Here is a 121,896-nt window from a genome sequence, read left to right as displayed (position 1 = left end):
GATCATTTCCCTTTTCTTGAAACAATCATCACATTCTCTCGGTTTTCCCACTATGATTATATTCTCCTTGGCCGGATTCTCCTCATGTTTCTTACTTCCAAATGATAGAGTTCCCTCTAAGAATGTTGCTGTGGCCTTTTCTTGCCCTTTAACCACGCTCTCTCTTTAAATGAGTTCAGCTGGTCCTGTACTTTAGACATGATTCTTTGCCATTTCTCCTATCAAGAGATGGAACCTATGTCCCCTCTCCTTGAATCTGGGCTCTGTGACTACTTGACCAGTAGAACGTGGTGAAGTGACATTGTGCCCATTAAGACACTGGCAGCTTCCACTTTCTCTCAGGACACTCGTTTTGGGAGCCTTGAGTGGCCATTTAGGCTGCCGAGGCCTCTGGGCTGTGAGGAAGCTGGGCTGCAGGAAGAGACCGTGTGTAGGTGTGCTGGCCAGCTGCCAGCATGAGCTGCCAGACATGGAAGCGAAGCTGTGTCCACCCTATGGCAGCATGAACAGTGCTGGCCCGCCCTCCCACCTTCAGGTTTCCCAGGTGAGACCCCAGACGTCATCAAATACAGAAAAGCCATCCCCACTGTGTCCGACACCAATTCCTGACACACAGAATCTGCGGTTGTTTCTGTGTTTTAAGGTAGCTGGTTACACAACAATGCTAAGTGGAATAATTCATCATTGTAATTACTCCTCATTCCTTTGCCTGCATGAATGCGGAGTCGCTTCAGTCATGTCTGGCTCTTTGCCATCCTGTGAACTGTAGCCCGTCAGGCTCCTCTGTCCATGGGATTCTCCAGGTTAAGAATACTAGAGTGAGTTGCCATGCCCTCCTCCAGGGCATCTTCCCGACTCAGGGATTGAACTCACATCTCTTACGTCTCCTGCTTGGGCAGGTGGGTTCTTTACCGCTAGCACCACCCGAGAAGCCCCCTGATTCCTTTGCCTGCTCCCAATTCTTTATTTTGGGGTGGCAAAAGCCCAGCCCTGGCCAATCCAACTATCTCTTTATTCCACCTCTGCAACCTCAAAGCTGAATATGCCCGGAATCTTCATCTTCTTCAGATTTAGAGGCATAATCCCTAAAATGGCCCCTACCCACACCCCCGCCGCCCCTTCCCCACTCTCCCCCTTGCTCATTCTGCCCCGCCACTCCCCGTGTGCCTTAACTGGCCCGCCTGGCCTGTTCCTGCCCCGGGACCACTGCCCTCACTCCCCTCTGCCTGAGAACCTCCCCCCCACACACATCTACATGGCCGGCTCCTTCACCTCCAGCAGGCCTCAGCTTCTGTGTTCCTAAGAACTGCAAGCAGCCCTCTCCCCCTACCCCAGCATGTCCTATTTTCTTTCCCTGCTTTATCTCTCTCCTCCAAACTTAACTCCCTGATATTCACTACCCATTTTTCTTATGTTCTACCCTCTGCCCCCACAGTTAGAATACAGCGACCCAAGAGAATAGAGATTTTTTTGTTGTTGTTTAATACTTTTTGCTGTGTTCTAGGGTCTAGAATGGGCTTCTCCGGTGGCTCAGTGGTAAAAAAAAATCCACCTCCAGTGTAGGAGCCACAGGAGATGTGGGTTCAACCCCTGGTTTGGGAAGATCCCCTGGAGGAGGGCATGGCAACCCACTCCAGTATTCTTGCCTGGAGAATCCCATGGACAGAGCAGCCTGGCAGGCTGCAGTCCATAGGGTTGCAAAGAGTCAGACGCAACTGAAACGACTTAGTTAAGTGTGCTTAGTAAATATGTTAGGACAAGATGCTCTCCATTCTAGGGAAGAGCTCCTCCATTCCAGGCAAGTAAAAGTTGTTCAGTGGTGTCCGACTCTTTGCGACCTCATGGATTATACTGTCCATGGAATTCTTAGGTCAGAATACTGGAGGGGGTAGCCTTTTCTTTCTCCAGGGTATCTTCCCAACCCAGAGACTGAACCCAGGTCTCCCGCATTGAAAGCAGATTCTTTACCAGCTGAGCCACAAGGCAAGTCCATTCCAGGCAAGGCCATGCTGAAACACTGTAGCAGAAACCCGCTTACAGTCAGTAAGCCTGACTATCCTCCAGTCTTCTTGCTGGGAACACTTCCATCTCTAGTCCTTCTGAAATGCAGCCCACTGGCCACATAGCCCTATGGCTTTGGTGCCTTTGGGCTACATTCCTGCTGTATCCAGGTGAAAGCATCCTGCTCGCAGCTGTAACTCGACCTCTCTGGGCTCCCTGGCCCCAATCCCTGCACCCCAGGATACAGTTGCATCTTGGGGGCCCAGGGAGATTTAGGTGGAATGTGTTGGGGTGACCCAGGCCTGAGCAGCAACATGCCTGCCCCGTGATTCCTCCTAGGTCTGGAAGTAGAACCAAGGCCTTGCAGAAGCATACCCACATTTCCCTGGTGGCTGCCCAGGTCCAATCCCCAGGTCTCAGAAGGTCCTTTCATTGCCGTCCACAAAGAGTAGATATGCAAACAAGACCCCTGAAGGTCTATTATGAGAGAACCCAGCCTCATTCTGGCTCAGCAGAACTAGGAGGTTGCCCAGATGTTTGCACTTTGTGCACATTTCCTGGCTTTTAGCTCAACTGGAAATGTCCACTGTAGCTTATTGATCTTAGGCAAGTTATTTCACCTCCATGGAAACGTTGTTTAGAAGAAAAATTCCATATTTCTGGGGTCACTTGGAAATTAATGGAGATAAAGTGAGCTTTAGGAGTCATGCAGTGATAGGACTAGCAATAAACGTTTGTTGTCTCTCTTGTCCTGAGTTCCCTTGTCCTCAGTTGAAGTTCACCAGGGGAAGGAACCGCACCTGCCACGCTTTGCACCCTTTGTATCCTTTATACATTTCCTATGCTCATAGCCCACAGAATAGTGCTTTGCTTGTAACATCTTATAAATGTGTATTTATTACACTCCTATTGTTCTACCCTGAACTGAACTAGAGAATAGAAAGATTTCCAAAGCAAAAATATTTAAAAGACTCGTAGTTGAAGGCCTCTTGGTATAGGGCTCTTTTTTAAAAAAAAATTGCATTAATTATAATTGTGCTAAGGAGAGAGATTAGTGCCCAGACTCTGAATTATTTTGTAGTGCTGTTCTTCTAAGTAATTCATTCAATACATATAATATATAAAATATTTTTGCACTCCTTTCACTTTCTTCATGTCTTACTTGATTTACCGTTTAATGCCTAGAAGTGAAAATCCAAGCATTAGGAAACATTTTACAGCCTCAGAGATGAGAGTAATCTCTTGTATATAGGAGGGTCTAAATTCATATTTATTAAAAGATGAAATACAATAATTTAGAACATTACTAGTATTACAAGTTGACACCAAATTTGAAACGTTTGATTAAAAGGACATATATCTGCTCCAATAAGAGGATAAGAAAATAACAAATCATGATTTATTTTTCATAGTGTATGTTTTTCAAGAAGCTCTCACGTTTGTTTGTTTGTTTGTTTTATGAGAGTCAACCATTCTGTGACTGCTCATTTCTGCTAAATTTTTAACCCTTCCCCTTCAGGCAGTGATCGTCTCTTTACTTGGCATTCTTGTTCAGTTTCATCTCTTCCCCCACCTCCTCATGCCCCCTCCTCTCTCTCTCTTCCTCCCTCCTTCCCATCCAGACATGTTCCTCTCATGTCTGGACCTCTGTACACCTGCTTTCCTTTGTGTCTTGACTCTTTGTCTGGTTAACTTCTGGTGGTACCATCTTGGCCAGCGTTGCTTCTTCTTCTGGGAAGCCTACCCTGTGCAAACCCAGCAAGCTGCCTCCTCTAACAGAATAAAGGATCCTGTAGGGCAAGGACTGTGCCCTGTTCTTTCTCCTTCCAGCACAGGGAATGATCCCTAATACAGGGGAGAGTCTCCAGGAACACACAGCTCTGTTGAATGTTTCAACATTGGAACATTGGACATTGGAAAACTTGGCTCCTTGGCATCTCCAAACAGAAGTCACAAAATGTCATTTGAGAGATAATTGTTTCATTAGTTCAGTGAAATACTTTATATATTGGCAGCCAACTCCAATAGCAGCGAGGCTGTATGTTTGCCAAGCTTTCAATATCCATGAATGATCCTTTATAAAAAGCCTGGCAGAATCTTGTAGACTGATGGACAGCATATTTAGAGTTGATCAGAAAGGGAGAGGAAATTTGAGGATAAAGTTAGGGTCTACACAGTAGTATAAAAAATTGTATAAGAATGTTCATAGCAGCATTATTCATGAAAGTGCAAATGCAGAAATGCTCATCAACTGATGAATGAATAAACAAGTGTGGCGTACACATACAACAGAATATCATCTGGCCGTGAAAAGGAATGAAGTTCTGAGACATGCTACCACATGGGTGGACTTTGAAAACATTGTGCTAAGTGAAAGAAGCCAGTCCGTTTACATGAGACATCCATAATGGGCAAATCTACAAAAGCAAAAAACTAGGTTAGGTGTTGGCTAGGGCTGGGGCAAGGCGAAGAGAAAGGGGAGTGAATGCGATAGTATGAGGTTTATTTTGGGGGTGACAAAATGTTCTAAACTTCTGCTGTGATGATCACTGCATAGTTCTGTGAACATACTAAAAACCATTGAACTGTATAGTTTAAATGGGCAAGTTGCATATTATGTGAATTATATCTCAAAAAAAAAGCTGTTTTTGAAAAGTAGTAGAGAACATTCGTTGCAAAATCATATCTCAGTAGGCTGTGAAAAAAATAAAATTTTAAAGATAATCCTTACTTGTAAGAGTTCTACTTGGTGCTTCTTGATAAGTGAAAAACCAAATCTCTAAAATCCAGGCCTCAGAGCTTCCCTGGTAGTCCAGTGGTTAGGAATCTGCCTGCCAATGCAGGGGACACGGGTTCAATTCCCAGTCCAGGAAGATTTCACTTTCCATGGGGCAATTAAGCCTGTGTGCCACGACTTCGGAGACTGTGCTCCACAACAAGAGAAGCCACCACGATGAGAAGCCTGTGCACTGCAACTTGAGAAAGCTCACAGGCAGCAACAAAGACCCACTGCAGCCAAAAATAAATAAATAATAATTGAAAAACCAAAATCTGGGCTTTCGAATTCCTGCGTGCATAGTCCAGGGAGCCCCACTCACTGTTGGGGATTCAGGATTACAAAATGCTAAAGATGCCAGCCAAGCTGCTATAGTGTGATGAACTCTAGGGAGAAAGCTGTAAATGAGGTGAGTAGAAAGATTATTCGGAGGACATGCGTAATGAGGGAGGAAACAGCACAATTATGCTTAGAAACATGTACCTGGAAACTGACACCCTGAAAAGCACCATTGCTTCTGTGTAGACGTCTCTCGGCTAGCTGTCCAATTTGGGGAGTCTTCATTTCAGACACCGCTGTGACTGGAAGGAGTGCTGACCTGGGACTCAGAACACCCACCTTCAAGTCCTGGCTCTGTCATTTATTCTCCAGTCAACAGACAATTATTATAAAGCCTACTACATGCCAGGCACTGCGTCTAGTTCTATTGACTCATAGTTCAAAGGCACACACCCTACCTCAAGGATCTTATTTTTCAGAGAAAGATGATTTTAAAAAGTATAATAAGTGTTGTGAAGGGGAGGGGGAGGGATCTATTCCCTTTTGAGGAATAAAGAAAGAAGAGGTGGGAGTGAGGAAGAGGCTGACCGTTTAGTTGAAGTTGTATGTTACCCGCTTCTTTGCTGTCCCACAAGCATGTCAGTTCCTTGAGGAGAGAGCTTCTCTATTTTATTCACTTAAAAAAAAATAGCCACACACCACACATTCACTTACTTAATATGCATGCATCCTAAGTCCTTTCATTGTGTTTGACTTTGCGACCCATTGTACTGTAGCCCGCCAGGCTCCTCTGCCCTTGGGATTCTCCAGGCAAGAACAGTGGAGTCGGCTGCCATGCCCTCCTCCAGGGGATCTTCTCCACCCAGGGATCAAACCCATGTCTCTTGTGTCTCCTGCATTGGCAGGTGGGTTCTTTACCACTAGCGCCACCTGGGAAGCCCAGTTAAGAGTATACAATTCCATAATTTTTAGTATATTCACAGATTTGTACAATCAACACCACAATCTATTTTAAGGCATTTTTATCCCCAGCAAGAAACTCTGTAACCATTAGCAGTTACTCCCTATCTCATCCCTCTTTGCTCTCAGACCTAGCCAACCACAAATCTATTTTTTATCCTTATAGAATTGCCTATGCTGGATGTTTCATATAAATGGAATCATACAGCATGTGGTCCTCTGTGACTAGCTTCTTTCTCTTAGCACAGTGTTTTCAAGGTTCATCCATGTGGAAGCATGCTTCAGACTTCATTCCTTTTCACCACCAAATAATATTACATTGTGTGGATACTCCACACTTTGTCCATTCATCAGCTAATGGGTGTTTGTTTCCACATTTTGGCACTTATAAATATGCTGCTATGAACATGTGTGTGTGTTTTGAAGTGAATATATGTTATCATTTCTCTTGGATACATACCTAGGAGTAGAATTGTTGGGTGGCTAAGACAGTAAAGAGTCCATCTGCAATGCAGGAGACCTGGGTTTGGTCCCTGGGATGGGAAGATCCCTTGGAAGAGGGCATGGCAGACCACTAAAGTGTTCTTGCCTGGAGAATCCCCATGGACAGAGGAGCCTGGTGGGCTACAGTCCACGGGGTCTCAAAGAGTCGGACATGACTGAGTGACTAAGCACTTGGTTACTCTGTATGATCTTTTGAGGAACTGACAGTTTTCCAAAGTCCACCGTTTTACACTCCTCCCATCGATTCTCTACATCCTTGCTAACACTTGCTATTTTCTTTTTGATTATACATTCCAATGGGTGTAGTCACCTCAGTCAATTTTGTATCCCTAGTGCTTCCAAGGGAGAAGGTAATGGCACCCCACTCCAGTACTCTTGCCTGGAAAATCCCATGGACAGAGGAGCCTGTTAGGCTGCAGTCCATGGGGTCGCTAAGAATCAGACACGACTGAGCGACTTCACTTTCACTTTTCACTTTCACGCATTGGAGAAGGAAATGGCAACCCACTCCAGTATTCTTGCCTGGAGAATCCCAGGGACGGGGGAGCCTGGTGGGCTGCCGTCTGTGGGGTCGCACAGAGTTGCACACGACTGAAGCGACTTAGCAGCAGTGCTTCCAAGAGAATCTAATACAGGCAGATGTCAATTCATATGTTGAGAGAATTTGAGAATGTTTGTCATTTGGGGTTTCCCAAAATCTGATCCCCTTTCTTTTTTTTGGGGGGGGGGGAGTAATATAAAGATTATTGGAGAGAAGCAGATCCCATTTACAACATAAATGTCCAAAAGTGTCACCTCTTTACATTCCCAGAGCTGCCTGCAATTAGAGCAAGGAACATGTGTTAAACTTAGTAAACCTAATGGGTCTGCCACAGACTTCAAAGAGAGAGCCCTAGTGATACAAAGTAGGTTTGGTAGAGAATCCACTCTGGCTGCAATAATAGGCACTGCAGTGACATCGGCCTTCCAGGACCAAGAGTGCTGGTAGTCCCAGGGGTGGATGGTACCTGGGTCCAGTGCTGTTGAACTGGAAGCTTAAGCTGAGGTATCCTGTTTTGAATGGTGGTGGTCACCTCTTTCGAAGCATTGTACCATGATACTGGTTGTGATCTTAGCTTCTGCCCAGACTTCCTTGTTCTTGCTGACTCTCTGAGCCTGTTTCTGCAGACTTCCCAGCAATTGTCAGTCACCCAGTATCCTTTCACGAACTCCCTTTCTCCTTAATTCAGCAAGTGTCAGCTTCTTTTGCTGCTTGCAACTAATAAACCTGTTACAATGAACCCTGGATGGATGAGTGGGTGGGTGGATGGATCATCAATGGATGAACTGGGGCTACATGGAAACAGGGTTTTGAAGTACAAGTAGAGGTTCATCAGGGCTCCAGGTGACTCAGTGGTCAAGAATCCACCTGCCAAAGCAGAAGAGTGGGTTCGATCCCTGGGTTGGGTAGACCGCCTGCAGAAGGAAATGACAACCCAGTCCAGTACTTTTGCCTGGGAAATCCCATGGACAGAGGAGCCTGGAGGGCTACAGTCTGTGGGATTGCAAAGTCAGGACACAACTTAGTGACTAGCGACTAAACAAGAGGAGGTTCATCAAGCACAAATGCATCTCAGGCAGAACAAAGAGCACAGCATAGTCACCGAGGCATGGAAGAGTATGGTGTGTGGGGAAAAACACCAGGAGTTCCGCCTGCCTAGAGTACAAGGGCAGGGTGGGGAGGGCTGAGGTGTAAAGCTAAAGAGAGTAGCCTAGGACAGATCATGAAGGATCTTTTGGGTTATGCTAAAGAGACTTGATTCTATCTTAAAAAAAAAAAAAACTATTAATTTAATCAGGATAGTGACATTATCAGGTTTGCATTCAGAAAATATACTATAAAAAAAATTTCTGGCAGCAGGAAGGTTACTGAATTGGAGAGGAAGACTAAAGATGTGAAGACCAGTTAAGGAGCTATAGCAAGAATTCCAATGAAAGATGCTGAAAGTCTGAGTCAAGGCAGTGACCTTGGACAAGAGGTATTGGATTGGAGATGTATTAGGGAGATAGAGGAATTTGTGTCAATTAGATATATAGGCAAGGAGAAGGAAGATCACAGACAGTTCCAAGGTTCTGGCTTACATTAATCAGAGATGGTGATGCCATTTACACACGCATTCCTTCAACAAATATTTATCACTTATTGTGGGTGTGTGCTGCTATAATGCAGTGAAGGAAGCCGACCTGCTCCTGTGTTTGCTGTGGTAACAACTGCTCTGCAGCAGGCCCCACTCATGTGTCTTCTCAGATTTTCTGGGCCTCTTGCTCTGTCTTAGCTGCTACCATGAGTGATTTAGTTAAGTCCCTCGTGATTTGACAACCTGAGGCAGACCAGCCACATACCAAGCTTTTTCCTACCACTTCTGGCCTCCAGGGAAGGGACCTGCTTTCTGAGTGGCTATCCAAGGATATAGATCACACATGGGAAGTATGGGAAAGTTAGCCCCCTGTGGGGCAAGCTGTGACCAGTGGGTGACTAGAGACATAAGATAAAATTTCTTCCTTCCTCAGATGTTCCAAGGCATGAGTGCTCCATGCTGTCTGTCTGGCCAAGTGGTTGCACTTGTCAAGGCTTGCTATGAAGCAGTGTTCAGCATAGTCATGCATCGCTATGCATTGTTCTCCGTTTTTTCTTGCCTTTTCCCTGTCCCTGACCTGGAATAATATCTCCTAGAGAAAGCATCAGCATCCTTGATTCAGCTTCTGCTTTCTAGGGAACTGGGATAGAACACACCCAGAGAGGAAATCAGAAGATAATGAGTTCACTGCTCACATGTTTGAGTTTGAGGGAAAATTATCCATCCATTCAAAAATATGTATTGAGTACCTCCCAAGTATGCTTGAATTAGGGACAATATGGTGAATGAAATAGGCATGCTTGAGTAGGGGATACTCTGGTGAATAAAGCAGGCAAGTTTCCTGCTCTTACAGAGCTCACATTCAGCAGGGAGAAGTGACATGATAAATCAGTAAAGAAATAAATAGATATAATTCCAGAAAATGATGAGAGTTCTGAAGAAAAAAGTTTAAAGGTGATATGAGAGTGTGACTGGTGTGTGTGTGTGTGTGTGTGTGTGTAGAAGGGTTGATTCTAATCTAGAACAGAGAATAGCTAGAAGCTTTTTCCACGGACAGAGGAGCAGGTTTTCCATAGGAAATGGCTGGAGAATAGATTTGGAGACTGACGTATTTGTCTAGTGTTGGAGTTCAGATGTGGAGGAATCTGCCCCATTTTCAGTGTGAAATTTGGTTAGGACATGTGCACAGAAGGTCAAAGGGAGCCTGAAGAGAGGAGCAAAGGCATAGGTGAGGGTGTAGACCAGGGACAGGTCAAGGTCGGCAGGCAGTGTCAGAGGAGCAGAGGCACTGTATCTATAACCCCTGAAGCGGTCATAGCACTTTGGAAAAGCCTGGGCTTCAGTTTCCTTAGCTGCAAATAAGAGCTTTGATCAGGTTCCACTATTGTATGAAGGCAAGGGGGAGCTGATAGGAAACTTCTCTGTAGCTATGTAATTCACCCCTTGAAATCCACTGTTGAAGTCCTTAGGACCCAGTAGTAATCAGCTCTCTTCCATCATTAATTACATTCTGGCCACTCATCAGCTAACACAATTGTCAGACTCTTTTAGCAAAATGTCTTTTTCATAGCTGAGGACTGCTTACAGTAAGGACAAACAATTGGGGCTCATTAATTCAATCATTAGGACACTGATTATGCATCTATTGTCTACTCCAGTCAGTTATGTTAAGTAAGCTCTTCAGTCTTCATCAGAACAATTATGCTAAAAAGCTTGAAATTTTCTAAGTGTATTATACCTTCATACACTTATCCTGCCTAGCAGCAGCCTGCCTCAGTCAATATTGTCACACAGACAATTATAATCAAGGCATAAGGCCCTATTGTTGACATCTGACTACCAAATTATCCCTCTCACAATAGAACTTTAAATAATTTGTCCATTGTCCTTCTAGGATTTAGACAGTGGCCCCTGTTTAGTTTATTTCAAATACAGAGATCTCAGATAACATTTAAATGCCTTTATGGGAACGCTCATTTCACTGGAATTGTAATTTTCCAAGTAATATTTGAACAATCATTTGATTAGTTATCTCATGATAAATTAGCCAGTGATTCTTTATGCTTTCAAATGTACAGATAGAAATATTAATTATCAGATGCCTGGATAATGATGAGAAATATAACTTGTTTTCTCCAAATGTATTTCTTTCAACCACAGCCATTTCTTTTCCAATCTCATTTTCTTTAAATCAAAAAGCCACTTGCATGTTTTATTTTCTTGAGTGATTTTTGCCACGGAATGAGAATTCTCTACCATGAAGAACCGATGCTTTTATGATAGGCATATAAGAGATATCTGATAAATACTTGCTGAAATTCTTTTTTCTTGTATATACTTTCTTATCTCCAGCATTTCCTATCAGATAGTACATATTTTTTAAGTAAAAATTAGCATGTGAATGTGTGTTTGTAGAGGCAGGTGTATGCATCTGCAACATAACTTCATTTAAAACATGAAATTTCATTGTATTGAGATAAAAATGCAGTTGGTATTGGGTTTCTTCATTTACAAAAAAATAACCCCACACATATGTTCTTTACAATTTTTACTTAGGTTATCTCATTAATCAGTATCCTTTCAGTAGCAAATAACTGAATCTTTGAGATGTAATACTGCAACTTCGTTCCATGAGGATGAACAAATATAGAGACTGGGTGTTCATAAGATACTCAAAAGTTTTATTGAGGGCAAATACAAACTGGAAGTGGCAAAACTGTGTAGAATGCTTGCAGACCTCTGACACACATACAGCCTCTTTCTGCTATACAAATGCTGTATTTCATATTTCTTCAATTATGTGGCATTTTATCTCAGATTGTGGGGAAACAACTGAGAACAAGATGCTTACTGTCCTTGTCCTTCAAGAATTCACAATCTAAATGACGAGACAAAACACACACACGAGAAGTTAAAAAACTACTCAAGACTAAACTAATAGATCAAGACATTAATCAAAGCAAAGTCATGGTATGTAAATTTTTCTGACCACGAGAGAAAATTCATAGGTGAGTGATATCCTTAGGGCTGGAGTAACAAGGAAGAGCATAACAGATTTAGCAGAAAAGAGAAGGAATGTGAGTTCTAGCCTTTGAAAAATCAATACATGGAGATTACACACACACACACATGTTCTTTAAAACTCAAACTACAGAAGAATTAATGATAAAAGTTGTCCACTCATGACTTCAAGACTCTTTCTAGAAGCAAAGACTGTTACCATTTTCCTTATGTGTCTTTCTGGAACATTTTACTACTTTTAAATAGATTCTTGATTTTGGTTTTTCAGTATCGTGTATAATAAAGTGTTAAACAAGGTGTCTTTCATATAAACATAATATTTTAAATACAATTTATATAATTGGGACCTACTGATAGATCTTGAGGTACCCTAATGAATTTCTAAGTTGATTGCTGCCATGGCACTCCCTGCTCCATCTGCCTTCAGTTTCTATCTTGACCCACTTTGGCTCAGATGCATTTCTAGCTGAGGGGCAGAAGGCATGCTCCTTTCCTAAGCCTTTTGGGGACCACATTGGTAGCAAGATTGCCCCTCCTCCCCTTTCCTTGATCATACAAATCCTGGAAGGCTTCCTAAATGGAAAAGTTAGGGATCCAAAGTCTGACACTTTGGAGAGATGGTCTTAGACCTCAAATATATTATCCATTGAATTAATATGCCTCTCAAAGTACCTAACTCTCACAACAGGAGCAGATTCTTCTGGAATTCCAGTCAGATCTGCTTCTGTTTCTACTTGTCCTCACTCACATGGACACCGAAGTGCACAGCCTGGTCACATAGGAGAAAATACTTGTGTGACCCAGGTAGATTTTTATAGGCTATTTTATGTAAAAACTGGTGGTCTGTTAGTAGGAAAAAGGACCACAAATCATAAACAGCCTTCCTACTTCTATATCGAATAGCCTTTGCCCTAGAACATCCTCCTTGGTGGCACTGGGAAGTGGAAAGGGAAGTCTTAAGAGGTGGAACAGCTCCACCAATTGGCTTCCTAGCTCTCCTTCACAAGCTGTTTTTAGAAAGAGGTCAGTAGAACTGCCTCTAAATTTACAAGAGGAGACGCCACTCTGAAGGTAAACTTTTGAAGGTAAGATTTCTGCTGAGTGGGTTCATCTTGAACTATGTGCCTGCAGGCAACAGAAGGGAAGAAATGATAATGATTATTGGTTTTCTTCGAACTTCAAAACCCTGTGCTATTCACTTTCATATTTACTACTTTCTTTAATCATCACACAACTATACTTATTTATTTATTTAATTTTAATTGGATAAGATGGTTGGATGGCATCACCGACTCAATGGACATGGACTCCAGGAGTTAGTGATGGACAGGGAGGACTGGCGTGCTATGGTTCATGGGGTCGCAGAGAGTCAGACATGACTGAACGACTGAACTGAACTGAACTGCATTTTAATTGGAGACTAATTACTTTACAATATTGTAATGGTTTTTGCCATATATTGACATGAATCAGCCATGGGTATACATGTGTTCCCCATCTTGAACCCCTCTCCCACCTCCCTCACACAACTATATTTAAGCAGCTATCATTGCAGGAGAATTTCACTTGCCAAAGGTCACAGATTTGAAGCACAGCTGCATTCAAAACTACAATGTGCCCAACTCCGGGGTTCATGCTCTTCATCAAACTTTTGATGTTTGTGACACTTCCATGTTCGAGGAGGGAGATAGTAGAAATGGAGATTTTTTTTAAAAAGGATATTTGGAAAATCCGTGACACTGAGGATGACCAAATCTCTCTCCAAGTTCAACAGTAGGTCTCCTCTAAAGAGAAGCCTTCATTTCTGAAAAGAAAGAATATATTTCAGAAAGTCTATTTGAAATGGTCATTTGGTACTTCCTGTTTGCTGATTTGTATTGCCAGTGCTGCTCTGCCTCGAGTCCTCTGTTAAATTCACGAAGCAGTGTACATGGGAGTGAGTGCCAGACAGGAACCTAGAATACCGTGTTACAGGTCTAGTCTCTGCCACCAACGACCTACGTGAGACCCCAACTTCGGGTTCTATGGTGTTCTCTGCCTAACATCGTACATGCTTGATAAACGCTTGATGTGATTGGCTGGGTTCAAGACTTCGGGCAGAGGCTGGGGGTCTGTAAGGAAAAGGCGACCAAAGTTTCTAGCCGCTTAGAGGCTTTGGAGTGCAGACGTGGGAGGATGGGGCCTAAGAACAGCGCCTGAGCAGCGCAGAAACTCAGAGCAGTGCAGTTAACTCAGCAATTGAGGGACATCGTGCCAAGCACTTGTGTTCTAGACTTCACAAGGAGCATTCAGAGAACGCATGATGAGCACCATTTTTTAACGAAGACAGGACCAAGGTTCCGTTCAAGAAAAATACCAGTCACCCCCCGCCCCCCCACCAGACCCTACAGCCCAAGCAAAGAGCTCGGCCCTGGGCTTATTTACATCTCGGACCCCGCCCCCGTTTACCACCACGAGGGCCGCGCCCACTCATTCGCACAGGGTGCGCCCCGCGTGGCTCAGGCACGCAGGCTTCGGCACACCCCCCTTCGGCCCCTTAGCTCGCCCACCGTCGGGGCCTCCCACTCCGAGGATGAGCACGCCTCCACTGCCGGCTTGACTACAGAGAAGGTGGGCCGGGCGGCGGCCTCCGACAGGCCCCACCCAGTGGTGCCGGCCAGAGACGGGGACGGAGGACCAGGGCCGAGGTCAGGACAGACGGGTGGTCGCCCTCACGGCAGGTTACGCGCCTCCCCTCCCCGCCCCCCACTCCCCTTCCCAGAGTTTCCCGTGCGAGCGCGCGAGAGACGAAGCCAACCGAAACCGCGGGCGTCCCACCCCGCCTAAGCCCTCCGCCGCCCTCCCGGCCGCGCCTCGCCTCACGCTCTACGGGGGAGGCGGGACCAATCAGCGAGCGACGTCTCCCTTCCGATTCGAGGCCCCCGACGCGCGGCTCACACCCCGAGCACCCAGCGCGCTGATTGGCTGCGTGCGCCGCCGGTCCGGCCGGGAGGGCGGGGAGGCCGGAGGGAAAGGAGGTGGGGAGAGGTAGCGGCCCGCGCCTCTCAGAGCCCACAGCTCTCGCCCTGGCCCTAACCCGGGCGCTCGGGCCTAACCCCTTCCCTTTCTTTGCTCCCCAGGTCTCCCGCGCGCGCGCGCCCAAGGCCGCGCGCTCGGCCAGCGTGCCTCGCGCCCCTAACGGGCGTCCGGGGGCACCAATCAGCGGGCGGCAGGGTGCCAGCCCCCCGGGGCTGCGCCGGCGAATCGGCGGGGCTCGCGGCCCGGTGGTGGGAGGCGGGGCTACCGCGCGGCCGCGGCGGCGGCGGCGGCGGAGGAGCAGCTCCCAGCCACCAGCCAGCGAGCGCCGAGCGAGCCGCCCGGAGGTGGGTGCGCCGCGCCGCTGCGGCCGGCGGCGGAGGGCGCAGGGCGGAAGCGGAGGTGGGGCCGGCGGGCGCGGCTGGGGAGGACGGCTCGGCCGTCGGGGGCCGCCCGGGGTGGGGGCGAGACGGGCGGGCGCGCGCCCGAGGGGAGGAGGGGCGGCGGCGGCGGCGGCGGCGGTGGGACGCGCGTCCCCACCCCCTCCTCCCCGCGGGCGGCGGCCGGGCCCGCGCCGCCCCCTCTCCCGTCCCCTCCCCGCGCGCCGGGGCCGCCGGCCGGGCTCCGGCTGGGGGGGCGGGGCGGCCGCCAGAGTGTTTTCAGTTCCGCCTCCAGTCGGCCCATTCCCCTCTCCCCTCCCGGTCCCTCCATCCCCTTCTGAAGAGGAAGGAACAAAGGTCCCGGACCCCCCCGGGTTCTTGACGGGGCGGGACCCGGAGCCCCGGTCCAGGTAACGCCGCGGCGCCCGGCGGGGCCTCGGGGCCGGGGTGTGTCTCTGTGGGGCTCGGGGTCGGTGAGGCGGGCCGGCCGTGTCACCTGGCCCGGTCGGGGGGCCGGGGGGCCGGGGTGTGGCGAGGCGCCGGGCCGCTCGGTGGGTGCCGGAGCGCGGGGCGGGGCGGCCGGGGGGACGGGGTCGGCGCTGGGAGCCATCCGCCCGCTCGCTCGCCCGCCCGCGCGCACGGCCCGGGGCGGGGGCCGGCTGTGTGGCCCGGCCCGTCCCCTCCTCCTCCGTGGCGGACACCCTCGGTAGTTTGTGGTGGTGATTTTCAAATCCCGCAGGGACGGAGCTTTGGTTTCGGGGACTTGTTGGGAAGCCCGAGTTAGGAGCATGCGAGACTTCTACTTTTTTTTTTTTCCTTCTCCCTCCCCTGGTGCTGTAACCTTTGTTAACTATTCTCGTCTCGGGGTTCAGAATCGCGAGCGTGTGCTCTCACACAAACACGCACACGGCTGGTACTCCGTCCACATAACTTCTCCACTCGCTTGTGAAAGTTGCTCGTGAGCGGAGCCTATTAGTTTTTTTTTTTTTTTTTAATCACACGCCTTTAGAGAGCACGCTAATTGATTTCACGTATTTCAAACTTGGTTTTCAAATCCTGCAGCTTTAATTGTTTTCTTCTCTCTTGGGGAATACTGCCCTTGGATTGAGTACTTTTGTCTTCTACTTACTTAATCTTTTCGTGGTTAATGGTTTCCTTTTGATCCTGAACAAAAGAAAAAACAGTAGTTAGGTTGGTTTTGTTATTCCTTCCTCTTGACCCTTGAAAAAGCTAAATACTATCGGTTTGTTGTCAACTAACCCTTTATTTAAAAAGAAACATTTCCAGGTAAAACGAAAATCAGGTAGCATTTTTCCATCAGTCTTGTCGTGTTTGTTACAGTTTGGGGTATCCTAAATTGTGGTGTTTTAAAGTTTCAGCACGACACAGCTAAATTTGTTGTGAATAAATAAGTGATCTCGCAAACTTGCTTGGAGTGATTCCATCATTTCAAAAATTCCATCTTCTGATTTCATATGAATTGAACCTTCACCACTGATTGTTAAGGGTGCCTTCCTTGAGACTAATAGATAATACACTTTCTATTATTTTCATATACATTAGCTGTTCTAGTTTTGATCCCTTAAAATTTTAAGTTAGGGTTAGGGGATGTCTAAGCTAAATAGTTAAATTTGGGAAGTTGTGAGCAAGTAAATGAAGCAAATATTCACAGAGATAAAAGAAGTAATGTAAAATGGGCTTCATAAATGTGTCATAGTTTGAAGATGTTTTTCATTTGCCTTAAAAAAAAAAAAAAACCATACAGGATATTGATAGAATTTTCTCTACCAAAAGTTCATTTAGCAAACATTTATATCAAAGTCAGAGACCAACACTGATTTTATTTTTAAAGTTTATGTTTTTTTATGCTGTAAAATTAGTTGCTGTAGTAAATAAGAATAGTTCAAATCTATGGGCATTTCTAAGATGAGTGCCCACTTAAGCCCTTAATGTTAAAGCTGAGTTTGGAGTAGTTCCTTGGTCTATTTTAATTAAGGTGTTTGGAAACATCCATTCTGGGCTTTTTTTTTTTTTTTTTTAAAAGTATGAAATTGCTGTTAGAACTTGGTTTTTATAGTTTGTAGCTATACCTTCTAAAGTGATTTCACATTGTAAGTGTTCAGCAAAGTTTGGCTTTTTAAAGTTGTAACTAACCTGTACCTAGTAATAAATGGTCAAATCTCTACACACACATCTGTAAGGTTCATGAAATAATAGTTTGCAAGAAACTGTGCAGAGTAATTTCCTGTTGTTTGTGGCTTGTCAGGCTTGCTATGTGCTTTAACTCTTAAGTAGGAATTTGGGGATAGTTTTGTATATTTCAGCAGAAATTCTCTTTAGTAAGAACAAAGGTTGTTTCTACTTGAAGATGGCAAAATGTCCCCTTTTCATTTTCATACTGTAAATACTTCAAACGTGTTGCTGAAATCTTGTTACTTCACATTGAGGGGAAATCTGAGTGACAGAATAGTTCAGCTGCATGACCTGCTGATCAAAGACCTATTGAATAGTTATTTTGCAGATATTTTCAACTTCGGGTTTTTTAAAAGGTCCGAAAGCACTCCTTATTCTTGTTTGGTTTTGTACTTTAGGACTTCTAAGGCCTCGTTTTTTGTAGCAGCTTTTTTATACAGGTGTTTCTGTAATGCATATAAAATCTGTATTTAGTGCAGTCTGGCAGATGGAGCCTTATTCATATTCTTGGGACAAGAGTCATTTTTAGAGGCTGGAGAGGGGCATGTCTTTTGATGGGAGTAGAGGAGCCATTTTTATCTGTAGGAGGAAAAATGTTTTCCACTAAGTATCACAAAAGGTATGCCAGAAAATGTGAAATAAAAAGATTTCAAAACCAGCCCAGGCAGGGTTATGCATTTATTCAACAAGTAACTTGTATTTAATGAACAGGTAACATTTACTCATTTATTAAACAGTAAAATGTTTTGTTCTGTGTCAAGCCCTGAGCTAGGCAGTAAAGTAACAGGGAACAAGTATACGCTGTTCCTTAATGGAATTGGAAAAGTGGGAAGTCTTCCTGTCTCCTTGCCCTGTCCTCCAGTGTTTAGAAAATCATGTTAATGTATTGATACAAATTGAGGGAGATGGTAGGACGGGACTGAGCCACTTCCTGAAGTATGCTTGTGCCGCTTTTCAGCACAGCACTGGGGAAGGGGTCACGTGTTCACTCTCGTCGTCTCTGGGAACAGGTCATGTATTTTTTTTTGGAAAGAGGGAACTTGTCACCAGTTTTGCACAGTCTCTACAAATTGAAGGTATGACCAGTCTTTCAGAAATTGGTATTTGTTCCTGAGCAGGTGAACACTTGAAGAGCTAAGCCTAAGTTGGCCTTGGTTTGATTATCCACTGCCTTTTATATCTTCCCTGATAGCACAGTTGGTAAAGAATCCACCTGCAATGCTGGAGACCTCAGTTTGATTCCTGCTTCGGGAAGATCTCCTGGAGAAGGAAAGGCTTCCCACTCCAACGTTCTGACCGGGAGAATTCCGTGGACTGTGTAGTCCGTGGGGTAGCAAAGAGTCGGACACAACTGAGCGACTTTTGCTTCACTTTATAGAAAATGGTTAGGGGAAGAAAGCAAACCTGAACTGGTCAGGTTCGAGTGAAAGAACCAGAAATAAAGTATAAAAACAATTAGCTAAACCAAGAATGATGATTGGGCTGTAACCTTGTGTAGTGGAAAGGCCCTGGGTTTTGGGGTCAGAGAGACCAAAGTTTACAGTCAGTTTCTCAGTTTTTTTGGACAAATTAGTTTAACTCCTGAGCCTTGGTTTTCTGACTGAAAATGGAGCTGATAGCACCTACTTCTTAAGGTTATTAGAAAGAGTAAATGATTGTGATGAGGGTATGAAGGTATCTAAAACAGTACCTGAGAAGACATAAGGGTCTTCTCAGATATCTCTCTCGTTCTCTTCTGGTTGTAGTTTTCACTTGTTTTCTTTCTAGTTCAGACAACTCTCCTACCCTCTTCTCCTTGACCTATTACAACATACATATGAGAAACAGACATTAAGCAGAAAGGCCAAGGGTAGCCAAATTGTCCCAAGTCCAAACCTTATAACCCTAGTCATGGGAGAGTCATCGCTACCCTTAATTAGATCCTGTTGGCATTTATTTCCTATGTTTTTAACAAGCGAAGTTATCTTACTTCTAACCCACAGTAGATTAGAGACAAATAGATTGTGGGTAATGTGGGAGTCCGAGGCCAGTCTAGTGGGGAGTGGACTAGGAGGATGGGGAACTGTTAGCCTACTGTCCATTGTTAGGTGAAACAGATAGCAGCTTGGTGAGGATAATGGAGATAATCTACAAGACACAGAAACAAGTACTCGGAGCCTGACTAGCCTGTCTGGAACCATTCAGTGCAGGACCAGACCTGAAAGCACAGCAATGAATGTTCATCAATTAGCTTAAATCATATTTGGGAAAATCTATTTAAAGAGCGTGGTAATCGACATAATACACTTTAGATCGTCATTCAGGATGATTAACACATGTTCTTAAAGGAGTAGAACGTGATTCTAATGATTTATTTCATGAAAGATCCACAGTACCTACTGTGACCAAGCTGCTTTTCTTTTGTTTTGCCATCCTGGGGGCCTTCATTCCAGACTGAAAAATCTTTCATGCTAGGCCAATAGTAAAGAAGGGTGATCTGAATGGTACAGCACCCACACCCACACACTTCAGAGGAAGTCATTCTGTTTGTCAGTCTGCAGGGATGTCATGTACAATTGTTCACTTGGGTTTTAAGATTAAGTATGCTAGTAATTTCTAGAACCAGTGTGGACAGTTGGCTAGTCTGTCTATTGAGGTCTTCATGCCTCTTATAAGTGATTTCTGTTCAATATTAGCCTTGATAACTTTTTTGGATCTTCCTCGTTCCTATCTCTGGGTTATACTTTCTAAACCATCTACTCCATCGAATGTTAATATTAATTGGTGACCTTGTAATTATAGCCTTAGCTATTTGGGGGAAAAAAAAAAAAAGGACTTTTAAAAAAACTAGTAGTACAAGAGTAAACCAGTCCTTTGTGTTTAAAAATGCACAGTTTGAGGCTTATTGCTTATCTCTGATTTAATTTTGATCATTTCTTCAGATTGGTATAATTGTGATCTGTTCAATTAGGACATACTTCAATACTGATTATAGGTAGGAATCTCAAGGATAGCTCTGAGTTTCAATTTCAGTAGTTTCACGTAGGAAGAATGTAATTTTGCCAAGTCAGATGGGTTTGGACCCTGCCTTTGGTTTGGCTAGTTATAGATAGCCAGAAATATTAAGGTAGTTGAGGTAATTGTGGCTTACACACTTGCCGTACATTCTAGAGTGTATGGGTTTCTTTTGGATAATAAGTGAGCCACATTGATAGAGAACAGATACCTGGTCATTTAGATCTGTCTTTAGGTTTGTGCTTTTAAGAAAACAAATCCTAAAGTGATTCATTCTCATTAAAATTTTACTATGAAATTGTCACTAACTCTTCTAGGTAGTGCTGTAATTTTTCAAAATCTTGGGATTACTTTGGAACAATGAAATGTAAATGCAGACTTTAGTTTTGATCTTTTCAGTACCCATGTCCAGTTTGCATCTGAAAACCTGCATTTCCTTAACCAGTCTGTAGTGCCCTTTCCCACTACCGCCCTTCTCTTGGAGAGCGTAGGCATAGCTTCAGGTTTAAAGTATTCAGCTAGTAAGGAAGAATAACTGGGAGGAGCCACTGCAAGTTCATCAAATTTACTACCTTGAGTCTTTGAATTCAAAAACTCTGAGGATGCAGTGTAGTAAATCTGTGATCTTGTAGTTTGCCTGTTTAAGATAAAGTACATTTGCATATGTTACTTCAGCTTTTTCCAAAATTTCTGTAAAGAGATAATGGTTAAGGATTTGTAAATATTAAAGAAATGCTCCATTTTAATCACACCCTTCATTACAGAATGTGTGGTGGTGAATCGGGTGTTCAGAGTTCACAGAGTAAACTCCTGATAAATGGTGCAGTGGAAGCTGGGCACATGGGCTTTCTCCCTTGATTTGAATGAACTGTGGAAACTTTTTTGTTGACTAGAGATGCTCTATCTGTGGCAGTGAATGCAAATCTTCCTTGTTTAGATCTTGCTTTTAATTTATAGACAGGTAGTTAGGCTGTAGTTCAGGTAAGCTGGCCAATTAAACTTTTTGTGTGATGTTTTAAGTATCAGGAGGGTCCCGCTTTGGCCTGAGGTTTGTGCATTGGTCATTTTTGCTCTAAACAGTACTTAAACCTCACACAGACCTGTGAACACAACAGCACCCAGAAGGAAGGCTCCTGCCAGCAACAGCGACATTATACAGAGTCTCAGAATGTAAGCAAAGTGGCAGTTACTAAAGTCCTGCCTGTACAGTTTTCCTGTCATTCTTTTACCCCCAGGAAGCCTTTGAGGCTCTAGAGGAATAATAGATTGTAGAGAAGAATCTTTGCTGTAGACCCACACCATTCAGTATAGTAGACACCGGCTACATGTGACTATTTAGCACTTAAAATATGGCTACTGTAACTGAGGAAATGAATATTGAATTTAATTTTAGTTAATTTTAAAGAAAATTCTGTTGGACATTCTCTAGTCTTTGTTTTAATTGGACTTTTACACCTGAGGACTTGTACCCAGTTGATGTGGGTGTTAAGTTGTTGCTTCAGCAGAAGGTCAATACAGACTCTGGGAATTTGAAGAGAAGTTGGAGTAATGAATATTTGTGCTGATTTGAGTCTGGGCTTGTGTAGTCTCTTAATAATTGCATCCTTTTTTACAATTTGGGGATGATAAAGGAGTATGTAATTTTATGTTTATAAGCTGAATATAGACCTGTGGATTCCACACAGCTCATTAAAAGTGAAAGGAATGTAGCTGAACTGAAGAACAGATAGACTCTGCACAGCAGTCCTCCTTTAATGTGGACTTTCTCTGAACTAATGACCTGCTTTTTAGGGTTAAATTCAAGCTCTGACATTAGGTTTTAACAGTCCATAAAATTGAACACATGGATGTTTCTCTTTGCTTTTGTTTAAAAGGCACATTACCCATTGCTTTCCATGGGGCCAACTTGGGTTGGGTTTCCGGTTGGCAGTGCCTTTCCTTACTAATGTATAACTTTGGGAATAAGTTACAGTGAAGATTGAGAAGTATGTTTTTTTAAACTGGTTTTTATGTGTGTGTGTGTGTTCATTAATGCTTTCTATTGTCCTGGTTTCTTTGACTAAAACAGTTGTAAAAATCCAGGTCATTAATGTATCTTGCTTTTTTCCCTATCTTGTGTGATACATGTTTGAATGTGGATTGTCAAAAATCTAATAGCAATTTTCTATTATTTCAGCAGGAACTTAGGTGTTCTTTTTGAGGCAGCACCATCACTTTTCACGTATTTGATGTTGAAATGTCTAACTTGATTTTCTTTTGAAATAAATATATGGATATTTGGGAAATGTTTTATACTTTTAATTTGAAGATGTTTGACATCTACGTTTACTTTCAACACTGAATGACTTTCTTTGTTCTAGACTTGAACTTCATGTTTTTTGTCACCCATTTCCATATTTGCCTTCCTGCTGCCCTTAGAAAAGTCATCACTGAATTCTGAGCTGCCAAGTTTAGCTGTCTTTATCCATTATCATACTACGTCAGTGTTTGCCATCATTGATTGTACTTCCTTTATTTAGATTTCTTAAAATCATACAAAGAAACATTAGATAAGGCCCTTTTCTCCTCCTTCAAATATTAAATAATATGCACAGCTTTATACACACACACACACACACACACACACACACATATACATACATACATACATAGCTGATTTAGAGTGGGAGGCGAGGGAGAAAAAAGTCTCCAGGTATCAGAAGCTTAGAAAATCATTTAGTGTCAAGGAAAAACCTTGGGGAATTTATTAGATAAATAATCCAGTAGCTGGGGCTGGGATGCTATGGCCATTTGGGAAAAGGAGATAAAATTCTGTATACTAAAATGTATACTAAAATGCACACATGTAAGTATGTATCTGTTCCATTATCATTGAAACTTCTGTGGACTCTGAGAAAAACAAGCTTGTCTATGGAAAAACTAGAAAAACACTAATCTTTGTAGATGGGCTTAAGTATCCCATGAATGCCAAGCATGGTAAATAAAAAGCAGACACTAGTTAGATGTAGAATAGTCGGTTTTTTGTTTTTGTCTTTTGAATAGTGGGTTTTTAAAGTCGGTAATACATTATTGTATTCAAACTTGAAATTCAAAAGATACATTGAAGTCTTTTTGATATGCCTGTCCTTTGCCACTCAGTTGCCTTTCCAAAGGCAAGTAGCATTAGGAGGTTTTCTTGTATTGTTCTGAAAGCATTATGCATATATGAGCAACTTTGTGCATGTGTTACCTTTTATTACAAAAAGAAGTCCTGTATTTGGCTTAATAATGCATCCTGTAGGTTATTCCTTGTCAGTATATAATTACTTTTTAGCTTTCTTTTGGTTGCACAGTATTTTTTTGTATCTGTGTCTATAATATATTTCATCAGTCCTCTGTTGATGGACGTTTATTTCCAGTCTTCTGTTAAAAATAGTACTGCAACAAATAACTTTGTTTCTGCATCATTATATACATCCATAGATGAGATTTCTAGAAGTAGGTCAGAGGATATCTACATTTATAATATATTTTAGGAAATGCACTTTATTCATTTTTTGAATAATAAGAGCACATGATGCCAGATTCAAAAGGAACAAAATAGTAAATGATGAAAAGTAACTCTCCCTCAGATCTCTTACCTCCTGCTATCCAGTTCTGTATCCTTCTAGAGCTGCTCTGTTCAGTAGATAGCCACCAGCTGTATGTGGCCCTTGAACACCTGAAATGTAGCTAGTCTAGACTGAGATGGGCTGCATATGTAAAACACACTGGATTTGTAATACTTAAGTTAAAAAAAAAAAACTTACTGTAAATAAAGTATTTTGATCTTTAATACTGATTACACAGTGAAATAGTATTTTAGATGTTTGTGTGTGTGCTGAGTCATGTCCAACTGTTTGTGACCCGGTGGATTGCAGCCCGCCTGGCCCCTCTGTCCATGGAATTCTCCAGGCAAGCATATTGGAGTGGGTTGCCACTTCCTACTACAAGGGCTCTTCCCAACCCAGGGATGGAACCCTTGTCTCTGTTTCCGGCATTGGCAGGTGGGTTCTTTACCACTGAACCGCCTGGGAAAACCCTTTTTAGATATGGTAGGATAAGTTCATACGTGCTGCAGCCTATGGGGTCGCAGAGTCAGACACAGCTGAGTGACTGGACTGAACTGATTGCATTATTAAAATGATTCATTTCAGTTCAGTCACTCAGTCATGGCCGACTGTTGGCGGATTACTTTTAACTGATTACTTTCAACTATTTTTACCTTTTTTTTTAAAATGTAGCTAGTAGAAAGTTTACAATTAACATGTGTGGTTTGCATCCTATTTTTGTTGAATGGCACTGGGTCTAAAATTCCATATGTATATAAACATGTCTGAACATATGAGAGTTCCTCTTAACAGGCAGGTTTTTTTCCTTTGCATTCTAATCTATAGGATCAGAAATCTGGATGTTGGTTAACGCAGACCAGGTGGTTATTTATTGTCACGTTCATTCTCAACATTTAGTAGGTCTCATCAGTGACAGTCATGCTTCCATTGACTTTCACGATGTTTGTCCACTTTGGAGAGAAGCCCGGTATCGTTCTTGGTGCATGTTGTTTGAACCCGTTCCCATCTGCACTGGTTTCTGACACTTGTACACAGCAGTCGTCCTGGGGTCCCCCTCCACCCTCGTGGGGTTCCTTAGCCTTTCTCCTTTGTTAGATCTCTTATTCTTTTGCTCTCCCTTCTTTTCATAAAACATATCCTTCCCTTCAGGACTTTCCTTAAGAGAGAGTGTATGTGGAAAATATTTGGAGATACTGTATGTCTGAAAATACCCTTATTCAATCCTGGGTGGCTAATAGAATTCTTGGTTGAAAATAATTGTGTTTCAGAATTACGAGAGCATTGCTCTGTTGGCTTCACTTAGTGTTACTGTTCCAAAAATCAAATCCATTCTTATTCTTTTCTATATGACCTTTTAAAAAATTTATATCTGGGAACTTTTGGCTCTTCCTTTGTCTCCTCAGCATTCAGAAGTTTTACAGCCACCAGCCTTTATGTGGGCATGTTTGATCCATTGGCCTGGGGTCTTGATGGACCTTTTCGATCAGGAAGCTCCCATCTTTCAGTTCAGGGGATATTTCTTGATTTCTTTGATAATTCCCCCTCCCTCCATTGTCATCTCTGATGTTTGGACATTGGGCAATCCAAGAGCTCTTCTTTTAGTGTTTGAATGGTTCCCTTTGTAAAGGTTGTTTCCTCTGTAAAACATGCTACTCTTGGTCAGGGTTGCTATATTTTCTCTCATTTCTCTGGGTGTAGTGATGATTTTGACAGTGTTTTCTTTCTCTATATAAACTTCTTAAAGCTGTTTTTCTGTTTTTGCTTCATTTTTCTTCAGATAATCCAAGTAATTCTTAATTAAGAAAGTAGGGGTCTAAAAAGTTGATTGGAAACTCAACATATGAGTGAGGCATGTCTCCTTTCAGTTTCATTGAAGAATAATCTGAGTGGACTGTTTGTTGGTAAAGTCTTGATTTCAGTGTCTTGTCTGTTTCTCCTCCTAGGTTGGTCAGGTACCCCAGAGAGGAGTCTTGTTCTGGCTAAATGGGTAAAGGTCTGGCTTCTAGTGTTTTGGGAACCAGAACTCAATGAAGGAAAGGGCTGGGGAGTGTCTGCATTTAGCATGGAGTCCATTTACTCCTAACAGGACCCAGATCGTTCCCCAGTCCAGGTAGACTCATTTCCTCTCTGCCAAGAATAAAGGTTTAGTCTTCTGCGGAGGGAAAGGGGCAGTTACCCAGTGGAGGAGCAGATCTAAGTAGGTGATTGCTTCTCAGATATCTCCCACTCAATCCTGTCTCTCTTATCGCCTTCCCCCTCCGGTCTTCAGCTCCTGTTATGCCTGCTGGTGTCCACGACTTAACCTTTTGAGAATTCTGCTGTGTAAATAGAATGGTTCTGTACAGGTAGCTTAGAGTTAGTAGTAGTTTCTGAAATCTGTTCACAGTTATTATTCATCCATTCTCCAGTTATCAGAATTTTGCCTTTCTTCTTATTGTCTTTTCTTTTTAAATTCCTTTATTTGTGTGTGATTTTGGTTTTTGTTTGCTGTCTTCACCTACAACCACTGATTAAAGTTTTACATTAAAAATTTCAGGAGTGCCTCCTGAAAGAATTGGAATATAATGTGTAACTCCAAACCAGTGGGGATGAAGGGGTTGAAATGATGAATATGTGATCATTCAAGCAGAAGCCAGGAAAGGAGAAAAAAGAATCGAAGAAATTGCTTAGGAAGTAGAAAACAAAATAAGATGATAGAAAGTACATAATTTCAGATTAAGTTTACTGGTTAAAGGAGAATGAAAATTAAAAAAAAATTTAGTTAAATGCCTCTTAGTAGATACACTTAAAACTAGGATGACGTAGTTTTAAAGTAAAGAAATGCAAAAAGTTGTGTTAGGCATAATCCCCATTCGGGCTACTGTAATGAATTCTGTAGACTGGGTACGTTATTAGACAGTGAAAATCTATTTCTTACAATTCTGGAGGCTGGGAATTCCAAGTTCAGGGTGCCATCAGATTTGGTGTCTGGTATGGGCTCGCTTCTTACTTCATAGACAGCTGTCTTTTTGCTGTAACCTCATACAGCAGAAGGGGGCAAGGGAATTCCCTGGGGTCTCTCTTAAAAGGGCATTAATCCCATTCAGGAGGCCTCCACTCTCATGATCCTAATCACTTCCCAAAGGCCCCATCCCCAGATAACATCACATTGGGAATTAGATTTCTGCATAAGAATTTGGGTGCAGGGCAAGGTGGGTGTGATAGGACAGTCTGTAACGATCTATATAGTAACACTGGCAGAATTACAAGGATAAATCAACAAATGTGTAATAATTGTACTAGGAGATTCTAATATATGTCACAATAATTTAAGAAAAGATAGATAAAAAATAAGGTTATACAGGATTGGAAATGTGCAGTTAGCAAGCATGCAACGATTACAGATGATATATTCTTTTCAGATACCTGTGGAATTTTATAAAACTTGGTTATGTATCAAACCTCAAAGCAAATGTTGACAAATTCTTAAGAATTTGTACCCTGCAAGTCATGTTCTGGGACCCTAGTGCAGTTAAGTTAGAAACGTAACAGGAGGATAGCATCAGCTCCTGAATCCATAGTGGTATGCTGGAAAACGTTTCTAAATTTAAGAACGAATCGTAAACATGAGAAATGTTTAGGATGATGAAAATGCTGCTTATCAAAACTGGGATACAACAAAAACTCATTTGCCTGCCTGGGGAATTTAGAACTTTAAATGTTTATTAAAGAATTAAGAATGAAAAAAAAAGAATTAAGAATGTTTAGTAAAGAAAAATAAATGCATTAACTATACAATATAATGAGTTAGAAAAAGGAAGGAAATAAAGTTGAGAAATATTAATTGGGGAAAAATATAATTGAAGTGACTAGACCTAAAGCGCTAAGTTGAAAAGACTTAAGTTAGCCAAGATTGATAGAGGAGAAAAAGAAGGCACAAATATATTAGAAATGAAAAAAGGGATAGGACTGTGGACAAGCTGAAATTTCAAAACTGAGAACACTGAACAGCTTTTTGCCTTTAGATTGGAAAACAGGTTAAATGGAAATCTCTGGCAAAATAAATGACCAAAAGTGGCCTAAGGATGTGAAACTTGATTAGATTATAATTTTAAAATCTTAATTCATGGTTAGAAAATACAAAGAAATGAAATTAAATAAAAATTTCAAAAAATCGAAACCCCAAGTGAAAATCCCAGATGCGCAAGTCCTGTAAAACTTGGGAAGAACCAGTAATTCCAGTGTCACGTAAAATGTTACGTGGTCTGGGTCCTGTTAGAAGAGATGCAGTGAATGAACATATGAGAAAAAATCATTTTGCTGGGCTACTGTAATCTTAGTACCACCAGCTGTCAGGACAGATGTAGTATCGGAAGGGAAACACACAGGCTACACCTCAGTAATAAGCGCAGCAATGAAATTTTGGATAAAATGTGTTAGTATTTGCTCATAACAGAAAAGCCACTGTGATTAATTAGGGTTTGTCTCAAAACGTAAAAATGGTTAAACATTAGAAAACCTGTAAATGAAATTCATCACAGTAACACATCAAAAGAGGAAAGCTCTATGATAATCTCAATGGGTGAAGGAAAACATATGATAAAATTCAGTACTTATTCTTGACAGAATTTCTTAGAAAATTAGGAATATAAGGGAACTTGGTTAATTTGAGTAAATGGTCTTTGTTAAAAAAAAAAAAGAAGTGTACCTGTGGCGTGATTACAACTTTGTGAATTTCCGTAACAGGTAAAAATTACTTTGATATAAATCAGGAATATGAAGGGTATATTGACTCAGAAGGGAATCCAAGGAAACTTTCTGAGACAGTGAGAATATTCTGTATCTTGACAAGGATGGTGGTTATATGGAGGTATGTATTTATCAGGACTCACTGAATTACATTTTTAACATCTCATGCATTTTATTGTATGTAAGCTATGCCTCAATAAAGTTGATTTTTTTAAAAGTTAATATGGTTGACACTTGAACTGTGCCTGTCCACTTCTGTGTGTGTGTGTGTTTCAGTAACTATGTACTACCCCATTCATGATTGAATCTTCAAATGTAGAACTGTGATACAGAGGGCTAACTGTAAAGTTATATGCGAATTTTCAAATATGTGGAGGGTCAGCATCTCTAATCTTCTCATTCAAGGCTCAATTGTATATAAAAACCAATGCATTACTATATGCCAACAACAAGCAAAATCTGAATTTAAAAAAAACACCCTTTAAAATGGCAACACAAACTACAAAATACCTAGGAAAAAATAAAAACCTGTGGGACCTTAATGGAAAAAATTATAAGACCCATATAATATTCAATTATAAGAAGATATACTTGTGTTTATGAATAGAAGATGCAGTATCATACATATCAGTTTTCCTCTACTTATTTATAAAGTCAGTGTCATTCCAAGTAAAATTGCAGAAAGGTGAAAGAGAATTCATTTTGTCCGATACCAAGACATAATTCTGTAGCTTTAATGGTTAAGATGTGATGGTATTTGTTTCAGATATAGACTAATGGAAGGAAAGGGAAAAAAAGCCTAGAAACACAAGTAGCATTTGTAATCACTAGGGAAATGATTCAATATATGGTACTGGTGTACTTGATTGTTTCTGTTGGGGAGGAGAAGATACCTACCCTACATCACACACCAAAATAGATTGCAATGGTGAACAGCAAAACTTTGCAATTTGACTTTTAAAAGGTGACAGCATATGAAAGGATACATAATTTAAAATATGTATACATATTTTAAAATACTGATAAATTTGAGCTCTTTAAAATGAAATACTTTATTTAAAAAAGGCCATTAAAAGTCACTTGCTAGGTGAAGATATATGTGGCTTGTGTAATTAACAAAAGATGATTATATAAAGAATTCCCAGGTAACTCAGCTGATCAAGAATCCGCCTGCAATGCAGGAGACCCCGATTCGACTCCTGGGTTAGGAAGTTCCCCTGGAGAAGGAAATGACAACCCACTCTAGGATTCTTGCCTGGAGAATTCCATGGACAGAGGAGCCTGGTGGGCTACAGTCCACGGGGTTGCAGAGGGTCGGACACGATGAGGGACTAAGCACGGACAAGGAAAAGATGGTGAATGTGAACAAACGATTCAAAGGAACAGGATCCTGAAGAATCAGTAAACATGAAAATGTTCTCAAATTTCTTAGTAATTGGGGAAATGCTAAGTGTTGACAGCCCTCCTCTATGTTGCACTCATGCTTTTGACGAAAGTTTGAGGGACCAAGTAATGTGATAGTGGGTAAAATAGGAACTCACTTTTCCCTGGTAAGAATGACAATTAGTGTAATCATGTTGTTAGTACTTGGTAAAGATGTACATGTGCATGTCCTGCCAGGCAGCATTTCCACTTTTTGGTATATTGTCCTAAGGCATTGTTTTTCATAGGTTTTTTACAGACCCGTGGTGGGAAATTCATTGATACTATATGAGACAGAGGCCGAATTAAAATTTTTGAAATTGAGTGTGATCTGTTTTCTACTGTATTCTGTTTTTGTTTTTTCTTTTTTGTTCTTTTAAAAAAGATACTGCTCAGGATCAACTAAGTTGATTTCGTAGTCATCAGTAGTTCACAACCCTCAATTTAAGAGAGATGGCAGAGGATAACATATAATAAAATGCCTGTTTTAAGTGTCTGTGTGAGGCTGCAGTGAAAAATCGTTTTTCTTGCTGTGGGGTTTCTGTTTTGATCAAGAAGTTCAGAAGTTTCTGTCCTTAAAGAGCTCTCTCATATATGAATGAGAAGTTATATACCAAACTACTAATGGGAGCTTGTAAGAGTGGGTAATTGGGAACAACCTACTCTTTAGAAGGAGACTAGACACTGAACTGTGTTGGAGTCATACAGTGGAATGCTGTATGACAGCTAAAGTGAATGCCCTAGAGCTGCAGGTTATTTGTATGTATTGGCATGAATAGTTCTAATAGTGAAAAGAATGAAGCGACATGAGCAGTGAAGTGTGCAAAACTTTATTGTTACGGATACCATGTGTATCAAAACCTTTTAATGACCATTGGGGAAAGTAAAAATCATGGCTATCTCTTGAGAAGCAAGAGGAAGGACAGTGGGATAATAAAGGTGTTCATAGGGGACTTTTAGCTAAATCTGTCTGTCATGTCTTGTATCTAATCATATACTGCAAAATGCTGAGTTGACAGAGCTGGATGGGTGATCCAAGGGTATTTCAATATATGTTTTTGTATGACTGAAATACTTATTTTTTTAAAAAAATAAACACTAACCACAATAAAATTCACGATAACTGGAGGAAAAAGTAAATTTAATAAGATATGTAACACCTTTATGCAGAAAATTAGACAACTTACTGATGGGTATTAAGTCCAAAATAAATGGAAATATTTTCATAAATAAGAATATATAGTGTCATAAATTAATACAAATTCATTGCCCTTCCAAAGTTCCATAGGGTTTTGGTGGAATTTGACAACATCAAATTAAAAGTCATTGTTTAGTCACTAAAGTGAAATTGAAAGTCGCTCAGTCGTGTCCGACTCTTTGCGACCCCATGGACTATATACAGTCCGTGGAATTCTCCAGGCCAGAATACGGAGTGGGTAGCTGTTCCCTACTCCAGGGGATCCTCCCAACCCAGGGATCGAACCCAGGTCTCCCACATTACAGGCAGATTCTTTACCAGCTGAGCCACTAGGGAAGCCCAGTCACTAAGTTGCATCCAACTCTTTTGCAGCCTCATGGGTGTAGCCCGCCAGCCTCCTCTGGATTTCCCAGGGAAGAACACTGCAGCAGGTAGTCATTTTCTCCAGATCTTCCCAACCCAGGGATTGAACCCGACTGTCCTTCATTGGCAGGCCAATTCTTTACCACTGAGCCACCAGGGAGGTCCATCAGATTAAAAGTAACATCCAAATTAAAAAGAGTGAGGGAGGACTCACTTTTCAAATGTCAAAACTTGCTTGAAAGCAGTAGTAGTAAATAAGCACACCAATGAGCAGAATATGAAGTCCCCAATGAGACACTTATTTACAGGGATTTGATATGTGACAGGAGTGGCATTTTGAATTAGTAAAGAGAAGATAAACTGTTTAATAAATGGTGCTTATATATAAAATAGGCTTCCCAGGTGGCTCAGTGGTGATGAATCCGCCTGCAGTACAGGAGATGCAGTTTCCATCCCTGGGTCAGTAAGATCCCCTGGAGGAGGAAATGGCAACCCACTCCAGTATTCTTACCTGGGAAATCCCTTGGACAGAGGAGCCTGGTGGGCTAACAGTCCATGGGGTCAAAAAGAGCTGGACACGACTGAGGCTGAGGATGCACACGCACACGCTGGTAAGATAGGCATCCTTAAAGGAGACACAGACTGCCATCTCACCCCTTAAATGGAAAGTCCTGGTAAGTTAAAAACCAAATGTGAAAAGCAAATGTAGACTTCTACAAGAATGTCAGAGCAATATCTTTATAAAATCAAGGTATCTGTCTCAGATTCCTCATTTGTAAATAATAGTACCCACCCCACTGAATTCTTAAGAGAATCAAATGAGTTAATGCTTAGCTGACTGTTAAACTAATGTGTCATTGAGTAAACACTTAGTACATGTTTGCTATTATATTTGAATGCAGAAAGAGATTTCTTTAGAAATTAACAAAATTGTATCATAAAATATTTTGATTAAAGTATAAATTTGTATGCTAGAAGACAATGTAAGAAAATGAAAAAACATTCTGAGGATTTGGAGAGTTTTTTTTTTGTAATACACATTCAGTTGATAGGGTTTTTTATCAGAATAAAAAGCAGTATACGAAGAATAGCAAATTGAAGACTGAAGAAGTGAAATGTAGGGAATGCCATTTGTAAAACTGTTTTACAGTTATTAATAACTTGAGGGCTTTATTTGCTAGTTCGGGATAATCAGACCTCTTACTTAACTGAAACTTTCCAGTGAGTAATCTTGGAATCCCAGTTTTACTAAAATGTCACTTGGTAAGCTTTCTTCTTTGTGAAGTTTTCCTGTTCTGTTGAAATTTGCACTATGTTAAGTATCACAGCTGGAATTAGGAGCAGGGTTAGTATCTGAACTTTTCAATTCTTGGCAGATGTTGAGAAAAACATTTCTGACTTTAGTACAGAGCTTGCTACCACACTACTGAAGGAAATCTGTATTATGTAAAAGATTCATTCATATTTTGATAACTTGATCGTAAATCTAATTTTCTTACTTTCTTACTCTGTTTTGTCCTCAAGTTGGAACATGCAGAAATTGATACCTTATAAAAACCTAAACTCAGTCTGTTTACATTTCAGAACTTTTGGCTGCATATATGATACTGTAGCTATTTAAAGTGCCCAACTAATTAAAGTGTATTAGCATTACTGAAAAAATTATTTTATTGCATAATTGAAAAAGTCTCCAGAGATAATTAGCCAGGAGTTAACCAGCCATGATTACTAAGACATGACAAGTGAAGACTGGTAACTATGGTGATCACATAGTTCCAAAGTGATCATAACTTCTCTTTTCAAGACATGGGACCCTGATATCGAGGCAGTAGCAGGTCATGAGGCCGTTCAGATGACCCAGAATAGGCTTAAACTTTTCATGTTTTCATTTCCATGAAGAAAAAAGTTTTTAAAGAAGATTTTATAGAAAGTTTTCAGATCCCTAAGAATATATCTTAACTCACAAGAAACATTTTTCCTAAAAAATGTGAAACAGAGACCCTGTTTACTCAGGTTCTTCCAGACACTGGGAATCCCTTTCATTTTGCTGGTAATATAAAAGTTTAATTTTTATTCATTTTCCTAGCTGTAATTCTCATGGCTGAATTAATTGAACTAAAGGTATAGAGGCACTTTTAGATAGCATCTTGTTGTATTTGCTTGTTCTGGCAGTTTTTCGCAAGGAACAGGGCTCTTTCCTCTAACTTAGGAACAAGAGTTTTATTCTAAGGATAAAATGGGTGTGGAGCTTAGGCGGTGCCTGGCGTGTCCTCTGACCCGAGCCTTCTCCACAGGACTGCTGGCTCTGCCTTGCTCGGGTGTGCGCTCTCCTCCGCTGCCTACCCTCTGCGGCCGTCCCCTGGTCACGTGATGAACACGAGTAAAGCCATGTATTAATACTGACCCTATAACCTTAGTTTTCAGATTGGCTTCTGTTTCTGTGTTCTGAATAGTGATTAATGCACCATTCCGTGCTGCTTAGTTACCCTGGTTAGTGACCATTATCTTCAAACCCTCCTTTTCCCTAAACTGTCAATATCCAGTTGGCCAATAACACATGTGAATTGTTTTCTGCAGTCACTAAAGTAATGCTCTTAATATTAGCGGTAACTTCTGTCTTCGGTTTTTTAAACTGGATTGGCCTCGCTCTTCCCTCTCTTCTCCCTTGTTGCTTCCTTGTATTCGGTTCTAGCAATATCTGCATTTTTTTTTTCTTTTTTTGTAACTCCTAAACCGTTTCCTGTGTCTCAGACATACTGAACTTTCTGCCTGCTGTTCATTTTCTCTCTCTCGTCACACTTCTGCTCTGTCGTTGCTTTTGTGATGCGTCTCCCTTCCAGAGGCTGAGTTAAGGAGCCTGTTCTGGGCGCTCGGATGAGACTGTCACGCGGTCCTGAGGCTCAGGCAGCTGGCTGCACCAGAGCGTGCCTGTGGCACACAGTAGGGACTCAGCAGAGTTTAAACGTGGCCAAATGAGCTTTTTGCTGCCTGTTAGTTGCAAATGTCTGCTTTGGTTTGCAAACATCTACATGTGTTTGGTGAAGTTTTATGTGTCTGCTTTGTTTTGTCAGGTTGTAGTTTTATATGCTATAGTATTTTTCAATTATAACATTTACTCTAGTATACTATAATATACAGCACTTTTATGTATGCTTATTTATGTGCATTTTTACAGCATCTCCCACTCTAGACCGCTTAATGGTGCTATCTACTGTCCAGTTCTCATTGTTCTTTACTTACCTCACAGTGGGAAAACTTTAAAGGAAGTCACATAATCTAATTTTTTGACTCCTTTCAGATTTTTAGCATATAAATCACAGTTGGGCTATCAAGGATGTCAGGGCAGTGTTGCTATGTGGAATTCCAGAGGTGTCCCCATAAAAGAGTTACTATGGCCAAGTAAATTTATGAAATTTGGGACCCTTGGGACATTCTCCTGAATTAGGGTGGGGACCTGTTAATTGTTTTTTCCTTTTGAGGGGGGTGAATATGATAATGATTATTGATAATTAGGTTGTGACCATTATTTTCTAGCAAACTATACCAAGGCCTCAGTATCTTTAGCTGGAAAATCACTTTTGAGAATGACCTTTTGAGAATTCAGAGTCCTTTTCTGAGAGTTATACTTAATTATTTTTTAAACAGTAAACGTATTCCCCCTGTACTGCAGCCTTGCCGCCACTGCCCCAATTAAGTCTGTGATTGGATGTCATTTGGGCTCTCGGTTTTTGTTCTTAATAACTCCCTCCCCCCACCACACCTGTCCCTGCTCCTCAGCACACACCTAGATGTGCCTGTAGAGGCCCACCTCCAGGTTGTGGCAGACACATAGAGGCTTACTTGCGTTGTTGGTCAGCTGCCGCCTCCTCCCTTCTGCAGCTTACAGTATGAGTTGGCATATTGAAGGTTTGATAAGTTTTTTAGTTAAGAAATCCTTTTAACTTTGCTTATTTGGAACTTCTTAGTGTATTTGTTTAGGTGCTTTTTAATTTTTCTGAGTTGTGATTTACATGTGATAAATGCCCAAACCTTAAATTTTCAGTTCTGTGAGTTTTGCTAATTGTTTACTCACATGTAATTATTTCTCAAAGTAATATAGAAAATAGTTTTATCACCCCAGAAAGGTACTTGTGCCTCTGGCCAAGCATTCCTCTGTGTGTTCCTCCCTTTTCCTGAGACAGTTTATTTTGACTTTTGTCACTACATTAGTTTCCCCACTTGTTAGAAGTCATAAGTGGAATCAGTGTATATTTTGTATATTTTGTTCTTAAATAATAACTTTATTATTTTTTTCCCAGCATGAGAGTTTTGAGATTCATCTGTGTTGTAAAGTGTATAAGTAGTTCAGTCATTTTTGTCCCTGAACAGTATTCCATTGTGCGAATATACAGCAATTTAATTTTTTTTTTTTTCCAGTTTTCTTGATATTTGGGCCATTTCCAGTTTAGGGCATTGTGAATATGGCTGCTGTGAACATTTCTTGTACAAGTCTTTTTGTGAACCTGAGTTTCCATTTTTCTTGAATATAGGTCTAGGAGTGGAATTATTTTGATATAGGGTAGATGTATGTTGAACTTTTTAGGAGCTTGCCAGTCTTCCAAAGGCCCAGGACCATTTTACACTCACATCAATAGGGTGTGAGCGTTCCGGTTGCTACACGTGTCAGGCCGAGTAATGGTCCCCAAAGACACCCAGGTTCTAATCCCCAGAACCAGTGAATATTATGTAATACAGCAAAAGGGACTTGCCAGGTGTAGTTCAGGATCTTGAGATGTGGAGGTTTCTGTGAAATATCTGGATGAGCCCTAAATGTAATCACAAGTGTCCTTACAGGAGGGTAGAAGGCGGTTTGATTACAGAAAGAGAAGGCAGTATGACAGTGGAAGCAGAGACTGAAGTGATGTGCTTTGAAGATGGAGGAACGGGGCAAAGCCAAGGGATACAGGAGGCCAACAGACGCTGAGAAGGGAAGGAAGCAAAGTCTCCTCTTAGACTCTTCGGAAGGAACCAATCCTGACGATACTTTGACTTCCTTTAATTTATTAAAACTCATTTTGGTAAATCTGTATTGTTTTAAGGCACTGAGTTTGTGATAATTTGCTACAGCAGCAATAGCAAACTAATACATTCTACGTCTTCACCAGCATTTGGTGGTGTCAGAATATTTTTAAACCACTTTAGATGTGTAATGCATTGTGAGTTTAACTTGCATTTTTCTGAAGGTGGTTGATATTCAGTTCAGTTCAGTCGCTCAGTCGTGTCCGACTCTTTGCGACCCCAGGAACCACAGCATGCCAGGCCTCCCTGTCCATCACCAACTCCCAGAGTCCACCCAAACCCATGTCCATTGAGTCGGTGATGCCATCTATGCATCTCATCCTCTGTCATTCCCTTCTCCTCCTGCCCTCAATCTTTCCCAGCATGAGGGTTTTTTTTCCAGTGAGTCAGCTCTGCATCAGGTGGCCAAAGTATTGGAGTTTCAGCTTCAAAATCAGTCCTACCAATCAACACCCAGGACTGATCTCCTTTAGGATGGACTGGTTGGATTAAACATTTCCTAATGTGCTTATTGCACTCCTGTATCCTCTTCATGAAATAGCTGTAATTTGTCTTTTGCCTATTTTTTTTAAAAAACAGAGTTCATGTTTTTATTTGACTTGCAGTTCTTTACATATTCTGAATAGTAGTCCTTTGCCATATATATTTATAACATTTTTTCTCTAATCTGTGACTTGTTTTTTTAAAGGTGTCTTTAGGTAAGCAAGCATTGTAAGTTTTGATGAGGTTTGTGTTACTTATACTTCTTATTATGGTTAGTGCTCTTTATATCTTAAGGACATAAAAGTATTTTTTGTTTCCTTCTAGAGGTAAGATTTTCCTTTCCCATTGAGGATGGTATGAGATAGTGATTGAGGCTTACTATTTTCCATGTTGTTGAAAAAATGTTGAAAATAGATTGACTTGGTGCCTTGGTAACCTTGATAGCAAGGGCTTCCCTGATAGCTCAGTTGGTAAAGAATCCGCCTGCAATTCAGGAGACCCTGGTTCGATTCCTAGGTGGGGAAGAACTGCTGGAGAAGGGATTGGCTACCCACTCCAGTATTGGGCTTCCCTTGTGGCTCAGCTGGTGAAGAATCTGCCTGCAATGCTGAAGACATGGGTTCAATCCCTGAGTTGGGAAGATCCCCTGGAGAAGGGAAAGGTTACCCACTGCAGTATTCTGGCCTGGAGAATTCCACAGACTGTACAGTCCATGGGGTTGCAAAGAGTCAGACATGACTGAGTGGCTTTCACTTCACTTGGGTCGCAAATGAGTTGACTGTATATGTGTGTGTCTATTTCTGAACTCTTGTATTTCACTCTCTTTATTTTTCTTATGCATACTCTATGATCTTGATTACGAAGTCTTGAAATAAGTTGGTATAAGTCCTCCAAAATCATCCTTTTTTCAGGATTGGTTTTACTGTTCTAGATCTCCTGTTTCCATGGGAATTTTAGCATATCAATTTCTTTAAAAAAAATCCTGCTGAAATTTCAATAGGGCTTGCATTTATATGTCAAACTGGGAAGAATAAACATTTACACAATATTGAGTCTTCCAGTCTGTAAACATGGTCTGTATTCATTTCAGTCTTCTTTCATTTACCTTAGTAATATTTTGCATTTCTTAGTATAAAGGCCCTGAGTATCTTTATTTAGATTGACCTATAGGTTTTTTGTTGTTGCAGTTATGTATTTAAATTTCCTTTTCTGTTCTTGTATGTAGAGATATAGTTAGTTTTATATGTTGACCTTCTATCTTAAAACCTTACTGGTTCACTTACTAATTGTACTAGTGTTTTTATAGATTTTTATGCAGTTTCCAATAGAGACAGTCATATCACCAGAGAATATACTTCTTTCTTGCCAGTCTTTGTGTGTTTTACTTCTTTCTTGCCTTATTGCAGTGGCTGGAACACCCAGTGCGTTACTGAATGGAAATGGTGACAGTGGGCATCCTTGTCTTATCCTCAGTCATAACTGAAAGGGACTTAATGTTTGATCATTAGATATGTTGCCAGCTGTAGTTTTTCAGTTATCCTTTCTTCCTTGTTTCAGTTTCTAATTCTCTTTAGAGTTTTTAATCGTGAATAGATATTAAATTGCTTCTGTGGTAGCTCAGCGGTAAAGAACCGGCCTGCCAATGCGGCAGATTCAAGTTTGATCCCTGAATCAGGAAGATTGCTGAGAAGGAAATGGCAACCCACTCCAGTATTCTCTCCTGGGAAATCCCATGGATAGAGGAGCCTGGTGGGCTATAATCCATGGGTTCACAAAAGAGTCACACATGACTTAGTGAGTAAACAACAATAGATGTTAAATTAGCATTTTCATATGCTTTTCTTTTCCTGCATCCGTTAAGAGAATCATACGGATTTTTCTTGTATACTGTAAATGAAGAGCTTGGTTTTTTTTTTTTTTTTTAAACTGGTAAACCAGTTTTGCTCCTTGGGATAAACCTCACTTGGTGATGATGTATCACATTTTCTATATATGGTACTGGGAATGATTTGCTAATATTTTGTTAAGGATTTTTCCTTCTAGTAGTAGCAGACCTTTGCTTTGTATTAGTGCAGAATTTGGCCAAAGGCAATTGCTTGCTTCTGGCCCATTTTCAGATTATTGTATTGTCCATCACTAAGTCCTGTCTGGCTTTTGTGACCCCATAGACTGCAGCATGCTAGGCTTCCAGAGTTTGCTTAAACTCCTATCCATTGAATAGTGATGTTGTCTAGGCATCTCATCCTCTGCCACCCCCTTCTCCTGCCCTCAGTCTTTCCAGCATCAGGGTCTTTTCCAGTGAGTCTATTCTTCACATCACGTGGTCAGAGTATTGGAGCCCTAGCTTCAGCATTAGTCCTCTCAGTGAATATTCAGTGTTGATTTCCTTTAGCAATGACTGGTTTGATCTCCTTGGAGTCCAAAGGACTCTCAAGAGTCTTCTGCAGCACCACAGTTCAAAAGCATCAATTCTTTTGCTGCTCAGCCTTCTTTATGGTTCAGTTCTCACATCCATACATGACTGCTGGAAAAACCATAGCTTTGACTATCCAGACCTTTGTCAGCAAAGTGATGTCTCTGCTTTTTAATACGCTGTCTAGGTTTGTCATAGCTTTCCTTCCAGGGACCAAGCGTCTTTTAAGTTTATGGCTACAGTCACCATCTCTAGTGATTTTGGAGCAAAGAAAATAAAATCTGCCACTGTTTCCACTTTTTCCCCATTTATTTGCCATGAAGTGATGGGACCGGATCTCATGATCTTAGTTTTCTGAATGTTGAGTTTTAAGCCAGCTTTTCCACTCTCTTCTTTCACCTTCATCAAGAGGCTCTTTAGTTCCTCTTCACTTTATGCCATTAGAGTGGTATCACCTACATGTCTGAGGTTGTTGGTACTTCTCCCAGCAGTCTTGATTCCAGCTTGTGATTCTTCCAGCCCAGCATTTCACATAATGTACTCTGTATAGAACTTAAATAAGCAGGGTGACAATAGACAGCCTTGTCAAACTCCTTTTTGAATTTTGACCAGTCTGTTCCTTGTCGAGTTCTAACCGTTGCTTCTTGACATGTATTTAGGTTTCTCAGGAGACAGGTAAGGTGGTCTGGTATTCCCATCTCTTTAAGAATTTTCCACAGTTTGTTGTGATCCACACAATCAAAGGCTTTAGTATCAGTGAAGCAGAAGTAGATGTTTTCCTGAAATTCCCTTGATTTCACTATGTTCTAGTGTATGTTGGCAATTTGATCTCTGGCTTCTCAGCCTTCTCTAAATCCAGCTTGTACATCTCGAAGTTCTCGGTTCACATACTGTTGAAGCCTAGCTATGAAGGATTTTGAGCATAACCTTGCTAGCATGTGAAATGAGCACAACTGTATGGTAGTTTGAACATTGTTTGGCATTGCCCTTCTTTGGGATTGGAATGAAAACTGACCTTTTCCAGTCCTGTGACCACTGCTGAGTTTTCCAAATTTGCTGACATAAGAGTGCGGCACTCTAACAGCATCGTCTTTTAAGATTTTAAATAGCTCAGCTGGAATTCCATCACTTCCACTAGCTTTCTTTGTAGTAATGCTTCCTAATGCCCAGTGATTTTACCCTCCAGGATGTCTGGCTCTAGGTGAGTGACCACAGCATCATTCGGGTATGAGCGGCATCAGATCCCTTATGGTTATACAGTGGAGGTGACAAATGGGTACAAGGAATTAGATCTGGTAAACAGTGACTGAAGAACTACAGTGTTACGGAGGTTTGTAACATTGTACAGGACGTGATGACCAGAGCCATTCCAAAGGAAAAGAACTGCAAGAAGGCAAAATGGTTGTCTGAAGTTGTTATTTGGTCGCTCAGTTGTGTCCGACTCTCTACAACCCCATGGACTGCAGCACGCCTGGCTTCCCTGTTCTCACCATCTCCCAGAGCTTGCTCAGACTCATGTCCATTGAGTCGGTGATGCCATTCAACCATCTCATCCTCTTTCATCCCCTTCTCCTCCTACCTTCAGTCTTTACCAGCATCGGGGTCTTTTCTAATGAGTAGACTCTTTACATCAGCTGGCCCAAAGTATTGGAGCTTCAACTTCAGCATCAGTCCTTCAGTGAATATTCAGGGTTGATTTCCTTTAGGATTGACTGGTTCGATCTCCTTGCAGTCCAAGTAACTCTCAGGAGTCTTCTCCAACACCACAGTTCAAAAGCATTAATTCTTTGGTGTTCAGCGGCCTTTATGGTCCTAGTCTCACATCCATACACGACTACTGGAAAAACCACAACTTTGACTATCCGGACCTTTGTCGGCAAAGTGATGTCTCTGCTTTTTAATATGCTGTCTAGGTTTTTCATAGCTTTTCTTCCAAGGAGCAAGTGTCCTAATTTCATGGCTGCAGTCACCATCTGCAGTGATTTTGGAGCCCAAGAAAGTGAAGTCTGTCACTATTTCCTTTGTTTTCCCATCTATTTGCCATGAAGTGATGTCTGAGGAGGCTTTCTAAATAGCTTAGGAAAGAAGAGAAGCAAAAGGCAAGGGAGAAAGGGAAAGATATACTAATTGAATGTAGAGTTCAGAGAATAGTAAGGAGAGATAAGAAAGCCTTAGTGAACAGTGCGAAGAAATACAGGAAAGCAATAGAATGGGAAGCACTAGAAATCTCTTAAAGAAAATTGGAGATATCAAGGGAACATTTCATGCAAGAATGGGCGTGATAAAGGATAGAAATGTTAAGAACCTAGCAGAAGCAGAAGAGGTGGCAAGGATACACAGAAAAACTATATTAAAAAAGTCTTAATGACCTGGATAACTACGACGGTGTGGTCACTCACCTAGAGCCAGGCATGCTGAGTGTGAAGTCAGATAGCTTTTCTTCATACTCATTCCTCAGCCTCAGGGCACGTTTGCTGCTGGGGGTGATGCTATTTCCTGCCTTCTCTAGGAGTGGACCAACGTGATGTTACACGTGAATGGCTTGTCACGTGGCAGGTGCACAAGTCGGTTTTGCTCCCCCCACCCTCCCAGATCGGTCTCTGGTCCTCCCTCTGAGGCAGGGGGATCTTCCTTTGGGCCTGGGGTGTGGGAGGCTTTCTGCATCTCCTCTCCTGGCTGAAGGCTTTGTTTCATGTGAGATGCCACTTAATGGGGAGGAGCTCTCCATTATCTTTACTTTTATCTTTAATATTCAGTAGGTTGAAATATTCAGCAGATTGACTGTTAGCTGTTTCCTTTGCATCTGTGGGTTGATGTCTGATATCATTTTTGCAGTGTTCTTGGCCATTATCTCTTCTTATGCTTTTTCTGCCCCATTTGTTTCCTGGGACCCCAGTTATACTCCCCTTAAACCTAAGTTCACATTTGATGTTGGATGTTCTGGGATTTCTTTCCATACTTTTTTTTCCTCTTCGTGTTTAAATCTGAGCACTTTAATTTGGCCTGTCTTCAAATTCACTGCTTATTTCTGTCTGTTTCTAAATCCATCTAAAGAGATCTTTAATTTCTGATATTGTATTTTTCATTTCTCACATTTCTCTGTGATCTTTTTTTATAGCTTCAGTGTCTGTGATGAAAATCTCTGTTTTGTTATTCATGCTCTCTCTCCCATCAGTGTTCATCATAGTTAAAAGTATGTCTGATAATCTCCAAATCTAGGCCCTCTGATCTGATTATATTAATACTGTCCTCTTTTCACTATGGTTTGCTACTCTCTCTGTCTTGTAGTTTTTGACTGAATGCTGAATGTTTCTGTAAAATCAATGCAAGGGCCCATCATTTCTTGTGAGGCTAAGTGATAAGATGTGTGTGTGGTTGACCTAGTTCTCGGCTTGTTTGCAACTTCAGCTTGATTAGCTCAAGTGTTTTGAGAGTAGGCTTAAGACTTCACATTCTACAAGATTTGTTGTCTTATTGTAATTTTAGTTCTCTCCCTATGCTTTATATCTGAGCCATCAGCTTTCTGAACTCTGGGTGATTTCTCTGCTTTTCTCTGGGTTCTTGTGATTTTGGAGTGCTACCCCAGGCTCTTGTATCTTCCAGTGCTTTCTGTCAGCAATCCTTTCCTACCCTAGCCTTGGTAGTTCAATTTACAGAGTATCTCTGTAGAAGTTCTTGTCTCAGCTGTCCTGTCCCACATCAGCCTAGGCAGCTCAATGTCTGGAGTCTCTTGGATTAATTTCTCTTACCTCTCCTCTGCAGGGCATTTGAGGAAGACCTTTAGCTTCTTGGGTTATCAAAGCTTTCAAGCCTTGTCCTCTACCCTTTGGCACATTTTGGCCAACACTTGGCGCAGGTCTGTGGGATTGAGTGGTTGAGTAGTGCAGACTTGTTCTGTGGAATCCTTGGAATTCTGATATATCTTGTCAGCTTACAAGTTGCTGTTAAAATGTATTAAAATTTAGGTTGATTTCTCCTTATTCTCACTGTGGTGGGATTATTCCTCCATAGCCACTCCACCAGGAAAGAGACCACCTGTGGGTTCCTTTTTCTATCAAGACTTAACACTTTTTGAAATTTAGTTCCACTCAGGTTACTTTGAATCTTAAACTTACTGATGGGTTCAGAAAAACCATGATTTTATATCTTTTCTGTCTTGTATTGATTGTTAGGGTGAAAGTGATGATCTGTTGTGATCTTTTACATCCTGATTAGAAGTGGAACTCCTTTATGGAATACTTTCTGGTATATAATCTAGCAAATACCTGATTGAGTTTGTTATTTCACTTTGCTGTAGTTGGATTTTCTACTGAATTTCTCAGAGCTAGATTTTGAAATATTTTCCATTCTTCTCAAATCTGAACTCTCCAGTTCTGTCCTCAAGTGGCAAATTATCTTATCTCTTATTTTGAGATTACAGCCATTGACATTAAATTGTAATGGAGGGGCTTGTGGAGAGTGTGGGAAGAATTTGCGGTGGCTGCTGAGGAAACTGGGCGGATGAGAAACTGACATAGCTGTAGGGAGAGAGTTGTACAGAAAGGAGCACAGGATTGTATAATAGTTTACTACTAATGTCATCAGGTAGAAAACTGCAGTTGGGAGATAGTTATTTTTAAAGTTGGAGGAAAGAAAGTGGCTGTGGTGTAAATCCTGATTTTCCTGTAGAAAAGTCGATAAGTATATCTAAACTTGATGGTTTCAAGGGCTATCATTACTGAGGTATAAATAGCAAGAATAAATTTAAAAGATTTTAAGGAATTTGTACCTTGGTGTAAGAAGAGGAGCTGTATTTGACTTTATTCCCTATACATGTTGTTACTTAGATAAAAATGAACATTTTTTAAAAAGAAGCTTAATTAACAGTCTTCTCAGGGGATGGTAAAAGTGAACCAAGTCTTTTCTTCACAGACTCTTTTTACTTTTATTTCTTCCTTCTTGTTTACTTCACACTTGATGCCTTTTCCTTTGTTACAACTTTAGATTTTCCTTTATGATACTTAGCTATGAAAGTTGAAAAAACTCTGGGGTTGTTTGGCTTGTAAATTAAAAAGTATCTTTTGTTAACGTGTTTTGAGAATAGATTGAAATGCCAAAAAGTGAGGAAAACTTTCTTTTGGTGAAAATACTTTATTGATACTATTAAAAATTAAAAATAAAGTAGTATGGGTAATGAGAAACTTGTCTAGTGTTGATAAAGATGAGATTTTACTTGCAAAAGTATTATATTTATCCACTTATAACGTTGTCTTGTTTTCAGAAGAATTTGTTTTTTTCACAGTTCATTTAAATTGGTAAAGATATTTTCAAGAGTGAAAAAGATAACTCTGAACGTCTTTTGTGAAAGTAATAATTTGAACTTGTTTCATCTTGTAATTGGCTTTTGGTACTGTGCTAAAACTAGTGGTTGATCGTAAAGTTAGGCTCTAAACTATTCTTTTGGTGTCTCTTCTAGGTTAGATTAAGGAGGATATTTTCTTAGCGTGGACCACCGCTTTCGGTAAGACCATGTCGTCCATCTTGCCATTCACTCCACCAGTTGTGAAGAGACTGTTGGGATGGAAGAAGTCAGCTGGTGGATCTGGAGGAGCGGGTGGAGGAGAGCAGAATGGACAGGAAGAAAAGTGGTGTGAGAAAGCAGTTAAAAGTTTGGTGAAGAAGCTGAAGAAAACAGGACGATTAGATGAGCTTGAGAAAGCCATCACCACTCAGAATTGTAATACTAAATGTGTTACCATACCAAGGTAAGTGTTGTTAGGTAAGAAATTTGAGGGCCTTACTGTTGAAAGTTGCTTAAAGGAATCTAAGGGAACGTTACTGAAATTTTGTTACTTTCAAGTCACCCATCAGTAGTGATTATTAAAATAAGATAGCTGTTCTTAAACCTGTCACATTAATTTTGTTTGACTCATTAAGACTTATTTTAGAAATCATTTTCTTGAACAGTGAGAAGGTTAATCAAGCCAAATAAAATACTTAGATTGTATTTTTATCTCCACTGTCTTCATTTACCTTCATTGCCTAAATGCTTCATTGTATGCTTTTGTAATTTCTGTGATCAAATTTGAATAAAGAGTCAAAGATTTTCTATCACTAGCGCAGTAGTGACTGACTATTTTCTCCTCCTTTGGTTAAAACTTCAGTAAGGAGTTAACAGAGGCAGCTCACATTGTGATGAATTTTGTATAGTTTTTATTTGAGTTACAACATTACTTTTAACAAAGAACCGTATGTAAGACAGCTTCCTGTGTGTCATAGTTGGTCAGAACCTGTCTTGAAGACCTGCCTCTTGTATTAGAAGGATGTGTTACCTGAGAGGTTGACATTTTATTAGTGTAAGTTTAATCATTTTCAGAGTAGTACCACTCTGAGAAATAGTGTTTTTTGAAATAAAGTAGCAAGTGGTTTTAATTTGTACTGCTATAATTGTGCACATTATAGAGTTTGAGGGAGTGTCAGTTTATTGCATTTTGTAAAATGATTGTTTGCAGTGTCATACACATAGGCTAGCATATGGCATGTGAAACCATTCTACTTGACATGTTTCTAATGAGTTTTGGGAAATACACTGTGGATGCTTGTTGATAATAGAGCCTAGTAACACCAGCCTATCTACTTGCAAATACTAACAGAATGTTTCCTGCCTTGTTTGGTAGATTAATTATCCATTTCTTTTACCTTGCTTGTTTCATGTATTTCTTAAGTAAGAGTCGCTTTTCTTGGTTTACTCTTTCATTTTTAGAAATGTTTATAGATGCCTGACATTTCAGTTCAGTGAACAGTTGTTAATATCAACATATAGTCTTTGCTGTTGAGTTGCTTACTTCCTAGTAAGGGAGGTAAACTTGAAAAAATAAGAAAGATAGTTTTATAACGTACAATAGGCATTCTGAAAGACGTATGCCCAGGGAGTAGTGTCCAAAGTGGGAAGCCTTCCCTATTCCGCAGCTTGTGAAAATTTTCCTCCTGAAGAAAGATTGGTGGCCGAGTTGGATGGATGTCAAGGAGGAGTTTAGTTAGGAGAAGCTTGATTCACCCAGAGTGGCGCTGTAGTATGGACAGTGTGGCGGTGGGGAGGCCTGGTGACCGGGGTCCTGGGAGTGTAGGGGAGGAGACGGGAGATGGCAGGCCTCAGAGGCTGCGTGGTAGTGAGGAAGCCCTGCATCCCGTGCTGGGGGTTCACACTGAACCTGAGCGTGAGTGGGTGAGAGGGGAGACATCAAGAGAGTCTTAGGTAAAGAAGTGAGGAAAAGGGCCACGAGACTGTCAAGAGTGGAGCTGGAGACTGGTTAGTATGTTTCCTCCTCATCCAAGGGAGCGGCGCGGTCCAGGAAGACATGGGGCCATGGTTTGGCACAGCTCCATTTAAGGCCCTACTGCCAGTGCGGTGACGTGCTGGCGGAGCGGAGCTGCCAGGAGAGTCGTGCAGTCTGTCTCTTAAGGAGATTCAGTAGGTAGCAGCCTCTTGATTAAAATGTATAGACTCTGTGTTTAAACTATGGAAGTCCCCTTAGTCAGATTTCTTTTCCTTCTTGTCCATTTTTCATTTACAGTCTGGTTTCAGAGGTGTTTTTTTTTTTTTTTCTTCATTTAAAGATTTTTTTTTTTCCGCAGCACTTTCACCTGATTAATGAAAGTGAAGTGTTGTTTGTCCAGTATCTTGTTTTTCACTCTTTAATAAAGGTTCCTTGAAGCTTAGAAACTTGCTTGTCTAATTTGGTGGGTTTTTTTTTTTTTTTAATACCACAAGAAATGTAGATTTAATATTGGCTGTTGTCTATTGAAAAATGTAAGTTTCTTATACTGTTTGGGACCATATATTTTTTGAAGTTTGCTTTCTTGTTCATAGTTGAAAATTGTATCAGATTATTAGTCATTTCTTAACTACTAAATATCCTTAAACATTTGGTCAACTCGTCATGGTGTCAACTGTAAAACAGGGAGAGTGGGTGCAGAAAGGGCCTGTTGGGGAGGAATCCAAACCTCAGCTTAAGCAAAATTATTTAAGATGTAATGCAAAATGGATTTACTTTATGTCTGTTAGCTTAAAATTGCAAGTGAGTTGTTAATGAAATACCTTTAGGTATTGATGTCTTGATGTTTTCATCATGTATTGATGAACATGAAGCATAAATTACTTAAATTTTTAAAATGGCAAATATTCTTAAATGGTCAGTGTCTCATTGACTCTCAACAGTTTCTTTCCCTCCACCTCCATCTGCTAATGTTAGAGTGGGACTAAATTGTGCGTAGAAACATAGGCCTGACTTTGTATCCCTCCCCCCCCCCCCCCCCGTATAATTAGCTCTGCCTTCGTCACTTTGTCTCTGAAGAAGGGGTAGCTGTGGCTGCACGTGTGTCGCTGCTTCCTTCCCACTGTTGTCTGTGGTGACACAAAGTCACTCATGAGTAGAACTTAACCTACTAAGCTGCAGTGAGCTGAATAGTATAAATAAAGTCTCATGAAGCTTTTCCATCTCAAGACAACTCAGTCAGAAATCAGAACGGCAACTGATGTTTAACAAATCAGTCAAAAGAGGGAAAATTGGCTTTCAGTGCATATTATCTACAGAAAAACAAAATTGAAACAGCAGTGGAGATAGAGCTTGTAAAGTTAAAAATGAGGCTGTGAGGTCTGAATGCTAATTTGATAATGTTTGTTTTACACAAATAAGCGGGAATGCAGAATTTTTTTTCGTAAATATACATTATAAGGACTTTCCTAAGGTGTTAACTTTGTGTTTGACTGTCTATGACATTTTGATGGTTCATCCTAAAGAAACAGTGAGGAATATGGTCAAAGATTTCTGGTGTTCATTTCATCAATGTTTTTAATAGCAAAGAATTAGATAAATCCAATCATAACCCATAGTTTCCTTGACTGTAAAGGAAACTTGCATAACTCATTTTATACCAGGGTTGAACGGTAAAGTAAAATTGAATAGCAAAAGTAAAGTTTATACCAATTTTACTCATAAAAATAGATGCAAAAATTATAAATAAAACTTAAATTATAAAAACAAAACCACCAAATCATGAGTAGGTAAGGTTTACTGCAGGAATGCTAGTATAATTCACCTGTAGGAGGTTAGTTAATAGGAGACACTGCATATTCATATTTATGAAAGCTCTGATCTTAATGGATCTAGAAAAAGCTTTTTATAAAATCCAGTGTTCATGTTAACAAATTAGGAATAGGAATTTTCTTAAGTTGATAAAACATAAAAGTGTTAATGCTTAATCTTGAAACTTGAGAAGAAATGATGCCACATTGTTAATAGTGATTACTTATGGATTACCTAAAAAGAGAAATGTCCTATAATTATTCCCTAGTATTTATCTATGAAAGTATGTTTTACTTTTGTAGTCAGCACAATTAGATGTTTAAAAAAAACTTTTTTGGCAATACTTGGACTATTCTTCTATATTTTTTAAAACCCTTTAAGTCAACTTTCTTGTTACAGGGAAACAATGTTTTCATTTTCTTAACATTCTAATACATGTGTTTACATTTTTTCCTTTAAAAAGTTTGTTCCTTAAAAAGATAAAAGTAGTATGTGTTGTACATGATTCCACATTTGAACACACATTATCCAGCGGGAAAACAACTCTCTCCCCTCCTGTCATCACCCATCTCCTCACCCAGTTGTATTACTAATGTCTTACATATCCTTCTAGGATACTGAGTATCTTATTAATGCTGTCACTGACATTTGGATTTTGTTTTTCATCTTCCAAATTTTTAAACATCAGAGTAATTGAAGTAAACTTTATGCAGATTGTCAGCTTTTATTTTTAGTTTCATATTCCTACTCTTGCTTCTCTGGATAACCCAGGAAGAATTAAAGAAAAGTCTTTAAAAACCAAACTGTAGTATCCTTCAGTTCTTAAATTATTTGCTTTTTTATTTCAGAAGAAAATAAGAATGATTCTTTCTCCCTCATATGTAGATGTGTGTGTGTGTGTGTATGAGATAATATATATGGAGTACTATGACAGAAAGAAGTCTGAATTTGAAGTTTGATGACTTGTAAGCTTCTTCAGTACTGATGTATGTGAATCCTAAGGCATGTAACTATTTTTGACTATTTCTTCATCTGTGAAAGGGGTCAGAACTATCTTGAGTTCTTTCACAGTACTCTTCTGGGGTCTTCTGAAATACTTTAACTGTTGGTTTATTTGCTGTAAAGCGCTATAGTCATGAATATGATTTATTTGAAATGTTCTCAGGTATGCCATGTCTTCATTTTCCTTCCAGATTTTCTAAGAAAACTCATATTAAATTATAATTGTCTATCTTTGCTTAGTAAACGCTTCTGCCAGATAACTATCATGATTTAGTATAACTAATATTTATAAAATCAATTAGTCAAAACAGTGAAGCAGTGTATAAATTGCAAACTAGAACTTTGAGACTATCAGCCTCAGCATCCAACTTGTCATTTTCTGTCTGTATGATCTGTGTATGAGTTGTGAAAGACTTCTGATGAACACTTCCATTAGGCTCCTGTGAAACACAGTTTGAAAGACACATTGCTAACAGTTTGAAAGACACATTGCTAAGACCCTTAACCTTTATCTGATGCCTACATTTGCATTGTGATTTTTTCTGAGGTAGTGCATGCTGTAGGATCCTGGTATTCAAAGTCCTTTTGTGTATATAATACATTCTTCCATGGGGCATTTTTATCATTTACCTTATCAGAGTAAACATACCTGCCCTAGAACCTAGGTTCCTTTATAAAATTACAGGATTATTACCCAGATTTACTATTATCTATTTAATTTTAAATTTTAACACTCATTACAGTAAACATCATCCCCACTTTTCTTGTCCAATTCACATAATGTATTTGCTTTGAAGAATTCACTTAACAGCCTAGAATCAGCCTAATTAAAATAATAAGCATTTAAAAAATTGTAGCCGTGTTTATAGATGCTACAAGTGATGCTTTCCCCAAAGAGTCATTAACTTTTTCTTATGTCAGGTAGACAGGCTGATCACTTTAATCTCAGTGGCTGATCTGGGCTGAGGCTTGGTTGCCATTTTAATTTGTTTTAGTCTGCACTGGCACATACCTTTTATTTATTTATTTCTGTCGTTAGATAGAAAAGTATCTTCATTCATTTATTTAACTTTTTATTTCATATTGGAATATAGCTGATTAACAGTGATAGTTTCAGGTGGACAGCAAAGACACTCAGCCATATATGACACGTTCCTTTTTCTGCAAATACGATTCCCCTGGGATTTTGATTGAAATCTAGGCAGGTCTCTATCACCCAGTCCCTCAAGCATTGTGGGAGATTCATATCAACTCTTCTTCCATAATTTGAGTTTGGTGCTTGATCCTCCTGATGGTTGCATTTTTAAACTCAGGCAGACATCTTTGAGGGAGGAGAATCTTGTGATTGTCAGAGTTTGGCTGTGTTTATTTTCTTCATTAGAATTTCTTTTCCCAGACTGAACCTGGTGCTCAGCTTGTACCTGGAATGTACAAGTGACTCCAGGGAAGGAAATGGCACAGACAGTTTTCTATTCACCAGAAAGTGTCTTCTCTTCTCACAGTCTTTGTTCGTTTGAATCTCATTGCTTTAATTGCTCACTGTTGTCTTTGAATAAATATTTTTTGTTACCTTTTTTCCTCCAGTTTTTGCAACAGGGAACATTAGCTTGCTGTGTATGACCTGCTTACATCTTACCTTGAAGTAAAATTGTAACAGCTACTTAAAGTGAGACTCTTATGATATTTATTCAGAGACCCCCAAATCTGAGAACTGGTTGCATGTAACCTACAATCAGAATTGAGGTGCTGTACTATTCATGCAGGAATTGTAGGAGAGATTAGCTGAGACAAGTATTGTTAGGTTTAACCTATCACTGACCTCCTCACCGTGATAAAGAGTTTGTGAGAGGGATCCCATATGAAAACTTGTAGAAAGTAGGTTTTTGCTGTGACATTTCCCTTCTTTTATCCAGATTGAGGGGCATCAGGGAACTCCTCGGTTTGAATTGAGGTATGGGAGATAAATAGACTGGTACTTGACTGTCACCTGAAAAAGCCTAAAAAAAAGTAAGAGCGCAGCCGAGCTGCTCTTACATCGGTGGAAGTTTCCCATAGGCCAGGTGAGCTTTCCTAAGGTAGGTGAAGCTGAGCCTCTTGATCTTCTCAAGACAATCAACTTGAAGAGTCAGAGTGACCCAAGCCGAACAGCCAGAGAAACTCTTGCAGCAGGAACCACCTGCAGGAAAAAGGTAGCATTTGGGCTTCTGACCTTATAGGGCTCTTCCTTCCTCCTCTAAAATCTTCTCTTCTTGCTCTCCCAGAACCTACAGAGCCCTTAAAAGTAACAGCTGGAGAGTTCTGGAAGAGTTGAAGTTAGCAAAATTGAATGACAGAGTAAGTTTTGATTTAGATCAGAGTAGTAAAATATAAATTTTTTCAAAGAGGTTTTTGTTAATTACATATATTTATATGCTTTATATATTTATATATATTGTGTACAAGAACAACCATGTGACCTTTTTGAGATTTTATGCAGAAATGAGGAAAACAGTTTGAAAAGGAGTTTGTTTGAGGGTAATGATATGGGAATACTCAACAGCTTTTCAAAGAACTGTCTATAGTCTCCTTTTGAAAACTAGGGAATCCAGATTTAGTGACACTGGGGATAAGCAGACTGAATGGGGAGAATGGAGGAATGTTACATACATCTCCATGAAGTGCATAGCTTTTTAACAAAAATTTTTTTTTTTTCCTAACAAAAAATCTGACTATACCTGCTAAATTATCCAGTGATGCTTTCTCCCCAGGGATGATTTTATTACAACTAGAGTCTTTTTATTATCATCACATTTTTTTTCCCCTTGAACTGTTCAATCTCTGTTCTCAGAATCCAGTATTATTTTAGCTTCGCTTTTGGGTTATTATAAACAATGTGAATTGGTTGTCTTGAGACTTGTATGAAACTTATCATGAATAATGCTTAAATTAGAACTAAAGTATGTAAGGTTCTTGATTATCTCCCTCATCCCAGACTTTTTTCTTTTATGATCCTTGCTTATGTTTATGGCTTTTAATGTATTAAGAGGATATAATTTTTCCGTAACTTGGTTTACCCCAAGTTTGCTAGGCCAGTGGGGGAGAGGAAGTTAAGGGAGGCTGTATTTTTCTTAAGGATGATGTAAAAGTTCAGAGTTAGATAATGAATAGAAGTTTATAATGAAAAGTAATTAACTTACAGTAATTTTCCCATAATTTTTATGTGATTGCTTATATGATTTGCATTAACTATGTAAAACATTTTAACCTCTATATGTAAAATCCCATTGTCAACTTCAAAGTGCTATACAAATGTGAGTTAGTTTTTATTTTGTAGGATGCTAGTATTAGAATTGTCAAATTAAAAAATCATTTCTTTACAGCCACATACAGCATCACAAAAATGTGTGATTAATAAGTTGAGTTTTTTACAGAACTCTATTCTGTAGTGCAATTCTTATTTTAAGTTTTATGCATTTAATAGATTGAAATGACCATGTAGTTATATTTTGTTAGGATTTCTTGTCTTTTAGGATACTATTTTTTTTTAATTGTTAAAAACAGAATATGTATTAAAATAAATTTAAAGAATCCATCAGTTGTATTATTAAAATAAATGTCCTTGAGCCTATTTTGGTGCTGGCTTATTTTTTTTAAGTAAAAGTTTCTGGTTTTTTTTTTCTTTTGGAAGAACTTGAAATATTTTGAGCAACTATTTTTAGAATTGATATTTAAATCTTTTTAATGGTAGGGACTATTTTATTTGTGTGGGGGATATTTTGCTTTTTTTCAAAAGCGTAGAAGAACCTAGCAAGATTTCAAAGTAGTAGTTTCAAGATAACATTTAAAGAGAAAGGTCAGTAACTTTTTCAGCTATTACTTGGTCCTTCCTTTTGTTTCGAAGAAGAGCTGTTCCAAACCAAGAAGACTAAAAGTATCCCTTTTATCTTACTGGACTCTATGGAAATTCTGTTGTCTTCTCCTGTTTTAATTTGGGAGTGAATCTACTGATTTCATTGTCCAAAGAATATTTTTTTTTCCTGAGAAATTAACTTTCATAGTGACTGCTCTAGTTTTTATAGTTAAGCACATTCTGTAATGCTTTACTTATCTAAAATTTTGTACCAAAGTTATTGGTTTAATTTTATCTTGCCATGTTTTTATTTTTATTGAACTATGTAAGAGGCAGAATAGAGTTGGTAATTAAGAATGCAGCCTCTGTCCCCACCACTTGCTAGCTGTACAACCTTAGACATGTCACTTTATCTCTGTGCTTTGATGATCTCATTTGTCAAGTGGGTAACTGCCTTATTTGTGGGTTGTTGGGAGATTAAGTGATCTAGTATGTGTAACAACTTAGTACTGTGCCCGATGTTATAGTAAGTGCTTGATCTGTGTGAATTGTATGTGGGATGGATCCCTCCCCAAATTTGATTTTGATGTGAGACTGATGAAGCCAAACATATATTAAAAGGGAATGAAAAAGATTATTGTTCATATGATAAATCTTTCGGGAAAAGCAGGACAGGCTTCCAGACTGATCCAAAAATTACTTGAGAAGGAAGTAATGGGAGTCGTGGGGCTGGGTTGATAATTCCTGCATTCCTGTGTGTACCCAAGCTTTCTTGGTTTAAAATTCCCACCAGCCACAAGGATTTCCTTACCAGTTTGCTCACGTTTGAGGCAGAGGGTTGAAGACATGGTGGAACTTGCTGATACTCTCTGCAGTTGAACGTCAAAATAGAGTCAGAGTCCTCATAAAACTCAATAGGGGTAAATGCAAGTAAACTACACTACGTGCATCATAGTCAACCCATGAAAGAGAAAATCGTGAAAGCAGCCAGTGAACAGTGTGACATGTTACATACCAGGAAATAATGATGTGAAGGACATGTGACCTTTTGTAGAAACAGCGGAGCCAGAAGATGATAAAATGACATCTCTGAGAAGCCATAGCCATAAACGTGTATCTAGTTAATAAAAGTTTCAAAATATATGAGTAAAACTTGATAAAATTAATGTGTCAGAATCACAAATTTGTGGTTATAGTTAAATAAGACTAAAAAAGTGAGTAAAGACATAGAAGATCTAAATTACACTACTATTTTGATATTTATAGAAAAGTAGATCTAAAATCAGTGTATTAAGTCTTTCCAAGTACTCATGGTACCGTCACCAGGAAAGACTATTTGCAGGGTTCAGTAAATTTTAAAAGATTAAAAGTCAACAGAATATATTCTCTGCCAAGAACAGAACAAAAGTAGAAATCAATACCAATATGACATGTATTAAAAAATGGAAATTGTCATAATTGTTTGACCCATGGGTTATTTAGAAGAAAACTGTGAGCAAAATTAGAATATATATCAAAACTAAAGGATAATCAGATTGCACCATGTAAAATAAGTGGGATGTAGCTAAAACAGTGCTTACAGGGAAGTTTATAGCTTTAGATAATTATACTAGAAAATATCTAAGATGTCACCTAGGAAATGAGAAAAGGTCAAAGAAAATAGAAAGTAAGTAGAAGGAAGATAAAATAAAAAATAGCAGAAAATCAGTGATTGGAAAAGAGACAATAGAGATAATAAATCCAAAAGCTGATTCTTTAGAAAGATCAGTAGAATTGATAAATTCTCCTATAACACTGATGGACATAAGAGTGAAAGAGCCCATAATCATGAATTAGCTATGTATGAAATGATAGAGATAATATTATGCTAGATCCTATAGGCATTAAAAGCATACTATGAATATGTTTTCAACAACTTTATGCCAGTCATTTGTAATGGTCAAATTTAAGAACATGTTACTATGGCTGGTGCAGAAGAAGTGGAAAATTTGGATAGCCCTATATCAATGAAAAAGAATTGAACTCATAATCAAAATCTCTCTCACAAAGAACACTCTAGGTCCAGATGGTTTTACTGGTAAATTCAAAACATTTGTACAAGAAATAACATCAATCTCACAGAAACTCAGAAAAACAGTTATTTTATGAGGTCATTGTAACCCCGATACCAAAACCTGACAAAGATGGCACAAAAAGGAGAAAATTTACAGATTAATATTAGTCATGAGCAAAGGTATAAAAAATTAACAAAACACATATCCTCCAGCAATATACAAAGAGCACATCATGACCAAGTGAGATTTAGCTCAACAGTGAGAGAGAGGGTAGTTTATAATATTCAAAAATTAATCAGTGTAATTCAGAGCAATAACAAAGGGGAAGAGCAATGTGATCACTGTACTTGGTTAGAAGCATTTGATAAAAATTCATCATCCATTCATGACAAACACTCCCAGCTTATGAGAAGTGTAAAGACATTTCCTCAGTCTGATAAAGCACATTTAATAAAAACTGACAGCTTAAGATTATACTTAAAAAATAACATGTTTTCCCTAAGAGCAGAAATAGGACAAGGATATCCATTCTTATGTCTTCTTCAGTTCATTATTTTATCAATAGTTGAGGACCTAGGCAGTGCAGTGGGGCAGGCAAATGAAATATAAGAGGCATAAAGAGCTCAAAGAATGGGTCAAAGCACTTACATTTTGTAGATGATGTGATTATGTAAGAAACAAGGGAGCTGCGAAAACAGTCACTAAAGCAAATGAGTAAATTTAGCAAGGTTGTATTTTAAAAGATGAGTTATATTTTCATACTCAATACATTAACAGCAAACAAGTGGAATTAATATTAAGAAAATTCTGTAAATAGCATCAATACAATTAAAACATCTAAGAATACATTTTTAAAAGATCATCTGTATATTAAAATTTCAAAATCTTAAAAATTAAGCACTAAATAAACAGGGAGAGAATTCTTCTCACATAGATAATTCTTTTTATCAGACTCACACTCCCTCAGATAAACATTATCAACTCTGCACAGAATAAAAAGAAAGATAAGTCACTACAGGGTAAACAAAATAGACATTTTGAAGGAGATTTGACCCTTGGAAGGAAGTGACAGGCAAATTTTCTGTTTTTATTGCTGTTATCCATGCAGAATGGATAGAGCAGCTAAAATTTCAATATGAATTTCACCTTTTCTGGCCTGAAAAACCAGAGATCAGGGTTGAGGACCACCAGAACCAGAGTTGCTGATGAGTGACGGGAGAATTCTAGCATGGAGCCAGCCACTGAAGAGGAGTCCAGATTTTCCTTTAAAACTCTGCCAAAATCCCTAGGCTGACCCCTAAAGCCATGTATGTGTGGGGTAGAACTAGTGCAGTCTGGCTAAAGGTGAAAACTGATTGAAATTGTTGGAGGACGAACAGTTTGCAGCTTGAGCACAAACAAGTTAATTACCTGCCCAAACAAAACCAGTTAACTCTTGGAGGAATCTGACATCCCCAGCATGTAATGTTCCATGTCCAGCATACAGTCTTTGAAGTTACTCAACCTCTGAGGAACAAAGGAAATGGGACCTTTTTTCAGGAGGAGACCGATGGAGACACCTCTGAGACAACCTTCCTGTTTTAACTATCATGCAGTAAACTGACATATATTTGTGAATTGATGCACTCAGTAGTATTAAGTTCTCTTCCAGTTTAATCTGAATCAAATCAATCTCCATCAAACCCTAAAAATATATGTATTTGTTTTTCATAGAATGTACACACTTATCCTAAAATTTACATGGAAATACATAGGAAGGACCTAGAATGTCCAAAGCAATTTTGAAAAAGATCAACAGTGTTCGAGGACTTAAATTATCTGACTTTGTGTGAAGCTACAGTAATAATATATTGTGATTCTGTCATAAAAACAGATAAAGAGGATAAAATAGAGAACCTTAAAACAGATGGGTTCTATAAAACCATAAGAGATGTGGGTTCTTGGTTATTGGGGCCACCTGATGGGAAGAGCCAGACCCAGTGCTCTGGAAGATTGAAGGCAAAAGGAGAAGGGGGAAGCAGAGAATGAGATGATTAGAGAGCATCACTGACTCAATGGATATGAATTTGAGCAAACTCCAGGAGATAGTGGAGGACAGAGGGGCCTGGTGTGTTGCAGTTGGTGGGGTCACAAGGAGTCAGTCAGAGCTTAGCAACTGAACAACCAACAAATAGTTGTTTGATTTTTGACAGGTTTGCCAAAGCAATCCAATAGAGACAGGAAAGTCTTTTTCAGCAAATAATGGGAGAACTGGACTGTCCATGTGGATGAGGGAACCTTGGTCCCACCTTACACCATTCAAAAAAATTAATTCTAAATGAATCAGAGTTCTTATCTAAAAGCTAAAACTATCAAACTTGTATAGGAAAATACATTTGTGACCTTGTTGTTGTGACCAATTTGTTGTGAACAAATTGAATTACGTTTGTTCAGTTGTTAAGTCATGTCTGACTCTTTGCGACCTCATGGAATGCAGCACACCAGCCTTCCCCGTCTTTCACTATTGCCTGGAGCTTGCTCAAACTCATGTCCATTGTGTCAGTGATGCCATCCAACCATCTCGTCCACCCTCACCCCCTTCTCCTGCCTTCAGTCTTCCCCAGCATCAGGGTCTTTTATAGTGAGTCTGCTCTTCCCATCAAGTGGCCAAGTCAGCCTCAGTAACAATCCTGGCAATGAATATCCAGGGTTGATTTCCTTTAGGATTGACTGGTTTGATCTCCTTGCTGTCTAACGAACTCTGAAGAGCTTTTTCCAGCACCACAGTTCAAAAGCATCCATTTTTTCACTGTCAGCCTTCTTTATGATCCAACTCTCACATCTGTACATGACTACTGGAAAAACCATAGCTTTGACTGTCCGGACCTTTGTCAGCAAAGTGATGTCTCTGGTTCTTAATATACTGTCTAGGTTTGTCTGGGGCTTCTCAGAACCTTCTGGTGGTAAAGAACCCGCCTGCCAGTGCAAGAGACATAAGAGAGGTGGGTTCAGTTCCTGGGTCAGGAAGATACCCTGGAGGAGGAAATGGCAGCCCACTCCAGTATTCTTGCCTGGAGAATCCCATGGACCGAGGAGCCTGGTGGGCTGCAGTGTAGAGGGTCGCAAAGAGTCAGACAGGACTGAAGCGACTAAACACACCAGGGTTTGTTACAGCTTTCCTTCCAAGGAGCGAGCATCTTTTAAATTTCAGTGCTGCAGGCAGTCACCATCTGCAGTGATTTTGGAGCCCAAGAAAATAAAATGTTACTGTTGCCACTTTCTCCCCTTCTCTTTGCCATGAAGTGATGGGACCAGATGCCATGATCTTAGTATTTTAAATGTTGAGTTTTAAGCCCACTTTTTCACTCTGTTCTTGCACCTTCATCAAGAGGCTCTTTAATTCCTCTTCACTTTTCTGCCAATAGAATGGTTATTATCTGCATATCTGAGGTTGTTGATATTTCTCTCCCCACAGTCTTGATTCCAGCTTGTGATTCATCCAGCCCAGCATTTTGCATGGTGTACTCTGCGTAAGTTAAATAAGCAGAGTGACAATATACAACACTGACAAACTCTTTTCTCAATTTTGAACCAGTTGTTCCATGTCTAGTTCTGTTGCTTCTTGATTTGGATGTAGGCTTCTCAGGAGACAGGTAAGGTGGTCTGGTATTCCCATCTCTTTAAGAATTTTCCAGTTTGTTGTGATCCACACAAAGGTTTTAGCTTAGTCAGTGAAGCAGAAGTAAATACTTTTGTGGAATTCCCTTGCTTTTTCTGTGATCCAGTGGATATTGGCAGTTTAATCTCTAGTTTCTCTGCGTTTTCTAAACCCAGCTTGTGCATCTTGGAAGTTCTCGGTTAACTTACTGTTGAAGCCTAGCTTGAAGAATTTTGAGCATTACTGTGCTAGCATGTGAAATGAGCACAATCGTATGATAGTTTGAACATTCTTTGGCATTGCCCTTGTTTGGGATTGGAATGAAAGCTGACCTTTTCCAGTCCTGTGGCCACTGCTGAGTTTTCCAAATTTGCTTATATACTGAATGCAGCTTTTTAACAACATCATCTTTTAGGATTTGAAATAGCTCAGCTGGAATTCCCTCACCTTCACTAGCTTTGTTTCTAGTAATGCTTCCTGAAACCCGGTGACTTCACACTCCAGGATGTCTGGCTCAGTGAGTGACCACACCATCGTGGTTATCGAGGTCCTTAAGATCTTTTTTGTATAGTTCTGTGTATTCTTGCCACCTCTTTTTAATATCTTCTGCTTTTGTTAAGTGCTTGCCATTTCTCTCCTTTATTGTATCTATCCTTGCATGAAGTGTTTCCTTGATACTGCCAGTTTTCTTGAGATCTCTAGTCCTTCCCATTCTATTGTTTTCCTCTGTTTCTTTGCATTGTTCACATAAGAAGGCTTTCTTATGTCTCCTTGCTGTTTTCTGGAGCTCTGATTCAGTTGGTGTATCTTTCCCTTTCTCCTTTGCCTTTCTCTTCTCTTCTTTTCTCAGCTGTTTGTGACCTGGACGTAGGCAGTGGGTTTTTTTTTTTTTTTCTTAAAGGAAATGGAAAGCAATAAGAGGACATTGAGTTAGACTTCCATCAATATTAAAAAGCATTTCATCAAAAACCATTAAATGAATAAACAAGTCATAGAGTGGAAGAAAATATTTGCAGAACATATTTCTAACAAGAGGATGGTATCCGCACTTTATAAAGTATTTCTTAACTCGGCAGTGAGAAGGAAATTGCCTATTTTAAAAATGGACAAAGGATTTGGATGCATCACAGAAGAAGATATGGAAAGGACTGCTAAGCAAATAGAAAGTGTGTGGCATTGTTAGTCATTGGGAAAACGCACATTGTGAAACCACAATGAAATACCACTGCACATCCACCATCACAGGGGAAGAACGATTGCCTTTGGGGGTGGGGAGGGGGTGACAGGGATTGACTGAGAAAGGGGTAGGAGGGGACTTCTTGTCAGGATACAGTTACCCAATTTATGTATTTGATAAAATTTAAACTTAACAAAATGGTACCATTAAGATCTGTTTGACTCTGTGTAAATGTTACCTCTAAGAAAGAGTAAACAGTGAACTCTAGTTAACAATATACGCATGCTTTCAGTGTCTAGATTTAAAGTATCTACAACTTAATTTTGAATACATCAAAAATAAGATGGATTGATAAGTAGATACTGGGGCAAGGACAGCATGGCTCCGAGCTTTCATTGGAGTTTTCCAGGGAAGGAATGACAGTGCTGGGTGGATATGCTGAGTTAAGTTTAGGACTAGGTAGTTTTAGTAATTTTGGTCAGCCTGTGGGCTATAGAGGTGGTTCCTAGTTGTCTAGTATATACCCGTAGGTTGATTTAGAGCAGGAAGAATATTAGCTTGGTGTGTCAAGAGTTTGATTAAATAGTAGAGGTGTGAGCTCTGAATCTGTTGGTTTGTGTTTGAAAGATGAGCTCTCAAGGGAGTCCCTTGCTGTCTCTAGACCTGGGAGGGGGGTAGTCTCTCTGAAATCAAAGCTCCAGATGCCAGCATGTCAAGGATACAGAAATGAGAAAATATAGTTAATACATGTTCATATAAAAGCTTAAACCTACAGATTTTAAACCATCATTCTGCAAAGGTATACCTTGAAAAATTTAGACTCTTAAGCCAGCCAGAAGTTGATACAAATCCTGGCTGTTACCTCAGTAGCTTTGTGACCTTTTGAATTATTTAACTGCTCACATTTATTTTTTTATATGAAAATAATACTCATGTTAATTCACCTTATAGGATTGAGTGTAAATTATGTAATACATATGAAGAATAGTGCCAGGTACAAAGCAAATGCTTAAAATAAATGTTGGCAGTTTTTTCTTAAGTTTTCTGTAGCCAATGAAAATTTCTTAGTTGTTCCTTTATATCCTTTGCTAATTTGTTAAGAACAAGGTTGTTCCTAAAGCTCCTTTCTTGGTGATAGAGGGAAGGTTAAAAACTGTCTGGAAATAGGCATTTTCTTGTTTTTTGTTCCCATGCCTCAGCTGTATAATGGTGATAAAGTGAAGTATACAGACACATTTAGTATATAGAATTATAGAGACTATAATTTTTATTTTATTACAGTTATCAGCTCTTGATTCCTGAGCTGATATAAACTTTTAGCCTTGCTAGTCACATACAAAATGGAAGGACTCCTCTGTTATAAGTAGAGTTTTAGACGGGTCAGTACAAATTATTTCATACAAGTTCATATATCATGCATGCATGCTGAGAGTCGCGTCAGACCCTTTCCAACCCTATGGACTATGCCCACTAGTTCCTCTGTCCATGGAATTTTCCAAGCAAGAATACTGGAGTGGATTGCGATTTCCTTCTCTGGGGGATCTTCCCAAGCCAGGGATCGAACCAGCGTTTCCTGTGTCTCCTGTATTTTAAGGTGGATTCTTTACCACTGTGCCACCTGGGAAACCCCTCGTTTCTCTTGAGTACATCAGTAATCGAACTAGAGCCTCAAGTAAAGTTTCTTTTGTTGATGCCATTCTGTTAATTTTATTCAGTATTCAGTGTTGTATATGTGGGTTTCCTCATGCCGGTCTAGATCCTTACTCCTTTTGATTTGTAGAAGAAATATAATCTTTAGGCAAGAAAGTCATGAAAAATAATGAATTAGTAAAACATAATAGGTTTATTGTGGAGAAATCTCCAGTACAAGGTCTGCAGGACTTTGCATGAGATTCTGATATGGACATGCTTGCTCATCTGACTGAATCTAGGCGAAGACAGCTTTGTAGATGACTTATGCTTGGTCTGTTATATCTTATTTCAGCATATTATTGTATGTTAATTGCATTGGTGAACTATATCAAATTTTGACCAGGCTGAATTTATCTGAGACCAGTTTTTGTCTTTAACCAGTTAGCATGCAAATTTTTTTAAACTTTTGAGTATTTAGACTGTCCTGAAGTCAGATAGTCAAATTTAAGAGATGTTGAGCTAATGTGTATGGGACAGTGCTATTATTACAGTTTATTTTGTAATTAGTAAAGTGTAATACTTTCTTTGGAACATATGAATTTCTCCTATCAAGTATTTTTATCCGTTTAATGTTTTCAGACCCATCTTTCTCTTCCTTACTACTTATTAACAGTGAAGCATTGATATGTTTCACTTTCAAGTGATATGTAGACATTTCTTGTGGACTTCTTAATGTTGTTTAAATGTGTAGAAACATAATTTAGTGAAGGTTTATGATTATCAGAAGGCTAATTTATACTGAGTTCTGTAACTGAGAAAATTCTAGCATCAAGTTAATGATTCGTTAATATTGATTTTTTGTTTCCATTGTGATTGTGGTGCTGAATGACTAAGGTTCTTTTAAGGTCAGCATATTATCATCTGCCCTGTATTGCTAAATTCTGTACCTCTTTTCTCTAAGACTACTAGGAAGCATAGTTTATTTAGCACATCCTAATACCACTTGGCCTTTTTGGTGTGGTCTCGTCACTCACATGTTAAGTCAGTCTCTCTACTTACCCTTGGTGCTGAGGTGATTGTCAAACCCTGATCCCAACTGAGATGCTGAGATGATGCAGCAGAGTGAGACTGGTGTTTACCAGGTTATCCAGAACACGTGTCCAGAAGGTTTATGTTACTATTTACTTGGGATGAAAATACAACTTAAAAAAACTATTGCAGACTCTCGACAGTACTGTATTTGAGGTGCCCAGGGATCCCCAGGTTTTAGTCACAGAAATGCTGACAGAGGTGCTGTGAAAACAAAAGCTCAGAAAGCTCTTGGTGAAGTGGAAAGTGTTGTTGGACAAGAGTGGGCTGGAATCTTGGCCCTGCCACTTGTTAGGAGATTGTTTTACTGTCCCTCTGAGGCTCAGTTTCCTTAAATTTAAAGCGAGATAGTAAGTAGCTTGCAGGTTCTTAGGAGGTCCATAATATATTAAGTCTTAATGATGCCTGGCATATGGCCTGGCTAACTTATGAAAGTAATTGTTATTACTTATTTCACTGGTTTTCAGATGTACATTTCTTCACTTTGGGACGCATCATATAAATAAAATTGAAAGTTTTTCCTTATTTAGTATAAGATAATGTTGCATTTTGGATTTATTGAAATAGAGAATGTACAGAAGAGTTTTATAAAGTAGTTGTAATCGGTGCTGTTTTTCTGACATTTTTCCTGCGTTTACTTCTTTTAATATCTTTTGGGAACTGTCCATATTTGCAGTTATAACTTGCCACTCCTTGTTAACAAACTGAAAACCTGAGAGAGCCATTTTCCTCACTGTTATTTGAAGTATTGTGATTTAGTGTGCCCGGGGATATTATGATTCAGATTTCATGCTATAAAAATACTAATTTAGTCACCAGCTACCTCGCTTGCTACGTGGTAGGTATACAAAGACCTTTAGAAGCTCAAGGTCTTATGGGGTTTATTTTGTTCATAAATAAAAACTTTGGGTAGAAAGACTCTTTAAAGAAGAGGGAGTAATTAAAACTGCCTGATTTAAATCCCCTAGACTACTAGGTCTTAAAAATTGACCTGTTTTGCTAGGCATACCTAAAGAATTAGTAGTCAAGTTAAAACGGGGCTAGGTGCAGGCCATTGATATAAATGCATGTGGAAGAAGATGGGTACCAAAGGCTTATGTTAGAGAGGACATTTTGCTGGCAGAATAAACAGGCCTCCGACTGGCATTTGTTATCTTCTAAACTAATGCCCTAAGTGGGCTGAAATGGCGAAGAATAGAAAATAACAATCTGTACTTCTTATTCTTAGTTATCTAAGGTTAGAAGCATATCTTTTAATAGAAATGTCAAGACAGCTTGACTTAACGTTTAATTCTTTGGCAGTATTCTTTTGTTTGATTTGTTTAATTTTGGTAAAAGGCAATACATTGTCATAGTTTAAAAATCTGTATATATTTTATGTGTACACATATATATGCATGCATATGTAAAAACAGAACGAACAAACATTGAAAAATTTTCTCTTTCCTCCCTCTCCCCACCTCAAGTAACTCCGGTTCACAGTGTGTGTGTGTGTGTGTGTCTGTCTGTCTTTCCTCTATGCTTACACAGATATTGGAAGATATTTTTACTGTCCTTTTTTTGTTTTTTACACAGAGTAGCTTACTAAAATACTGTACTTTTTTTCCACTTAATATTTTATTTGAGAGATCTTTCCTTGTCAATTCATAGGGAACTTTATTATATACTAAATTAATATATAATTTTTTTTGTTGGCTACTTTCCATTTTTATTATTTCATTGTCTGAATTTTTACCCCCTTTGCTTGTATTTTTCAGTAAAGTTTTCAAATCATAAAGAGCACAAATCATGGTGCTCAGTAGTTTTTGATTTGACAGATGCACATACAGTCAGTTCAGTTGCTCAGCCGAGTCCGACTCTTTGCGACCCTGTGGACTGCAGCACGTCAGGCCTCCCTGTCCATCACTACGGTATTATCAAGATAAAGAAGGTTTCATTCAGTCACCCAGGAAGTTCTTCGTTCTCTTTCCCTCTAGAGGCAGCTACTGTTGGGATTTTTTGCGCTTTAAGTTTGTTTTGTCCCTTCTCGAACTTTATGTAAATGGAATCATTCAGAATCTAGTCTTTCATGTTCAGCTTCTCTGAGTCAAATATTTCTGAAATTCATTCATGTTGTATCAGTAATTCGTCTTTTTCCAGATGTTTTGCTTTTGAAGATCTTTTCCCTCGGGCTTCCCATGTGGCTCCAACGGTAAAGAACCTGCTTGCCAATGCAGGAGATTTAAGAGATGAGAGTTCCCCTGGGTTGGGAAGATTTCCTGGAGGAGGGCATGGCAATCCACTCCAGTATTCTTGCCTAGAAAATCCCATGGACAGAGGAGCCTGGCAGGCTGCAGTCCATGGGGTCACAAAAGAGTCGGACATGACTTAGTGACTAAACAACAACATACCATAGGATCTGTGGATAACTTCTCATTACATGCCATTCTTTTTAAAATACATGATGATGAAAACTGATGGAGTCCTCTTGGGAGGTCTTGAACTACATGTCTCCATACACAAAGACTGGAAGGAAGGAGAAAATTGTCCTAAGTTTGGTCTGGTTTTTTTTTAGTGATGTAAATTGAAAGCCATTTCTGGGAAGAAATTAGCATTTCTAGAAAGATTTAGGCAATTTTCTAACCTCTTCTAAACAACCAGGCACTTACCACCCACCCCCTGACTCTCAGGCACTGTTTTGCTCTCTTTGTTAAATATTCTGTGTGTACTTGAAGCAGATTCTATAAATGTCAGTAAGATGGTGGTTGATAGTATTGTACAACTCTTATGATATATAGATTTTTTTTTATAGTCTGACTGTCCTAAGAGTTCGTGAGATAACTCTGATGACTGATTTGTTCATTTCTTTCTTTAGATCTGTCGGTTTTTACTTCATGTATTTTGAACTTTATTTTTAAATGCATACAGGTCTTCTGATGAATTGGCCCTCTCAATGAAATATGTATATTTATCTCTGGTAGTATTTTTAGACATGAGTCTTACTATTTCTGGTACTATGCTTTATTAAACTCACTGCTTATATGAACTATATTTCCACTCTTGTATTTTCAGCCCATCTATATATTATATTTAAAGTACACCCTTTTTGGTAGACATTTTGCATACTGTATTCATTCTGACAAGTCTTTCTTAATTGGAGTATATGGTGTATTTATGTATAATGTTAACGCTGATAGGGTTGGACCTACTCTTGTTTTACTCTTTACACTTTGTTTTCAGTTATCATCTGTTATTTGTTCTTTGTTTCCTTTGGACTTATTTTTTAGTATTTCATTTTATTAATAGTTTTCTACATACTCTTTAGTTATATCTCTTGGCTGTTTGAGGAGGGGGTTGCTTTCCCAGTGATAGTCTGTGTTTTTAGCTTTGCAATAGTGTAGTGATTCTAAAACGCCTGCTGTTTCTTCTGCTGCCGTTGTCATTTAAATTACACTCGAATACTTTTAGTTATAGGTTTTTTCTGTAGTTGGTCATCATCTTTCTGTAGAAATGAAGAGCTGAAATGAATACTATCTTTTTATATTTACTTACATACCTATACTTTTTAGTTCTTTAAAAATTTCCCCCTTGATTTAACTTACATCTGTTATTTCTCTTTATCCTGAATTTTCTTGATTATGGTTTTAGGTTGAGGGGTTTTTTCCCCTTGGTGCTCTTTAAAGCTGCTGTTCCATTACCTGCAGGCTTCTGTTGTTTCTAATGAGAAATTGTTGTTATGCCTCTCTGCGTATGAATTGTTGTGGTTTGGTTGCTGTCAAAGCTGCGTGTCATTGGTTAAAGGTGATAAAAAGCAAATTTTATTCAGTAACTATTACCATCAGGGTGGTAAGATGTGAGCCCAATTCCAGTTTGCACAGAAGTGACTGGAATAATGAGTAGCACGGGGGTCAAGAGTGGGGTCTGCAACAGAGTCAGGGAAGTGAAAAATTATATACAGCAAGTGGGCGAGAGGTTTGGTTAGTGTCACTGATTGAGGCCATCTGTGTTTGCCGAAAGGCATTTATCAGAAGTTAGGCTTCTGCCTTTCCTTAGAGGGCAGACTGGGAGGCAGACAGAGGCCCTTTTTTTCTGATGATCAGTTACATTTCAAAGGAATGGTTTTCAGGTCCTCCCCTCCTGAGTTGTAGGAGTCATATATACATTTCAAAGAGACAGGAAGGATTTACAATTGTAAGCTTTTTAAAATAGATGCTCCTCAGGAAAAGGAGGCCAGAAGCCTATGTATCAGTATTGGCTGGGACAAATGGTAAATTCTTTTGGCAGTCTTGAGCATTTCCAGGCAGGAACTCCAGAGGGTCTGTGTCACACCACAGACGAGGCCTTAGGTTTCTAGAAGCCATGTTAGAGTTTGGTCAAGTCTTCTACTGCAAAGGTTTGGGTGGATTCCTTTCTGGAAAGAGTTTTCATGCTTCTCACGAGCTTAAAGATTTTCTTTTCAACGTTTGTTTTTAGCAGTTTGACAGTGATATGCCCTAGTGTGTTTTTGGTTGTTTCATGGGTGTTATTTTTAAACTGCTTATTATTCACTGAGTTTCTGGGAAGTATAAGTTTAGTTTTTCACTGAAGTTGAAGAGTTTCAGCTATTATTATTGCAAATATTTTTGTCTGTTCTTAACTGCCCTCTTTTGGGGACTCCATGTGCTACTGAAACTTTTATTTTGTTATTCAGTCTTTTATTTCAGTTCTAATTAGATAACGTCTTTGATCCATCTTTAAATTCACTGACTCTTATGTCTTCTCCCACCATCAGGTTAATTTTTAATTTCTGATTTTGTAGTTTTCAGTTATAGAGTTTTCATTTGTTTTTATAGTTTCCCTGAGATTCCTATTGGTTCATTAAGTCCATGAACATGCTCATAGTAAGTAGTTACTTCAAGATTTTTGTCTGTTAATTCATTTTAATGGTCTGTTTCTAACAGCTGTTTTTTCTTTTAACCAGGGGGTAACAGTTTCTTATCTCTTCACCTGTTTAGTATTTTGTGATTTTTGTATTGGATATTTGGGACAAAATATCATAGAGACTAAATTCTCTTATCTTTCTCTGAAGAGTGTTGATTTTTGTTCTTACAAACAGTTTTGGGTCACCTGAAAGTGCAAACTGCTTCTGAGCAAAGGAGTAGCTGAAATCTGAGCTTAGTTCTTTCAGACTTTCAAGTGCTGGTTTTGAACAGGCCTCCACAGCCTCTCCCACAGGGACAGTTTAGGGTCTGGCCAGAATTCACACTCCTGTTTTGATGTTTTTTTTTTTTTTTTTCCCTTCTTCCCCTTTGTGGTTTCTTTCCTTCATTATGGGATTTCCCTCTTCTTTTTCCAGCCTTTCCGATAACCCCAAATCCACCCTCTGATTCTGCAGGTCGTTAAAACTGCCGTTTTTTTGCTTAAGGTCTAGTTCCCCTGGGTAGCTTCCACTGAGGGTTGCCTTACAGAGCCGCGCAAATGCATCTCATCTGGTCCTGCACCCCCTATAGAGGTTGGCTTTCCTTCAGTTTCTGTCTGCTTTGTGTCTCTCCACTGTTATCAAATAGTTGATTTTATTTTGTTTTCAAATAGTTAATTTTAATATATTTTGTTTAAAGGCTATCATTTTTATCCAAAGGAAGGTTTGGCCGATTGAGGCTGCCCTACTGGCAGGACCTCTATTCTGTTTTGTATTCCTTTATTAATTTCATACAGTTGCCACTATTGAAGATTATAATGTGTTTCAGGATCTAGTAGAGCCAGTTGCTTCTTCGTGGGAGTTTTCTTGGTCATTCTTGTAATTTTTTTTTATATATGTTGAGTAATTTTGTTTGAGTCTTAAAAATTTTTTTTAATCTTTGTTGAGAGTTCATCAAAGATGTAAATTTGGCAGAACTGATATTGCTATGATGTTAGCTTGCTATTTAGGAAGATGTATGTTTTTCTCTTTGGTTGATTTTTGTGTTCTTTAAGTAATAATTAAAACGTTTATTTTTGTAGTTTTGACACATTTATAATTACATTTATCCTAGGTATTTTGTATATTTTGATATAGATTGATTCTTTAAGAAAATTTTCATATATAAATGAGGAAAAATTTTACTTGATAGAAGCAAATTTATTATTTTTAAATAAACCTTCCAATTTGCATGAGAGAGATTGCAATGGTCAATAGAACTGAGGCTTAAATACCCTGTGATGGCAGTGGAAAAGTAGCTGAGTTAAGAGTTGGGAGGTAGTTCTGTCTGCCTCTAGATTGATTGCATGCTTTTAACAGCTACTGTTTATTGTTCTCTCATATATTTCAGGGCTTGAATAAAACACAGCTTAAGCTCTTCATGCCCTGTTACATTTCTGCTTCTCATGTCAGTTGCAGAGTTTCTTGAATGAAATAGTTATTTTAGCCTCATAAGAGCAGAATAGCCACATTATGTACTCTTCTCAGTCATTTATAGATCTTTTGGCTGTTTTTAAAGAGAGAAGAGGAAGATGTATACTGTTCCTTCGGAGGTTTGAATTCAGATTCATGACACTCCAGAACTGGGTTGGTTTTATTGTTTTAAACCACTTGGTGCTATATGTTTCCAGTAGATAGTTGATAAATATCTTAAAGAACCATTCATGTCATGGTTTTTTAGTCAGTACACCTTTGGGAGAAAGGAAAAGGTCTGAATTAGCCTCCAGTTTGGCCTTTTCTGACTTTTGTAGTCTGAGAAGTGGAAGTTAGACTTCTGAAGCCTAAAAAAACCAAGAGAATCAGTAAAATGTCTCAACAAGGTGCTCCAGAGTGTCTGAAAATGCATTTTGCAAAGCCATCCTGCATTACACTTACGCTAGCCTCCAATGCAGCTCAGTGACCCTGCGGGAGGCCCTGAGGAGCCCCACCGGACTGGACGAGTTGCCCAGCCTCAGGAAGGCAGCGCTTTTCACCACTGCCCTTTGAAATGCTGAGTGAGTGAGCCCGTTAGCAAAGGATGCTCAAAAGTTGTTTTGAGATGTTTCTTTCTCTTCCTTTAAGTTTTGATCATTTCATAACATGTAAGAAGTTGGAATGGAGTTTCAGAAATTGTCTTTTGACCCTCATCTTTAAAAAAGTATAACCTGCTATCTTTGGCAAGGCCACTTTGGCAGAGAGTAGTTGGATTCCAGACTGTTTATTAAGCTCTTCTTTTCTCCTCTTCTCAGAATTCTCATTCAAAGGAAGTGGTGGCAGGGAAAATAGGCGGACTTACATCTGGGCTGTCCTTATTCTGTAAAGAAATGTGGAAGAAAAATTATGATTTTTGAATTTTCAAATCAGATTTTTTCAAAAAATCTTTCTGGTGTATGTCTTTCAGGTGAATTGATGAAGAAAAACTAGATACAGCAACTTTGCATAGTCATAGTATCTTTTACAAATTTTGTGCTTTCACATATCTTTAATCCTTGTAGCAGTTTCTTAAAAATTTTCAGGTAGTGTGCTATGCTAGGATGACTTCAAAATCCATTTCCTTGTCCTTTGTAGTAATAAGAGCAATAATAATTTTCAGTAAAACTGAATATGTATATATCTTAAACAAATAAGCTGGAAATTTTAACTGGATATATGTCTGTTTTAATTGAAATTTTATCTATGTTAAAAATACCAGTTGATATCCATTTTTAGATTTTTTTTTTTAAAAAACTGGATTATAAAATGAAGCACTGTTAGTAAGACTTAATGGCATAGGATCCTTTGTTGTGAGTAGAGGAAATTGGAAAAGGCACAGTTATGATTTCATTAAGCTAGAGAGCATTGGTGTTCACATTTTAAAAACATAATCATAACTTATCTGGAGTCACATGTTCCATTTTATTGGCTTCCTTCATATAGAAAATATAGAAATCAGCACTAAATGCCCGTGAAAAAGTGAAGTGGCATATATTTTCTGGGTGAAGGAAGTGTTCTGCACATTCTCCATGTTTTGCATCATGGTAATTTGAATAACCATGCTTCCATGTTCACGTCAACTTTTTGTTTTTCAATTTATGCACAGCACTTGCTCTGAAATTTGGGGACTGAGTACACCAAATACGATAGATCAGTGGGATACAACAGGCCTTTACAGCTTCTCTGAACAAACCAGGTGAATATTCTGCCCTCTATGGAATCCTAGAGATCTTGTGGGAGGGAGGGTGTTTTGGAAGACCTAAAGTGGGTTGCTTAGTATAATTTTGCCTAGGATGTTTCCTTAATGTAAAATAAGGCATGGCATTTAAGATAACTGCTTGCCAGTATTAAAAATATATTAAATGTTTCCGCTGACGTGTTGATCAATGAAATTCTAGTTTTAAATCTTTAAATTACTGCATCCCCTAAAGAATAGGAGCTTCGATAACTATATTCTCATTTTAGTGTGAGGGTAGATTATAATCTGTTGTTGGCCTAATTTTTCAGTAGATACATAACCAGTTTTTGCTAAATTTCTTGCTGTCATCTAAATCTCATCTTTATACTAATAAGTACATGGTTATTTACTGAACCCCTTATGTCACAAATAATGCTAGGCTGACTCGTTTTGGTTATTTATTTTTTTTTAATCACCTTATTCTCTTTTTGAGCATATTGGTATTTGTCCATTTCATCGCATCATTTTCATCACCATCTGCATTTATGTGTGAGCTATAGAAAATATACCTCAGTACTCAAAACAGTCACAACTGGGTAATGAGTTATGTTAGTTTTAGTAAGTTACTTTTACATCATTGTTGGTATTTGCCATTCTTCACACTAGTTCCTTTTTTGATAATTCAGTCACCTACAGAAGTAATGCCCTTAAGCCTCCCTAAGTAAGAGTTTGAGTCACTAAAGATAGATGTTGATAACATTTTTCACGTGTAGCTGTATGAGACTTGAAAAAAAACAACAAAACATTTTTTCCCCAAACGGCTACCTGTTCATTGATTGACATTTGAGTCATTTATGTAGCATGTTTATAAGAAAAATACCCTAGTGCTGCTGCTTACCTTTATATCAGATCCATTAGATAGTACATTTTTCTTCCTTGTATTCACTAAAACTAACTAAATGTCTGTCATTCCTTTCTTTATGCTCTTAATGTACTAGTTTAGCCCAATTGAGTATGTTTATTGTTTTTAAAAGTTCCCATCTTTCTTTTCCCCTTGCTTCCCAACAGGTCCCTAGATGGTCGTCTTCAGGTGTCCCATCGAAAAGGACTGCCTCATGTAATATATTGCCGATTATGGCGCTGGCCTGATCTTCACAGTCATCATGAACTCAAAGCAATTGAAAACTGCGAATATGCTTTTAATCTTAAAAAGGATGAAGTATGTGTAAACCCTTACCACTACCAGAGAGTTGAGACACCAGGTAGGAAAATTAGATTTTTTCCCCTTGTTTTGGTTAAATGCTTGAATTTAAGTATGTTAGGTACTCTTACACCTAATTGACCCAGGGAAACTTTGGCATAAAACTCTTTAATAGTGAAAAGTGAAAGTGTTAGTTGCTCAGTTGTGCCTGACTCTTTGCTTCCCCATGGACTGTAGCCCACCAAGCTCCTCTGTTGGTGGAATTCTCCAGGCAAGAATACTGGAGTGGATTGCCATTCCCTTTTGTTCCTGACCCAGGGATCAAACCCAGGTCCCCCGCATTGCAGGCGGATTCTTTACCATCTGAGCCACCAGGGGAGCATAAAGCTCTAATAAGTTGCCTTGAATTCAGTAAATTTTTTGGCGGTAATTAAAAATACTAAGAAAATGTTGATATATGTTATGGAAAAATATAGCTTAGAGGGAAAGATATGTTAGTTTCTTGAAATAACATTTCACATCAAAGTGCATATCTAGGAAATTCTAATCCTATAGATACACAATCTGATTAGAACTGAATAAGTCTCATTACCTGTCTGCTGCATTAACTGTTTTAAGTCATTTTGCTCTTTGGTTTTTTGATGTACTTTAATGATATCATTTGTAACTAAGCAGTTTAGTAAAACTCACAGCAGGACTTTCAGTCAGTTTACTTACTCAATTTACTTAGTACTTGAAACTTAATAGAATGCTGCTATGTTTAGGGGAAAAAAGCTTGATTTTACAAATCTTACTGCAACCTTTCCAATGAGGATTTATGAACTTCTGGGGAGTCCCTTGCATTGCAAGGAGATCCAACCAGTCCATCCTGAAGGAGATCAGTCCTGGGTGTTCATTGGAAGGACTGATGCTGAAGCTGAAACTCCAATACTTTGGCCACCTCATGCGAAGAGTTGACTCGTTGGAAAAGACCCTGATGCTGGGAGGGATTGGGGGCAGGAGGAGGAGGGGATGACAGAGGATGAGATGGCTGGATGGCATCACCGACTCGATGGGCATGAGTTTGAGTAAACTCCAGGAGTTTGTGATGGACAGGGAGGCCTGGCATGCTGCGATTCATGGGGTTGCAAAGAGTCGGAGATGACTGAGCAACTGAACTGACTGACTGACTGATGGTCATATAATATGATCAGGATCACTCTTTCCCCAAAAGTACAAGATAAATCAGAACTTGGAGATTTAGATTGTGGACTTCGTGGTAAATTAAAATCATAATCAGGTTTTCAGTTTCTCAATAGCTGAATAATACCAAATAAGTCAGTCCTAAACTTCAGAAATTAATCGGGCTAATTCTTTTCTGTGTGTGAAGACTTTTGAGAAAAGGGCCGCTCCCATCTGCTCTGCCGTTAACTGGGTTTCTTCCGCTCTTTCAGTTTTGCCCCCGGTGTTGGTGCCCCGGCACACAGAGATCTTAACAGAGCTGCCCCCTCTGGACGACTACACCCACTCCATTCCAGAAAACACTAACTTCCCAGCAGGAATCGAGCCGCAGAGTAATTACATCCCAGGTATTTTTGCCTTCTGAGTCTCCTAAACTGTGAGATAGATACAGATTTTGTTCATAAACATTCATCTATTAATAAATAAGTTATGGTTTGGCTTTTTAAAAATTTTAGTTCTACAGACATAGCAACATGTATGTTGTACTGAAAAATCAGGAAACTTCTATTTTAGTTCTTTTTCATCTGGGACTCAGTAATGCTGAAAAATAAATGAACCACATAATTCTCAAATTCTGCTCTATAACATTATGTGTCCAGTACAAACTAAAGGGATAAGCATGAGCATATAGCTGTATGTTGGATTTTTTGGTGTTTTAATTTTTTTCTCTGTGTGCAGTATTAATCTATTCCACTTTTATGTTTTATTTATACCACTGAAAATGTGTAAGGAACTTCGAGTTTCAGCTATAGTAAAAAAATTGCCTTAATGTGTCTCATCATGGAAATAATGCTTGTTCTTTGGAGGTAATTTTAAAAACATAAGGTAAAAGAAGACTTTTTTAAAATAGCTATTTTTAAGGTTAAAAAGTGTTTTCTGACTATCTTAATGCCTTTTTCTTTTACTACTATTTATTCCAAAAGGAGATTTAAAGAATAAAAGCTGCTTTTATTGGGAAACATAAACATTTTGAGGAGTTAGTACAGGGCAAAGAGTTTATTGTGGAAAATGGGGGCTAGGACAAGGGGAAGCAGGGTGAACACTAGGCATTTTGTAGGGAGAGGAATTTGACTGGAAGTAGTTACATGTGAGTAGTGTGTTGGATTGAGGGAGTCCTTAAGTCTGAAGTGGAAATCAGTATAATTCAGCAATCCTTAGGAAATTGAGGTGTAAGCATTCGCTCTTGTAAGATACCTACCCAGTGATTATGTAGAAGGATGTTAATCAAAATGTTTGATTTTTACCTGTGGATATATTTGGGCTGATTTTCCATCATCTTTGTTTAGATTTGGGTCTTTTATAAAGTGGAAAATCACATCTGGATTATACTTAACCTGCTTTTCCGGACAGTGGGTCTTTACCCAGCTCCAACTGACAGCAAAACCTTGGTGTTCACTTTTTATTCCACTGTGAAAGAAATTGTAACATTTCCTCCAAGACACTAGTATTATACCTTTGTTGTTTACTATTTTATATATAAATAATAATGGAGAAAAGTGAAAAAGAATAGCATATTTATCAGTTCAGTATTTTTTCCTATTTACACCTTTGAGACATGGGTGGTTAAACTGGCAAAGCTTAGCTCTTCTTAATTTTATTTGATTTAACTTTTAAAATAGCATATAAATGTATATATTCTTATTTTTATATTCTTTGTTGTTCACGTATTACTATGAAGGAGTTTATTTTCTTCTCATATTAAAAATTTGGGGGCACTGACATTTAAAATGAAAAGTTTGATACTTAAGTTAAAACTTAAAATTAACTTATTGAAGAGAGATTGTCAACAAGAGTTCATGGAGGAGACCTTTAACCTGCATCACCTAAACTTCTTTTTCCTGCTTGGAATTATGATTGGTAAAATTGTATAAATTTTTTATTTTACATGAAGCTTAGATATTCAAGTACTGTCTGAATATAAACATTTTGTTCATAAACCATTTTGGAAATGACACATTAGAATCTTATGTATTTTCAGAAAGTAATTGACTTCGGTTTTGTGTAGCAGTCTCATTTGAATTTAATTTTCTACCTCAAGCATTCAGGACTTAACTGTTTAGAAATCACTCAAGCAATCCACTATTTAGATAGAATTCAGGCTAGACCATTCCTGAACTGTATTACCATATTTTGCCCTATAGAACCTAGCGTAGTTTGTCAGCCTGTATTACTTTGTAATTCTGAATCTTGTGTGCCTATGTTGTGTGTCTAAGTACCCATTTACGATGGCCATTGGTTAAAAAAATTTTTTTTGGTTACTAATTTCTTTTAAACATACTGATTAAGAACTGAGGCATCTTTGAAGTTATATTTTTGGCTCTTGCCCCAGAAAATATACAAATGAGAACGAGCCAGATATGTAAATAATAGCTAAGAAAATATGCACAGAGAGCTCAATTGTATTACAAGTGGGTTTTAAGGATTCACCTGTAAGGTTTGGATCGGAACCTGAATCATAAGCCCTCAGTATCCAATACTGCTTTTTATAGTGATGTTATGTAACATTCATATGTTATTTGGAGTGATTTGTTGGTTATCTTTGGTAGCTGGGAGAAAAGGCATTGAGATTAAATTGAAGCTGTACTTGATTTGTTCTAAACTTTTGTAGAAACGCCACCTCCTGGATATATCAGTGAAGATGGAGAAACAAGTGATCAACAGTTGAACCAAAGTATGGATACAGGTAAAAAATATTTTCAAAATTACTCAGTAGTTAAATACACAATTTTGTCGTGTTTGAAATTCATTAAAATTATTACTAACCCTTATATTTAGAAAAGTTGGGATACCTATCAAAAAAAATGAAATCTTTTATTTTGATTTAATCATATTTGAGCAATCAGAGAGAGGACCCTCTTTGTCAGTGAAAGATTAACACGTACTGCTCCGCAGAATAATTGTTAGGATTTTCTCTTATTAGAGTTAAATAAAAATCGGGGAACACTCAGATATTTTTCAAGTGTTTTATGCTTCTGTTTAAAGTTTTAGGGACTTTATGAATAAATGTCTTTGTGATAAAAGATTCTAATTAATTAACCCAATAACAGGTTTTCAGAGGAACTTGGAAGTAAGATATGGGGATCAGCTTTTTAGTGCTCTTTTAACTTAATAGTTCTGAATTATAGTAGATTGTTTACATAAAGTACCCTGTATATTGTACTTGACCTGTTTCAATTTCTAATACTCAGCTATCAACTTTAAACACAATGAAGAAAAAATTTTGACATGTAATAAATATTACACACATCAAAACTTTAGAAAAGTTGTTATATAATAGAGTGCATGTAATGCATAATAACTGATAGGTTACCAGTGAAGTAGCTGTGATGTCCCTGTAATTGTAGATCTTGATTTATTCCATCCTGGTTGTATCTTAAGGATTGGACAGCTTAATATCACAACCTGCCAAGTTACAGCATAGCTTTTTCTACACAGTTTATACAAAGCATTCTATATTTATGATAATCTAAGTGATTTTCTAAATAGCAGGGGCTTGGCTGGTTCTCTTTACAATAATTCTGTTGCTTAAATTCTTTCATTATTTCGATTTCCAAATGAAGAAGCTTCTGCTATAGCTAATCATACTTTATAGCTTTTCAGAATAGTAAATAACCAGGAAAAGTAGATGATGATCATTGGATATAGCATGTTGTAAATCTTTTTCTTTCCTTTTTAATTTTGGCTGAATGACTTGTGGGGTTCTTCATTCCCTACCCTCAGCACAGAGTCCTAACCACTGGACCTCACAGAACTGTATTCCTAAATCAGCCATGTTCCTTTTTGCCCTATGATGGACAGTTGCTTCTGTGACACTTAGACGTGAATACCATAAAAATATACTCTGATGACATCATTAGTCATCAGGGAAAATGCAAATAAAATCATGACATATCACTTCACACCCTCTAGAATGGCTGTAATAAAAAAGTCTGATTCTTTGTGCACCCGTGGACTATCGCTGCCCGGCACCTGTGTCCATGGGATTTCCCAGGCAGGGATCCTGGAGTGGGCTGCCATTCTCTTCTCCAGGGAATCTTCCTGAGCCAGGGATCGAACCCAGGTCTCCTGCACTGGCAGGTGGATTCTTTACCACTGCACCTCCAGGGAAGCTCTGTAGTCAAAAAAGAAGAATAAGAAGTCTTGATGAAGATAGGAGAAGTTAAGAGTCTTCATATGTTGCTAGTGGGAATGTAAAATGGCTCAGTTACTTTGGAAAGATTTGCTGTTCTTCAAAGTTAAATAAAGAATAACAATAAGACCCAGCAGTTTGACCCAAGAAAATTGAGAACATGTCCAAACTAAACTTGCACGCAAATGTAAGCATTATTCATAGTAATCTGAAAGTAGAAATGACCTAGATTGTCTATGAGATGATTAATGGATAAATTAAATGAGTTATATCCATACTTGGGAATATTATCCAACCACATAAAAGAATGAAATACTGGTGCATGCTACAATGTGGATGAACTTTGAAAGCATTATATTAGGTGAAAGTAGCCAGGCACAAAAGGCCATAAGGATTCCAATTAGTGCCCGTTGGATAATATAGTTGAAATGTGAGGAGCAATAAGATGAGTATAATCACTGGTTATGCGCTTCCCTGGTGGCTGAGTCAGTAATGAATCCACCTGCAGTGCAGGAGACCCGGGTTCCACCCCTGGGTCTAGAAGATCCCTTAGAGAAGAAATGGCACCATATTAGTTTTCTTGTCGGGAAAATCCCATTGACAGAGGAGCCTGGTGGGCCACAGTCCAGGGACCTTTCTGGAATGGTGGAAGGTTCTAGGTGTGTGCTGTCCACGTGGCCACATGCTACTAGGAGTACTTGACATAATTGGTGCAGCCAAGAACCTGAATTTTATCTTTATTTGATTTAAACAGTGACGTGTGGCTAGAGGCTGATGGTAACCCAGCTGATGGCTGTCGTACAGGTGGTGTTTGGGGTCAGAGATCAGCTATCTGCAGGGCTGCGTCTCCGTAGCCAACCCAGTCCTGAGCAAGTGCTCAGGCTTAGAGGACCATGGCCATGCCCATGGGTGACCCCACGTGAGAGCACCTCTGGGTGTGCACAGCTCATCCTGGGGCTGTGGGGAGAGGGTGCAGCAGTAGCATCTCTCACTCACTGCCTGACTCTGGACTTGTCTTCCTGGCTGCATGGAAATCCACGGTCACCAAGTAGGCCAGATCTGGGAGGACGGGGCGGCCGCAGGCCAGCCCCTTTCCCTGTGTCCCAAGGGCTGCCAATGCCTGGCTGACCGTGCGCCCAGCTGCCCGCAGCTGCCCCTGTGCTTCTGAATGAATGTGATCAAGAACACACACTTCGTGTTTGACATCCGCAAGACCAGGTTCACGGATAGCCATTGTGATGGTGGTAGCCACTGCCTGGTGGTGGTGGCCCAGACCTCCATGAACTTTTGCTCCGTATCGAACACTAGTTGGGCAGGGACTTGCCCTCCAACCAGCTGCTCTAGGCCGAGGACATCCCTAACTGCAAGACTGTAAGAAAGCCTTTGACTGTGTGGATCAGAACAGACTCTGATCTCTTAAAGACTGGAATATCAGACCACCTTACCTGTCTCTTGAGAAACCTGTATGCAGGTCAAGAAGCAACAGTTAGAAACAGATCAGTTCAAAATTGGGAAAGGACTGTGTCAAGGCTGTATATTGTCACTGTTTATTTAACTTACACATCATGTGAAAAGCCAGGCTGGATGAATCATAGACTGAAATCAAGATTGCTGGGAGAAATATCAACAGCCTCAGATATGCAGGTGATACCACTCTAATGGCAGAAAGTGAGGAAGAACTAAAGAGCCTCTTGATAAAGGTGAAAGAGGAGAGTGAAAAAACTCGGTTAAAACTCAGCTTTCAGAAAACTCAGATCATGGCATGCGGTCCCATCACTTCATGTCAAATAGATGGGAAAACAATGGAAACAGTGACAACCTTTATTTTCTTGGGCTCCAGAATCACTGTGGATGGTGACTGCAGCCATGTGATTAAAAGATGATTGCCTTGGAAGGAAAGCTGTGACAAACCTAGACAATGTATACAGAGATAGCAGAGACATCTGTAGTCATGACTATACGACAAAGGTCTATATAGTCAAAGCTATGGTTTTTCTAGTAGTCATGAACAGACGTGAGAGTTGGACCGTAAAGAAGGCTGACCGAAAGAACTGATACTTTCGAACTGTGGTGCTGGAGAAGACGCTTGCGAGTCTCTTGAACAGCAAGGAGATCAAGCCAGTCAGTCCTAAAGGCTATCAACCTTGAATATTGATTGGAAGGACTGCTGCTGAAGCTCCAGTACTTTGGCCACCTAATGGGAAGAGCCAACTCATTGGAAAAGACCCTAATGCTGAGAAAAATTTAAGGCAAATGGAGAAGGGGGTGGCAGAGGGATAGGATGGTTAGATGTCACCACCAACTCAATGGACATGCCTTTGAGTAAACTCTGGGTGACTGTGAAGGACAGGGAAGCCTGGCATGCTGCAGTCCATGGGAGCCTAAAGAGTCGGACATGACTTAGCAACTGAACAACAACAGTAATAACTAGTTATGGTAATGGGTCAAAACCCAGTGGGGGGGAATAAGCCAAATCAAAATGAATTCATTGTTTTGGGGCTAGCTTTGAGCATAACTTGATATTTCTAATTCTGTTTCAGTGGAGGAAATGTTGCTATCTTTTTCAAAATGACACATTTAAAAGTATTTAATGACAGTGACTGTGAATATTTGATTCATGAGATGCTAAAAAGTTGCTTTAATACTATTCTTCTGCCTGCTATCTGTTGTTCTCTTGGTGCAATGGCAAGAATTTTCTGAGTGCTGTAGGATCCCAGTTTAGAACAAAATTGACCTCTCTTTAAACTCTGGTCCATACTTTTCCTGAGGGAAGACATGATTAAATTAATCTTTGAAACCCTTCTGGGATAGAAGGAGTTAATAGTTTTTAAAAGGGTGATCAGAGGGGGCATTCCCTGGTGGTCCAGTGGTTAGGACTCTGTGCTTGCACTTCAGAGGGCACGGGTTTAATAATCTCTGTTGGGAGAACTATGATCCCACAAGCTTCGGGGCCAAAATAAATAAATAAATGAAGCCAGAGGACAAATAAAGTAAAATACAGAACTGTATGAACAGGCACTTGTTACTTTTTCTTTGCTCTGTGTTTTTAATTTCTCTGGTCAAGCCTTCATTCTTTAAAACCTGTGGACATTAGGGATTAGGCTGAATGAACATCATAAGAAATACAGGTTTGGTTTAGTTCTAACTTTTTCTTCTTACAATCTGGTCATTCTATGTACCCCTAGATACATACTATACTATGTATCTAGTATACTATGTACTATACTATACTATGTACATGTATACATGTATACATGCTATACTCAGAAGACAGCATCTCTAACCGGATGCATGGCTGCTGGATAGCATGATTGGCCTCTGAACTAGACTACCTGGACTTGAATTGTCCCTCTTCTCTATGCTAGCTTGACGATGTAGGCATGCAGTTTTCTTATCTGTAAACTAGGGATAATTATAGTACCTACCTCATAGGGTTGTTAACAGTAGCTACATGTACCTAACTCATAGTAAATACTGTATGAGTGTGTTTAGAGAAAATATGAAGAAGATGAATTAACCATTAAGAAAAAGAAGAAAGTTGACTGCATGAAGATTAGAAGTAAATTGAGAGAATTGAGATCTCAGAGCAGGAGCAGTTCATTGTCATGATTAGGATCGTCTCAAAATAGGAAAGTAATTTGCCAGGAAAAAAGGGTCAGGTTTGTGAACTTTAGAGTAATGGTCTTACTGGGTTTGCCATCTCTGCAGTGTTTTATAGTTTTTAGCATAGATGTATAGCTGTTATGAGATGCATGCTTTACTGTTTTAACTTTTAGTGCTATTATACGTTTATTTTTCAATTTTATTTTTTAATTGTTTATTCCTAGAATATAGAGTAAAATTTGATTATTGTCTGTTGGTTTTTTTTCCCTGAACTTGGCTAAAGTCACTTTTTGTATCTAGTATTCTGTAGAATCCTAAGATTTTCTGAAAGCAGTTTTGCTTCTTGCTTTCTCATTTTTATGCTTTCTTCTTTTTCTGTCCTGGCTAAGATCTACAGTAAACTGTTGAATAAAAATACTAAGAATGGATATTTTTACATTGTTCTTGATCATAGGGCGAATACATTTACTAATTCCCTAATAAGTGAGATGTTAATTATGGATTTTTAATAGATTATCAGATTGAGGATGTTTCTTTCTGTTCCTGGTGGTTTGAATAGTTTGTAATGAATGGCCATGGAACTTTGTCCATACTTTTTCTGTGTCTCCTGAAAGGATCATACAGTTTTATTCCTTTTTGAAGTGAATTTCACAAAGTGATTTTTCTGATAACAAACCAATTTTGACTTTATTTGGTTATGATAAGTTGCACTTCAATAAAAATCTTTATGGGTTTGATTTGATAATTTTTTTAAAGGATTTTCAAATCTATGTTTATAAGAGATTTTGGTCTTCAGTTTTCATATAATGGTTTTCTGTAGCTTCAGTATCAGTAATAGACTCTATATTGGATGGGATTTTCTACTATTTTCTGAAAAATTTTGCATAGGATTGTTATTATTTCTTGCTTAACTACTTGATAGCTCCTACTAGAGAAACCATCTCTTAAAGGGGAGGGTTTTTTAAATTGAGAGTTGTTTAGATTCTCTATTTTCTATTTTTTATGTAGGTTTGGCAGCTTGTGTCTTAAAAGATATTTTTCATCTGAGTGGTAAATTTTATTGCTATAAAGTTATTTCTAATGTTTTGTTATCCCCTTGATGTCTACAAGATCATGCAAATCTTGATGTCTTATATTTTATAATACTGATAATTTATTTTTTTTTCTTCTTGATAAATCTTGCAGGGGCTTTATCAGTTAATATTTTTAAATACTCAGTTTTTGGCTTGTTAAATTTTTCTATTGTGTTTCTCTTTTTACTACTTGATTTGTTTCTATTCTTCCTTATTTTCTTCTACTTAACTTTACATTAAATTTGGTCTTTTTAGAGCATTGTAGTTTAAATTTAGATCGTTGATTCTTTTCTATTTTTTCCCATTGATTCTTTTCTAAAGTAAGCTTTTAAAACTGAAAATTGCCCTCCAACCCTTATTTTAGCTTCATACCACAAATTTTAATGTTATTTTTCATTATTATTTGTTGTTATCATTTAAGTATTTTCTAATTCCTCTTTGATTTCTTTGATCCATGATTTTTTAGAAGTGTATGGGCTTTCTAGATTATTGATTTCTAACTTAATTCCATTATGTTTCATATATACTGTATATGATTTCAGTCCTCTGAAATTTACTAAGAATTATTTTATGCCACAGCGTGGTATACCTACTTTGATTTACAGTTCCATTTACAGTTGAAAAGAATTTTGTGCAGTTGTAGTGTTAGTCTAGGTGTCATTTTTGGTTGAGGTCATTGCTGATACTGTTTAAATCCTTAACTCTGACTTGTTTCTAAATGTGACTTTGGGTTTATCTCTTTCTCCTTTCAGTCCTGTCAGTTTTTGCTTCATGTATTTTGAGTCTCTGTTATTAAAATGGTACACATTTCGAATTACATCCTTCTGATGAAGTGACTCTTGTTATAAAATGTGTCTCATATAAAAGTAAACATCCATCAACATCGTGTGTAAAAAACCCCGGCTTTCGTTGGTTCAGAGATCTCGCTTGTTTTCTATCTCTATTGCGTGTATCAGGGACCCAGACGGGACGTCCGTATTCTGACCTCATAAACTGTGAACACCTTCCCTCATTTCTAGTCTGATAGGAGGTGAAGTTTACAGAATATTCACTTGCCTTCAACAAGTCAGATATGGGAGTTAGAATTGGCTAACGAAGAGGACCGTATCTGTGCTTGAGCTTCTCAGATTCCAGGTGCCTGTGTGTGGCCATTAAATTTTTAGCTGGTTTGTCCTTTGGCAAGACCAGTCCTGTGTGTGCTAACTTGGCAGATACTCCCAGCAATGAAAATGGTTACCACTCCCTACTTTAGGAAGAGCTCATCCCTTTCTGTAAATGACTTACAATTTAAATGAATCTGTAGTTTTGGGGTCACTTTTGATAAAAAATATAATTTTTTAGTGTTTCTGATACTTTCTTATTGTAGGAGTAAGGGTTTTTCCAACAGTCTTCTATATTCTAACCATAAGGGGAACCCTGTACAAGTTACTAATAAAAACAAAGGAAGAGCAACTGTACTCTCATTTTGAACACAATTCATGCTTATAGAAAACTTGGAATTACATAGAACATAATAAAGAAACATGAAGGGAGTATGTATTTTTTTAACTGGATTTGACATAGTTCCTTTATCTTATTTTTGCTTAATCTCAAATTTCTAAGATTCTGTGTCAAAAGTTTGACAGTATTTTACAGATTAAAATTATGATGCAGCATTTTGAATTATTAAAGCAGGTATTTAATTCATAAAAAGCAGTACCGCAATGAATGCCATAGGAGGATAGGTAGAAAGAGACAGGAATTTGCACCTAGGATCTCAGATTCTAGAAATTCTGTTCCTAACTACTATACTACTGCACTAGGCTCCTCTGGCTTGTTTCAGAAGAGATGGAGAGAGATGCCTGCTTTTGCAGTATTTCCTGAGGGTAGAACTTGGTTGGTGATCAGGTAGGGATATGGTGGAAGGAATAAACCAGCATGATGATCAGTTTTTTGAAAGGTTTGTGAATGTGATTGGTCTCTGTATTCAGTAAATGAGGTTTTTTTAAAGCATATGTTTAAGCCTTTTTTTGGTATAAAAACAAAAGTGTAGATAATTTTAGTTCTTTGGGACTGTTTTTTGTAATTTGAATTTAAAGATTATAAAATGAAATTATTTTAAGGCCTTTAACTTTTCTGTCCTCCCATATATGCCTTTTGAAAGAATGTCTCTTTTTTTATTTGAATGATAATTTATGGTTAGTTTACATACTGAAACTTAAAAAAAGTAAAAGATACATTTCTTTGCCATTAATTTTGCTCAAGAAATTCAAACTAATTTTAGTATTTCTCAAAAAGTTATAGATACTAAATATGTAAGTCATATCAAAATGAATCCCATTTAGAGAGAACTTGAAGTTTTAAAATAATCTGAGCAAGAATTATGCAAGATATAAAACCACAGAAGAAAGGGATGATAAACTTAAGTAAATGACATTTAAAACATTACTGCTCCATACCTTTAGAATGACCAGAATCTGAATTCTGGCAAGGAAGTGGAGCAGTAGGAACTCTGATTCACTGCTGATGGGAATGCAGAATGAATGGTATAGCCACTTTGGAAGACAGATTGGCGGCGGCTTACAAAGCTGCACATTCTTACCATACAATCAGCAGTCATGCCCCTTGGTATTCACCTAAAGTTGAAAATTTACCTTACGTACACACAGAAACCAGCACTTGGATGTTATAGCGGCTTTATTCATTAATTGCCAACTGAGGTATCCTTCAGTAAGTGAATGAGTAAATGAACTATGGCACATCCAGACAATGGGATGTTATTCAGCGCTAAAAAGAAATCTGCCAAATAAAGGCATGAAAATACATGGAACCTTAAATGCATATTACAAGTGAAACCTATCTGAAAAGGTGACATACCTGTATGATTCCAACCATATGACGATCTGGAAAAGACACAGACAGCTATAGAAACAGTAAAAAGATCAGTGATGCTAGGGGTTCAGGGGAGGGAGGGATTAATAAGCACAGAAGATTTTTAGGACAGTGTAAGTATTCAGTATGCTACTGTAATGGTGAATACATGTCATCGTACATTTGTCAAAATTTATAGAATATACAGCAACCAAAGATGAACCCTAATATAAATTACGGGCTTTGAGTGATAATGTCTATGTAGGTTCCTCAGTTGTAATAAATGTACATTGTGATGTGAGACACTGATGGCAGGGGAGGTTGTAGATTTGAGGGTAAATGGGAACCCTTGTACATTATTAATGCTCAATTTTACTGTAAAGCTAAAACTACTCTATAAATAATTTTATTAAAATTGTTTTATTTTGAAAGATAAACCAAAAAACGGGGGGAAATATTTTTAAATGTACAAGAAGTCTCATAATTGATTTCTAGATTTAAAACCTCCTACAAGTCAAGAGGTTAAAGACAGTGCTTAATGGATAAATGGATGTCAAGAACATGAGTGCACTATTTATAACAAAATAAAAATAAATAAAAATTTTAAATGTTGGAGTTGCCTCATTAAATCTTTTAAATTGTCATATGTCAAAAGGTAGTGATATAGTGTGAAGAAATGCTCATAAATTGTTGGTGGGATTAAACATCCAGGGAGGGTACTTATAACAATTTAACCTCACATTCCTTTTGCTCAACATTTCCTTGTTGAAAAATGTATCCTACAAATATTTGCAAACTTGTGTACAGGGTTGTGTGCATAAGGATTTCTCTAGATGTTTTAGCTGCAAGTAATAGAAACTAGCTTTAAATAGTGAGATTATTACAAGTTTCTAAAGACTTCTGGTACCTAATACATTTTTATCTTAATTTAACTTCTAAACATTTTGTATGTGATTATAATCAACTTTTCGTAATCTTCAGTGCTAACTTTTATTACATACGACTGGACTCAGTCAAAATTAATAAACCATGACTCTACTGGTCACTTCTAATAAGTATTTAATAGAGTAAGCAGTTAAAAGATATGAAAAATTGGGCCGTTTCCTCCATTTCTAATAGTGGCTCTGTTTATTTTATCTTAGCTTCAGGAAACAGCAGTGGGTTTTAGTTCATTGTTCTAAATATGTTTTGACCTTTCATAGCTGTACCTGTTATGACTTGCCAGCAGATTTTTCGAAGTGAGGAACAAAAAAAGAACATAAGAACTTCGTTATAGAAGGCTGTTCTGGCTTCTCAAGAATCATCACCTGTTCTTTATTTTTTGATGCGTTTGTTTACGGGGAGGTTGCTGTTTTACCTGTGTTGCCTGGTGTTTTCGTTCATGGTTGTCGTGTGGAGAGGGAGAGGTGCACCCGGGGGCTTCTGACCTTGTTCTACATCTGTGCCATTGCTGTAATTTTAACACTTGGGAGCTGTAGGTCTTGCTTTTTTGGGTAACATTCTCAAAATATGTAGAGGATAATGATGCGAAAACAAAGTGTATCCTACAATTATGATTATTTAGCAACAGTTTACAGTAAACATGTTTCAAAATTTGCCTGAAATTGAGTGAAGTAAGGTCTGACTCTTTTTCTTCTGTCTGTGGTGTTCCTTCTTTTTCTTAACTTTTTGTGTTTGTGCCCCTTCCTTATTTTCTTGATTAGATTTAACCAGTTAACCTCAAACTGGAAGAAACAAATACTTTTCTAAGAAAACATAGCTTACCAAAACTGACTCCAGAGTGTAGAACTGTCTTAACAGTCATCTTTCATAGAAGAAATAATGTCTTAGAATATACCCTAGAAAATTATTGATTTCACACAGGAATTCTACCAAACTATTAAAGCATTTGTTGTTCCAATTCTATTTAAACTGTTACAGAGCATAGAAAAGACATAAAGCTTCTAGCTTGACTTTTGAGGCAGCATAACATTTATGCTTATAAATCTACAGATCTTTACTGCTTATGATTTTTTATGTAAAATTTCTAAATAAAGAATTTTATCTCTCATCCTCAAAGCCAGCATCATACTTAACGGGCAGATACTAGAAGTATTTCTTTAAAGTTAAGGGTAAGAAAAGAATTTCCCCATCACCACTTTTATCAAAATGTAACATACCCCAAAATGATTGGTTAATTATGTCACATAGAAGTTTTTTAGTACTGTTTAATCAAAATTGGACTGAAAAATAAGACATAAATATTTGCATCCCGTACCATGAAAGGACTAATATTGCTAAAATATAAAGAGCCTTCTGTAAATCAGTGAGTAAAGTGATCAACACCACAATAGAAAATTGAGCAAAAGAAAAGAACAGACTATTTACAGGAAGGAAATAAAATACAAACAAATATCAAGCTGCTGAGTGTCATTTATAAGGGAAATGCAGATTAAAACTATACTTGTTAAGACCTTGTTCTCAGCATTGTTTATCAGCAATAACACATGAGCCTCCCCTCACTATTTTGTGACTGGGAGTGTAAACTGATACAACCTTTGATGATGACAATTTTGGCAAAATTTATCCAAATTTTGATTTGGCAGTTTGAGAGTCCTTTGATTTGGCAGTTTCCCTTTTAGAGTCTATCCTTCAGATACAATTCAGAGTATGCAAAATGTGCAAGATTAGTTACTCATTGGAATCTTGGTTCTTAAAAGCAAAAGATTGAAAATAACCTGAACACGCATCAACATGGGATCATAATATACCATAATGTAATGTTATGGATAGATGGATAGATGTGTAAGTAAATAGTAAGGAAATGTACCAGCATCTCTAGATGTTGATATAGAATATGTAATACAAAAGCAAAGTTCAGAATTGTGTTTACCATTTGTACATAAAAAGCAGGAGGCACAGAAATATATTTGCTCATATGGTTTGTAGAATATTTCTGGAAAGGTGGCAAGAACTGGCAACATTGAATGCCTTTGGAAGAAGGTAACTTGAAACCAGGACTTTTTTCTCTTTTATATATTGAAGCTCCTGAAATTAAATGTCCCATTAAGCATTTGAATTCTTGGCAAATTATCTGTGTTATGATAATACAGCTAGATACAATAAATTTTATTATTGGGTCAGAGGTTTTGAAAATACTTTCTTTCTTAAGCTGTTTTAAAATTGAATCGTTTTGTTTCAGGATCTCCAGCAGAATTATCTCCTACTACTCTTTCCCCTGTTAATCATAGTTTGGGTAAGTTGCAAATACTTTCCCCCTACTGTTTTTATACTGTTCCACCTTTTTATTTAAATGTCCTTTCTGGTAGTTATTTTCTGTATAAAGGAGAAAGAGATCTCAAGAATAACAGATGATTGTTCAAATTAGTGCTTTTTTAAAAATGATACTGATAATGTGCCTCGATATTACTAAAACACTTTTCTCCTGGCACATAAAGAATATAAGAAGTTAATTTTTTATTCATAGAAATCATATGCATTATTCATGAGGAATTTTATGTCTTATATGGCTAGATTTTATGGGTATATTTAGTTTCTATTATATTTTGTAATAGCAATTATTAATATGAGACTGTAATAAATATATAGAGACATATTGCTCACATATACATGTGATATGGGAGATATATATGTGTGATTGCTAATACATACGTATTTGTATTGATACATGTGCATATGTATGTTTGTGTGTGTGGTCTTCATTTTATACACTGTTTCACAATTTCTCTTCAGTTTCTACACATTGGAATTTATTCTACAAAATTGTCATTTTTTTCTGTGATATTCCTTATGCATTATAATCAAAATTACAGCACTTAAATAAAAATAAAATGGTCCTTGTTTTCCCATGAAATATGTTGTGTTCCCATGATATTTATATTGTTTCCTCTTGCATACTTTGTGTTGTATTACTTCTTGTTTCTTGTATATATGCAGGCTTTCTCTTTTTGTAATTGGGGTAACTCAGTGAGAATCTCATGTTAAAATGTCAAAAATATGTCATGTTTTATATCCTGTCGTGACAGGTTTTTTTTTTTTTTTGTTAATCTTTGGCTGTTGATGCATTAATCCTTGCTTTAGCTTTGTTCTACTCGATCCTACCCAAAATTAACTTTATAATGCAAATTGACTTATTTTACATGTGGTGCAACTGGGGTAAAATTACTAGTAGAACAAGTAATCCACCATAAAATCTAAAAAAGATGTTTGAAGATTTGGATGACTTAAGGAGATAGGGGGAATTTGAGAAATTGAAAATCTGCTGTGATCTTTAGAATCTGGATTTCGTGATGTAGTTGTTAAGTCTGTTTCCTGGGCTATTGCCAGTGTAGGCTGGCATAGGACACGTAAAGATAATGATATTCAATCTATTCTTGGCTTGACATGGCTTGAATTGTTCACACAACATTTCTTTTACGGGTTTGTTTTTCCCCCCTGCCAGACTTGCAGCCAGTTACTTACTCAGAGCCTGCATTTTGGTGTTCAATAGCATATTATGAATTAAACCAGAGGGTTGGAGAGACCTTCCATGCCTCACAGCCCTCACTCACCGTAGACGGCTTCACAGATCCATCAAATTCTGAGAGGTTCTGCCTAGGTTTACTCTCCAACGTAAACAGAAATGCTACGGTAGAAATGACAAGAAGACATATAGGTATGTTTATTTTCCTTGTGTGAAAAACCAATACCTTATACTCATAACGTGAGCACTGTGTGGTTTACCACATCAAGAGATTGTGTGCAAGAAAGCCTGCCTTCTCTCAGCTTAAGTGCAGTCAGGTTGCACAGCTTCACCACCTTGAATAGTGATCCTGGTGATCCTTCCTCCGTCTGCGAACTTTTATCTTGAGTTTCTCTTTGTTTGGCACCCTCGACACTGGGAAGTCCATCAGTAAATATGTGTTAAAATTCCTTTGCTAAGCCTCTACCAGTCATAAAATTGTCATGTTCAGATTTTAGGATTGTAATTTTAGCAAATCATGATTTTTTTTCAGTTTGTTTACATCTCCTAGTTTTTTCTGTGCTTCAGTGAATTCATATATCAGATCTGCATGCTATTAATCTGAAGCAAGATATCTAAAACAAAAACCACCATGAACTTGTTCAGGAATGGTTCAGAGAAGCTTAGACTGTGGTGGCCCCAGTGCCCTCTCTGAACGTGTATGAAGGGAGAGCTGCTCTCATAACGGCATTAAGGTGCCGCTTGCCATTCACTCTCACTCTCGTGATTCCACAGTGAAGTATCTAGAGCCTACAAGGCTTGTGATTTTGCAAGAAGTTAAACACAGACTCTGATGAGAATTCTACTGTCTTAAGCCAGACATTAAGGAGGTTTGCAAAGATATAAAACTCTTCTCACTAATTTTTTACTTACTTTGGGAAATGGTTACTTTTCATAAACTTGTTTATGTTAATATGTAGTAAGTTTACTATTTTGATTTTCAAATGAATTAATGAATTTTTTTTGAATTTTTAGTTTTAACACACAGTATGGTAAGTTTGCATATATTTAAGACATATGAACAGCAACATTTTGGGACATTGGGATTTTTTTGTATGTTTGTTTTTGTTTTTTGACAATGAGGGAAAAAATAGTTTGAGTGCTACTAAAATAACTGAACATAATTCTCATCACCTTAAAGAAACTTCTTTTAATAATAGTGTGCTTCTGTTTTCATTTAATTAACCATTACCTCCTATGAGAAGTAATGCTGATCACTAAAGAGTCAGTGTGATATTGCAAAGTGCTTGTGACTTCAGAGATGTTAGTTGGCTCCATGTGAAATTTCTCAAATCTTGCTTGATGTATAAATTTTACATAATCTCACTGAGGTACTCAGATGTTTTGTAGGTGATAAAGGCCTCTGAATATCCACCCTTCCTTAACGAAAATAGTTCTGATTTTTCTGTGTTCTTATTGGGGCTCTGTATAGAAATTTAACAGGTTAACCCTACCATATTTACTCCTAAATAAGTAAGTTTACCCTGCTTTTTTACCCTACCTCATCTGAAGCTTGAGGTCCCCTTCAAAGCTCACAGGTGATTACTACAGAGTTCACTGCCTTGAAGTTGTAGCACTGAGATCCTCATTTCCTACAGACTGTCCACTAGAGGCTACTCTCAGCCACTAGAGGCCACCTGCATGCCCGCTCCATCTTCACAGTCAGCAGTGAAGACTGTTAAGTTCTTCTCCCTCACACTTTGAGTCACTCTCGCTAGGACCAGCCCAGTTCCTTTAAGGCTTGTCACCTGATTAAGTCAGGCCCACCAAAGGTAGTCTTTGTTTCTTGGGGTCACTTGATTTAAGAACTATACATCTGAAAGATTCCTTTAAGCACTACTTAGTGTTTGACTGAATAATTGAGAAGATAAACACACCAGGGATGAGACTGTTAAGTGCTGTCTTGGAATTCTGCTTAAAAAAAAAAAAAAGAATTCTGCTTTTCCTGGTTTTTTTTTTTTAATCCTTGTATTTCTTATATTTTATGTATATTTGATCTGTCAAATTCTGAAAGAGGTATATTAAAATCTCCCAATATAGTTTTTACTTACCTCATTCTGCTTTTGTAAATAGAGATCTGGTTACTACCATAATATATAGTTTGAGAAGGGGCAGATGGTAATTTTTATTTTTATTTTTTTTCTTAAGCATAGTGGATTCTTTAAAGAAAAGCTGTGTATTATAATGAAGGCATATTAATCTAGACATTAGTTAATTCCTTCAAATGAATTAAATTGCTTTATTCAAAAATGATTTGTTTGAAATTATTTTGCTTATCCACTTTTCTACATTAAGTACTTTTAATGAGCACATATTATCTTTACGAATCAATAAAATCATTGTTGAAAAAATACTTGGAAAAATATACAGTAGTATGTTTCAAAGTTAGATTTCAGAAAAGCATAGCTATGGGAGAGATCATCAAGATACTTTATACCATTTTACTTTTCCTCTAAGAATCCTTCAGAAGTGATATTGAAGTAGTAAATGTTGTAAAACTAATTCCATATATATTTCCTTTTAGGAAGAGGAGTGCGCTTATATTACATAGGTGGGGAAGTTTTTGCTGAGTGCCTAAGTGATAGTGCAATCTTTGTGCAGAGCCCCAACTGTAACCAGAGATACGGCTGGCACCCTGCAACCGTGTGTAAAATTCCACCAGGTATGGATGCAACAATATAAATAAGCCTATCATGTCAACTTGCTGAATTTTTCTTTGCTATTAATTTTCGGAATCAGGAGATGATGTGCATGCTCATATTCAGATGTCTTTTGGAGAAGGAAATGGCAGCCCACCCCAGTATTCTTGCCTGGAAAATCCCATGGACAGAAGAGCGTGGCTGGCGAGGGTCCAAGGGGTTTCGTGACTTAGTAACTGCACCACCACCACCATTCTAATATATGTAGCTCTTTTAAAATGATTCTCTTATACTATCTTCTTCATACATAATGTTTTTATATATTTTTTCAATCATAGGCTGTAATCTGAAGATCTTCAACAACCAGGAATTTGCTGCTCTGCTGGCTCAGTCCGTTAATCAGGGTTTTGAAGCCGTGTATCAGCTAACTAGAATGTGCACCATAAGAATGAGTTTTGTGAAAGGGTGGGGAGCAGAATACCGGTATGAAATACATATTCAGTTCTTAAATTTCTAGAATGTAATTCTTTTTCTTGCACTCTTTGAATCTTCTGAAGTTTATCCATATTTTCATTGAAGTTTATAGAGAGCAAATCTTTATGTAAAATAACAAAGTTGGAGGCCTCTAGATTCAAAACTATTGCAAATTCCTATGCTGGCACTATAGAACATAGAATTAAAACGTGTATGGACAGGCACTGTAACAGAATGCAGAGTGTTAAATACCATAAATGGCATATTGGAAGGGTTATTATTCAGTAATAGAAGGGGGTATTTGGGTACCAGGCACTGTGCTGTGTTTTAAATGCAGTATGTCACGCCTCTCAGCATGGCTAAGAGTTACTGTTGCTGTTTTTATTCTTTCTTTATAAGGTTGCAGTCTTTGTAAAGTTTAAAAAGAAAAGGTCTACACTAAATGTTTATTTGGAAATAGGCTTAGGTGAGATTTAATAGTTTGCTCAAGGACACGTTCTCAGTGGTAGAGACGGGACCTGAGGAGAGCTCTCCTAGACTCTTCTCTAAGGATAGTGGTAGCAGTTACATAATTGAGTTTTACCAGAACCAATCTGTCATCAGGGAGTAAGATCAATTAGGCTGTTGCTAGGTTATACAGTTGATTGGATTCCGCATCAAAGAAAGGGAATAGTTCATCAACATAATAATGAATAAAACTATAAATAAAATAGCTAGTCTTTCTCCAGTTCACATTACTTACTGTCTGAATGTCTGCTTAAGAAGATACTCATATGGTATAGTAATAATACTCCTGTTTCATTCAGCAGTTTGGGCCCTTCTTAGAATTTGTTTCATTTGAACTTGATCCCTTGTCTTAAATTTTGAGGTGTATGACTTTTGTGATGATGAGATTTGAGATCTACTGGTTTGACAACTTCTATAAAAATATACAATGTGTTATATATATATTTGTATCTAAAGTGAGACTTGTCACTATTTTGTCCAAGTTATGTTAGTGCAAGAATTCATTTTTTGACTTCTCTGTAGCTCTCTTTTGTTTTAATCATTTCCCCTTTGAGATGGGATAACTTTAAACAATGCTGAGTTTCTTTTTTCCTTTGAACTTGGATTGAGTTGGTATTAAAATTAGATTCAGATAGTACTATCTGATATCAATTTATTAGGTCACACTTTTTTTTTTTCTCCTTCGAAAGATTACAATGTTGTAGAACATGGTAGAAATGGAGTGGCATTAAACATGAATCATATAGGTCAGGGAGAATTCCATGTATATCTATGGGTCTCCTGTTAAGATCAATTTTGATTGGTGGAAAGAGATACTGTCTTTGATTCACTGTGGTCTCTGCTCTTCTTTAACCCAGAGATAATATAAAATCTCTACAAGAAGCAGTAATATGCAGTATGTATTCATGGACAGTGGAGGTCAGGTACATCTACTTTGGATAATAAAGTAGTTTCCTTTAACATTTGCAGATCAAAATAACTTAGATACCCATATATCTGTGAACTGTGGAACCTTTTATCCTAATGACACAGGTGCTGAGGAATAGATTTGATGTTTGTATTTCTAAACTATTTTTCAGTTTCTTTAAGTGCCAGCTTGATTCCCAGCATAAAAATCAGGAGACATAGTAAGGGGAAATACAGATGTGTAAAGAATTCATGTCTCAGTTAAGTGAGTTAGTAGTGAAGTGAATAATCCGGCAGGGGCACTGATAATGTGAGGCTCAGACCCTGAGACAAGGGTTTGCCTGCTAGAAGTATACTCAGGAAATGGAGGGAACACTGCCAAGGAAGGAGGAAGTAGGGAAGAGAGGTAGGGGAGGGAACACTAACACTGTTCTTAAGCCACCTCCTCTAGTGGGAGGGTCACTAGAGCTGTCCCCTTAGGAAAACTTTGGGAAAAGAGTCAAGAACGCTCAGAATTTCCCCACTTGGAGGGAAAGGAAACTGGGCATTTAAATGCCAATTCCCATGTCGTTGGTTGAGGTCTGTTCCATCTCTGGACAGCGCAGGCATCTCAGGCAGAGATGCAGATTCCTGCAGTTGGAAGTGGGCTGGAGAACACTGAGAATCTCCAGGGAGCGGCGGGGCACCAGCACCACCTGCTGCGGGAAGCCACACCCTCTGAAATACAGTAGTAGTTCTAAATTACATTGAGGATGTGTCACTTGGAGGCGAAGAGTTGATAATGGCCTTTTCTCATGTTTGCAGGGTTGTCATGTTGAAGCAAACAGACTGACTGACTTACTGTGTGTAATAAATAAGAAACTAAAATCAGTATGTGGAAGTGATAGGATATCCTTGAACAGTTTGCGATTTTCAGAGGATAGCTCATTTAGTTGAAGTACTAGAGATGTTTCTTATTAAAAGCCTGCATGATTTTGCTAAAAGGGAGGTTGGTTGTTGGTTTTGTCAGGGGACGTTGAACCCCAGCTTTGAACATTCTGTGATAAGCTTGGGTCAGAATTTTTGTTTTGATATACTTTAAGTTTGAACTCTGTTCCATGTGGACTTCATTTTCTATTTGAGTATTTTCTATTCTTCGGATGATTAATAAGTTAAGTGACTTTATATATTCTGGTTTGCTTGGGACAGTGCTGGTTTGTGTCTCTTGCCCTGGCAGTGATTATTTATAGCATTATAAATACTTTGTTAGACTTTAAGGATTAAACAGTTTTCAAAATAATAGCTGTCCAAACTTAATACTAGTTCAAAAAAGAATCTAGGTTTTAGTATATACAACCTGTTGGTTTATCTTAGTTCTTCCATATCCCTGTTATTCTTTTGATTTTGTAATTATTTTCTTTCATTCTTTTGAACAGAAGGCAGACGGTAACAAGCACTCCTTGCTGGATTGAACTTCATCTGAATGGACCTCTGCAGTGGTTGGACAAAGTATTAACTCAGATGGGATCCCCTTCAGTACGTTGCTCAAGCATGTCATAAAGCTTCATCAACCAATCAAGTCCCATCAAAAGACTTAATATACCAACTCTTCTGTCATAGTATTTGTGTGTGGTCCCCGTGGACTGTTTACTATCCAAAAATTCAAGAGAAAACAGCACTTGAGGTCTCATCAATTAAAGCACCTTGTGGAATTGGTTTCCTATGTTCGAATATTAGATGGGAAAAGTAATGTCTAGAAATACTCTCCCGTAAAGGAGGAAGAGAAGATTTTAAAGACTTACTGATGTCTTGTTGGGCATAACACTGAGTGTCCCAAAGGTTTATTAGTAGCAGTAGTAGTTACGTGTGCAGGTAATGTATCATGACCCAGTATCACAGTATGTGCTGTTTATATGCATTTTTAGTTTGCATAAATTAGGTGTGTGTGTGCTGCTTCTTGATTTAGGCAAGCCTTTATAAAGTTACAGTACCTAATCTGTTATTCCCACTTCTTTGTTATTTTTGTGTGTCTTTTTTAATATATAATATATATCAAGATTTTCAAATTATCATTTAGAAGCAGATTTCCCTTGTAGAAAAACTAATTTTTCTGCCTTTTACCAAAAATAAACTCTTGGGGGAAGAAAAGTGGATTAACTTTTGAAATCCTTGACCTTAATGTGTTCAGTGGGTCTTAAATATTCATTCTTTCTGTGTTTGTTTACTTACTGCTAAATCTTATTATAAGGAAACTTCATGGAAATCTTTCTAAACCTCTCCTCCGGTTCTACTTTTCCACCAAAACAGTGTAGCATGGCATCCATCACCATCAGTGATTTGCACTGATACTGCCAGCACCAGTTAATTCTGGGTACAATGAGAATTCATGTGGAGTAAGTCCCTTTGTCTTACACCAAATTTCAGTTTCAGCAGGTAATAATAGACTTATGTAACCTGGCAGTCTTTTGATTTATCTTTACACCTCATAAAAAATGCACAGGTGGCAGTATAATTATTTTCAGGGATATGCTGCAATTATTTCGATATATTTATCCTTTCTGAAAATTCAATCTATAAATATAAACACTCTTTTTTAAAAGATACTTTCAAATATTTCAGTAGCAAACCTAGTGCTCTTTTGAGTTGAATTTCATTGGATTTAATTACCAGATTGTCTTATGAAATGGACCTTTTGTAAATGTAATTGCTTCGGCAGAATACCTAGAAAAGTAATGCTGAGGTCTGATCAGCAGATAGGGGCCATCTGTTTTTAAGGTATGTTGTATTAAATTTATAAAATCTATGTTATTTTACATAATTATGAATTCTGAATTGTAAAATTTGGGGGAGAAGCCGTTTAGCAAGTTTTTTATCTTATGAATACCTGTGGTCTGAGCTGTTCTTAACTAATCCTGAATATGTGGTGACTATTAGAAGCCACCATACTTCATGCTCTGCAGGGACAGGCATGACCAGAGGTGTCAAAAGCTCTGTTGCAAGTCATTCTACAGCAGATAATCCTTATTTTATTTAGTTTATTGTTAACTCATTCCAGTTTAAACTTTTCTTGTTTGCATCTCAATAGGAACAGCCAGTAACCACTCCTGGTCCCCTTCTAGTAAGTTTTCATATTTTTAAAGACAGATTATCTTTGGTTGGTACTTGTGTTTTAAAACCATATTCACCTGTATGTACAGGTGTTATTTTCAATACTTTCAGCATTTGATTGTTTTCTGTCAGATATTGCCCATTTTCCTATGTTTGTGTATGCATGTATATGTTCATGTAAACTTGGTAGAGTGATTTTTCGTTCTACAGATATTTATTGTTCACCTGTTACGTGTGCCAGGAACTTTCTTAGCCTTTGGGTAAAGGTGAACAAGACAGCTATGGCCGGCCCTTGCCTTTGCGGAGATAGCAGTTACTCTAACACTTAACTAGCGTATTGTCTATGAAGGAGATAAACAGGGTACTGTGATAGAGCAAGGCAGAGGGAAAGCTTCTGTCGAGAAGTGATGCGTGAGGAAGGAGCCAGCCATGTGGAGAGCCAGGGAAAAATAGGCTTTCTCGGCAAAGAAAATGGCATCAAATGCAAAGGCGTACTTTAAAGGAAACTCATCATTTATTAGGTATTTATGCTTTATACAAAAACCTCTTCACAGATCCAAACTTGAGGATCAGATTGGTTCTACAATTTATAATAGTTGAAGGTGGCCTTATTTTGTAATGGACTGCTTCATGTGTCATTCTTGTTAGTATTTCCTCTTCCTCAAGTCCTTACTATAAAGAGTTTGCACCAGGTCACTGCCATTTAATGGAACAACCCTTGCTTTAATTCTGCCTTGGGCAAATTTCATCATTGTAGCAACTGGCTGCTTCCAGACGTCCTGCTGCCCACTGATTACTGCTTGTCCAGCCTGTCTTGTGGATGGTATAAATGTCCCAGGTATCACCACCGTCAGACCTGTTGAAAGTGTGGAGGTTCTGCCCTTTGCACTTGAGAAGTTGTGTGATGTTAGGGAATACTGTTCTTTGTCTGGGGTCAAAGAACAACTCAAAATGGAAGAAACTCCTGGCTGTTACTCTTGCATTGATATGTTAAGCAAAGCAGTACCATCTGTAGCATTTCAGTAGTGGATCACATCTCTACAGTTACGGTGGGATTCTTCTGTACAGTATGAAGCTGGGACTCAACTCTTTAGAAGCACATATTGTTTTCAGTAGTTAGACCAGTCAAGCAGTTGACTTGGTGGTGGTGGTGGTTACATTTGTATGAATATGTTCACTGGCCTTAATTTGCTTTTTAATGAGATGTTGGGTTTGCATTTTGTTTTGTCCACTGTGGCCTAATTTTTGCTGATAATTTTTTTCCTTTATAGGGTTTGTTTTCGTTCTTCTAAGTGATAAGATCTCTGCTCTGTATAATTTTATCTTTATTTAAATTAGCAACATCATTAAGAATTTCTTCTACACAGTGCTGGTAATGTCCTCAGTTTAACAGCAAGAGAACTGAAGGATCATGCTTTCTATCACATTTCCAAAATAAATGGTGGTTCTCACACTGGATTACATACACCTTAGGGCTGGTTTAGGGAATTGGAGGCTGGGATATTCCCACTGACTTTGGCCTGGCTGGCCAGTGGCAGCTTCATTTTTATTCTGTATTGGAGTTCTACATAGATTTCTTTTTTTTAAAGTTTCACTGCTTAAAAAAAGTTTGCTTTCCTGACTGGGTTTGAACTACACCATACTAACTAATTGTAATTGTACATTATGATATACATTTATTCAGTGAACACTTGCTGATGCCTATTCTTCACCCAGCCAGTGTGATGGATGTTGAGTGGTAAGATGACTGGGATTTGGTACTGAGTCTTCGTCTTGTGGGGGTTACTTTCTCCCTCAGGACCTGTCACTTTGTCAGAAGAAAACCTGCCTAATTTTTCTTGAAAGCTAAATATTCTTGTTCTGTACTCTTACTCTGTATTCTGAATATATACTTGCAAGTTGTTAATATCTAAAGGTTTTTTAAAACCTTAAATCATATTTAAGGTTTTTGCTTATTACTTCATCTGTTCTTTAGACATTGCCAGATTTTCTCCTTTGTTAAAATTATTTTAATTTCACTTTATTTGTGCCTTTATTGTCAGTTTCATCAAGACTAAGATTTTGAAGGTGAAAAACAATCAGTCTAGTCTCTTGCTAGTTCAAATCAAATAAAAGAGAATATGTACCCAGTTGGTTTCTCTACCTCTTCCAAAAACTGTCCAAATATATCTTTAACATCCTTTTTAAAAAAAATAATTAAATACTTTGAGCATTTATTCAGTAATCAGCACCTCCCAGGTCTGGTTGATGGTGGTATGTAATATAACGCAAGACAATCCTCACCGTTCTTAACATCTGTCTTTATGTACAGTCCTGACTTTGATAGCTGAATGGTTCTGAATCACAGATTGCTGCCCCTCCACCATTCCCCCAGTATCTCTTTAGATAATTAAGTAGTCTGTGGACGTAAGCAACCCATGATCTTGTCTCTTACTCTGGTGCAACGCATTGAGGTTTAGACATAACAAATTACTGCCTATTTTCTTTCCTTCATGAACTCTGTTTTACTGAGCCCTTTTTATTCATCAGCTGAATTTCTTTCTTTCTTCCTTCTCTTGACAGCACGTATCCCTAGTGGTTTTGCTGATTGCCCCCTTCCTTTCCAACCATGTTTTATCTGCATACATCAGAGTGTTTCTCTCCTTTGAACTTTACTAAAGACCAAAAAGGATGGTGCTGTTCATACCCAGGGTCCTAACTTTTTTCACCACAAAAGTTGATGTTCAGATTAGCTAAGTCACTTACAAATGGTTCAGAAATTCTATCCAGTTTAAACGTGTATGTGTGTGTGAGATGATCAAATAGCATGAATCATCACATTCTGTTTAAATAGTGTTTAGGATTATGAACTTTTCCAGCAGTTGCAGCCAGTAATTTCCCCATAATACCAGCCCAGTTTCCACCTTGGAGCATATTGAGTTGTTGTATGTAGTACAATCAAGTGTAATGACGATAGTGTGTGGTGTCCAGAGGGTGTCAGAATTCTGTTGAGTTCTTCTTACTATCTTCCATTTCAAAGGTTTCATAAATATTTTGTCTGTTCAGACTACCTTTTGTGGGGATCGAGGGACAAATTTTCTCTTGGGAGTGGAATTCCTGTGTTGGGAGCCTCGACCAGGAAATGTGAGCTATACTGGATACAGATAGCCTCATGATCGCTTTTATGATAAGTTGTCTGATGTGTTCACATAATTTTTTGGGTAGGAACTGTTTTCTCTTGGATATAATAGCTAACTTTATATATAGCATAAACTGCCTTAAGTCTTTTTAGTAGGGAATACATTATATAATGTGTATGTATGGATTTATATATACATATACACTCATAAAAATCTTAACGGTAGGGGTGGTTTGCACACATTTGAACAGTATTCAATGATTTTATTGTTTAGATCTCAGTAAAAAATTCCTAAGTTGCTTGCAGACTTCCTTTCATGAACAGACCATCAGGGTAAATTTTTTATTCTGCTAGCGTCCTAATTTCGTGGTTCTGTTAGTATGCCATTTTTAGGCAGCTTGACAATTAAGAATCAGAACTGAAACTGACATCAAAAAGAAGCTCTGCGTGGTCTCTGTGGAAGGTACTGACTTAAAATTACATTAAAAAACTTTCTTAATAATAATGTTAGGTTGTGTGCCCCCCGCCCCTATGCTTTTTTCCCCCTGGCGTAAGACTGCTGCTTTAGATAACCTGGGAAGTACCACTACCGAGTCCAGTTTTCCTGTACTTAAGGATAGCCTAAAGATGACTTTCTTAGCTGTGCTCAACAGAAATGAATTTTCCAAAATTCTTTGGGTCATTTCTGATTTACAGAGGATCTGACCAGAGTGTATTATTAGCCTGAGTTAACTTCAGTGTCAGTTGGTTCGCTGCCATGAGATCCATAATAGACCCAGATTTTCACTGTTGGTTGAGATGTAAGGGCCCTTTGAAAGAATAATGCCGCTGAAGAGGAAGTGAGTATTCATTAACTGCACACAAAGAACTTTTAGATTTTTCTCCCCCCACTCCTGATTATATTCTTCTACCCTCTTTTAAAAAAACAAAACAAAAAACCTCTTACTGTCCCCAGAATTTCCAGTCTGCTCTTTTACAAGGTTGGGGGTGGGTGGGTGGGGTGGTGGGAAGGGTTTTACTTTCTCTTCTGATTAAAGATGCTTATTTATTGAACCGTGAAATTCATAATATATTGATTTAAGGACAGAAGTGAAGTTTTAGAATTGTAAAAATACTTAACTATTATATATTTTTCATTTCACACTTGACTGTTTTTTTTCTCCCTGTGGCTTTAAAGTTTTTGGCTGTTTTTCAGTGTTAGTCTCTAGGTAATTTGCTGTATTTCTGGTTCTGTATTAAGTCGTACCGTTTACACGGCTGTGGCATAAAGTTGGTTCTCAGCATAGAAGTCTTCCTAAAGTCTTTTTCTTCCAAAGAGATTTTCCTTTCTCAATAATTCCTAAGATGATACTTGTTTGTCACTTTCTTTATTCACATTCTTGGATTGTTCAAACAAAAAAAAATTGTTGGTGAAAAAGATTAGGGTCCTTTTCTGATGAATGTATGTACCTGCATTAAGAATGTAGTCATTTGTCGGTTTTATGTAACTAGTATATACACAGATTAAATCAGGAGAAAGAATTATCTCTTACATTAGCATGTAGGTCACATGCATGGATTTTACATTTTTTTAAAAATGCCCTATTTTTTTGGCAAACTGTAGAACCCAAAATGGTCATTTCTTAGACCAGCTTTACCTCAGGCTTCATTTTTGCTGTTTTGACCTTGGGCCTTTAAGGCATAAATATTTATATCTTTTTATTACTGATAGTGAAACTGTGACACTAACCATTTCTGTAATACAAGACGGCAAAACAAGAAAAACTATAAAGATTAAGATGAAAGCAATTGTGCAGTTGTTGAGCTTGATCATAGCGTTGTAGGCAAAATAAAAATGTGCATATCTGAGAATATTTTTTTTTGCCGTCTCTCCCCAAGGCCAGACCTTCTGGTAGAGCACAGTTAAAAGTAACATAATTCTGGGCCTTTATAATCTGAGGGAAATGGCTCCAGTTGGCAGTCTTCTTGTTAACATATGAAGCCCGAATGTGGGAAATAGTTGGCAAAGAGTATTTTCACCTAAAAAAAAGAATATGAAAAGATATAAAACTGGATTATTCATTTCGCTCTGAAAAATCTCAAAAAGATACAGTAAAGTACTATATAACTGGATAAAACCTGAAGAACCTATAGAGGATTTATGTGAAAACAGGCTTCAAGGATGAACTGTTACATGCTCACCAGTTTCTTTAGGTTTGATCAACCTGTTCTTAAAGTAAGGTATTTGTGGACTTCTAGGAACTAGCGATTAGCAGGTGTCCTAAAAAGATTTTTGAGCTGATTCCCTCATAAGTAGCCCTATATGCTCTTGAAGATTCTTACCCTTCCTCTAGTGATCCTAAGGGAGGAATGAGTAGTGCTGTTAGGGTGGCAACCTGCCCTGGCGTGCCTGGGACTGAGGTGATCCCCTTGGACACAAAACTTTGTGAGTGCTAAGCCCAGGAAAGCCCAGGCCCACACAGCAAGGAGGGGCTGATTGCCCTGGCTGTTGCTGTGACTTAACCTCACCTTAAACATTGTACTAGTTTCAGTTAAGTTCACCTGCCTTATGGCACATGTCCTCCGGTCACTTATTACTGTGGATGGGATGTGAGATTTATGACGAATAATAGCTAATGGCACCAACGTGCTCTTGGCAGTGAGACTGACAGTAATCCAGGGAAAATACCAGTGGTTGAATGAAAGAGAAGAGGCAACTAGACAGTGAAGTTCTTCAGAACCTGTGTGTATATGTAAGTACAGATCATGTCTTTATGGGGTTAAATTATTATATCTGAAATTTAAATTCTCATGGTAAAAGAAAACTGAGGAGCATGGATTTTTTTCTCTCGAGGAAAGATACGGCCTCTGATGCTCTGTCTTCTGCATTCCCCAGACTGTCCTGCTCAAGAAGCCAGAATGTGGCATTATTATGTTTATTCTCAGTGAATGTCGTATTGCTATTACTAAATGCATCAGCCAATGGCAGATCAAGGAACTGGTGTTCTGATCCGCACTGAGCAGCACCCTCAGTTCTGATAGCCTCCTGGCCCTCAGGTGCTTACCAGCTACGACACCGACCACGGGAGGCAAGACTCCTCTAAGATGGCGTTGGTTTTGTAATGCAATATGAAGGGTGCAGAGTCTGTTCTTGTTCCCCTGTGGCAGTCTGCAGACTGCATCCTCTCTGTGCACTGTGATGTAGACGGTAGATGTGTTCTTTGTAAGCTTTAATCCTATGATTGTCAGAAGTATGATGTTCCATTTTTTTAAAATTAAACAATGAGCTGAGGCTTTATTTCAGCTGGTTTTCAAGTTAAAGTTGTGAAATACTGATTTCCTTCCCTCCACCCACACCAAATACTTTAGTCTATTTAAAGTACAAAAAAAAAAAAAAATAGTTCTACTTAAGAAAACACTGCTTAAATGTCCTGTGATTTCTGGTCCAATTTTATATATTTGTGTGTGTCTGTATGTGGTTTCACTTTTTATCTTGTTGGCTCTCTACCTGTGTTAACAGTACTGTCACCATTGAAAGGTGAACATTTTTCCTAGCATTAAAAAAAAGCCATTTGAGTTGTTTACCATGTTATTATGGGACTAATTTTTTTTATTGTTTTCATTGATCTTGATTTAAACTGATTTTTTTTTTAAGAGGGGATTATATTTTGCTGACCACACTCTAAATGATATGGAAACAAAAAGTTTTTTTGTGTGTATTTCACATAATGGAATTATGCTATTGAGTGCCTCTTTTTATTTTTTAAGTTTGGTGTTATATGAAAAGTTTATCCCACTTCCCTGGCAGACAGATATACACTGCTTGGTATACACGCACACAGCACATACCTCACAGAGCTAGTTGATTACGCATTTTAGTTTATTTCTGAGCTTTCCTGTGCCAAGCTAACGATCTGATACACATGATTGTTCAGTGAACAACAGACTAGAAGGTGAAATTCACATTAACTCTCAAAATGTACTCTTAGCAAAAAAACCAATTGGTATTTTTAAAAGACTTCATTGAAAAATAGTATATAATACATACTCATAACTGTATCATTATTATGAAATAATTGAGAAACAAACTTTTTACATCAACCAGACTTTCTTTGTGCCTTGCAAGAGCTCAGTTCCTAGGATGAATCAATACTTCTGAATCGTTAGCAGGCTGTTTACTTCAGACCATTTAAGACGCTTACTTTTAGGATGCATCAAAAAGGACTTCAAAAGCTAAAATGCACTATGCTACTTGGTACTGAACAACCCAGAGACTAGCTTGATTTTGTTAACAATTTTGTATTGGTAGGAAACCTACTTAAATCCTGCCTAAATTAGCTACACCAGACAGCTCTGTTAATCTAAAAGGAGCCATTGATTTTCAGCATGACTTCAGTTGACAGGTGACTAAAACAGATCCTTTTCCCGTCGTCACTTCACCCTGGGAACATTCCTGTGTGTTAACCTACTGATAGTGATGCTGGTTATCTGCACCATGAGATTTTTAGGACAAACCCCCGTGTCCATAATTGCACGTATTCAGTGGGCCGAAGAGTACGAGAGAAGTATTGTTTGCATGTTTGGATTTTACCTGCATTTGGCAAATGCTTTTATCCCACTTGCTTCAAAATAGATTGAAAGTCCCAGTGTGGGAAGCACGCCTATTAATACCAAACAAATGTATTTTGGTGCACCCCTTCTCGGCACCAGATGTGCCCAGGAACTAGAGTGAAGACCACGTTCGTCCACTGCTCAAGAATGTATTTGTACCATGCAGTTGTCCAGCTTCTTTTTAACACACTCTCATCCTTTTCATCAAAGTAATAGAAGATAAGCCCAACCTAAAAATTAGAAATTTGCCAATGTAGGAATCCAAAAGAAAACAGCATTCATAAAAGCTGTTTGCTGCTGCAGTGAATAGATACCGAGATGCTAGTTTGCATTCTTAAAGTCAACCACATTAACTGAGGGCAAGAACATTGAATCAGACTTACAGGTAGTAAGTTTGTGATAAGACCGCATGATCTTTGGGAAGGTGCAAGACAGTACAGAGTAAATTACTGTGTCCCAGTCTTCAGTCCAAGCCTCGTGACTTTGTTTGTTACAGAATAAATTTGAGTTTGGGATACGTATCTGCCATAGATTTTACAATCTTCCAATTGTTTTGTTGGCTGCCTTTGCACCTATTAATACCTAATAAGGTTGCTTTAAAAGTGGTTTAGGAAAGAGATAATATCACAAAGAGATGGAGAGGACTTTTGGGGCCAGTCAGAATGAGGTCTTGGAACAGAACTTGTGAATCTGAATGTGCATGAAAGCTGGACAACTACTGAGCTCCTTTGTGTGGTGAGCAGGAAGCTGACAGCCACAAGCTGAGTAGGAGCTACTGCAAAGCCCACACCTAATAATAGAACCTCGATAGCCAGGAGTAAAATCCATGGCTAGCTCTACACCTTGGGTCTCAATCTGTATAGAGATTGTGCTACTGAGCTGGCTGGCTTGAGGACATTAGTACACCAGCCATAGCCCCAGCCCAGGGTGGGGTGCTTGTTTGGGGAAGGGGGAACTTAAACATGTACATATACATGTGTGTGAGTGAAATTTAACACTTTCCTCACAGCTGGAGAGGATCATAGAGAGCCCTCTGAGATTTTATGCAAAATTTTGTGTATATGTTATATGCAGACTTTCATGGTGAGAAGTGGCACTCATCAGAGAGGCCTTACCCACTGCCCAACAGCGATTCCATTGAGACCACCCATCTTGAGCTTAGAATTAACTCTGATTTTAAATCTTGTTTAAGGGTTTTTTTCTTGAGAGATCTTGACTCTTAAGTGATATTAATTTCTTCTTGGCAGTATTTGATCACAGTATTTTAAATATAAATGCTATGTAAATAAGATTTTAATATAATTGATGACTCACTTTGAAATAGTTTTCATTTTTGAAGTATGTTTGGGCTGCAGTGGAAAAAAATAATTTTCACACACCCAGCTTAACATCTGGAATCAAAAGTATTCTAGGTTGCCTTTTTATCGGGTTGGCCCAAAAGTTCATTCAGGTTTTTCTTTAAGATAATGTATTGAAAATATTTTTACATTGAAAAAAATAGATTAGAGTCTTTGTTTTACACAAGAACCACAAGCTACTTTATTCCAACTTTTAAATCAAGATCTTGAATAATAGCATGTGGTATCACCACATTTTAAAAATGTACTTAGTCAATCACAAACACATTTTCTAAGGAATTGAATTTTATAGAGATAATTGAATGCTTTCATCTGTAACAGAATTAGTGGCCTGCAAACCACTGTGGTTTCTTGCTTTGTTCTGAAGTTGTTAAAGGGGGAATTTTCTGCTCCAAGTTATATGCATAAAGGAAGTACGATGCAAAGTAAAATTCAATTTTAAATTCCAAAGCAACAACCACTGACAAAATGTCCTCTAAAAGTTTAACTACTTCATTAACTAAGCAGCTGTTTTCTTGTCTTTTATCATCCCAGTATCTAGGTGCTTATCAAATATATTAGTAAAATCAAGCTAAACTAAATTTGAAGTAAAATTTCTAGTAATGTCTGTGACTTTCATTCACCAAAATGTTACTTAATTCTCTGTTCTGCTTCCTCCTATTTCCAGCCCACCCTTAAAAACTTCTGCAATTAAAGTAACCCTAGAAAACTGCCTTATCTTAGAACATTTCATTGGATTAAGAGCCAAAATCACAAAAGGGAGAGATATCTGAGAGTCTGATTTGTTATTACATCTTTCAGAAGATCACCTTTAAAATGGATACGTATTTCATATATCCTCTTTTAATTTATATTTTCACTGGTATTTCACTCGGTTGCCACCAAGGAGCAACTAATCTTCACATTTACAATTTGCATAATTAGTGATTGGCCGAAGAGGAGTATTGAAGATAAAATCTAAGATATGAGAAATGGTGGGAGATTTATATAATTTAGTCTCTCTTGGTTGTCTGGCTGTTTCTCAACTGTGAATAGCAATGTTTCAAAAGACATTTTAAGCGACAAGGTGCTAAGGGTGGAATGCTTGAAGAAAACAACCCTGTAATGGTCAACTACTTCAGTTATCTTGAATAATGAAATAAAACTCAGTTGCCTTTTTAAACAAACTTTTTCTGTCTTGAATGACTTTGGACAGAATAACATTCTGCTCGTTGTAAGCCTTGGTTATCATTTCTGATGTAATGGAAAATACAGCTGAACTCAAGCAGAGGTCTTGGGTTTGGGCCTTGATTCTGCCAGTTTGTGGTAACTTTAGATAATTTCATCAGTTTGCTTCAAGTTCCTCCTTTCCTTCAATCTTCCAAAATGAGGAAGTTGCTGTTCAGGGTGGTTAGGAGGATCACCCAGAAGAGGAGCTCCGTGCTGGAGGACTGCATCCACAGTCGATGGAGTCTCAGGAGGTGGTGGCAGGGAAGGTCTTTGCCACCAAACCTGTCTCAGAGAAGCTGCGCGAGATCCCGTACCAAGAGATGACGAGTCGTGGGAGCGCTTCTCTGTTGCCGCAGAGGTAATGCACAGCAGCCCTCAAAGCCCCGTGGCATGCGATTACACACATGCAGCCTACAAATTAGGTGGGTCAGCGATTTAGACAGGGCATCTCGGTAGTTCCAGGTTTGCCTGGCTCACTTGACTCAGCCTTTCTCTGCGTGTCATCCTGCATCCCAGGCATGTTTTCATGAGGGGGCAGGGGGGCTCAGCCCCACAAGCCACTTTGCGGTTCCCTGCCTCCCTGCCGACTTCCCCAGAAGGGAGCCCCTGGCTCAGCTCAGCATGGAAAGGCACCACAGAGGAGGAGGAAGAGGAGGACGAGGGTACCAGGAGGTGCGAATCAGGCCCGGAGGCCATCCGTGCAGCATGCCCAGGCTTTGTATTTACTTGCCAGTGAGGAGTAGGAGATGAAGGTCCCACGCTGGGATCTCTTCAGCTCACCTGTATTCACTCCATGGAGCATTCAGTAGAAACCTGTTCTAACACACACCGTGAAGGTGAGTTAAAACCAAAGCCATGTAATTTCTGTCTACTCTATGTTCTTAATTGCGGTTGTCCCTGGCCATCATCACATGACAGAATGTTACGTGATTCACGCCACTTTCAAAACCTTTCTGGGACTTCTTATGTGCAAAGGAGCGGTTTGCCTCTTGCACCTCACACTGGCCCTTTCTGGAGACCTGGCATGCTTTAGGAAAGCTTCACCAGTAAGAACGAAGGATCACAGTATGTCGTAACTCTGACACACATTTTAAAACAAGGAAACACTGCAATTACCTGTGTCCTCTTGATCACAAATATTGCAATTGTCTGGAGAGTCTGAGTCTCTGCTGTTGAGGAGGTTGGGAAGTGAGCGTTTCTCTGTGATACGGCCCAGCTTGGTAGCCCCTGAAAAGGAGTTGACGTTTTAGCCTTCAACTTTGTGTGCCCCTGTTTCCTTACCGTATATCTCAGGAGACTGGGTATTTCTCCTCGAGCACAGATTTGAACGAGCTCCCCACACTTCCATTTAATGGTCACTACTACTGTTGATGATCACGTTCATGAAAATACACGAAGCTATTTTGTGGACCTTTATTGGAAGCATAGAGATGGAGCTCCTTTGATTTAACTTTATAATAAATACCCATTATTTTTGTAAAATACAAAAACACCAGCAAAAAAAAAGTCACCCACCCAGATAAAAACCAGAGAAAACCACTGCATGGTGTCATTTTTTCCCTCTCCTCCTTACTTTGGATATATGTGTTTTTAACAGGAAATGTTTGAAGCATCTCCAGCAACACATTTAGTTGAGGAAGCTATTACAAATCATAAGAAAAATCTCTAAAATGCATTAAGCAAGCCATAATTGACATGTATTTTTTTAACTTGCGTTGAGCAACACAAAAATTTGCTATTTGACAGATTTTAGACAATTCATGCATGACTTTTTTTAATGTGCCTCACCTTGACTATTTACTTTGGCTGGTGTATTTGGAACCAAACGTTTCTTTGTCATGTCTGTTGCAAGCATCCTAAAATAAAAGTGTGCAGTGGAACCAAGGAATTTTATTCATCAACTAGCATTGTGTTTAGATATAATGAACATAGGAAATGTATTGGACATACATATTAAACATGCCACGCTAATCTATTAGTAATATTACCGTAAACTGTTTGTGATTACTTTCTTGTTCATGTTTTGGTAAATCATTTAGGCAGTTATTAGGTGAAGTTCTGTCTTTTCTTATTTTCCAACTTAAAAATGTATTATCCAAAAGTATATATTTTACATACAATCCAAAACTGTCATGCTTTGGTATTTTTTTTAAAAAAGCTACACACTTATATAAGGATTTTTTTTTTTTCCATGAAAAAAATCAAAACTTCTGAACAATACGTAGATATGGTTAAAAAAAAAAAAAATTTCCTTCCATTCCAATCCACTTCCACAGCCCACCCTGAAAAAAGCCTTTGGTATTTTTGTCTTTGCTAAACATGGACTAGGAGCTAAAATTTGCAAGGAAAGTTGATCTTATCTCCGGGTTCTAAGAGGCCCCGAGCTGAGAGGTGACTTTACTGTCCCTTGGTTGTCCCCCCTGCTAGTACCACGTGATGCTCCAGAATTTTCCTTCTCACCACCAGTTCCTTCACCTCCCCTCCTCAGTCCAATGGCAGAGGAATACTTGTCTTATGTCAAAACTAAGCCATGGGCTCCGAGCCCAGCTGGTTCTGTGTGGCTTCTCTAGAGGGCGTCCAATCAGTTATTCCTTCTCAGATTTTCGATTCTCAGTCACCATTTGCCTCTTCCTAGAGCCTGTACATACTCAGTAACTCCCACTCAAAGACAACAGGAAAATGCAGACAAATGTCTTTGCAACCCTGTTAGGACTCTGTCCCGCTGTTCCCAGCCACGTGTGTTGAGATCCATTTGTACCAGCCACCCTTGATCTTCCATCCTACCCTCTTACCAAAGTCACCTTTCTGTTCCACTTGCCCCGGATTCTGCACTTGTCTTTTCCCTTTGACTGGGAGGAAGCTGTGTCCTGTCCAAGACTAATTCTTGAATTAATATCAGGGTTTCGATGACCAGTTTCCCAAATGGAGTCACAAGAAGAGCTTTTTTTTTTTTTTTTTTTTTTAAAAATGCAGCTTCCCTGGCCTCCCCTGAGGAATCTTGACTTAGCAGGTCTGGAAAGGAGCGTGGGAGCTGCATTTTAGAAAGCCCGAAATGATGGTCAGTGAGCAAACCCCGGCTTTAGACCGTGTTCCCTGTGGGCTTTCAGACTTGCCCTGTCCATGCCATTCTCTTTTCCCACCTCCCACACATTGCATCTCAGACCGTGCAAAAGAAAGTTGCACTTTCTTCATTTCATATCATTAATTTAAAATTCCTCGTGAGCCCCATCTAGCTTTATTTAGGAGGGTGTGGGAAGTGGGAAATGACCTTACACTTGCCAATCAAAGATAACTCATTCTCTTATTCTGGTGCATCTAATTGCCTCTTTGGAATAAATGCTAAGCTTTTCGAGGCATCTTCCAATTTTCCTCCTTGAGGTGGCTTTAGCAGGTAGGGGAGTAGAAGTCATCTCTGGGTGACAGGGGAAGCGGTTCCCCAGTGCATGTGCTCAGTTCCTTGCTGCTGGTGAGCCCTCCTGCTGTCTCTATTCAGTGGCTGTTGCCCTCACTGAATCTGCCAGTGCCTGTGACTGACTCTGTGGCTTTTGTCCACATGTTGGTATATCCCGTTCATGACCCCAGTCTGCCTTTGCCTTTGGTTTCAAGGTCTCCATTGTTCAACAGCCTTCATTTTCCGGCTTTAGGACTGTTCATCTGGTTGACTCGGGAAAGGAGGAGATTGGAACTTTGGGATGTCCTGAGCATCTTGCTCAAGTTTGGGGAGCCAACAGGCTATTATCAGACTCCCTGGTCTGTTCCCTCTGCCAGTCCCGAGCTGGTGCCTCCAAGCTGTGCTGTGTTGCGTATGCCTCTGAGTCATAAGAAGGACTTCTCTGAGTGGCTTGCCAGGTTATGCCTAGGAAAGTGGTCCTCTCACCCATCATGCTATTTCGGTCTCACTCTCCATCCTCATCCTGCCTCCTACACACACACACACACACACACACACACACACACACACACACACGAGTTTTGACTCTGAGAGGAAGGAAGGTGAAGTTCTGGGCATTATTTCTTTACAACCTACTCTTCCTTTCTGAATTCTCCTCTGTCCCTGCCCTAGGAGTCATTCCACTTTCTCCCTAATGAAATGACTCTCCTTACTTCATATCCCAAGTTTCCCCTATCTCTCTTCTAGAGAAAACTCCGCATTCAGTTGTCCAAGCTTTGCTTTTGAAATTAAGATCTCCTTTTTCATTCTCAATAAAACCTGACATTCAAGACTCCTTATCTTCATTTTAGAGATGCCGGAGAACAGTAAAATAATAAAAAAGACTCTAAATGTCACAGTTACGGTACTAATCTAGTATATATCATTTTCTGTCCTGCCGTTATTAAGCATCAGGGCCTAGCTTTAGTGGAAGACCGCAGGAGGAAGACTATAGGAGGAAGATGGATTCTTGAATATCAGCAAAGTGTTGTCTCTACATAGATGTTCTCACCCCAGACATGCTCTTTCTGGCTTCCGTGTTTGCCTGTTCTGGTCCTAGTACCTTGAATGTCCTTCCCTTTTCAATCTGATATAACACTACTCATCCCTCAAAGTCTAGTTCACATCTCTTTGGACCTCTCTTTATTCGCTCCAAACTTCCTTGTCCTTCTAAGCATTCCCTTTGTCATTTGCCTCTACTGGTAGGAGAGCATTTATCATGTTATAATTAGGCCTAGGTACACTCAATTTCCTTGCTAAATCGTGAGCTCCTTTCTGCCTTGGAAAGCTCTCCAGCCTTCGCTCTGCACTTCCAAATTTATCCGTTCTTCTTGACCCAGTTTAAATTCGCTCTCCTGTGTGAAGTCTTCCCTAACCACCGCCACTGAAAATTCCCTCCCACCATGGCAACAACTGGCAGCAGCGCTTGGAACCTCATGAGGATGTAGATACACAAGAACTCACATGGGAGCACATGGGGTGACATGGGTGCACGTGAATGGAAACTTGACAGGCAGTTTAACAGGATCAGGGCCTTTGGGAAGAATGGTTTAGATTCAATCAGCACCACTTAGGTTATAAGCTCCTTGAGGTCAGAGGCTAAAATCAGTTTTTCTCAAACATTTTTAAAAAATCCATCCTACATCATCGTGTCCACTTCAACATTCCCAGCAGTGCCTTTACGCCTAGCGGGCATGCAATAAAGGTTTCTTGATCAACTGACAGGGGCTCAGAAAAACTCTCCTGATTGATCTTCTTGTGATGCCTTTCTTTCTTGAGAGCTCATTAATTTTTAAGTTGTTTCCCTCAAAATGCTTAGTATGCTTCTTTCTTCCTTCCACCACTCCTTTTTTTTTTTTTTCTTTTGCCTTCCACAGGGTTCCCTCTTGATCAGCTGCTCTCGTTTTCTCCTTGGCGACTCCAGGTTCTGGCAAGCCCTGAAATGAGAGTGAGTTTGGGGTAGGAGCAGGGGGAGAGGTGGGATTGAGGATCAGTCCAACCCAGTTCATGGAAGTGAATGGTACCTGCAGGTGCTAAGGCACTTCTCTGGGTTCCAGGGCAGCCTTTTTACAAAGCGACAGGGGCCACGAGCCTTGTGGTTCTCATCCTTTCCCTGGAAACCAAGTGAACTTGGCTTAGTCCTTACCTTCTGTTCAGGGCTGGGGGATAGGAGTTAGATTGGTCTCAGTGGAAGCTGCAGATACTGCAGTGTGGTCCTAAGGAACATCCCGTGGCACTCCAAACCTTGGGGGACAGTGGTGCTCACTCCCACCGGAAAACCTCCAGGTCGATAACTGTGTCTTTGGAGAACAAGGAAGCTGTTTTGACGTGAGAAAACCAGGAGCGGCGCCCCTCAAGTCAAGAGAAGGAGGAGGATGCGGAATCTAGAAGATGGTGCCAGAGGGAGGGTTCAGCCACAGTTAGTTGCGCCTGAGGATGCCTGGGGCTATTTTTATTTACATTTCTACATCAAATATGGTGCTTGATCAACTAGTCTTTTGAAACACTGGTCACTGTGGATACTGCAGAAGAAAGACTCTACCTGTTTGGGAGAACTTGAGATGCTGTCATGGATGTAGCCAGTTCCGATCATAAAGCAGTGTGGAATCAGATCAAAAGCACAGTCTGCAGCACAAAATGCCTCAGGATCCTAGAAGGAGCACTGAGGCTGGACCAAAGTGGGGAGGGGAGGGTGGGCAGCACTGACTTTGAGAATAAAGCCTGAGCAGAGGCCCCGTGGGGATGCCGAGCGTGGAGGAAGGAGGTGCAGGGGACGAGTGGTAGAGAGCAGGAGTGGGCCAAGAGAAAACCCAGGAGGTTCTAGAACTGGGAAGTGACTTGAATGGTGGCTGTTTAGTTTCTTTTCATATGTGAACAATTTGGAATTTGCTTGGTTCCTCGAACTCCGGCATCAAGTTACTTCTTCCTAGGATGAGAAGCCATTCCAAGGCCCTGGCAATATCTGGCTGTGTTGTTTGGCAGTGGCTTCTCAGTGACTGTGCTCTGATGAACTGGTCTAGGCAGCCAGGATGGTAGGAGCCCTCTGACTTCATGTCTGCAAGGGTACGTGTTTCCACTACATAATTACCAGCATTTAACAGACTTTTATCAGCCCTCTTTAGGATGGCTTTTGGCAAATGGGGTAGAAATCTATCATGCATTTAAATCATTAGACTCACAGACAGAGAGAGCAGACTTGTGGTTTCCAAGGGGAGGAGTAGGGAAAGAGTGGGCTGAGAGTTTGGGGTTAGTAGATGCAAACGATTACATATAGAATGGATGAGTAACAAGGTCCTACTGTATAGCACGGGGAATTACATTCAGTATCCTGGGATAAATGATAATGGAAAAGAATGACAAAGAATGTATATATGTGTATAACTGAGTCACTCTGCTGTACCATGGAAATTAACACAACACTGTAAATCAACTATACTTCAATTGAAAAAGAATTAAATAAAAACATTATGCCTAAAAAAAAAAAAAAAATTGTACCTAGTCTCCTCTTAAAATGTTTTCGGTAGAAGTCCACCACACTCCATATCCAAGTATGTCTCAGACCAGGAAGCGAAAGGAAGTAGGTAGCTTGTTCTTCAGGGTTGAGAATGAAGAACTCTCTACCCAAATAACAGGTATGTGGTAGGAACATGACATCTCCCTCACTACTTAGTCATCAGGTGAGGAGGGGGTGGGGAAGTGCTCTGTGTGGGGAAGCCTCAGAAGATTTAAAGGGAGTTGCAGACAGACAAGGCTGAACCTTGGATGTCATCCAACAAAGCTCTTAAAAGACTGGAGTCACGGCCCCGTGTTTGAGCTCTGGCCTGGACCTGGGAGACCTGGCGCACAGTCAAGAGTGCTTAATTGTCTTTCTGGTTCTGGCTCCTCTTTAGCCCCGAGGAAGGGGGGCGATGGGTGGGCTGTTCATGACAGCACATATCTAGACTGACTCACCTACTTTAAAACCCCCTGCGGGTTTCTTGAACCTCCTCCCTGGTTCAGTTTCCAGAATGAAGGGTGTCGTCCCCCAACCCCTATCCCCTGACCCTGCCTGCTTCTAACCTGGATAACTGACTTCCCTTTACCACCCACTGACATCCACCACGTGCTTTAGGGAACTGAAGAAAAGGAAGGGGGTGGGGGTGACTAGAGGATCTGCAGGCCTGACCTGCAGTGTAGAGACTGCCTGTTTCCATGGCAACACAGAGCTTCTCCCTCCCCACTGGCCACCAACGATGACAAAGATGCGGAGGACAGACTGACTCCTGTGATGCTGTTGTGGAAGACTTGACTGAGAATCCTCCCTTGAGCTCTGCCTGTGACACCTTCAGTATTTCTTGACTAGGAGAGGGCACATCGTGGGAAACAGCCCAAGTGACCCAGTGGATGACCATGTAAGGGGCTGTTCGTTGTTAGCAATAAAGGTAGAACTAAAGCCGTAGGACTTCTTTTCTCTGTCATTTGTAAATTACCTCTGATATAAATTATTTTTTTTATTTATTTACATTTATTTATTTTTGTCTGAGCTGGATCTTCGTCGCCGAGCAGGCTCTTCTCTGCCTGTGGTGAGCGGAGGTTCCTCTCTAGTTGTGAAAGGCAGGCATCTCATCACAGTGGCTTCTCTTGTTGTGGAAACATGGGCCCTAGAGCACAGCCTCAGTAGTTATGGTCCACGGGCTCTGCTGCTCTGCGGCACGTGGGATCCTCCTGGACCAGAGATCAAAGCCATGTCTCCTGCATTGGCAGGTGGATTCTTCACCACTGAGCCACCACGGAAGCCCTCATATAAATTCTTAAAGTCCAGAAATATTTCCAGCAAAGCAAGGCTCACAGAGGCATATTGTCTTAGGTGTGTAGCCAGTGTGCTAAGGGCTCTGTGTACATTATCTCCTTGAATCCTTACGACACTCCTGGTAACATCCTCACTTCAAAGGTGGGGAAACTGAAAACCACACAGGTTGGAATCTTGCCCAGGCCCCTTGACTGATGAGTGGTAGGGTGGGATTTGAGTCCAGGGCTCGAGGAGCAGAGCTTGAGCTCTAATCCCTGACACTGCCTTGCCCCTCTTGACTTTGAAGGGCATCTCTCATCAGAACATAACAGATCCACTGATTTAAGAATACTTGTGGTACAGTCATCCTCCCTTTTCTGAAGTCTCGCTTACTATGATTTCAGCTAACCATATCAACCGTGGTCCAAAAATATTAAATGGAAAATCTGGAAATAAGCAATTCAAAAGTTTTAAATTGCACATGTTCTGAATAGCTTGATGAAATCTCGCACCATCCTGCTTCATCCTACCTGGGATATGCAATCTCTCCTTTGTCTAATGTTCAGTTCAGTCACTCAGCCATGTCTGACTCTTTGTGACCCCATGGACTGTAGCACCCCAGGCTTCCCTGTCCATCACCCACTCCTGGAGCTTGCTCAAACTTATGTCCATCTAGTCAGTGATGCCATCCAACCATCTCATCTTCTGTCGTCCTCTTCTCCTCCTGCCTTGAATCTTTCCCAGCACCAGGGTCTTTTCCAATGAGTCAGTTCTTCACCTCAGGTGGCCAAAGCATTGGAGCTTCAGCTTTAGCATCAGTCCTTCCAGTGAATATTCAGAACTGATTTCCTTTGGGATTGACTGGCTTGCTGCTCTCCTTGCAGTTCAAGGGACTCTCAAGAGTCTTCTCCAACACCACAGTTCAAAAGCATCAGTTCTTCGGTGCTCAGCTTTCTTTATGGTCCAACTCTCACATCCATACATGACTACAGGAAAAACCATAGCTTTGACTATACGGACCTTCATTGGTAAAATAATGTCTCTGCTTTTTAATATGCTGTCTAGGTTTACATAACTTTTCTTCCAAGGATCAAGCATCTTTTAATTTCATGGCAGCAGTCACCATCTGCAGTGAGTTTTGAGCCCAAGAAAATACAGCGTGTCACTTTCCATTGTTTCCCCATCTATTTGCCATGAAGTGATGGGACTGGATGCCATGATCTGATTTTTTGAATGTTGAATTTTAAGCCAGTTTTTTCACTTTCTTCTTTCACTTTCATCAAGAGGCTCTTTAGTTTAGTTTAGTTTTTGTCCAGTATACCCCATTGTTTATTGACTTAGTGGCCAGTTAGATTATAAGGTGAACTGTTTCAATATAGCAGGGCTATATAGCAATTCAAGTAATACTTATTTTACTTAATGGCCCCAAGGCACAAGAGTAGTGATGCTAGCAATTGTCTTACTGTACCTAATTCATAAATCAAACTTCATCATGGGTTTGTTTGTGTGTAGGATTCGGCCCTATTCATTGTTCCAGGCATCCAGTAGGATTCTTAGAAAAAATCTCCCATGAATAAGGGCAGACTACTGTATTTTATAGTCACATTCCTAGTGCTCCATGAGGGCAGGGGCTCTGTCTTCTAATTTGTGTCTCTATAGAGCTGTGCCCTCAAATGTAAAAGGGGAGTGTGGCACATACCCTCATGGTTTCTAGTCTTTTCGGACAGCAGAGCCCTTTGGGGGACTTCTCTGATGATCCAGTGGCTAAGACTCTGCACTCCCAATGCAGGGGGCTTGGGTTCAATCCCTGGGCAGGGAACTAGATCCCTCATGCCACAGCTAGGACCTAGTGCAGCCAAATAAGTAAGAAGAGCCCCTTGGGGTCCCTGATGCTCTTTGATGTCTTCAGGGCCCTGTCTGTGTGAATCTTAGGTCCTCTTGCCAGGCTGTAACTGACAGGAGAGGATTGCCAGGGGTAACCAACTGCAAAAGTGCTCGGCAAACTAGGGAGCGGCTGTAAAGTTTTAAAATGTAGATAAATTCATTCATTCATTTATTCACTTTTCCTGATTGAGCCCTCTTGAGATGACCTCTTCTGCACGTGCTGCAGGCACATACTGACTCAGTGAAAATCAGAGAGACAAGCTGTGAGCCAACTTACCCCAGCTGCATGGTGACGGCTGGATGGAAATGTCACATTAGTGCCCCAAGCTGGTTGTGAATTTGCACAGCACCCTGAGCCACACGTTGCTAATGAAGGACAGTGCATTAGACAGGTCAGGGGATGGCACTGAGCACAGTGTGTATTGAATTGTCCATAAAGCATTTGTTAACGTCACTCTGTGGCTGCGCTGCGTAAACACACCAGACAAGAGAGGCTGGCATTCGCGCCCAGAGCAGGGTCCCTCTGAGCCCATGGGAAACTTATCTCCACCGTGAGGTTTGTGGCTTCTACTTGCTTTTTACTTGCCTACACCGAGGCCTGTCTGCTCCATTTTCTTCATGGTTGCATGTGGTGTCATGGGGCCAAAGTGTCGCCATGTACGAGCAAGACAGAGTCTGTACAGGAAGGCTTCCGGAGTACAAAACTGTACCCAAGCCATAGACCCCTCAAGCCTAACCACATTCCAGGAAAAGAATGAAGAGATGTCGTGTTTAATATCTTTGGAATTAGGTGAAAGCCTATTGTGGAAAAACACCCCAGTCTGCTGCCAAGTGATTGTCATTCCCTAACTGAAGAATTAGTTATTCTCCTTAGTGGCTCCCAGAGTCTCTAGTTCACATGCAGATATTTATGAACCATGGTAGGATTAATCCATTGACTTCTTACTTTAAGTATTAGACTAAATGAGTAGAATGATCCATTGACTTCTTACTTTAAGTATTAGACTAAATGAGTAGAATGAGGAATATAAAGCCAGCACAGGGTTTAGGGGCCTGGGTCCCATTCTGACATGTAGTGGGGTGTGGTGGTGTGATAGGGAACGCCCTAGCTCTGTGGTTGGTGGATCTGAATGCAAGCTGCCTGAAATGTCTGCCCCTTATGCCTCAGACTCAGGGCACTGATAGGAGAAACACTCTATTGAGAGTGGCAAGTAGAAATGAAATTAATTACACTGGTTAGCCAAAAGGACTCAAAGAGGTGGGAATATAGGATGGGCAAGTTTGGAGCCTGGTGGGAGGAAGAGGATGCTGGTGGGTGCCTGGGAGAGAAGCCAGGGGTCTGATGACTCATCCTGGGAGGTCGCTTGGGTGGAGAAACTTCGGTGGTGGTCTTTGAAAGAGTTCAGCCCTGTGTGCAGGTGCACGTGTGTAGTGGAGGGCCTCAGGCAGAGGAGGAGGGGAGGATAACTGAGGTCCAAGGCAGGGGTGGGCAGCAGGCAAGAAGGAAGTCTAGAGAGAGGAAAGACCGCAGAAGCCATAGGAGCTGTGATGGCTGTGGGTTTGTGAGGAGGGTGTGGAAAAGGCGGAGGCTTGGAAAGTGGGACAGGAGGCAAGTGGGCTTTGGTTTCAAGACTCTAGTAATTAGAAATGAGTCAGCACTGAGTTGGGACTCAAAAGACCTAAGATCTCCTATTGACTCATCACCAACTAGCTCTGTGGTCTAGGCAAGGCCCTTCTCTTCTCTGGGCCTAACAAGGAGAGTCTATTGGGATTATTCCTTTTTTCAGAAACAGTCTCTGAGAGACAGTAACACCCGGAGTTTCTAGAGAAGAAGGGGCTCTAATGGCTGTGAAAGATACACCAGTTCACCCACGACCAGCTGGGCCCAGGTACCATCAGTTCTCTATGAAGGACCACATGGCCCCCAGCCCCAGCTGGTCTCTCAGTTTCTGCTCATTTCCACATAGAAGCCAGAGTGGTCTTCTTAGTTTTATCTTCTCTTTGAACAGGAAACAGAACTGATAAAGTATAGAGTTGAAAAAGCCTAACAGGGTGGACGTCGAAGTTACTTTCTTCTTCCTAAGAGGTAATCAATGTTATCAGCTTCTTTTATATGCTTCCAAGATGTAGTTCATGACATCTAGAGTTTACATTTTAAATGTTTTGTAAGTTAATCTTATCAGTTATAATTTTTTGGAAATATTCCATGCTAGTCAGCAAAGTACACTCTCATTTCTGTTTTTGCATCCACTATTATGGATACTGTACCATATTTAATGGCTGCTGGTGATTCTTAGATTGTTGCCAGTGTTTTACTGTTATATACTATGTTACAAGGAGTAACATTGGACCTATGTCATTTTACACACCCACAGGTATATCTGTAGGACACATTCTCGGTGATAGACTTGCTGAATCAAATTCCATTTATAATTTTGAGATATTGCACTTACCTTCCATGAAATTTCTGTAAGTATGTACTACCACAAGTTATGAATGAGAATATTTCTTTTGCCACATGCCCTTATCAGCCCAATGTATTAATCAAACTTGTTCAAACTTTTCCATCTGAAAGGTGAAAAAAATAGTAAGAGGACTTGATCTTCTAAAAAAGTCAATCAGATTATGGCCCTCCTATGCTCAAGATCATCACTGTTTTTCCTTTGTTCTTAGAATCCCAACTCCTGGACCATGGCCCAGTAGGTGCTCAAGATTTGGCCCTGACTTAATCTCCCACCTCTCTCCTCCCATCCTCTCTGCTCTAGTCTCCCAGACCCTCTCACTCTGTCTCAAGTGCCCCAGGCTTGGTGCACCTCCAGGGGTTTACTTTTGTCTGTTCCTTTGCTGACCATGTTCTTATCCTTGGAGCCGCTAGTTCACTTTTCTTAAATTGTTTCAGTCTCTGACCAAAACTTACCACCTCAGACTTCATGGAAGCCAGCACTAAACGCAGCAGCTAGAAAATACCCACCCTGAGAGGGGAGAGCACTTACTTACAGAGAATAGCAGCCAGTAAATGCAGGAAATCACCATTATGTAGCCATCAGAGCAATGACTAAATCATAAGGACCATCAGTGGGCACTAAAACCATTGAGTGAAAGTTAATCAGGGGTTGGCATATTTGCGCATATCATTTATCAGTTACAAGAGGGAAAATGGTATCTTTACAGTGGAGAATCTTGGTGGAACCCTTCTTTAAAAAGTGATCTGTGGGGACTTCCCTCGTGGTCTAGCGGTTAAGAATTTGCCTTCCAGTGGAGGGGATGCAGGTTCAATCCCTGGATGGGGAACTAAGATCCCACATGCTGCAGGGCAACTAGCTTGAATACTATAACAAGAGAAGCCTGCGAGCTCTAACGAAAAAACCCAGCACAGCCAAAACTGTTAAAAATTTAAAAAAAGATTTAAAGTGATCAGTGGTTTGAGTGGATTTTCTACCAAATATATAACCTGAATCAAATCGTGATGAAGCTTCAGAAAAAGCAAAATTGAGGACATTCTACAAAGTAATTATGACCAAATGGTAGAGAATTGAGTAAGTTGAAGACAGGGATATAACAATGAGCCTTGTTGACTATCATGAGGTCTTAGGGTTTTAAGCTGGTCTTTGGTAAATATACTGGAAAGCAATTAATGGGTTAATAGGTTTTGAGATGAGTGTATTTGAGTAGTATACCTGTACAGAGGTAAGGAATAGAAACCATGTGCAATAATCCAAGTAGTGGTGATGATTTGGAACAGGATGGTAATAATGGAAGTGGTGAGAAGTGGTTTGATTTTGTGACTGTGTATATTCTTTTCAAATATTTATAAAAACAGAACAGGATAACAAATAATCATTACCTGTCACCCAGCTGCTACAATTAGCATCTCATGGCTGATCTTGTTTCATTACACTCCTATCATTTTATTTTTATGCAAATGTCAGAGGTATTACTTCATTCTGAATATGTGTAAGAATTTGCTGATGGATTAGATGTGAGATGTAAGGGAAAAGGAGAGCCAAGGATGTGTTCAAAGTTTGCATGAAGGACAGAGGTACCATTTACTGTGATGGGGATGACTGCACGGGGCGAAATCTTGTGGGGGAAATTATCAAGGGATTACTTCAGCTTATGTATGGTTTGAAATGCCTGCTTGACAATTCAGAAGATATTGGATATACAAGTCTGGATACCAGGGAGAGACTGAGCCTATAGATATAAATTCAGGAGTTGTATGATGATAGAGTGTCTAAAACCAAAAGAATAAAGCTTCAGCCTCTGGTAACCACAGAGTAGCTTGCATCAGACTAACTCTTTTGCTGACAGTAATTATAAACT

The 121,896-nt window shown here is 39.2% G+C and overlaps 1 protein-coding gene across 3 annotated transcripts; it reads left to right on the top strand.

The window, feature by feature from the left end:
* Positions 1 to 14,927: 14,927 nt before the first annotated feature.
* On the top strand, positions 14,928 to 96,989 carry SMAD2 (SMAD family member 2). 3 transcript variants are annotated; one of them, XM_061130774.1, is made up of 11 exons: positions 14,928 to 15,020; positions 44,951 to 45,239; positions 70,954 to 71,043; positions 72,094 to 72,287; positions 73,660 to 73,794; positions 76,056 to 76,130; positions 88,284 to 88,337; positions 89,544 to 89,756; positions 92,128 to 92,265; positions 92,581 to 92,725; positions 95,545 to 96,989. In XM_061130774.1, the coding sequence occupies exons 2-11, from the start codon at positions 45,004 to 45,006 to the stop codon at positions 95,666 to 95,668; spliced, it is 1,404 nt and encodes a 467-aa protein (XP_060986757.1). In that variant the 5' UTR covers positions 14,928 to 15,020; positions 44,951 to 45,003; the 3' UTR covers positions 95,669 to 96,989. The 3 variants fall into 3 exon arrangements, with proteins under 3 accessions (XP_060986757.1, XP_060986758.1, XP_060986756.1); XM_061130773.1 differs by lacking the exon at positions 14,928 to 15,020 and adding an exon at positions 15,309 to 15,463; XM_061130775.1 differs by lacking the exons at positions 14,928 to 15,020; positions 70,954 to 71,043 and adding an exon at positions 15,308 to 15,463.
* Positions 96,990 to 121,896: the final 24,907 nt, after the last annotated feature.

Source organism: Dama dama, chromosome 27 (genome assembly GCF_033118175.1).
Source record: "Dama dama isolate Ldn47 chromosome 27, ASM3311817v1, whole genome shotgun sequence".
Classification (NCBI taxonomy): domain Eukaryota; kingdom Metazoa; phylum Chordata; class Mammalia; order Artiodactyla; family Cervidae; genus Dama; species Dama dama.
This window is presented reverse-complemented; position numbering and strand designations above follow the sequence as displayed.

Bases quoted from the DNA above. Each gene is read 5' to 3' on its own strand.
- SMAD2 (XM_061130774.1), top strand. From the start codon at position 45,004: ATGTCGTCCATCTTGCCATTCACTCCACCAGTTGTGAAGAGACTGTTG. The intron at 45,240-70,953 runs GTAAGTGTTGTT...ATTTATGCACAG, and splicing joins AAATGTGTTACCATACCAAG to CACTTGCTCTGAAATTTGGG. The intron at 92,266-92,580 runs GTATGGATGCAA...TTTCAATCATAG, and splicing joins CGTGTGTAAAATTCCACCAG to GCTGTAATCTGAAGATCTTC.